Raw genomic sequence first — 109,127 nt, 5'->3', positions numbered from 1 at the left:
ACAGGCCAAAATGTCCCACTGCCGGGTTATCATGACACTGGCTGAGGACGAGTCCCCTGAGTGGCCCTCCCGGGACATAGAGCTGGTCACGATAATACAAGAGTCCATCCGTGACCGTCCAAGGCGAATCTGGCCCCACCTCCTCCTTCCGCTGAGCCACCCACGCCTCCTGCTGCTGCGCCTCCCGGATCCGAGCCCGTATATCAATCGGCTCCCGTACCGCAGCAAAAGACTCGACGGGGATCACTGTCCTGGGCAGAAGCTTGTCTTCCACTCGGGTATATTCGGGCTTCCTGGACAGAGCATCCGCTCTTTGATTGTGCCCACTTGGTATGTATCGAACCCGGAAGTCAAACCTCGCAAAGAAAAGAGACCACCGGATCTGGCATTGGTTCAAATTCCGAGCGGTCTGCAGGCTTTCCAGATTCTTATGGTCCGTCCGGACCTCGATCTGATGCCGCGCCCCCTCCAGATGATGCCTCCAGGCCTCGAACGCCGCTTTGATGGCCAGCAGCTCCTTCTCCCAGATGGTATAGTTGCGCTCCGAGGGGTTCAATTTCCGAGAGTGATACGCGCAAGGGAAAAGGGTACCGCTGGGCGTCGTTGCCTGGATTAAAACTGCCCCAATGGCAATGTCGGAGGCGTCCGCCTCCACGACAAACGGCCGTTGCGGGTCAGGATGCTTCAAGATGGGCTCCTTCATGAAGGCTTCCTTCAAAGCCTGGAACGCCTGTTGTTCTGGTGCGTTCCACTGGAACCAAGTCTTCTACTGCAGGAGCCGAGTGAGGGGGGCTGTCAAGGCAGCAAAGCCAGGGATGAATGTTCGATAGTAGTTGGCAAATCCAAGAAGTCGCTGAACATCCTTCACGCGACGCGGGGGTTGCCAACTCTGCAACGACTCAACCTTACTCGGCTCCATGGCGATGCCCTCAGGAGAAATGCGGTGACCCAGGAAATCGATGGTCACCTGGTAGAACTGGCACTTCTCCAACTTGGCAAACAGCCGATGTTCTCGAAGTCGCTGCAGGACCTGACGGAGATGCCGATGATGCACTTCACGCAACGGGGAGTAGATCAGGATGTCGTCCAGGTAGATCACGACAAACTGATCCAACAAATCCCGGAAGATGTCGTTCATAAAATGCTGAAACACAGCGGGGGCATTGGTCAGGCCAAACGGCATCACCGTGTACTCAAAATGTCCATAGCGAGTACCAAACGCCGTCTTCCACTCATCACCCGGCCGAACTCTGACGAGGTTATAAGCTCCACGCAGGTCCAGTTTCGTGAAGATCTTAGCCTCCCGGAGTCGGTCCAAGAGCTCGGGGATGAGGGGCAGCGGGTAACGGTTGCGCACCGTGATGGCGTTGAGTTTCCGGTAGTCGCAGCAAAGCCGTAATTCGCCCGACTTCTTTTTGACGAAGAGCACGGGTGTTCTGAACCAGCCCTCTTCTAACAAACCCCTTATCAGAAAGAAGAGACTGGAGAGCGTCCAAGGCTAAAAGGCTTCTGCCAAGATTTAATTACGCAGTTAACAAAAACACTAGAGCTTGTCTTCTCAAGCGGAAAAGTTGCTTTCAGCAACCAGCCCCTCCCCAAACACTCCTTTTATAGAGAGCTCAGGGCGTGGTCTCCCTGTGCCTCCTCCCGAGGAGTCCCATAGCCTTTCTTTGTTTGTTCCTGCTCGACTGCCTCCTGCGTCGGGCGTCCTTGAACAGGGCCAGCTGTGGGTCATCATCCTCCGCACTCTCGGGCTCATGCAGCTGAGAAGAGGTCCCCGGCTGAGGACTCTGCAAAGCCTCCAAACCATCATCAGCCGGTTCGTCTCCCTCCTCCCCCTCATCTGAGTCCTCCGATACGTCGGAGCCGGCTGTCGGACCCACAGGCTGGCCCTGAGTCACAACACTGGGTGCAGACACTGGTGAGGACGAAGGCCGGATGAAACCGCGAGCCACATTCTTCTCCAGGAAGTCCCGCAATGCAGCCAACTCGGGCTCCGACATGGAGTACAAATGCCCCATTGGGAGAGGCGCATCAGGGACTAAATCAATGGAGCAGTCATAGGGCCTGTGCGGGGGTAATTGATCCGCCTCTGACTCGCTGAACACATCAGCAAAGTCGGACAGTTCGGGAGGCAAAGAAACCCCTGGGGAACCCTCCACCTGGCCGGCACAGATATGGCGGGAGTGGTCCACGCACTGCAAGCTTGGGAAGGTGACCAAGTTCTGTGACCAATAGATCTGTGGGTCATGCGCCCGGAGCCACCCCAGTCCCAAGACCACAGGGAAGTGCAGATCTGAAGTGATGTAGAACTGGATGGCCTCCACATGGGAACTGATGGCCATACATACTGGTTGCGTGGCGGCCGTAATAGGCCCAGACAGGAGCACTCGACCATCGATAGTCTCCACTAACAGGGGCGGATCCACCGGACACTGGGGAACAGCCCATTTGGCCACAAAGGCTGAGTCCATAAAGTTTGTGGTGGCCCCAGAGTCAATTAAGGCATGGACTGGAATCCCCTCTGGCTTGCCAGGAAGGATCAGACGTGCCTCCAAAATCAAATGCCGTGGAGGTTCACAGGCACCATCGGAACGGCGTCGCTCGGTGTTGTTGTGGGACGCCCGATCTATCACACCGTCTAGATCGGGCTCAGGGCGTTTCCCGACAGCAAAGTAGGGGACTTTCTCGGGGCAGGCTTGGTCAGTGATGCCCGCTGACGCTTCTTTGGGCAAGAAGCAGCCAAATGTCCAGGGTCCCCACAGTAAAAACACAACCCCCCCGATCGTCGTCTGTTCATTTCTGTCACCGATAGACGAGACCTGGCGGCACCCAGCTCCATTGGTTCCTCCCTTTGGACTGGGGGCTCACACACAACAGGGGCGGCAGGGGTTTGTGGGGTGACACGGCGACTCTTTCGTTGCTGCAACCGGGCATCGATCCGCAGGCAAAGATGGATCAGCCCATTCAGGTCTGAGGGAATGTCCACACGGGCCAGCTCATCCAACATCTCCACCGACAATCCATCCTGGAAGGCATCCACGAGCGCAGCCTCATTCCAGGCGGAATCCTGGCTAAGCAGCCGGAAATCGCTGATATAGCCCTGTAGGGGGCGTTGACCCTGCCTCAGAGCTTTCAGGCGTCGGGTGGCAGTCTGCGTCTTAATTGGGTCCTCGTACATTAGACGCATATGGTCACAAAACCCCACAAAGTTGTCCAACAATGGGCTAGGTTGTGCCAGCAGAGGCGTGCCCCAACGAGCTGCATCACCCGAAAGAAGGCTTAACACAAACCCCACCTTATCCCGGTCAGTGGGGAAATCAGCCGCTCTCACGCTGATAAAGAGCTGGCATTGTCCCAGGAAAGCAGGAAACAGTTCAGGAATACCTGTAAATTTGTCCGGCATTGCTACCTGGCATTTTCTCCTGGGTGGGGGTGCAGCATGAACCTGTGCTTGCAGTTGAGCCACCTGAGCTGCCAGCAAAGTGAGTTGCTGAGTGAGCTGAGCATTCTCGGCACGAAGCTGCTCCATAATAGTTGTAAGGGGTGGGAGGCTGAAAGCAAACTGTTCTGTACCAGCCTGCTACCGGCCTTGCAGAAAGGCAACCCCTGTACAAACGGCAGAGGCTGGAGAGCGTCTGAGGCTGGAAAGTGTCTGCCAAGATTTATTACACAAACAACAAAACATGAAACAAGATACCTGAACTTTGATCCTCAAACGGAGCGGTTGCTTTCAGCAACCAGCCCTTCCCCAAACACTCCCTTTATTAGAGTTCAGGGCGTGGCCTCCCTGTGCCTCCTTCCGAGGAGTCCCACAGCCTTTCTCTGCTTGCTTCTACTGGTCTGCCTCCTGCGTCGGGCGTCCTTGAACAGGGCCAGCTGTGGGTCCTCTTCATCTGCACTGTCGGCCTCTCGCAGCTGAGTCTCCACCAAGCCAGAGGGGCCTGGCTGGGGGCTCTGAGAAGCCTCCAAGCCATCATCAGCAAGTTCGTCTTCAACACCCTCCTCCTCCCCCTCATCTGAGTCATCCGAGTCATCCGACCCGGCTGCCGAACCCACAGGCTGGCCCTGAATCACAACACCGCCTTTCGGCAGCCTGCACAGCCAAGCGCGATTCAGCTTTGAGATAGCATTTGCAGACGGAGCAGCCACCGCATTTGGAGCCAAGCCCCGCCCAGGAGACGGTTGGCCAGGCGGGCCCGGAAGACGCGCTAGAGAGCCGGGCTTGGGGAGGCCATGCTGAGGCCGGCTGGCAAAGGCCGCTGCATGGTCTGTGGGCAAGAGGGGCGCCAAGTACCGCTGTTCCTCACTCCGTGACCAGGCAAGCGATTCTTCTGGTCGGAGCGGGTCAGGCGGTGCCTTGGCAGGAGCAAAGGTGCTCCCTTCCTACTGTCTGTTGCGGCCTACGGGCTCGACATTCAGCGGGGCCCCTCTTCGCAGCACGCCACACGGGCTTCACCCGTTTCCCCATGGACACGCCTCCCTCGCTACGGGAGCCACCCCCGCCATCCCTGCACGCCACAGATGCAGGCCCACCTTGATTCGTCGTGAGCCTGCCTTCTGCGCGTCGACTGCTTCTTCCGACCGTCCAACGCCGCCATGGAGATCTCCCGGCAGCTGGCCAGCGCGCGCACACGCAGGACAACTCTGCCGGGTCTCGCCCGGTGCCAGTGGGCTCCGCGGCGTCCTTGACCGGGACCGGACCCATCCAGGCTGCAGTGCCTAGACGCAGTGTGGGCTGGGAAGTTTGGCAGCGACATGCTGGCTGTGAGGCGGCTTCGGAGCGCGTTGCCAGGGACTGCAGATCAGAGAGGTGAATAGTATTTTCCGGCGTATAAGACGACCCGGCGTATAAGACGACCCCCAACTTTTGAGATGATTTTCATGGGTTAAAAAGTCATCTTATACGCCGGAAAATACGGTATATGAGATAGACTCATTACATGCAAAGCAAGATAGTTCAAGCTGTGATTTGTCATAATTGTGATGATTATGGCTTACAGCTCATGAAAACCCCAAATCCACAATCACAGTAAATTAGAATATTGTGAAAAGGTGCAATATTCTAGGCTCAAAGTGTCCCACTCTAATCAGCTAATTAAGCCATAACACCTGCAAAGGGTTCCTGAGCCTTGAAATGGTCTCTCAGTCTGGTTCAGTAGGAATCACAATCATGGGGAAGACTGCTGACCTGACAGTTGTGCACAAAACCATCATTGACACCCTCCATAAGGAGGGAAAGCCTCAAAAGGTAATTGCAAAAGAAGTTGGATGTTCCCAAAGTGCTGTATCAAAGCACATTAATAGAAAGTGTGGAAGAAAAGGTGCACAAGCAGCAGGGATGACCGCAGCTTGGAGAGGATTGTCAGGAAAAGGCCATTCAAAAGTGTTGGGGACTTTCACAAGGAGTGGACTGAAGCTGGATCACACACAGACGGATCCTGGACATGGGCTTCAAATGTCGTATTCCTCTTGTCAAGCCGCTCCTGAACAACAAACAACGTCAGAAGCATCTTACCTGGGCTAAAGAAAAACAGACCTGGTGTGTTGCTCAGTGGTCCAAAGTCCTCTTTTCTGATGAGAGCAACTTTTGCATCTCATTTGGAAACCAAGGACCCAGAGTCTGGAGGAAGAACGGAGAGGCACACACTGCAAGATGCTTGAAGTCCAGTGTGAAGTTTCCACAGTCTGTGTTGATTTGGGGAGCCATGTCATCTGCTAGTGTTGGTCCACTGTGCTTCATTACGTCCAGGGTCAACGCAGCCCTCTACCAGGAGATTTTGGAGCACTTCATGCTTCCTTCAGCAGACGAACTTTATGGGGATGTTGACTTCATTTTCCAGCAGGACTTCGAACCAGCCCACGCTGCCAAAAGCACCAAAACCTGGTTCAATGACCGTGGGATTACTGTGCTTGATTGGCCAGCAAACTCGCCTGACCTGAACCCCATAGAGAATCTATGGGGCATGCCAAGAGAAAGATGAGAGACATGAGACCGAGCAATGCAGAAGAGCTGAAGGCCGCTATTGAAGCATCCTGGTCTTCCATAACACCTCAGCAGTGCCACAGGCTGATAGCTTCCATGCCACGCCACATTGAGGCAGTAATTGCTGCAAAAGGGGCCCAAACCAAGTACTGAGTACATATGCATGCTTATACTTTTCAGAGGTCCGATGTTGTTCTATGTACACTCCTTGTTTTATTGATTGCATGTAATATTCTAATTTACTGAGATTGTGGATTTGGGGTTTTCATGAGCTGTAAGCCATAATCATCACAATTATGACAAATCACGGCTTGAACTCTCTTGCTCTGCATGTAATGAGTCTATCTCATATATTAGTTTCCCCTTTTAAGTTGCATTACTGAAATAAATGAACTTTTGCACGATATTCTAATTTTTCGAGTTTCACCTGTATATGTGCACGAATTGAATTAGAATCTTCTTTGCTAGATTTTTGCTTTGAAAATCATAGGCAATTTAGCTATTCTTAGCGGATAACCACTTTTCTCTATGAGATGAATTTCCTTTGTTCAAGGAAATGAACCACTGAACTATTTAAAGGAATTATTTATAGAAGGTTCATTACACTTGCAACTCTGAATTTTGGTTTGAGGAGAAAGAACTACCATAGCAGTAGTAGGGAGTTAAAAACACAGCCTGATATGCTACTGAAGTCTATAATCGCAGGTGAATGACATAACGGATTCCTACATTAGGTACACCTGAAGATCTGGATTCACACTTGAATTAAGCTTTAGTGGCAAGATATAAGCAAAACTGTGAGCAGTAGTAAGCGCTACTTGCCTTCTGAGAAATTTTAAAATCCCTATCCAAACTATAGCTCAAATAGCTACACAAGCGCAACCGAGACTCCCGATGATGATAAAGCCACTTAAGCATCAGCTTCGACAACAAAATACGAAACCAAAGACTTCCTAAAATAAACCATTTATTGAGAAAAAAGCTTTTAAATTTCTTCAATCAACGTCTGCATTAACGAATCCAAGCTGGCCAATAAAAAACAGAAACAAAAAACAGAAAAGTAGAAGTTCACAGTCAGTGCACTCAACAAACAGGAGATTAAAAATAAGGTTCAGAATGCCTGATATAACACTAACTTTGTTTTTTTTTGAACCTAACAGTTCAAAAATCCTACATATGAACAATTACAGTTCTCAGTCATCTGAGAAACAGAGAAAGGACAAAAATAAGGTCATGGTCCATTATACAGTAGTAATGGCACTTCCACTGAAACATGCAGCTTCTTTTAAACCCAGGGGAACAACAGGTGCCAAGGAGAACAAACAGCAGCAGCAGCAGTAAAAGTGACGCTTGTCACTTGTGCAGTCTTCAGTCATGTTAGGCCTTGAGTCGTATCCTGTGTCTCAACACAGTCCAAATGTAAATATTACATATAGTAGTGATTCAAAAATACTTCACCCGAATACAGGCAACCATGTGTGTGTGTATAGCTTCATTCTTCATCTGTGCACACCTGGGTAGTAACGAGAGAACCGATAAATTAGCCCCATTAGGCTTTTCTTTTAAAGGTATGTTTCTCCTTCCCCGACAGTGAGGTATCTACTATGTAGGTGAAATTATATCATTCTTTTCCAGAGGAGATGGCTGATCCTCCAAAGTGTCAAAACTGCACGAACGATGCCATTGGACAGCTTCCCCCCAACCTTGGCCATTTCTGTGTGTGGGGACTTCAACCCCCAGAATTCCACGGCCAGCATGGCCACCAGTAAGAAATCTGGCAGTTGAAGTCTACCGGTATTAAAGTTGCCAAGGTTGGACCCTGCCCCCCTGGACTAAGCCAAATGTTGCACTTTGGAATCATGCTGATTGGGATTCAAGCTAATGCCCTTCATAACGACACCTGTCCTCCTCCAGCATCTTATGGCCGCTGAGCACAACTGGTTAGAGTTAGGATACTTTTATTTTGCTTTAAAGATGCTTAGCCCGGCAGGAAAACTGTAGGCTCCCTTAAGTCTGCCCCTACCTCCCTTTTGTGCACTGTGCATTGTCCCAAAGGCACACAAAGCCTAAGTTGCCAATAGGGGAAAACTCTGGAAATGCAAGCAATGTCTTTGTCTCCCAGTTAAGTTGGGGTTTGTTTTTTTTTTACATATTATGCTGAATTATTTATGTTGTTCCAGTTTTTTCTGATGACTCTAAAAGAAGAAAAATGTATAGCAATTGCTTATGAAGACTGGAACTAAAATCCACAAGCTCTTTTTAATTTAAAGAGTTACACTTACATTCTAAAGCAGGGCTTTTCAACCTTTTCACCCATTGTACCACTTTTAGGATATGGCAACATCTGACTACCACCAGTTGCCTAGCTCCAGCCATCTCTCGCTTAGGCTTGTGTGGTGCTGCCACCAGTTCAGATCATTCCCCTCCCCCGCTACCACTTTTCTGGGATGGTCAGGTGCCAATGTACCACAGGTGGTACCCGTACCACTGGTTGAAAAGCCCTGTTCTAAAGAATAAGATCCCCAGAGTTACTATCAAGAATAGTCAAGCTTAACTAACCTTGACAAATGAATGATCGAGGAGCTGGCTAGCTGTCCATCTCATCTTTGGATCACTCTCCAGGCAATGAGAAAGGAAACCTTTTCCTTCTGGACTTATCCTTTCAGGAATCGGGGGCTTATGACCCATCCCTACCCTATACATGATCTGAAAATTATGCTCAAATTCATGCCAGGGTCTCTGTAACAAAACAGAAGTAATCCAGGTTGAGAAACTGAATTTTCTCACTGATTATAGACACACTGTGGTAAATTAGTTGCTGCATTTCTTCTTTGATAACAATAATCTCTGATAAGTCTAATGAATAAACCTGTTGAGTATGAAAATTCATAATCACATGGGGTGGGGGGCAATTCCAATCACTGGGCAAGATTTAGCTATCTCTCTGTTCCATTAATACATTTAACAACCAAGCAATGCACCAAACAATGTTCCCAAGCAGTTCTTACACTAGTTAGGCTCTTATTTACAATGTTCGCTTATCTGAAATCTGGAAACTAACTTACTCCCTATTTGGAGGTAGCAGAAATCTGTGCAGACTTCTCTGAGGTCTTCAACTATGCTCAAAAAGATACATGAGCAAAATGATGTTGCAAGGACAAGATTCATTCATACTTCAACTTTAATAAATAGGTTCTATGCGGTTGAATCAGTTCTTTCTATTAAGCTTAGGAAAATATACTCAGGATTTCAGTCAAACTTAATTATTCTCTTGCCAGTGACTTTTAACTGAGCAAGGTTCAAGTTATTTATCATCCCAGAAATCCAATTATGGCATGTTTTAGATCATTCACAAGGCACCCTCAGTAACTAAATTGACTTAATGTCATATAGCAGGGGTCCCCAACCCCTGGTCCGTGGACTGGCACCGGTCCGCAGCATGCCAGCAAGTGGGCCGCACAAATAAGCAAAGCTCCATCCTCGTGATGCAGGCAGTCTTCAAAACCACACCCCCTCTGGTCCAGAGAAAAATCTTTCTCCACGGCAACCGTCCCTGGTGCCCAAAAGGTGGGGGACCTCTGTCATATCGGAGACTTACCTTCCCTGTGACCATTTCAATCACGACGCATCCAAGGCTCCAGATGTCTGCTGCTCGTCCATGGCCTTCTCCTTTAGCTCTAGTAATCACTTCAGGAGCCATGTATGCTTTGAAACAACACACAGGGTCACATCAGTTTATGCAACAAAAGGAACAGAAGGCTTCTCAACAAAGGGATTTGTCTGAGAAACCAAAGCATGATCAGTAGTGAGCTACCCGACTCTGCTGCCATGTTTTTAAGTACAAAGTACAACCTTCGGTTATTCTATGTGAACTTAAGGTAGACATTATTGCTTATTTTAGAAACATTTTCACAAATTTTATTTTGCCTTTCCAAGATACTCTCTCTTTAAGAAAGAGCTACAGGTGTCCCGCTCGCTCTAGTGCAAGGAAAATATTTTCACACAGTTTTATATCCCTACAGGACTAGTACAAAGCTAGAAGTTAATTATAAAACAAGTTGCATACCCCTATAAAATCGCTTTGCATAATATCAAAAATAATAATAGATAATATTGACGAACGCTTTACCGATCTGCAGAGTTTGGACAATTATGACAATGCAACCTGAAGATCTTATTTTTGATTTAGATTTACAGATCTGTAGTGACACTGACATTCCAGAAGGTGGCAGGACTTAAGCAATGTTGATCAAGCTTGAAAACCTAAACAGTAGGCTAAACTATTATAGGTAGTCCTTGACTTACAACAGTTCCTTTAATGACCATTCAAAGTTACAACAGCCCTGAAAAAAGTGACTTATTGACCATCTCTCACACTTAGGTCTAGTGCAGCATCCCTACGGTCATGTAATTTACATTCGGATTTTGACAAATGGTTCACATTTACGACGGTTGCAGTGTCCCAGGGTCATGTGACCACCCTTTTGTGACCTTCTGACAAGCAAAGTACAAATGGGAAAGACAGATTCAGGGCGTTACTAATTTAACAACTGCAGTGATTCACTTAACAACTGTGGCAAGAAAAATCGTAAAAGGGGGCAAAACTCCCTTAACAAATTTCTTACTTAACATCATAGGTTTTGGGCTCAATTGTGGTCGTAAGTCAAGGACTAGCTGTACTTGGAACAGAGGACAGGTGCTTTGTTGAAGATTAGAACTTACATTCCCATAATATAATAAGATATCAAGTCAATAGCATACAGTAGAGTAGAGAATCTCAATGGCTACTAGATGGTGTTATATGCATAGATTTTGTTGCATGTTCTTCCTTACCGGCAGTTCCCAGAGTACTATTCACCTCCCCAGGCATCGTCTGGGTGTTATTCTTTAATTTTACGGAGCAGCCAAAATCTCCCAGCTTTATCAATCCTGATGATGTAAGAAAGATGTTTGCTCCTAAAAGTCAAAATAAATAAATGAATGAACAAACAAAACAAACAAGATCTCACAATTAAACATTAGAGAAGAGTTTAGATCCAAATTGTTACAGTGTAATCAAGCTATAAATGTACATGCATTATAAATATCTGGACAGTTAATATTCCTGCTCACAAAGTCCTATAAATATCCCGCATGCAATCGAGGATGGGCGATCCACAGTGTATTTTGCTTTGATTCCTTTATCCGAATCTTATTTCTGACCCAGCATTCCTGCATTCTCCAAATAAAAGATGGGGACTTTTAATTGTGTGTCCCTTTCACGATCTCTTAAGGCACAAGGAAGAATCGGGAAGAAAAACTGCCATTAGTTTGCATAATTCCTGATCCCGCAAGGCTACTAGCAGTTGCTCCTATTTCTCTTCTCCAGCTTGAGCTCTGAAAGGGAGGAAGAGCTTCCATCTGCAGGATGCTTCCTCAGTGCATTGCTATGGAAACTGAAAATGGTCTTCAAGAGAGGGAGAAGCAGAGACGGAGCCGCATACTGTAAATCGTTATTCAGGCAGGTCTGTCTCGCTGCTTCAGCTACTAGGCTATTCTAGAAATCTGCAAAAGTGAGAAAGGGACGTTTAGGCCAGGGGTAGGCAACCTTGGCTCTTTTATGCCTTGTGGACTTCAACTCCCAGAATTTCTGAGTAGCATGGCTCAGCTTGGAAACCTCTTTCTTTTCCCTCAGCGTGGCTGACTCAGGAATTCTGGGAGTCCGTGGCACATAAAAGAGCTGAGGTTGCTTACCCCTGGTTTAGGCCAATCCTTGGATCATGATGAATTACATTTAAAACCCAGCTGGAATGGCAATTTGACTTTCAAATGGTGAAAAACAACCATTAATATCCTGTGGTCAAGCATAACTGCCTGCTGCTTCTATTCTCTAAACAATCTCCTAAACATCAGCTTGTAATATTTTCTTTTGCATATGCTGATGCAATTATTGTTGTAACAAGTGTCCCCATTTGTGTCTTGATTAGTGGTCTCAGTCCAAAGGCATCCTTCAGATTCAGTGGAAAGTGTCAGAATTTTCTGTTATTTCCTAATAACCTTCTGTTCTCTTCATTTATATATACTGATCACAACTCTGAAAGATGCAATCAGCCATACATTCTTGGCTGGCAAGCAAGCAAATCTCTCTTAAAACAGCCAACTGTGGAGCAGAGGAACTGGGAAAGAATGAAAATAATGCAACGTGTTATTTGAAGTGATTTGTTTCTAAAATGTATATCTGTTACACTTGGCTTTAAACAAAAATCTGTTGAGCAGTCCAAAGTAGAAGAGAAATCCAAATAAATTACTACCTTTAATATCTCGATGCACTATACCGTGTTCGTGCAACACATTGATGGCAGTTGTGATCTGCTTTGTGTAGAGTCTAATAACATGTTCTTGGAGGCCCAGCCTTGACACTTCTTCTAGCGTTCCCTCGTCACAATATTCCATAAAGATATACATTTCTTCCTGTAATTGAGGTGCAGAGTTTTAATTGGACATCCTCACTAGGCAGAATGCAGCTTTTTATTTATAGGCACGGTCCAATAAGCCCTTGAATGTGAAATATGAGAGCTACTTTGGTGTAGTGATTAAAGATACTAGGTTACAAGCCAGGAGACCAGGAGTTCTAGTACCTCATTAGACACAGAAGCCTCCCCATTGCTTGCTCACAGCCCTAGACAAGGAAAAACTGTGCTCTACCCACCAACAGTAGGCTGTGTCGCGGAATAATTAACGTAACAGTCTAAAAGCATAACATAGCTGGACATATGAGACACACTATGGTTACATGATAAGACACACATGACACACAGGCGCAGAGAGCGGAGGAAAAAATGTACAGTCAGAAATGAGCTGCTGACAAAATTAAAAAAAACGGCAGTGACAGGCTGGTTACACTCCATAACCTTCAATAAAGTAGGCTTCATCTTGCAATGGTCTGATTACATTAGGGTGTGCGACAGAGTCCAAATCCTTTTTTTTTTGCCAACAGTCCATTGTGCGTACAGTAGAAAAGAGGACAAATCTTTGCCGTGGTGAGCAACAAACATGGCTGCAGCAAAGTACTCATATAATTTACTAAATGTCTAACTATAATAAGGGAATTGTGGTTTCACATGCTTTTTACTGTTGTGCTTTGTTCTTTCTCAAAGAGTAGCCTTTTTTAATTCCAGCCAAAGGTAGAAAAGAGAATCAAATCTACTCCATCAGCTACCCTAAGAAAAGAGTCCTCTCTCCTACTTTCACCCATTTGAAAAAGAGCCAGTTTTTCAGGCTATGCAAACTCTTTCTGGTAATTAAAAGAGGGACTCATGTTGAAGGTAAATTTTCTCTTTTTCCTTCCCCTGTCTCCTTTTCCTTGCACATAATTTCATTATATTATTAAGACAACAGGTAGATGATGAACATCTAGCAATTGTGCAAGTATTTTATTGTATTTATTTATTAATTATTATTTATTAATTTTATTTGTATACCGCCCTTCTCCCGAAGGACTCAGGGCGGTGAACAGGGCAATGCATGTTAAAAGACAAAATACAAAAATTAAAAGAGATTAAGCAAAATGCCCACAACTCTTACAATAAGTTAAAACACAATAAGAATAAGTTAAACCACATTAATAAAACCCAACCCCATCCCATCAGGCCAAGCCAGCTTGTTCGAAGAGGTAAGTCTTTAGATTGCGCCGAAAGGAGCGGAGGTCGGGCGCTATCCGGAGCTCAACCGGAAGATGGTTCCATAAATCCGGCGCGCCCACAGAGAACGCCCTCCCCCTGGGGGCCACCAGTCGGCATTCTTTGACCGGTGGCACCCTGAGGAGGCCCTCTCTGTGGGAGCGCCTCTGAGTGGTCTTCAAGGGCAGCCCCATGTAGAGAGTATTGCAGTAGTCCAAACGAGGTCACGAGCGTGTGAGTGACCGTACGTAAGGCATCCCGGTCTAGATAGGGCCGCAACTGGTGCACCAGGCGGACCTGGGCGAAGGCCCCCCTAGTCACAGCTACTATATGGTCTTCTAAAGAAAGCTGTGAATCTAGGAGGACTCCCAAATTGCAAGCCCTATCTACGTGGGGTAATAACTCACCCCCCATAGAAAGAGATGGGATATCCTGAATATCCTGAGATGCCGGTACACACAGCCACTCAGTCTTGTCAGGGTTGACTTGAAGCCTGTTCCTCCCCATCCAGACCCGAACCGGCTCCAGGCAGAGGGACATCACGTCGAGGGCATCACTGGGGTGGTTTGGGGTCGAAATGTAAAGCTGGGTATCATCAGCATACTGATGATACCCAACTCCAAAACCACGAATGATCTCACCCAGCGGTTTCATGTAGATGTTGAACAGGAGAGGCGAGAGGACCGACCCCTGAGGGACTCCACAAGCGAGAGGCCTCGAGGTCGACCTCTGCCCCCCTGCCAACACCGACTGCGAACGTCCCAGGAGATAGGAGAACCACTGAAAAACCGTGCCTCCCACTCCCAATCCCCTGAGACGCCGCAGCAAGATACCATGGTCGATGGTATGGAAAGCCGCTGAGAGGTCTAATAGGACTAGGACAGAGGAATATCCCCTGTCCCAAGCCCTCCAGAGATCATTCACCAGCGCGACCAATGCCGTCTCCGTGCTGTACCCGGGCCTGAAGCCCGATTGGTATGGGTCTAGATAATCCGCTTCATCCAGAACCAGAGGGAGCTGATGCGCCACCATACTCTCAACAACCTTCGCAAGAAAGCGAAGGTTGGAGACCGGACGAAAGTTATTTAACACAGCTGGGTCCAAGGCAGGCTTCTTGAGGAGAGGTCTTACCACTGCCTCCTTCAAGGCGGCGGGGAAACTACCCTCACTCAAAGAGGCAGATATAACCGCCTGGAACCAGCCTTGTGTCTTCTTTTCTCTATATCACAAGTTGCAAAACCAATTATAATAGTAATTTTAGTAAAATTACAGTAAAAATAAACAAAAACAAATTAATATAACAATAAAATGGAAAGTGAAAATATAATTATTTTTTTCAAAATAGCAAACAAAAAGATCAGAATGTAGTAAATAGCAATATATAAAGAAATGGCTTCTCCCTTCTTCACAAGCAAAAACGATTTTATCAGTCTGTCATCTTAAATTAACGATATCTCATCTTTTATCTAGAAGCAAAATGTAAAACTTCATCATTTCAGTCCTGAGCAGCAAAAATCCATTTAGGTTTTACAAGAGATGACACTACATCTATTATAACTTTGATCAAACAAACTTTATATGTTTTCCTTTTCCTTTTAACAATCTTGATCTTTAGTCTCTTCATATGTCCTAGACTAGAATTTGATTTCATTTTTTCTTTGTCCCTTATCATCACTTTTTTTTCTCCAAAGTTTAAACAAGTCTTTTTTAAAAATACAACATAAGAAAATTATCCAGATCAATCTTTCGCTTTGTTATTTGTATATCCCTTTTAATTAAACATTAGCTGGTTTCGTTAGTATATCCAGTGTAGCATTTTTTTTACATACTGTTCTTATAGCTTGCCATTTTTAAATCCAGTTTCACATCAGTTTCAGATCAGCTGACTGCAGTTTCAGCAAGATGGCTACTGTCCTGCTTCTAGTTTCAAATACTGACTCAAACACAGGTTCTGTTAGGCATATGGTGTTAACCTACAATGTTGGGTTGAAAATATATTAACCATAATGCTATGACTTTAAGAAGTTAATTGGCCAATGGGTGTGTAAGTGTTCTCATGGCCATAAGAGGAAGCTAGGAACATAGCTTCTCTCTCTCTCTGAATTCACTGCTCTCTACTATTACTGTTTCTGCTCTGCTGTTGGTTTACTACTGTTGTAAACCTGAACTGTGTATTGACCTCTGGACTGGTAAGAAGACTTTGTAGTTTGGACTGTTGCTATTGTGTATGACTTGGACTGTTTATTTTTGGACTGTGCATTTTTGTTTCTACACCACTTCAAAAGTAAACTACTTTTTGTTTTTATAACTCAGTGTATTCTTGTGTGACTTTTACTGCTCTCAGTACCATTCCTTGTCTGTGCAACTCTTTGGTAGCACAAGGAGACCTCTGCACAACAAATTCCTTATCACTGGTTATGGGCCCAGGCCTGTACTGAGAGTTAGTACACACAGTATTCCTAGCTGAGTTTGTGTTAGCTATTTGGTGTAAAATGGCACAAGAACTGTTGTCAGGCATCTCCTGGATAACCCGGTTGGATGGGACAAACTTTGTTTCCTGGTCCACAAAATGCTGTTTGCTTTTGCGCAAGGAAGGACTATGGACTGTTGTAAATAACCCACCAGATACTACTGCTTGGGATCCAGATGACGAAGAGGATGTAAAGAAGTTAGACGACTTTAAATGAAGCAATGAGAAAGCTCTTTGCATTATTGGGCTAACACTGAATGACCAGCAGCTTGTCCATATTCGTGGTGAGGAGTCTGCTGCTAGGTGTTGGGGCATTTTGCGAAGGCTTTATGTTCGTGACAGTGTGGGTGCACATATACACCTTACACGTAAGCTGTTTAGGGCTCGTCTGCAGAAGGATGGAGATATGCTGACCCATTTAAATTACATGAAGGCAACTTTTCAAGAGCTTCATGAAAAGGAGCTGATTTTTTCAGAGTTGCATCAGGTCTACATTATTCTGTCATCTTTGGATGAGAGTTATGATGGGTATGTTTCTTCTTTGGAAGTCCTGACCAGAGAGGAACTGACATTGACTAACATTACTGGGAGACTGCTGGAAGAGTCCAGAAGGAGGCGTGACAGAGACCAGCTGAGAGAGACACAGCTACAAGAGGAGCAGCCATTCACCACTGCTTACAACGTCAAGAAATGTTATTCTTGTGGGGCTAGAGGGCATATAGCCACATTCTGTAGAAAGGGTAAAAAACAGAATGTAAATAGCAGTGGAAAGGCTAAGAAGAGCATTGGTTTGGCTGTTTCTGGTGAACCAACATCCAGAAATAATGAATTGTGGGTTGTTGATAGTGGGGCTTCACAATGCATTACTAAAGTGAAAGAGAGGTTTATTAATATGAAAAACAGCAACCAATATGTTTCAATAGCCAACGGTTGGAAGATGAAGGCCTCTGGTGAAGGTAATTCCTATTCTCCATGCATTGATGAACAGTTACCTATGTTATATATACCTAAGCTAAGATTCAACCTTTTATCTGTAAGGGAATTGGTTAAGGTTGGGTTTGTGGTAACATTCAGAGGGGAGCAATGCACTATTGAGAGGAATGGAACCTGTGTAACTGCTAATTTGAAAAATTGTTTATTCGTTCTCACAAGTAACCAGGTTAGTACAGTTAAAGCTAAATCAATATGTGAGAACAAGAAGCCACATGATGAATGTATACATTTATTGCATAGGCGGCTAGGGCATGTAAACTTTAACTCACTACGTAAAACAGTTGAATTAGTAAACGGAATTAAACTGAAGCCATGTAGTAAGTATTTGAATTGCAATGCCTGTAATCAGGAAAAGAGTAAGGCAACTCCTGCAAACAGGTTAAACAGTTTCAAAACAACTGTACCTTTGGAAGTTGTGTATGCTGATTTAATTGGACCCATGAAACCAAGTTTAGAAGGGTCATGTTATGTTTTAAGTATCCTTGACCACTACTCTCGTTACGGATTTTGTTATCTGCTTAAGTCAAAGGCAGACACTTTCCAACAATTTGCAAACTGGCTGAAGTTCGTGGAGAGAAAAACAAACAGAAAGGTTCAGTGCATAATTACTGATAATGGTACTGAATTTACAAATAAGCGTTTTGTTGATATGTTAGAATCAGCTGGCATTGAGCATAAACGTTCAGCCCCTTATAGGCCTCAACATAATGCATTTGTTGAGAGATGTGGGCAAACGTTACAAGCCATGATGAGAACCATGATAAAAGATTCTGGCTTAACAGATAGACTGTGGGGGGAGGCAGCAAAATGTGCAAACCATGTTTTGAATATAGTTGTTAATACTTCTACTGGTAAAATACCATACACTATATGGCATGGTAGAAGACCAAACCTTGATTATCTGCACACATTTGGCACCCCAGCTTGGGTCCACATTCCTGCACAACTCAGGAGTAAAGGCCAACATAGGGCTAGGCAATTATACTTCGTAGGTTACGAAGCTAACCATAGATCCTATCATTTCTGGGAACGAGGCACAACTAATGTATATAACAGTGCGAGTGCAAAATTCCTTGAGCACGTTGGTTGGGATAGGTTAGAGCAAGAAACCGTTAATACTGATCCTCTAGTGTTTGAGGACTCCTCTGATAATGTAACTAGTAATGATAATACATCTCCTGTAAATATAAAAGATGAAGAGGAGATAGGGGAGATAAAAAATTGAATCAGAGGAAGGAGAGGAGTCAGAAATTCAAAGCCCTGTAATTCCTTGGCGTTCAACGCGCATTAGACGTCCACCTGATCGCTATGAAGCTAGTATAGTATGTCAGGTTAGTTCAGTACCATCTAACTATGATGAGATCAGGATGTATCCTGAAAAGGAACAGGCATCATGGAAAGCTGTAATGAACAGGGAGTTAAAGTCTTTGCAGGATCTTAAGGTCTATGAGAAAGCTAAACTGCCACCTGGTGAGCAAGCTATAGGTTGTAAATGGATATATAAAATAAAGAAGGGAGTAGATGGAACTATAACCCATAAGGCACGTTTGGTTGCACAAGGTTTTGCCCAAACTACTGAGGATTATGACGAGGTGTTTGCACCCAGTCTGAGGGCAACTACTTTAAGTCCATTAGACAAAAGCACATAAGCTTATCTACAACGGAGGCTGAATTTTCATGTCTATCAGTGTTATGTACAGAACTGCTAGTGTACAAACAACTATTGTTAGATATGGGTTTAGATGTAAATGATCCATTTATTGTATATGAGGACAATCAAGCTGCGATAAAGATGGTTAATAATGCTGCAGTAAGAACAAGATCTAAATATACTGATCTTCGTTATTTAAATGTCAGACAATGTGTCAAAGATAAATTAATACAGCTAGAGTATTGTTCATCTGATGTAAATATTGCAGACCATTTTACGAAGGTACAAAGTGCTGTGAAACACAATGCTAATTGTGAAAGAATGTGCATAAGATTGTAAGAGTTATATATTATTCTACCCAAAGGGGAGAATGTTAGGCATATGGTGTTAGCCTACAATGTTGGGTTGAAAATATATTAACCATAATGCTATGACTTTAAGAAGTTAATTGGCCAATGGGTGTGTAAGTGTTCTCATGGCCATAAGAGGAAGCTAGGAACGTAGCTTCTCTCTCTCTCTCTGAATTCACTGCTCTCTACTATTACTGTTTTTGCTCTGCTGTTGGTTTACTACTGTTGTAAACCTGAACTGTGTATTGACCTCTGGACTGGTAAGAAGACTTTGTAGTTTGGGCTGTTGCTATTGTGTATGACTTGGATTGTTTATTTTTTGACTGTGCATTTTTGCTTCTACACCACTTCAAAAGTAAACTACTTTTTGTTTTTATAACTCAGTGTATTCTTGTGACTTTTACTGCTCTCAGTACCATTCCTTGTCTGTGCAACTCTTTGGTAGCACAAGGAGACCTCTGCACAACAAATTCCTTATCAGGTTCCATGGGAATTCACTGTTTACTCAAGGTCAAAGAGATAGCAACAGTCAAAGCATGCAAACGAAAAGAACAGTCTCCAATAGACCCTTGCCTGAATGATCAGCTTTTTAACAAAAGCAAGCAGAATAATCCAAAATCAGTCCAAGATTCTGAAAGCCACATTAGGATTGTCAGCCAGTCCAGAGCACAGAATTTCACAAGCAGAATCCAAACAAATTGTCATGCAAGAGCCGGAGATCAGAGGGTTGTTTCCAGCACAGGAAGGCAGGTCAGGGCTGCCTCTTAAATCAGACTGCAGGCATTTGCAAAGATTTACTCCCTTGCTTGGCAAGAAACCTCGTAGAATGTTTTTGCTTTGTTCTCCTATGCCAGAGCTGGGAGGCCTTATATTATTCTCATTTGACTGCTCCAGCTGTCAAGGTTGTACTTGTTCTCAATCAGCCTTATATGATTCCTGGCCTGGTGTCTCTTGAACCCCATTCCACAGGTTCAGCTAGAGCAACTTCTTCAGTCAGAATCTTGAGTCTTAGGCTATGATAGCAATTCTCATTATCTCCTACAACAGAGGTCTCCAACCTTCCTCCGTTGGCAGACCAGAGGGAAAGAGAGGGGAAAGCATTTTATGCACATGCGCACATACAAAGAGGGCTGCAAGCATGCTTGACGCAAACGGAGCGGTGCTAGCAGCCACTGTTTTTGCTGTGCGGCACCTTGTTTTCCCCACACGGTGCCCTGTTTTTATAGTGGCTGGGGGGCAGCCTGTTCCACAGCCCACAGGTTGGGGACTCCTGTCCTACTGCTTGAAACCTGCCGGAGACACTCTTATGGACTCCTTTGAGGAGCAGCTATCTGAAGAACTTAAGGGTAAACTCAAGTCCACTCCTGTCCAAAGAAGGATTACAAGGAGTCAGTCTATTTGCTGGCTCTTTATTTCACCATGGTACCAAAGCAATGCTCAATTTGCCATTTCTTCCCTGGAAGACCCACTGCAAAACTAATTATAGGAAGGCCAAACAGAATCCATTTTTGTCTTCACAAGCATTTGCCAACCATTTCAAAAGTGACATGAATATGTAAACTACACTTGGATTACCCCTCTCTTCAACTACTAAAATCTTTGGGGTAGAGAAATTACAACAGATGAAGGTTAAGGGATCAACCCCTATGAATCCTTTAACTAACTCCACTGCTCTTTGTTGGGAAATTGGAGCATGCTTCTCACACATTTATAGCGAATGTAATCCTGGAACATTCGCTATATGCTTACAAATAAAATGAAACATAAACAGAGTACATAGCTTAAAAACATAAAGCAGGACCAACATCCCGGTATACTCATGATCAACTAAATCCATTTTAATTTGTACTCTATGTTAACTGCAAAAGACAGTGAGCATCGTCACCTTACCCTGTGAAGTTCTACACCAAAGTAGCGGACTAGATTAGGATGCTTAATGCCTTCAAAAATTTTCAATTCATCTGCAGTTTCTTTTATCGTTTTGTGATCATTGGGTTGAAATCTGATCTGCAAAAAAAAAGACATTATATTTCATGAGTGTTGCAAACCAAGCTAACAAGAAGACTAGAGAAAAGCAATACTGAAACCACACACCAGTCTGTTTATTCTATCAAAATGAGTAAGAACAATCACAGATCTGTACAGATGTATCTTCCCTTCTCCTCAATTCTATTATATCTAGGGCAAGTAACAAAAGTTTAAAATCTACTACAGACAAAAGAATTACAGAATATTTACCAGTCAGCAAACAAGAGCTGACCTTCCATATTTCTTCATACAGCAAGTTATTCAGTGCTGCTAGTGCAGCTACTGAGAGGCCTCTATCTTGTCATTTTTGCCCATGCTTCTGTTCTATGTTGAATACAATGGGACGCCTCTCCTTCTGATCCTAAGAAGCAAATATGTTGGTAGGAAAGGGGCATTCTCTCATGGTAAATGTCTTAATTTAAAAAGCTGCCATTAAAATAATTAAATAAATTACACAAACAAACAAAAAATATAAACATATAAAATTGTTTTACAAGCACATAGCTTACTTCTTTCATTGCCATCAATTCACCAGTGTCAACGCTGATACAGGTATAAACTTTCCCATATTGGCCTTCTCCTGCAGAATTGTCATTTAAAAAAAAAAAAAGAAAAAATATTTTTCTACGTCTTATCAGAATAAGTCAGTTACATATCATCTTCTGCAGAATGTTTACATAAATTGCTAAGCACATTGGTTTGTGCTTAAATTGTAAGCCGCCCTGAGTCTTCGGAGAAGGGCGGGATATAAATGGGATTAAAATAAAAAAATAAAAAAATGTGTGGATCCTTTCGTTAGGTGCCTTGAATGCTCTAGGAATGAACAATCTAATTAATGTACAGGCATTTAGACAGAAAATGTTTTAAACACACACATACAAAGACCAGAGTATCACATATAATAGCTCCGTTATGAAGAGTGCATATTAACACCATCACTTAGCTCCTGACCTATTCCATCCGATTCCAAAGCTAATGAATTCTATCTAAAATATATGTCATTTAACCCTAAGTACCTCTCTTTATACAGTTGTATTACAGGGCAGATTTTACTTCTAAACCATCTGTAATAACTTACAGAATATCCTGGACTTAGCATGCTTTAATCCACCATGGCTTTTTAAACAAACCAGCAATTACAGTATAAATGCACAAATTGACAAAAGCAAAGTCCTTCAGCCAGATCAAAATAAAATATGGAGGAAGATACATACGTGCATCTCATTTCTGGATTAAAAGCATAAATGTAATAACTGAAATATCTAGAAGCAGCTCCCTAGAAACTTACCAATTTTGTTTCCTCTTTGCCACTTAAAAGTGACCTTTCTTAAGCCTACATGCATGACATTATCGTAAGATTTGGGCGTGTCACAAACTTGGCCAATGATGTTTTTCCGTCTCATTTCCCAGTACCTCTTTTCTTCAAACAGCTGGACAGATTTCTGAACTGCTTCCATAGGTCCCTGTCTGGAAGCAGTGTCTAGAAACAAACAGAATAGGCAAAAGCATTGATTATGAATGAACTACAGTTATTAACCTACACCGTTAAAACAGTATGAAAACTATTAAGAGATGCAAGACTAATAAAAGCTCTAAATATTCTAAAAAATTGTCTTTAGTAAAATAAGAAGTCAATCATTTAGATTTCATATATATATATAAAAGAACAGTTGTAGGAATTAGGTATGACTAGTCTAGTGATCAGATGGTCGGCAGTTTGGCGGGTCAAATCCTGAGTGCCCCGTAACAGATTGAGTGCCTGTTACTCGTCCCCTGCTTAAGGGGGAGACCTTGTATCATTCCAGACGGAATGCTGTTACCTTCCCACCGTAGTGGTCCCTATTTTTCTACTTGCATTTTTACGTGCTTTCGAACTGCTAGGTTGGCAGAAGCTGGGACGAGTAACAGGCGCTCACTCTGTTACGTGGCACTCAGGATTTGACCCGCCAAACTGCCGACCATCTGATCACTAGACTAGTCATACCTAATTCCTACAACTGTTCTTTGCAATGTATTGCATCTGGGTGTTTTTTTTATTTCCATACATATTACTTCCCTGCATGTCTTGTGTCTATGCCTGCACTGGGAAGCACCGGGTAGGCTGCATAACCCCACTTTAGGCACACGATTAGGAAGAAAGATGAAGAAAGACTTAGAATGGAGCAGCAACCAACATTGTCTGGTGATTGTGCCTCCTATAGGGATGCATTCAGGGATTATTTCTCCCCACAGCCCTGACCACAATCTAACACACTGGTCCAATGGTTTCCTAATCCAGGTGGGGGTGTGTGTGGAGGCAAAATCACCTAGCCTTATTATGCCTAGGGGGTGATTAAAATCTGGGTCTCTCTGCTCCCAGTCCTTCACCTTAATTATTACACCACACTGGTTTCCAAATACATGTATGTATGTGGATGTATTTGTACCGAACAAAGGTGACAAGCTCCAAGGATGGTCGCTAGCAAGAAGAAGAAGGTAGGAACTGACACTGATTTAATCCTCCTTTTATATCCCATATAACAGGGACGGGGCCATGTAGATGATTTTGAACTTGTATCTGTCATCACTGGCCATGTTACTCTTGTTAACTGGAAGTGACATCTGAGGGCAAAGGCTTCCTAGACTATATTGAAAATATCTAGAATATGGATACATGTATAAGGATATGCTTGAAGGAGCAAATAAGAGAACAAGCTTGGTTTGTTCAGCCACCAATAATATGAATAGAGTTTGATGCAACTGTAAGAAAAATACCCTTGAAGAGAAATACTAAATTATAAGCTACTATGGAATGGCAGTTTGAAATACATTTCTTGCCAAAATATCAAACTTTTTTTTTTAACCTTTGGTCTGATTGATGAGAGTCCGAAGCTCCCAACTTCTTCGGGCTGTTCCGCTTGTATCCCCTTTTGGATAAGATGGCTCTGTGAAAAACAAAAGGTGCTGTTAAGAAATGTACGGCGCGTGCAAAAACACAGCCAAAAACTGATTTCTCGCCCTTTGATCAGCAGCTTTTAAGAGTTCCTGCTGATTTTAACATGAGGGTGAAGGCTATCATGAAGGTGCAAATGGGGCTCCACAGCAAGAGACACTATTCACATGTACATGAACTGAGCCATGAAAAAAAAGCATTGGGCCCCTCGTGTCCTATTCTTTATTCTAGAGACAGGAGGTCAGATGTGGAGAACCAGTCAAGGAACTAGCATCCCTACTCCTTCTACAGACTACAACCAATTCCCCCCCCTCACGGCAAAAAATAAGTTCTCTAAGTTCTCAAGGATCAGCAGATCCTTAGATATAGCCTGCATTTATTTTAAATTTAAAGTGGAAGCATGCTACAGCTCACACAAGACATTTTGGACTCCACTGCAATAGTTTAAAATGAATACTCTGGGGAAAAATAATAATAACGGTATATGTAAAAAACAAACCTGTGCAAAAGAAAATAACAAAGTGAAGAACTAGAAGCTTCTATTTAAAAAGGAAAGTGAAGAGCAAAGTAATTGAAATAAATGAAGACCGTTCTCTCCATTAAGTGTAACGGAGTGGACCCGAGCAACGTTGCATTTAATGGAGCACATTAAATAAGAAAAAGCCACACAGGCTAGTGAAGGTTAACTTAACTATACAAAGTGTTCCTTTTCTTTGTACAAGAAATGGAGTTTGAATGTTCAGACCCTGACTAAAGAATACAGGTAATCCTCGACTTACAACCACAACGGAGCCCAAATTTCTGTGGCTAAGCAAGACATTTCTGAAATGAATTTTGCTCCATTTTACAACCTTTCTTACGAATCACTGCAGTTGTTAAGTTAGGAACATGGCTGTTAAGTGAATCTGGCTTCCCCAATGACTTTGGTTGACACAAGGTCACCCAAAAGGGATGCCGTGACCCCGGGACACTGCAACCATCATAAATATGAACCAGTTGCCAAGCATCCAGATTTTATTCACAGCATCACAATTTTATTCACAGCAACAGCACTGAAGACTTAATATACCCCTTCATAGTGCTTTATAGCCCCTCTCTAAGCAATTTACAGAATCGGCATATTACCCCCAACAATCTGGGTCCTCATTTTACCGACCTCGGAAAGATGGAAGGCGCAGTGAGGGATGCTGCAACAGTTGTTAAGTGTGAAGCTGTTCATTACTCACTTTTTCCAGGGCCATTGTAACTTTGAACAGTCACTAAATAAAATGTTGTAAGTGGATGACTATCGGTATTCAAAACCCAAGGACATCTTAGAAAGAAGCTGCTTTTTTGAATTAAAAAGGAAACGAGTGCTAATTTTTGCAACAAGAAACTGACTACTTCACTTTCAGGGGGAAAAAAGGGACTCCTGTCCCTGCCTGGGCCAAGAGCTCAGCTGCTTGCTTAAAGAACTAAAAGAAGCAAAATAGATTTTAAAAACCAATTTGGTGAACTGTGGACCTTTACCCAGTGTTTTACCCAGCCTTTATTTATTTGAAGCTATTAGACTCTATTGGATATTTATGGCTAATGCACTCATAGCCACTAAGAAATTCAAGCAACTGTGCCTAATTATCCCATACAGAATTCAATAGGTTCAGCAAAACAAAATGCCTTGTTTCGAATAACTGAATCTTGATTTAAATAAGAAACAAATAATGTCTAATTGTTTTACATTTTGTGCTTGAATAGTCATATCAAATTACTTGAAGGGTCATACAAAAATGCAAGTTATCCAGCAACTGGCAATTTTCTAGATTATATTTAAGTCAAGATAATTTATTATACATTTAGGTTGGATTCCTCCAAAACTGGGCTTTCTAACTGTACTGGACTATAATTTCTATCATACTTATGTAGTACATAAGCATGGAATACATCCATTGGCACGGTAGATGGGAATGTAGTACCTAAAACAAGCTGGAGGCCAGGAAGTTAGGAAAGCTTAGCACAAAGAAACAGCAGATGAACCAGATTCACATATGCAATTCTGGCAGCTCCAAAAGCATACGAATACTTTTGGTTGATATTAATCCCTTTAAATGAAAACAGGAAACTGTTATATAAGAAATTCAGTGAGAGCACATCTTTCAAACTATTTCTCCATTATACTGTACTGTTGCAATTACCCAGTTTCTGTAAACCTGTGCAAAAGAAAAGCCGAAGGTAGTAACCAAGCATCTTTTTTTTTCTCCGTCTCTGGAGACGATGCAAATACGCCAAGGTTTTAGAAAAGGTGGATAGTATTATTGTCTTCCACACGAAAAAAAATATGTGTTTGAGCTCTTCCAAAGCTGCATCTTATTGGCATTCACGTATGGGCTAAATTGCAGGAAAGGCTCTTCCGTTCCTTTAAGGTCCATGACTGCAATTTGCTTTATAAACATGTTTCGCCTGTATATTTATGTGCAGAAAGGGAAATGACGCAACAGATGAAAGAAAGGTTGCTTACTTCAACTATTTACTGTCCAAAGAAGATGCTCTTTGAGCGATAGCTTCCTAGTGAATGCTTTCCTTGGGTATTTTTCTTTAATTTCATGCCGCAAAGACGCTTTCTTTTAAAAGGCAACTGAACTTTCTTGTTTTGCCTGAAGATATTTGGCGTCTTATCCAAGAAGCTTCTTCAGTTCTGACTTGAATGGCGGACAATGGAAGGATTTATACTCCTTGCAGTCATGTGGTTGTTAGCCCTCTTCCTGAGAGTCACTGAAGCAAAAGTCCAGTTGCCTTTTGAAAGAAAACACCTTTGGGATAACCATGACCTCGAAAACAGAGAATCTCCATAGGTATTTAATTTAATGTCTTTACCAACAAGTTTGTAGCAGCCTTCTCAACATCAGCTCATATATATATATCCCAGAAAGACTATCTCCTGGGAAAATCTATTTCAAACCTTCTTTTCAAACCAGCTAATTTAACTCTTCGGTTTTTAAACTTGCAGATCCTCAAGTGGTTTTATTAGTGGTCACATAGTTGTTATACCTATTGTCATAGCTACCAATGTTGAAGTCCAGGCAATTTCAAACGAAAGTGCCATACAAATAAGTTTCAAGACTGGAATTAATAATAAAATAAGCTGTTCTAAATGTTTTTAAAATCTGACTCTCATATTATATGGTCAAAATCTCCACAATTATATCAGAGTAAGGATACCAAACTAAAAGTTAAGCAGAAGCCTTACCAGGATATGATAAATATATTTTACGGGAAATAGTATTCATATACAATCATCATTATAATAGCACCTTCTCGTTCTTCTGTGGGACTTGAATGTCGGCTTAATGATCTAAACTGTAGTTCAGCAGCAATTGAAGCCAGACGATCATTTTCAGGAACACTGGAGCCTCTGTTTTTTAAAAAACCAAAAAAACCCTTCAATTGTTTTACTGATCAGGACTTTTACTCCCCCCATTTCTGAGGTGCAAGAAACTGAAAATGCAAGTAAGAACACAGCCGTGCCTGGTTATGTTAACCAAAGGTACAGTTTAAAAAAAACAAGCTAAATATTTGTAATATATATCTATATCTTATACTATCTATATCTATAGTGTGTGTGTGTGTGTGTGTGTGTGTTTGTGTGTGTGTGTGTAATCTCCCCATATCCATAATCCTGAATAAGGGAACTTAAACTGCTAGTTTTTAACTGTTTTTAATGTTAGAATCAGTGAAACTAAATGCAAAAAGAGCCAACATATACAAATGCAAGCATTAAGCTGCATTTATGCATAATAAAAAATAATAATCAATGGTGTCACAGGAAATTGGTGACCAAAATCTTTGGCATTACTATAGGCCAGCTTTTTGCAAAGAGTTTTAATTGACAGATAAACAAACTTTAGTTTTAGGAAGCATTGGTTTCATCTCTGGCTTGCAAGTACATGCATATAACACCATGTATACGTTCTCTTGGCCCTGGTCATATCTCAAATGTGGATTTGTGCTGGCTGTATAATTGGTCTAATTTCATGTGACTTGAATCACAGGTATAAAAATGCAGAAAAGATAGACAAAATGAATTGCATGCATCAAAGACAGAACAAAACCAATTCAAACTTCTTTAACAAAACATGCATTATCAAAAATGTAGCTGAACATGCGCTTCATACAAATGTCTAAGAATTTCACACTCTGAATGGAAACAAGTCAGTCATGGGGAACACAAAATGAAACCAAGAGGAACTACTGGGGTCTAAGGATGAGTGGCATGAACAAGAATGAGTCTGCTAGGCTGGGGAGCAGAGCTACCTGAGATCATTTGCACTGCTGATGGGTTTTGGCTGAGCTGAGTCACCCCCAACAGGAGTGGGGCGACTGAAAGCAGGGCTACAGTGGTTCCGTACATCACATGGGATATTCCTTGTGCTGCAGCGAGAAAAAAAAGCTTCAGGGAAAAAAAAAGCTCTGGCTCCACTTTAAAATGGACTCTTTTTTTAAAAAGTAAGACAGCAGCCTGGAAACCAAAATCTTGTAAAAAGTTAAAACTTGGCTTCTAACCCACGAGAAAGATTTCTAAACATGGAGTGCTAAAAGTCAAAATCAGAAAGAAAGAAAGAAAAATGTAACGAAGGGCATGGCCTATTTGAGAAGTATCTTGGGATTTTAACTTATGGGTATGTATTCAACTAACCCACTAACATCAAAACATGGAAGCCACCATGCCATTGATGAATCCACACATATGTTTATTTTAAGAAACAGAAGATAATGCAATACCACCAAAGCTTATCTTCTCCATCTCAGTTCCTTGGCAATCTTTTACAAGTGGGCATTTTAGTAAATTATAGTAAACAGCATCAATAGCATCAGAGGCATGTTCTCTTGGCCTCATTCATAAATATAGTCTGATAGACTGATCTGAGGCACAGCCTTCTTTTCTTGACCATCTCAAGATTGAGCACTCAGAAAGGAAGGAAAGAAGGCTGCAGAAATAGGAGCATAGAGCTAGGTTACATATAGGTGTAGAAAAAGGAAGAGTTGCTTCGTTCTGATTGCCTTTGCAGACCTTGTACCCTGGAGAACAAAAAAGCAACAATATAAAGAGTGTTCTTTTAATTTAAAAATCCAGCTTAGGAAGAAGAAGAACTAAATTACTTCTTGGCTTGTCACTCAGTAATGTCAAAGGTGCAATTCCATTACAGACAGGCATGCTGCACCCACTACACAAAACAGCAAGTCATTACCAAGGTTGAAGTTGTGTTTTTCTCAAGAGTGCAAACACTGTACTTCAGTGTAGAAGTGGAGGAAGGACAGCTAGAGAATAATACTGCTGGAACTGCTTTAAATCCTTTATTTTTGTATTTCATTAGTTAATAAAGTTTGGGATAAGGCTTTATGTACCTGAACCCTTCAGGTGTTGGGATGATGAGGTGAGGATTTGGGGGATCACTATGGCATCGAGGTACTTTCACGGGGCGAGGACTATTCCGATGAATAGCTGCAAGCAAAAAGAGGCAAGAAAAGGTCAATTGTGTGGGAACAGGGAGCATCAAATCACACCTTAAATTATATGCTGATTGAGTTATAGTATCTTTGTCAAAAATGAGAGAATGCACTGAAATTCACTGATTTTGTAAACTGTTTTTAAACAGTCCATGGTTTTGTCTTCAAACGTGTCTACCAAACTGCTAAAATGAAAACTTTAACAATCAAGGTAATAAACTGAGCAACAAAAACACAGGTAAGAGTAAAAAGTTATCTAAGTCCTAAGCCAATTCCAACCTTGATGAGTTGGTTAATATGTCTTCAGGGCTACAGAGACATAACCCAAGAGGTCTTCTAGGCAACAACCCAGAAGTGGTTGTTGCTTACAAGCCCAAACAAGATTGGCCAGCTGGTGTTACCTGCTATTTAACTTGCCTGTAGGCATAATTTTCACAATTAACTTGGACTGGTTTGAAGTGACTCACTTTTCAGGCCCATCTTTGATGAACAAATTCATTTTAATATTACAGGTAGTCCTCATGGGATTAGCAATTCAGACATTAAGCAAAATGGTTGCTGTGAAATCGTGACTGGGCTTATTATCTGAACTCAGCTTTTCTTTGCTTTATAGACTTACAACGGCCGTAAATGGGAAGATTGTTAAGTTACCATTTTATCACTGTTGCAACTTTGAACAGTTGCTAAATGAAGTAGTTACTTTAGTAGTTACTAAACAAGGATTACTTGTATTTGAATAGTTCTTTTCTATAGCCATATAGATGCAGCCATGCTATTTCAACATAACCAACTCCTTTGTTACACATTTCCTTCAGAGAAAGTTACACCTAGTTGTGAAATACATGCTGCAGCCTGCCAATGAGATTCCAGATTTAATCATATAGGCTTGTACCCCCAATGAAATAAATCAGCAGAATGGTATCATTTTTCCACCTCCTTGCCAACTGTAACAGGTGAATGATGACTAGCTTTCCAGTCACTTGGAGAACAGACACTCAATGGGCTAAACTTAAGTTTGCAAGGCATAATATGTACTCAAAATTAAGGAATCTCAGATAGGATCCTGTGAAAGAAATGCACAGCGGTAGCTAAATATCTGGATTTTATGACAACTGTAAGAAAGTACATTCTAGTTCGTTCCTCTTGATTACAAATGCTTTAGATCCATGTTAAGATGAATAGAAGACTGCAATAATGTGCCCAGTGGGGGAAGCCTTTGAAGAGGATCCAAAAACTTCAATCAGTAGAAAATGCAGCAGCAAAGCTATGGGCTGCCAGGAGTTATCCAAAACATGCAACTCCATTGTTATCCACTGGGCTTTTAGTTTCAGAGCTCATTTGAAAAACTGCTCATTACCAATGCAGCCTTGAACAATCTGCGCCAGGATTCCTAAAATGCCACGACCTCCCATGTGAAGCTGCCCACTCTTTGAGATCATCTGGAAAGACCCTGTTGCATTTCCTGATTTCCAAGACTCATTTGACTGGAATGTGCGAGACAGCCTTCTCAGCTGCTGTGCCCAGACTCCAGAATGCCTGCACCTTGGAAAAGCAACATGGCTCCATGCCTAATGTCATTCTGATAAAATCACTCTTCGTCTGTTTTGTCTTCTCTTTCTTGCTTCTATTTTTAAATCCAGGCCTGGAACCTCATATTTTAAAGTTGCTAATGTTGCTATCCACCTTGTAATTGTTACTAAATCAGTGTTTCATTTTATTTCCAAATAACCTAGATCATTGAAGCCTTTGAACTATGGTGCTGGAGAAGACTCCTGCGAGTCCCCTGGACTGCAAGGCGATCAAACCGGTCAGTCCTAGAGGAGATCAACCCTGACTGCTCTTTAGAAGGCCGGATCCTGAAGTTGAAACTCAAATACTTTGGCCATCTAATGAGAAGGACTGACTCACTGGAGAAGAGCCTCATGCTGGGAAAGGTTGAGGGCAAGAGAAGAAGGGGACGACAAAGAATGAGGTGGCTGGATGGAGTCACTGAAGCAGTAGGTGTGAGCCTAAATGGACTCTAGAAGATGGTAGAGGACAGGAAGAGCTAGAGGAACGTTGTCCATGGGGTCGCGATGGGTCAGACACGACTTCACAACTAACAACAACAACAACAACCTACATCATATCCATTTCCCCAAGCCATTAGCTTCAAACTTCCATAGAAAAAGACTACAGCTGCTGCCTTACCAAGGTACAAACCTGTAACAGGACTGTGAGGCTTTCCAATAACATGGCCGATACATTCATTCATCAATGACTGCAAACTCTGGTTAAAAAAAAAAACAGAACAAAACCATTGCAAGCCATACTGCTGTATCTTCAAACCATGAGCAATAAATACTCTGGGGACCCATTACATTAATTTAATATAAATTGAGCCATTAATTAAATTAATAAGAAGAAACCATTAAAATCCTTTTTTTTAGCAGAACAGCCACTGGTTTCATATATAGTTGGCAATGTTTATCCATTTGAAATGCATGATTAATTAACAGCATACCAAGAAATCGTCTTCGGGCAGAGCAGAAATAAAGGCTGGTTCAATGGCTTGAAGAAAATCAAACCCCTGCGTTGCCCACCTGTCCAACAGAAAGAAATTATTTGTTGATGTTTCTACCAAAAGCCCTATTGAGCATACAGGTTACTCCTCAACTGGGACCGGAACTTTGGTCGCAATTGTGGTGGTAAGCCAAGTCACTCATGTAACTGGACCAGGTGTTGTTGTTTATTAACTGATTTTACAGCAGTTTTTAAGCAAATCACAACTGTAGTCTGAATCACATGGTCATGAAGCAAATCACACGGTCATCAAGAAAATCATCAAGAAAATCCATTGCCTCTGCCCGGCCTCCCCTCCGCGGCCCCCTCACCAGCAGCCCTCCCTGGAAGAGAGACACCCCCGAGCGCGGCCCGCAAGGAGCAGCGCAGCCAAGGACATGGCAGCCAGGCAGCGGGGACAAGACTGCGCTGTCACACCCCTTTGTGCGCAGTTGATGCTGCGGGGCGCGGACAGAGGATGTAGCTGCCATGGCACTGCTGGGCCACCTGGGCGATCGGCGAGCTGGGGAGGCAATGGGTGGCCCTGCGGGTAGGCAGAGCAGGGCGGGGTGGGTGGGGGCTGGTTTGGCGGCACTCGGTCTCTAAAAGGTTCCTCATCACTGACCTATAATAATTCTCTGTTATGCTACCTAACCCTTGCCTTTCAGGTATTTGTAATTTAAGTTAATAGGATTAATTCAAGGTTGCATACCTAAAGCTACTTTAAAACTATTAATCAGAAACAGTAACTTCCACACGTTTCATTAAAGGTGCTTTATAAAAAGAAATCGCATGGATCCCTCACATTTTTCTAAGGGCCATCATTTTTTAGATGAAAAATAAGATTCGGTAAAAAATGATCAAAATGCCCTCCAAACAAACAAATGGGGGGAAACTGCTGATATTTGGACTGACAAAATCAAGAACCAGAGTAGAGCTCAACTCTGAAAAAACAGTGGATATCAGCCAATTAGATATAAGCCAATTTGGCATTTTTGCTTTAAATATGCAGGGTTATTCATGCCTTAACCACCTCCTGCTAAGAGTAACAGTAATATGCTTTACATGGGGTCGCCCTGGAAAAGCACTGGGAAGTAGCAACTGGCATATGTGTCAGCTGGAGCAGTGAGGAGTGTATTCCATTAGACTCTGGTGACCCTGTGCTGTTTTGAAAGCTGCACTGGTTGCCAGTGGTCTTTTGGATACAATTCAAAGGTGCTGATATGACTTTTAAAGCCCCACATAATAGGGCAAGGCCCCTCCAGGTCCCATCTTTACAAAATGTCACCCAATAGGATTTTGGAAGATGGCATTATGGATTTCTACCTCCATGCTTTGGAACTCTGCCCCACAGAGATCTGCTTTGTTCCATTCCGTCCTCAGTTTTAGGAGAACAACTTATATCTAGGTATTTCGTGCAGGCAGAAGGAGGCACGCAGACACTGGGAGGCACATAATTTTGTGTATTTTTTGACATGTTTGACCAGTTGCTGCTTCCAAATGCTTTTCCAGGGCAAAGCCATGTAAAGCATATTACAGTACTCTTAGCAGTACTTCAAAATCAGTGTATTAGAAAGGAAGTTCCCATAGTAAGGACAGCTAAAAACTGCAATGTCACAATATACTTTTAACTATACTTTCACTTCCCACATAATTCATAAAGCCCAAGTGTACATCTTAACTGAGGCAATAGTGGATTACATTCTAAACTGTAGTTGGTTATTTAATACATGGGCATTGCATTAGTTGTTATTTGATAATTTAATCAACACTAATTAAATCAAGGTCATCTAGACAGCAATTCTCTTCTGTGTTTTAAGATATACACTGCACAGAAATGAAAGGGACAAAAAACATTTAAAAAGCATTTACTTTGTCATTACCTGGGTCTGGTGCCTCGTCCACTCTCACATTTAGTGAGAACGTAATTCATCCATTTTCTTGCAAAACTGATATACTGGTCTCCTATTTTCTGTCTAAATTCTCCAGACATTAGTCGGATGACTTCTTTGTGATACTACAATAGATTTAAATGATCAGTCCAGATAATGAGCATTCAATGGTTAGAACAAGCTAATGGTGAGCAATCAGACTCAAATTATCCTACTCTGGACATATTACTCTAAATAAAATTCCAGGAAAGGTGGAAGGAAAGAGAAGATGGTAACCAGCAGCAAGATGGATGGATTCAATTACAACGGTGATGGGTGCACTTTGGGAGGTACCTTGCTTTGAAGGCAGAGGAAGACCTCTATGATTGACAGGTAATGGCCTCTCCCGGAAAAAGACTGGGGGCATCATCCAAATGTGGTTAGTATATACCTCCCAATTTTTAACCTGAAAGTAGTCTCATCCTGCTACCCAGAATCTAACTGGTCTAGCTGAGATACGACGAAATTGCAAATGTTTTACACGTCTGGATCTTACTAGAAACATTAGGGACTACTGGGACCTCTCTCCTACTTCTGGAACCTTCTCATAAACAACTAACAAAAGAGACAGCCAACATGGTGCAGGGCTTAAGGCAGACATGTCAAACACAAGGCCCAGGGGCCGGATCTGACCCGCGAAGCCATCCTGGAAACAGTGAGGGAACGGCCCCCTCTGCCTTGGCCCTGGCCCAGAGACCCTCCTTCTGCCAGAGACCCTCAGATCTGTCCCACTCCTGCCCAGGCCCCCATAGGCACCCTTGATGCGAACGATGTAGAGCTGGCCATGCCCACCCAGTAGGCCATACGCACTCTGGCCATGCCCACCCAGGCCACGCCCACTAAGGCCACACCCACCCGGCCCCTTGAAGGCAACCGCGATGCTGATGCGGCCCTCAATGAAATCGAATTTGACACTCCTGGCTTAAGGGTTTGGATCGGAGGTGCGGAGTGGAGAGACTCAAGTTCTAAATTTTCCTTCAAGCCACGGAAGGGTGACTTTGAGCTAGGCATTCTTTCTTTCAGCCCAACCTTCCTCACAAGGGTCCTTGTTATGGAGAAAAATAGGAGGGAGAAATGCTTTGAAGGCTCTCCTGAGCTCCTACAGAAAAAGGTGGGACATACCTTTAGCTAACAAGCAAACAACAAATAGGTTTGGAGCCACACAGTGCACCCTATAAGCACCACTGGAACTGACTGCTTTTAAAAGAAAAAGATCAATCATTTCTTCCAAAATGCAGCAGTCTCTGTCAAAGCAGGCAAGGTTGGTGCTTTCTGTCACGCACATAATATACAACACTGAATTGTCTCAGCAGGGTAAATCATGGCATTATTAGCGGGGATAGGTCTTCTACTTGGATAATATATGCTGGCAATCAGGAAGTTATTCTTGGTGTTACCAACATACATACAATGCATCTACTTTCATCTTAACAAAAAAAAAACAGCCTTGGTTTTCAAAAAAGCATGTATTCTGATCGTGACCAACATTTGTGTTTATACATTAGATTTGTATTCTGCCTTTTTGTACAGATCAAGGTAATGTGCGTAGCATTTATTTAATTTGCGTCCTGTGCCTTTATTATTTTTACAAATAGCTCAAGGCAGGCAGGCAGCGAACGTCTTCCTCCTCTTTATTTTCCCCATAACAACAATCCTGTGAGGTGAGTTGGGCTGACAGTGATCACCGAGCTGGTTTTCATGACTAAGGCAGGACTTGAACTCACAGCCTACCGCTTTCTAGCCTGGTGCCTTAACCACTAGACCAATCTGGATCTCTTCAAGTCATGCTTATTTTCTCTCACAACCACCACTCTCCGAGGTAGGTTAGGCTGAGAAAGAGTAATAAGCCCCAATCATCTAGCCATCATCCAGCTAGAATCTGAGATTTCTCATTTCCAGTCTGTTACCGTAACTATTATACCATCCTAGGTCTATTTTTTCCTGTGTGTTGATTTGTATGTAACAGCTATAAAAAGGTTGAGATGAAGCATCAGTTTGCCAGTGTTTAGTTAAAATATATGATTTCCTTTTTCTCTGAAAAAGCAAAAGAAATTTCTCTTGGACCCACCTCAAAGCCGAAGTTGTAACACTGAATCATGGCTTCTCTGTAATATTGCTGCAAGGTGGCAGATTCCGATTCATCAAGTTCAGCATCAAATTCAGAGGTGAACATATGATCAACTCTGTCAATGGCACTGCTGATCTTATTGCACAGATGTAAAGCATCGCTCTGGGAAATGCGGGGGAAAAAGCTCTGCTGATACGTTTGGAATGTAAAGTCACAAAACTCTGCAATATTAACACTAAAGATAAATGCCTACATCTTTGCTATTTAGATCATTAATCTAGAATTAAGGGGTAGTACTGCAACCTGGGCAGGTAGACCTCAACTTACAGCCAGTTTTTAAAAAACAGAGTTACGACAGGAAAAGGTGCTTTAAAGTCAATAAAGTACTTCTGACCATTGTAAAATGTCACTCTGGCTCTCCTGCCTCACATTTACAACTGGTTGTTGTGTGCTGCAGTCACTTAATTTGCCAGTTTCTGGCACAAAAATGCCCATATAGGAGGATGGGTTCAAACTTACAACTGATTTGAACCTATGACCATGTTATTTACTTAATGACCACTGTAAAAATGGTTGTAAAATCAGGTGCAGTCCTCTAGGTGCCTCAACTTATCACTGTCATGACTTATGACTGAAATTCTTGTAATAATTCTGCTTATAAGTCAAGGACTACCTATATTCTGGTCATATGAGCCTTGGTGGAGCAGTCGGCTAATGCCTCCTTAAGTAACACCAGCTGCCTGCAATTAGTGCAGGTTCGAGTCCCACCAGGCTCAAGGTTGACTCAGCCTTCCATCCTTCCGAGGTAGGTAAAATGAGGACCCAGATTGTTGGGGGCAATAAGATGACTTTGTAATAATGCCGCTTGGGGGGGGGGGGCAAAAGCCCTAATAAGCAGGCATATACATAGAACGAAGGCTATTGCTAAGCACATTGATTTGTGCTTTAAATTGTAAGCCGCCCTGAGTCTTCGGAGAAGGACGGGATATAAATGGGATTAAAATAAAAAATAAAAAAAAATGTCAAGGAGTACCTGTATACATTTAACTGGAGTTAGCCTCATTGAAATTAATGGAATTATTTCTATCAAGGTGTGTAGAAATACAATATTAACAACTAAAAAAAATTCATGGGTAACATGATATGTATTCTTTTGGGAGGTACATCAGACTATTGAGTTGTGGACATGAAAACTTTTACATCTCTTACACAAACTTTATAATTATACAGTTATATTGTTTATATTGTTTTCAATCATGTTAGGAGTATACTAATAACTCCTCAGAGTTGCATATATTTTTTTTTAAAGGTTCTGTTACCACTTCCTTTTATGCAGCACTTATGGAAAAGTTTTGAGTATGTATCAAAATAAGAGACAGTTCTGCTGCCTAATCAGTACAAGCAATCCATACTGTATGTCACGTTCAACTTACTTGCAAATTCATAAGCCATTCTCTCTCAACAGTTCTAGGAAATTTACATCAATCTGTAAAACTGCAGAGCAAATATTGTCTTGCTGACTTTCTATGGAAAAGCAGATCTAATTGGTTTATTATATATGTTGAAATGATACAGGGAGTGCAGAATTATTAGGCAAATGAGTATTTTGACCACATCATCCTCTTTATGCATGTTGTCTTACTCCAAGCTGTATAGGCTCGAAAGCCTACTACCAATTAAGCATATTAGGTGATGTGCATCTCTGTAATGAGAAGGGGTGTGGTCTAATGACATCAACACCCTGTATCAGGTGTGCATAATTATTAGGCAACTTCCTTTCCTTTGGCAAAATGGGTCAAAAGAAGGACTTGACAGTGTCTGGGAGGCTGTGGTTGCTGCTGCACGCAATGTTGATGGTGAACAGATCAAAACACTGACAGAATCCACGGATGGCAGGCTTTTGAGTGTCCTTGCAAAGAAAGGTGGCTATATTGGTCACTGATTTGTTTTTGTTATGTTTTTGAATGTCAGAAATGTATATTTGTGAATGTTGAGATGTTATATTGATTTCACTGGTAAAAATAAATATTTGAAATGGGTATATATTTGTTTTTTGTTAAGTTGCCTAATAATTATGCACAGTAATAGTCACCTGCACACACAGATATCCCCCTAAAATAGCTATAACTAAAAACAAACTAAAAACTACTTCCAAAAATATTCAGCTTTGATATTAATGAGTTTTTTGGGTTCATTGAGAACATGGTTGTTGTTCAATAATAAAATTAATCCTCAAAAATACAACTTGCCTAATAATTCTGCACTCCCTGTAAATGAATTAGAATCAACAGCCTAGACCAGGAGTGGGCAACTATGGTCACTTTACCACCTGGAGGCCTAAACTCCCAGAATTCTTGAGTCAGCTATGCTCTCTCAGGAATTTTGGAAGCTGAAGGCCAGAGGTCGAAATGGGCCCTAGCTGTGCACCAATGGCCTAGGAGATAATAGATTAGAAAGAGATATACCTTCAACTGTTGCAAAGCTTTGGCAATTACTGGTTGGCTGGAAGTTTGCTCCTGCTGCAAAGAGATCAATCCTTCAAGTAACTGCTGAAAGGCTTTTCTCTGGTTCACCAGATGAATCGGCTGCATTACCACGAGGAGGAGGTTGTCAACCTAGGACAAAAGAGAACAGAGTGGTGCTGAAAATAGTATTCAAATCATTTGAATCACTCTAAATATTCCAATAAGGGATGTGGTGGCTCAGTGGGTTAGGATGCTGAGCTTGTCGATCAGAAGATCGGCAGTTTGGTGGGTCGAATCCTGAGTGCCGCGTAGCAGAGTGAGCGCCTGTTACTCGTCCCAGCTTCTGCCAACCTAGCAGTTCGAAAGCACGTAAAAAATGCAAGTAGAAAAATAGGGACCACTACGGTGGGAAGGTAACAGCGCGCCTTCGGCGTCTAGTCATGCTGGCCACATGACCACAGAGACATCCTTGGACAAGCGCTGGCTCTTCAGCTTTGAAACGGAGATGAGCACCAGCCCCTAGAGTTGGAAACGACTAGCACGTATGTGCGGGGGAACCTTTACCTTTACCTTAAATATTCCAAGAATGGAACTTTTCTTCCCAGAAAATTAATCAACTTAAAATCAGTTACAGATTTGGATTTTCTAAAGACTTCTCTCATTACGATCAATTAAGTAGCAATTTTATAAACAGAAGCAGATTTCTGTGCATAAGGTTTGTCCAAATATTTACTGGAAGTTGCTAATAGAGGAACGAGAATCTTTTGTGCTAAAAAAATATGCTGATATATCCCATTTGTCAAAACGCCATCATTCTCATTGGAATTTTAATTACATTTACATGTGTTGTTACTTGAGGAAATTAAAAAAGATGAAAGGGTTTTTGTTTTTTTTACAACATGAAAATACTACACAATTTTTATTTGTGCCATCAGATCACAATTGTCAGGCAATTAGTTAGACAAATCCCTGCAGATTTCTTGCCAAAATTTGTCAGAAATGGATTGCTGTGATTTCTTTTCTATGGGTGGTGTGTGTGTGATTGGCCCAAAGCCACCCAGCTGGCTTTGTGCCAAAAGAAGGACTAGAATTCACTGTCTCCTCATTCCTTTAACCACATTTAGAATACCTAACAAGATAAACCAACATTATTAAATACCCAGGACCTTATGGTAGTAATATTTCAAATATAATTTAGAACACATTAAACATCACCCAGCATTTGAGTCCATGTATTAGTTAACACAGAAAGACTTTACCTTCATACTTCTCAGTGTATCAATAGTTTCCACTTGAGGAACTATTTTGATTGGCTGTCCTTCCCAAGTGCTCCAGCTGTCATCAAATTCTTGGTCTTTTTCACTGTATTTTGTCATCAGTAAAAACGGTTCACCTGCAACCTCATCAGAATCTTTTGAGCAATCTTTTCCAGCAGCTGCATTAAGCAACTGCAAGATAAAAGACTTTTCCTGTGCAAAATTATCTGGCACGAAGATTTGTAAATTTTCAAGCCCAGGAATTTGTACCTGTAAAACAAATCAAAGGGGTCAAAATAGCGAACAAGGTGATCCATATCCCATTTTCATAATTTCCTCTGTTTGGTGGAGAGGTCAAAGCAAACACATTTTTATGCATAATAAAACAGATTTGTAACCACTATAATCGCCCCCCCTCCTTCACTGCCCTCAACACAGACTTCTTTTGTTTCTTCGATGTGCAAAAAGTTTTCAGAGACATAATTATGGGAGTTCCTATGTGAGGTTTGAACTGAGACAATTCCATATGCAAAAATGTTTATATTGCCATTACCGGGTTGTTAGCAATCTAGCCTTGATAAGAATCTAGAAACAGCAGACATTTGTCTTCCCATTTAGCAAACTACAATCCCATGTATCCAAATTTCTGAGTAAGTTCAAGGACTCTTTCCATTAATATTCCCATGCTATGTAGCCTCTGGACTGTTTTTTTTTACCTTTGTGTACTGCTGTGCTTTCAGAGCAGCAAGGAAATCCCTCACAGAGGCAGATATCGTGAACTCTGCAGCTATTTCAAGGTCCTACAAATATGGTGAGAAAAGTACATTTTGTTACAAATGAACGGCTTAGCATGTAAATGCAACTGGATTTGGTCTAATTTGTTTACCTTTCTTAATCTCTTGGCAAAGCCAAGAGCTTTCGATGCTCTCTCTCTAGCTTCATGAAATAGCTCTTTCAGTGCCCGGCTGGTTTCTATAACAGACCTCCTACAAAAATCAAACAAAATGCATTCGCAATACCTTTCATTTCAATATTCCAATTTGGAAAAAGAGCATGTAAGTGAAGAAGGCAAATATGCGCAAACAAGAAGCTAAAAATGCAATTACGACTGCTAAAATACCTATTTTATTTACAGGCAGTTCTTGTTAGCGATCACAATTGGGACTGGCAACACAGTCATGAAGCAAAATAATTATCAGGTAAAGAGCAACTGGGCTTATGATCTTATTTCAGTTTTCCTTTGCTCCACAGTCCCAAAAGGTTATACGTTATAAGACAAAAGGAAATGTCGTAAAGTTATTTTAGATCACTGTTGTATTAGCAGTCACTAAAGGAGGCAGTCACGAAACAAGGACTATCTGTTATTGATCGTACCTATTTATATAGCTGCCAATCTCAAAATTATGACTCTAGTTGCACACATGGAATTATAACCACACACAACAGCAGTTTATAATGAAATAATATCAGGTGATGATGAACCTCACTCGATTCACTGAAAGCACAATATCCCAACGATGCACAGTCACCTCTTCTTCAGAAAATTGTTCTCCTCCTCTTAAGTATATTCCTCATTAACGCTAATCTGTATGAACAATGTGCTTTATCCATACATGAACATTTTTCAAGGAGGAATACCTGATTTCATCTGAAGCAGCACTGTCATCAGCACTAGCCCAAAATTCATTGCAGCTCTCTTGTAAGCCAGAGTCCAAAAAGATTCCTGTTGATTTTAACAGTACTCCTGCAATGTCACTACAACGAAAATAAAACAGTCACTACTGAGAAAGTTTACACACCGAAAAGTTCCTTTCCTGGAACTATAATAAAGATAAAGGAACACTGGCCCTCCAAATGTTGCTTACCGCAAAATCTAACATTTCTCATTCCAGACTGACTCAGGCTCTGGAAATTAGGGTTCTGCAAACATATGTTCTGCATCTCTGCACTACAAGGTAATGCAGTAATTCAGATATAAGTATATGATATTTAAATTCCTCTCATCTTACTTTTTCCTCCCCATCTTATTTTGGGGTAGTTTGAATTAAAAAAAATAAAGATGCATTTATTTAAAAAAAAGGATTAATATCATTTTTTTATTTATTTACATAAGAGGTAAATAAAGCTGTTGGATAAAATCAAATACTTCTTATCCTGATTTCAAATGGGTTGGTGTGTGTTTTTTTTTAAAAAAAATATAGCTAAGAAAATTGCTGCCACTTTTAGAACATGATCTTAATTTTGCATTGTGAATTTTCATCACAGCTATAATTATAAACAATTTTTTCTACATGGCTAAACACAGCACACGTAAGCAGATATAAAGGCCATGTGCCACTATTATCACAGCCACATTTGCATTCAAGGAAGCCATAGATCAGGGGTCTACAAACTTGGCAACTTTAAGACTTATGGAGTTCAACTCCCAGAATTCCTCAGCCAGCATATTGCTAAGTTTGAAAACTCCTGCAATAGATTACATATCTGCCCTGTAACACTCTTTAATCTGTAAAAGAATAGCAAGGCAACCTAGTATTTTCTCAATAAGATATTGCCGTGCCAAAACATCGGATAAGTGTTTTGGAAAAGAAGCAGCGAATGAAAATCAATACTCCTAGATAGGCACTCTTGCCCGTCCTTTAATGACTCTATTTGAAATGTGGAACACTGAGTGAAAGCACCAAGAACAGAGCTAATAGTAAGTAGATATATTCTGAATAAATATCTTCCATTAAAATTATTCAAATAAAATTAAAATCAAACTAGGAGTTTTAGTTATCATTAAAAAGAACAACTTTCAATTTGATAGAACAAAAAAACTGGGAGACATAAAAGCAACTTATTAAAAATTATTATAATTGTTAATGGAAATGTAGTATTAAAAAGTCATAGTTTTGTCCTTAAAATAAACCCCAGAAATTTTAAACTAGAACTATTTTTTTCCTCAAAAGTGTGAATTTTCACTTATTGAAATAGTTAAATCAAACAGAAGATTCGTAGTAGTAATGCAATTCTACCAGAATAGTTTTCCAGCTTGAGCTTCACCGCCTCGTATATAAGGCGTTATTTCTTTGGTGAAATTCCATTCTTCTTCCAAAAGATTCTTTAAACTATGAGATGCCTGAGGTAACTGCTGTAGCATTTGGATCCAGCTTCGCATGTAATCAAAATAAACCTTGTAACCCAGAGGGGGAAAAAAAATAGTAGGGAAAGCCATTTAAAAAGTTATTTCACAGCAAAGAAAAAATCCTCATCCATAATATCATGTTAATTTTATAAAACCGAACGTTGCTTACAATTCTCCTCTCTCCAAAAAAAACCGTTTTGTCAATCTTCATGTTCCTGGTGAGAACTACATTCCCCCAACCTCCATGCCAATCAAAACACAGAATTCCCTCAAAAATACTGGAAACCTCAAGAGAGGCCTCATTGGCTTGGAAAAGGGATACTTTCACATAAGGAATTCTGTACAGGTAGTCTTCTACTTACAACAGTTCATTTAGTGACCATTCATAGTTACAACAACACTGGGAAAGTGACTTATGGCCGTTTTTCACACTTACAATCTTTGTAGCAGTCCCCTGATCACATAATCAAAATTCAGATGCTTGGCAACTGGTTCCCCATTATGATTGGTGCTGTGTCATGTGATCACCTTTTGCAACCTTTTGACAAGCCAAATCAATGGAGTATCCATATTCACTTAACAACCGTGTTACTAACTTATTAACTGCAGTGACTCACTTAACTATGGCCAAAAAAATCTTGTAAAATGGGGGCACAACTCACTTAATAAATGTCTCACTTAACAACAGAAATGTTGGGCTTAATTGTGGTCATAGGTCGAGGACTACCTGTTCTTAATTTAATCAATGGCACTGGTCAACTATAATGTGTAAATTAAATGGACCTTCAACATACCTGTGGCTTTGAACACCAAAAAGAGAGTCTACTGATGACTCAAAGAAATAGACTTGCTACTGCCAAGAGCTGCACTTTGAACACTGAAGGAAGATTTATCTGTTCCTTGCCTGGGGGAAAAAGACATCTCTTTCTCTGTGGGCCTAGTTATCCTGGCAGATGATGGCAGATAATGTGCGTTCCTTCAATTCTGCAGGGCCAGTAAAATCAGCAAAGGGTAAGCTCCCTGCAATTTTTGGATGGGGTCATATTAACTTGTCATTACAATGTCCTTCCTGGAAAGCATACATGGTTCTAACCATGCTTTCTGTCACGGTGCCCTGCCTTTGAAATGATTATTTCCTTTTGAGTCCCAGAAGGTCTTGATCCTGCCTGCACTTTTTAAGGCTTGGAAGACCTAGTTGTTCTCATAGGTACATGGTCAAATTTGTCAGCTTGTCTGGTTTGAGTTTTACAAGGGCTAAATATCCGTGGAACAATTTGTCATGATTTATTGCATTTTATGACTGTTTGCTCCCTAATGTTGTGTATATATATATATATATATATATATATATATATATATATATATATATATATATATATATATATATATGTATCCTTAGAAGCCAGAATCTCTCTCTTCAGAGCTGCAGTCTCAAGAGTAGCAGGCAATGTATAAAATATCAAGGGTGTGCTTCAAATATAGAAGAAGCAACTACTTTTATTTTCTGATAGTCCTGCTTCACTGTCTCATGTAGTCTACAGAATAGGTAGCACATAGTTAGCGCATTCCCCGTTATGTATCTATATATATGGTTGAAATACTAAATGCAGGTTTTTGCAGGGTAGGAAAGTTCTTTGCTAATCGAAACCATCTAAAAATAACCAAATGGAACTCAGATCATCAGATATTACACTGAATTGTTAGTTACCATTAACATCTTATGCAAGTCTTCTTCGAAAGAGTCAATGTTGCAGTGGTTCTGAAGGTCATCGACAACCTCGCGTAACATAAACTGATAATATTGCTTCATCAAGAGGCCACCTTTTAGAACCTCTTTACACTCTCGCACGAGCTGCAAGAGAAACAGCACACCGATCAATCTGGTGTTTTCGTGCTGCAAAATGCAAAAACTGTTTCTACAGAGCAAATTCTATAAATATCCATCGTCTTTAAGTTCTGCTAGTCCGTGAGATAAAAGGGGTGATGCAAAATAAAACCCAAATTGGTAGAACAGCTGATTTATTTATTTATTTATTTTACTTTAATCTCATTTATATCCCGCCCTTCTCCGAAGACTCAGGGCGGCTTACAATCTAAAGCACAAATCAATGTGCTTAGCAATAGCCTTCATTCTATGTATATGCCTGCTTATTAGGGCTTTCGCCCCCCCCCCCCAAGCGGCATTATTACAAAGTCAGCTTCTTGCCCCCAACAATCTGGGTCCTCATTTTACCTACCTCGGAAGGATGGAAGGCTGAGTCAACCTTGAGCCTGGTGGGACTCGAACCTGCACTAATTGCAGGCAGCTGGTGTTACTTAAGGAGGCATTAGCCCACTGCTCCACCAAGGCTCATATTCTACAGAGTATGAATCTAAGCCCTCTGTCATCCGTTTTCCATCTTTACAAGGCCTCCTGCTATAATGTTTTTGTCTCATGGAATTCAGCAAGTACTATTATCCCTCTACATTCAGCATTTTTTTAAATATTTGCTTGACTACTGAATACTTGTGGTTTACATTTAAGACCAAAGCAGTTATAATTTGTCAATAACTCAGCCAATCATATATTCAGCATACTACGGAGGATCACAGCAGTATAGTATTGGCTACATTTATTCATTTTTTTCTTGGAGGATACTGATTGTGGATTATTGGTACCATCTATATCAAAATGCCATTTTTGTTATCAGCCTAAAATTTTTTGTTGACTAAATGACATAGAAATAATAGACATTTATTTTTATTCATTATCACTGTTAAATTTATTTGCCCGCCCATCTCGTTTCAAACAACTTTGGGTGGCTTACAGAATAAAAACATTCACATCCTCAAGTATAAAATGACAATGTGGACAAAATAACATCATTACCCCAAGAGGGGAGATGGAGGAGGGAGCCCAATACATTGGGGGGGGGGAGAGGTGGGGGGGGGAGAGGTGGGATTAGTTAACCACTTCTAAATATATAAATTAGTCAATCATTTATAACTATATAATATTTATACATATTATGTTGACATTTGTCAACATTTTGCAGCAGGTACATTTTCATCTACACCAGGGTCTTCAAACTTGGCCCTTTTATGACTTGTGGGCTTCAACTCCCAGAATTCCTCAGCCAGGCATGCTGGTTGAGGAATTCTCGGAGTTGAAGCCCACAAGTCATAAAAGGGCCAAGTTTGAAGATCCCTGATCTACAGCATAATTTCTCCAAAGTAAGAAAACATGTGAATGGTTCTTAATAAAAAGCCATTTTATTTAACTTGGGGGTAGAAATAGAGATTACTTTTATGCCTTCCACAGAATCTTCTCTCCTCTCTTTTTTCAAAGCATAAAAATCAACATTGACCTAGCTATTCTCCTCAAGCGCTTATCATTCATATACAATTTAGAAGTTGCGTAAGACATCTTTTTTTTTATTGTTGATGAAATAGTTATTGGCAAGAGATGAGTATTTGTCACAAGCGATATTCTAGTTCATTATCTTGTGAGCAGCATCTGTGCTACTGGAAAGAATTGTCAATAATGAAAAGAATGTAAATTTTTACGTTCCACCAGCCTAATATTACAGAAGAAAATAAAATAAATATGACAGGCAAACCTGCTTAATACTCAGCAGGGATGGTTCCCCAGCAGGCCGCTGTTCCAATCTTAATTTGAGACACTCGTGGATAACATTGAGAAGAACTCGGCAAAGAACCAGAAAGGCAGGTTCAAAAGATGGCAGATCCATAGATTTCAACTCTTCCCATGATACAGTACTGCATTTTTGATCTGAAGAAGTTGGAGAATTTGACAACTGCACATAATCTGAACATAAAATGGGATCTGGGTACTCAGAAAACTAAAGCAATAAGAGAGAGACAGAGAGAGAGAGAATTTGTGGATTAATTTCTTCTCTTCTTTGGGACAGTCCACTTTAGAAACTAGGTATTAACTTTAAAAGCAACTGCTCAAAATACACGAAGCAAAGCCACCTTCTGTTTAAATTGTATCCTATCCTTGCAGATAAATGTTTCAAGGAAGCTCTGCTACATAGCATAAGATGCTGATATTCAAAGCATGCTTACCTCTCCTCCCCCTTTTGGTGCCAGCATGGGAATTAGATTGGGACTAAACAACTGGTTGCTCCAGAAAAGCAGCAACATAGGAGTAATCAGGCTTGTAGCAATGATACATAACCAGCATGGTTGCTAGATTGACAAGAAACACATTTTCTAGTACGCAACTGGCAGCTTTACTCAAGGAAAATTGTTTTTAAGAGAAATCCATGTGAAATTAAATTGCCAATGAGATAAAGGAATAGATACATCAATTATTTAAAAAAACCAGCAATGTCTAAATGTCTTTAGGCCTATCTTTCTTGGGCCTACATAAGAGGACCACAGGGATGGCCGGTAGCTGCTATTTTCACTCTGGGCTTAGGATGGTATCATTATACAGCATGATGGGAAGTTAAAACAAGAGACCAGTGAACCAGAATACCTGGATAATGTAGGGAAATGCTGGGGAGCTGAGCCCTTGAGGCTCCAGCACATGTCCCAGCAGGCCAGATGTTGAAGGTAAAGATTAATATGAAGAAAGAGCTCTTGCCAATTTTCACATCCTACTCCATAATAAAAAGGTAAAGGTTCCCCCGCACATGAGTGCTAGTCGTTTCCGACTCTAGGGGCCGGTGCTCATCTCCGCTTGAAAGCCGAAGAGCCAGCGCTTGTCCGAGGATGTCTCCGTGGTCATGTGGCTGGCATGACTAGACGCCAAAGGCGCACGAAACGCTGTTACCTTCCCACTGCAGTAGTCCCTATTTTTCTACTTGCATTTTTACGTGCTTTCGAACTGCTAGGTTGGCAGAAGCTGGGACGAGTAACAGGCGCTCACTCTGCTACGCGGCACTCGGGATTTGACCCGCCAAACTGCCGACCTTCTGATCGACAAGCTCAGCGTCCTAACCCACTGAGCCACCGCGTCCCTTACTCCATAATAGTAGGAACCAAACTACTGATAAAACGTGAAGTTCGTCACCATGCCTATAACCCAAGCATTTGCAAAACATCAGACAAAGGAAACGTTTCCCTTGAACTGGGAAACTTGCTAACTATGGCCTGTTTTCTTCTGGGATATTTTCTGACTGCCCAGTTGACTCTGCTGTCTGAGGGGAGGGTGGGGCTCTCATCCTAACCATCCCCAACTTTACTTAGCTCCCAAACCTAGTCTTCACTGGCCAGCACTGCCATTCGCTGAGGGAATGAAAATATACAGAGAGAATTGCTATAAAAAAAAGAGAAGCAGACTTACCGGTCTTAAGAGTCTTCTCCAACTATCATGTCTAAAAATTTAAATAAAAGTAGGTTTTACCCCAATCCCAGGAACTAAGGATAAATTACTCTGCAATATGGACCTAGTCAAAACCTTTTCGAAGAAAAATCCCAGTCAGATCCCATAGAATTTTGTTTTCCTAAATATTTTCAATTCTTTATAAAAACAAAACAATAGTTTAACACTCTGTAAAGTTGTAAAAAACCACACAAGTTAAAATAACCAGCCTTTATCCACATTATCAAAATATCGAATGAAATAGATCAGATACCAGGAAACACAATTCAATTATTAGGTCTTTGGAGGAATTTACATAGAAAGGTAGCAGCATTTTTTCTCCACCTACAACATTTAGAGGTTAAAAACTCTGCTTCAAGACACTATTTCCTTTATGATAGTTTCAGTAGAATAATTCTACTTTATGGTTGGTTTGAAATTACAACGCGATTATTAAACTTAAAAAAAGACAAATTTGCAAGACAAGGTATAACAACACATTCATCATATATATGGAACTTTATATGATAATCATGTAAATTATACAATATAAATATAATATTTGAGTTTTATCATTAACAAGAAAAGAACTGTTAGACTTCTTCCATATCAAAATTATTCCCAGGAATCTGACACTGATATAACATTTGAATGCACCCTCTACTCATCCAACCTGTAGGCTATATGGAGAATTTCTGAAACATGTGAACCCCCCAAAAAATGTAATGAATGAGGATGGGTTTTGGGGAGTTAAGAGTGCAAGACAAGACTGGGCTATCATAAATTCAATTCTCCTGAAAATCATTAAAATAACTGGAAGATTTTGGTTAGCAACTCTCATCCAGCATAATCTTCTTCACAAAATTCTTGTGAGAATAAACAGGAGAGAGAAAAAGTAGGCAGTCTTCTAGAGCTACTTGGAGAAAGAGCAGGATATAAATATGGTAATATATAACATTTTATATTAATTATTTTGAACGTTGAAAACGTCCTAAGTGTATTTAAAATATTCAGTTTACTGTTATCTTAGCTCTCACAGGACTTCCTGGCAATTTTTATTCCTTAAATTTCAGAAGGATTGGAAAACTTGTTCTTTTTTTTTCATTTTGTATAAAATTATGTTTCAGTCTAAAGAATATCCTTTTTCTCCCACAATCAACATATCAGAAAACAATAAAGTTGCGTAGATAATATTCTGTGAAGATATCATTAAGAAAGGAGGAAGAAATGGGAAAAATTGAATATCTAGTGCAGTGGCCCCCAACGTTTTGGGCATCAGGAACTGTTTCCATGGAGAGAGGATTTTCCCCCGGACTAGAGGGGGCATGGTTTCACGTGCTGCCTGCATCCCGTGGATGGGGTTTTGTTTGTTTGTGTGCAGTCCAGTTTCTGGCATGACGTGGACCGCTGCCAGTCCACGGACCAGGGATTGGGGAACCCTGGTCTAGTGTATCCCCACTATCGTTTAACTGTCAGGAAATTAATACAAGTAGTCCTCGACTTATGACCACAATGGAGCCCAAAATTTCTGTTGCTAAGCAAGGCAGTTGTTAAGTGAATTTTGCCCCATTTTATAACCTTTTCTGCCATAACAGTGGCTATTAAGGGAATCATGCAGCCATTCAGACAATCTGGCTTAGTCCATTGACACTGCTTGTCCGAAGCCGGCTAGGAAGGTTACAAATAGTGATCATATGACTCCGCAACAGTGCAACTGTCATAAATACATGCCTGTTGCAAAGAGCCCAAATTACGATCATGTGACCAAGAGGCTGCTGCAAGGGTTTGTAAAGTGTGAAAAGCGATCGTAAGTCACTTTTTACAGTGCCATTGTAATTCTGAAGAGTCACTAAACGAATGGTTCTAAGTCAAGGACTACCTGTACAGGCTGTGCCATGCCAGACACAGAACTGACAAGGAAAGACCACACATATATTACATACGTTTCTCCTGATATGTCACCATTATTAAAGTAAGTCAACATGGTTCAGCATGTCTCAAACCATATATACATTTCACATAGAAAAACGTTTTGAAGAAAAACACAGCTTAAAAGGACTATTGCTTAAGCATTATCCATTCCACCTGCCTCCCCAAACCTACCTCCAGCTGCTGATCGCTCTTTATCAATGCCATTCGGGCCCTCTGCAAGGAGCCATGCATTAACTTGTGCAGTCTTAAAATGAGCTTCCTCAACCCCATCTGTTTCAGTGCTTTATCTACAAATGGCCTATAAATAGAGGTCAAACAATGTCTGCTGCAGCCTATCTCTCCGCTGCACTCTGTAACTGGCCAGCAGGTTGGGTCATCTTCAGATTCAAGCCTATCAAGCTTTCTTGACAAACGGTCCTGTGCCTCAAAATCAAAATTATTTCGGATGGCTTGTCTAAGTTCCTCTACATTCTCCTCAGAGATTTGTTCTTCATCTTCACTTTCCTCTGTGTACGCACCTGAGGTTACCCTATCATCATCGTCATCTTCCTCGTAAACTTCATCCTCTAGATCGTTGTCCCTGAACGAACGAGGAGAAGGGATTTCAAACACTGGCCAGCCAATGTCAGAAAGATCTTTGATGCCCAAAACAGTCCCCATAATCCTTAGTTTCTGATTTAAATCTTTTGTAATGTTTAACCAAAGACAAAGTGCCTGCACTCTGTCCTGAAAATCCCTTGCAGCATATTTTTCATAGTCACTTTGAAGGGCCTTCAGAGATGGATAAAGTGCTTCTACGTATTCTAGCAGCTCCATTATCCGCTTTACCTGTTCGAAAGAGACCCGCTGGCGATGGAGGTGCTCGTGATAGCTTGAGTAGCCCATTACATTAGCTCCATGGGCTGCTTTACATTGTCTTGCCGACGTACCGTTAAGACTAGCTCCATTTCCCACACAGGAGAGGTTCCGATAGTTTACCTTGAAAGTAAAAATTTCATTAATAATATCAGGGATGGCTTGACGAGCTGTGTACAAGAAGAAGTCTTGGTCCTTAATAGTCCGCCCTGCGTGCCACGCCTGCAGCTCAAGCCAGATTAGTTCGTTGGATCGGTTTAATTCAACAGAGGAAGTGCTTTCCTGGCCTTTCTGTTCTTTGTCCTTTTTCTTGGAAACTGAGGTAAGCTTTAACAACAGCCGCAGGGTCTCAAAAAATTTTAAGCGGTCTGCTGGGTAATCGGTACGAGACGTCTGGCGTGTAGTTTTGGCTATAGGCACGGGTACAGATACTGGAGGCTTAGCATTGCTGCAGCCAAGGCTGAGGTAAGGCTTATTGAGATCAACATCCGGAATTGACTTTTTTGGTAAGGATCCACTGACCGAGTCCAACATGAACGAACATTGTACGTTTTTCTTATGATCCCTCTCAGTTGTCCTTAAGGTGGCTCGGAGCTTTTTCCCCTGCTTATAGCTGTGCTCTTCTGGGTTCTCGGAGATTTTAATATTATCTTTGTTAGGCAGCTGGTTGGGCGAGCTCATTTTCTCTGAAATCATAACACAAAACACATTTTTTTTCACATTAAAGGGAAAAAAACACCTACTTATACTAATTTTATTTACTTCTTCCACTCCATAAGTGTTCAGTTCTGTTGTATGCTAAATATACATGACACATCTATGACAGTCCCTTAAAATTATGTGAAAGGTTCAGAACCTAATAGATTTCATACATAACTGAAATGCCACTCAAACTCTCTGCCCATGTTTTTAGGTCTAACGTCACAGTTTATGAAACACTGGAACAAAGGCTTCCAATAGAAAACCACATTGATGTCAAACATATCATAACATCATGTGAATTATGCAAATTGTGTAATTTGCCTAAGTCAAATCATGATGCAGATGGTACTACAGTACAGAATGTGCACTATTTATGTGATGACATCATAAGACATGTGACATCATTCTCCATCTGCTTTCCCTATGATATCCATACAGTACAGATTGTTAGCTGGTACTTAGCTGTGCCCACAAATTAAGAGGATAAAATGTCTTAGTAGTTATGGGAATGGCAACAGGATAGTCATATCCCACTCATTCAACCATAACACACTGATGCTTCAGCAATTACATCTAAAGTTATCTGCAGGTTTCTGAAACTCTGAATTATTAGGTTCCTGTCATTACAAAACCACATGCCAAATTAACTTTTCACTTAAAACTTCAGGTTTTTTTTGTTACTGCTATTTTTAAACAATGAGATAAACCTCAGTTATCTGATTTAGTTATCATAATTTCTGTATCTCTTCTTATTATGCCTTCCTAGTCATTCAACTTAAACCACAATCTAACATGAGAATGAAAAAAACCATATTTTAGAAATGACCATGAATGTGTAAGTAATAATAATTGATAACCACACCAGAGAGCTCTTTGAATCATACTTCACTCAAAATTCAAGGCACACTGAGTCATTTTGTACCCAAGGGCATTATAATTATAGTGTGGAACTTTTAAAGTAACAGGGCTAATGGAAACATTCAGTTGTACTCATTGTAATTCATAAGAAGTGACTTCTCATTACAATGATCTCTTTTACTGTACATAGCAGCTGGAACCAATGACTAAACAGAAGTCTTCAGAGCATAAGCCTTGATGGAATGGAGGCGAGTCACAATTTTTTCTTAAAACTCCTGATTAAATCTTTCTAAAAATCTATACACTATTGCATAAGATCTAAAATGCAAAAATAATTTCATTGATGCATAATTTCATTCAAACTGATGTAATATCCCCTTGACTGATTTTGTAGATCCATTTCGGTTAATATAAGCCTGGTCTTTCCATTGAGGCTAACGTAATAACCCTTAAGCATCTTAACCTCTCTTAACTGAGAGAAAGAACATGAAGGGTGACTGATGATTCTGTTGAACTTCTCGGTGGCTTTTGAAATACTGATCATGATGTTCTTCTGGAGAGGTTGTCCAAGTTAGATGAAAGGGAACTGCTCTGCATGGCCCTGCTTGTGAACCATAGCCATCTGCTGAAAATAGTGCTGCAGGATTCTGCAAGGTTGCATTTTATCCCCCATGCTGTTTCCCATCTACATGAAGCTGCTGAGTGAGATTATTTGGAGATTTAAGAATAAAGTGTCATCACTTTGCTGCTGATGACACACTGTTGTCTCTTTTCATTAGCTTCGGGTGAAGCAGAAATATTGATTCGGTGCTGGCCACAGTAATGGGCTAGATAAGGGCAACAACTTCTGTCTGTCTTGTCTGTATGTCCAGCATTTTTGGAACCTTATTCTGGAAAGGGCTCTACAACTCTTAAAAGATCAGTTTCACATTTTGAGTATTCTTTTGGTCACTAAAGATCCAAGTGTCCTCTGTAGTACAAAGTATATTTTACCAACATAGGTTGGTAATGCATACCAACTATGGACCTTATAGCTTTTCATTTAGATTACTATTATGTAATACTAATAGAATTACCCCTAAAACAGTCCAGAAAGTTAATACAAAATATGGAAGTGAAAATTCTGACTGCAACTTTTCTGAGGGGAAACTATGAACATATTATATATGGTTTATTCAGTAACTCCTGGTTCATATACAGTCAAGGTGAAGGTATAAACTATCAGTCCATTCACAGCTTAGGACCACAGAATCTGAAAAATCCCCTCTTTCCTTGTGTCCCTTGGTATGAAATTGATCATACTAAGACATTCTATTGTTACTGCTCTTCAGCAACAAGATGTGGTGTTTTCCTGGGAGTTACACTTTTCAGTAATAGCCTGCTGATTCTGGCATGTTGTCCCTAGTAAGTAACCCTGGAATTAACATTACTATCTATTCATTATCAGAGAAAGATTACTTTATTATATGACAATATACTACATTTTCATCACGAGCTGCATTGGCTTCTGGTTGCCCTCCAGGTGAGATTCAAGGTGTTGGTGATGACCTATAGAGCCCTTAATGGCATGGGTCCGGATTATCTTCGGGAGTACCTGCTGCCAGCATCAACTTCCCATCGTCCTGTGCGCTCCCACGGGGAGGGCTTCCTCAGGGTGCCGCCGGTCAGGGAGTGCCGGCTGGCGGCCCCCAGGGGGAGGGCATTCTCGGTGGGCGGGCCTGCCCTTTGGAATCAGCTGCCTGTGGAACTCCGGATGGCCCCCGACCTTCGCTCGTTTCGCCGGAACCTAAAAACCTGGCTATTCGAGCTTGCCGGCCTGGACTGAGGGTTTGGGTTTTTAGTTTTTAATTTTCGGGTCTATTTAATTTAATTCTATTTTAACTTTGTATATTGTATTGTTTTAATTGCCCTGTAAACCGCCCTGAGTCCTTCAGGAAATGGGCGGTATATAAATCCAAATAATAAATTATAAATAAATAATGCCTTGTAAACCCATATAAATGTATCTGGATCTACAAAATGCTTGTTCTTACTATCCTGTCCTTCTACATAACAACTACAGTACTAAGTGTTATGAATAGTTAGCTGGACAAATCTAGTTTAAATCTTACCACCTTAGCAGGTAGCCATGCTCTTGGGATAATATAACACTGATCTATTTTAAGGACAATAAAATGTGGGATATTTTTAAAGGTCTAAATCCTTTTATGAATCTCTTCTACAATAAAAAGCAGCAGATAAAGAGAATTATTTAATAAACTCATAATTTCACTACACCTGAAATTCTGCTAAGATCCTACACATTTTGTATAGCATGAAGAAAATTCCTAGCTTTTGACAATATTCATATATTTTGCAAAGTATATTGCCAATACTAATATAGCACAAGCAGACTGACGTAATAAAAGTTTTACTTTTTTTTTTTTGGTCCCCTCAAGTCATGGCTGATTCTTGGTGATTATTCCTGGTGGATAAATCCCTGCAATTTTCTTGACATAATTTCAGAAGTACTTTGCCTGCTTCTAGGGCTAAAAGGGGTATGACTCCCCCAAGGTCATCCAGCCACTATCCTAGGTTCTACCTCAGTGCCTTTACGACTCCACCAAACTAGCTCTCAATAAAAAGACAATTATACTGTTATTTAGAGAAAGTGAAAATAACATTTTGCAAAATAAAAACTCAGTAGATGATTTTATTTCCATGGGAATAATCATGCACATCTGTCAAAATAATAAATATTCATTCAAGATACATGACTTCTCCCTCTGCACTATCTTGCTTACATAAGCCCATGCAGAGCACCTCTATAGAGCACCTGCCTTGCTTAAAAAAAGATAAAACAGTTGAATCGTTCAGAGCGGTAAAAATATCCTTTCTCTGTATCAGACAACCTTGGACAATCATTGCCTGTCAGAATAGATAATACTAAGCTAAACAGAAAACTAGACAACCTTGGGATAAAGAGACTATCCACAATGCTCTTTTCTTCCCCATTTCTAACTGCTCTTAATATACTTGGTAATGAATTAACTTCTTAATCTTGCTGCTCTGCTGTACCAGTTGTATTGCAAAAGAGCAGGTAATGATACAGAAATCTGAGGCTCTTTGATCTTCCCAATAATGCTTAGCCATTCTGTATCAGGAGAGGCAGAACAGCAGGTTCCATGGATGTAAGCTTGGCTATTCATTCTTCCTCAAATGGAAAAAAGGGGAATGGTAGATTTCTGTACTTTCAGCAGAAAAGAAGAGGCTCTCATCAATTATTCTCCCTCCCTCCCTCCCTCCCTCCCTACAAGAAGCAGCTCATTTCTCAATTTTCTCTGCATTGGATGAAAGTTTCCACTTTATCTGTCTAGGTATAAACATACTGGGAAAATGTTAGATTTCAAGCAGAACACCAAGTTGCTCACTGCTGACTTCTTTAGTTTTTGCAATCTTGAAAAATTCTTATGTACCTTTCGAAGCAGAGCGATTGTTAAGTTTGCCAATGTTAGTTTTCAGATGTTTTGTTGACAGGCGTTTCATCTGCCGTGGCGTGCTAGGGGGGGAGGTTCCATAGAAAGTTTCAGTATTTGCTTCATCAGATAGGTCTTCAGTATCAGATTCAGGTATCTTGCAAGTAGCATCTTCAAATCTGCACTCGTGCCTAAGTATAAGCAATGAAAGAAATTAAGAATTACAGCTTTACAATCCCTGCCCCCCCCAACCTACCCAAATCACATGTTTTCATCTAAGTGTCATGATCTTTTTGTATCTTTGCCAATCCAGTAAGTTACATAGCAGCTTTTCTAAAGCAGTTGGGGTTTTTTTTTCTCTCAAATATATCGCTTTTATATCTTTGGTTGGAAAACCTTGTAGATTGAATTTTTTAAAAGTAGCCCCCTTGATCACTTAACAGGACAAAAAAAATGTATGTACAAACTTGTAGAATTGCCAGAATTACATCATAAAAAGTGACATGTATACATGTATAAAAAGTGAACCATGCAATAGCACAAAGAATTGTGCATACACGTTGAAATACTTTATGCATAACCCCATTACACAGCATCTGTAGAAAACTTTTGTCAAACGTGCATTGTAATAAAGCACTATCCCTTGCATGTCTGCTTGCAGTTATCTAAGGTAAAGGTAAAGGTTCCCCCGCACACGCGTGCTAGTCGTTTCCAACTCTAGGGGCCGGTACTCATGTCCGTTTCAAAACCGAAGAGCCAGCGCTTGTCCGAGGACGTCTCCGTGGTCATGTGGCCGGCATGACTAGATGCCAAAGGTGCACGGAATGCTGTTACCTTCCCACCGTAGTGGTCCCTATTTTTCTACTTGCATTTTTTTTAACGTGCTTTCGAACTGCTAGGTTGGCAGAAGCTGGGACGAGTAACAGGTGCTCACTCTGCTACGCGGCACTCAGGATTCAATCCGCTAAACTGCCAACCTTCTGATCGACAAGCTCAGCATCCTAACCCACTGAGCTACCGCATCTCTTACTGCAGTTATTTACCTGAGTATAAAAAGGGCAAAGTTTGCATTGTAACCCTATGAGGGACACTTCATCATTTGATCCTTCTTCCACCAATTATGTGGACACCAATGCCATATTAACTGGTGAGCAAGCCATTAACAGGCCACTAATTTCTATATACATGTAATGCAGATTTCTTGTCTCACTGAGAAAGGTAACACACACACATTACGAAGACCACCATTTTCTATAAACTTAAGAATGTTTAAGGTATGTTTCTACAGAAACAAATTTGTGGTTTTACAGCTGGAAAAAAAATACTGTGGAAAACCTTTAGAGAGGATTTCTACAAAAGGAGTGAAACAGTTTTTAAGAAACAGTTTTTACTTACATGAAAACATTACAAATTTTGAATAGTCTCCAGCATTGGAAAATTCCAATTCCCATGTATATCAGTGCTTCTCTAGGGAACCCTCCTACTACATAAAATTTACCTCAGTGCAGTATCAGAGCCTCAATTGGCCCTGTACTGAATTACAGGTAGTAACAGTTAAACCAGTAACTAGATGGGTTGGTATTACGGTAGATTTTATGAACTTCAAAGACCCTTCAAAGTTAAGAATACAAATAGTCCTCAACTTACAACCACAACTGAGCCCAAGATTTCTGTTGCTAAGTAAGACAAGTTGTTAAAATGAATTTTGTTTCAATTTATGACCTTTCTTACTACAGTTGGTAAGTGAATCTCAAATATTTTCCTGCCACTGTTCGGAAGGAAGGAAGGAAGGAAGGAAGGAAGGAAGGAAGGAAGGAAGGAAGGAAGGAAGGAAGGAAGGAAGGAAAGGAGGGACATGGGAATGAGATAGAGAGGGGCAGGGAAGGAAGGAAGGAAGGAAGGAAGGAAGGAAGGAAGGAAGGAAGGAAGGAGACTGGAGTGTCTGAGGGAAGTCCTGCCTTAGTCCTGCCCTGCTGCCCTTTCACCATCCCCTTGCCCCCTCCTCCTGGCCTATCCTGAGGGGGTCTCCCATCCTATTGCTAAGAATGCTTTGGTTACAAAGCCAGCTGTCCTCGCATGGAGAGGGAGTGGGCCTCCCTTCTCCCTCCTGCATCCACCATGAGCAACCCGGCTAAGGAGAGTGAGCACAGCAGCAGCAACCTTGAGGAGGAAGTAAGCGCAGCTGGGCACCCCCTTGGGGAAGTGGGGCTGGGCTAGGTGCCGCAGGAGCTTGAGGGCTGGGCTGGGCGTTTGACCTCTGCTGCCCAGGGCTCCGGGCAGCCTGTGCCACTGTCCATCCCCCCCCTTGCACGGCCTGAGAGGGACAGTGAGGCTCCTCCAGTGGACCATGCCCTAGCACTCACTCTGGTCCCACCCCCCTCTGCTGGAGACCCTCGGATCTACCTCAGTCCATGCCCACTCAGTAGGCCACACCCACCCCAGCCATGCCAACTCAGTAGGCCGCATCTACCACACCCCACCCGGCCCCCCGAAGGCAACCACAATGCTGATGTGGCCCTCAATGAAATTGAGTTTGACACCCCCTGTTCCAAAGGATTTAAAACATCGGATATGAAAGTGATTGCTACCCTGACATAATCAAGGTTTCTTGGAAAAATCCTTAGCATTTCTGTGATGTGATCATGGGGGCATATGTGTGGCTGTGCACATGCATGCGCATACACAAAAGCATGCACACAGAGTTAGAAATTAAATCGATCCAACTCATAAAAAGAAAGATTAATGTCATTTTGGTCTAAATCTCATACTGTCTTTAGTCATTTCTAAAATAACAGCCAACACAAGATAATGGCAAAATGCTAACAAATGTCCATTTCTAAACCACAGCTGCTCCTGTTTTACTGCAACTACTGAAATTGGAAGAGCTGGTGTCATTGGCTTAGTAGCAGAAAAAATAAAGCCCAATACACAAATGGAATGGTATACTTTTCCCGCTGTACTTCTTGTGGCTGAGACAAGAAAAGCCATGCTTGCCTACATTCCAAATTCCATGTATTTAAGTTAAAACAAGATGTTAATTTCTGGGAGACAATACTAGGCTCTCCAACTACAAAAACAGCCATGAAGCTATAAATATTTAGCATATTATCCTGAGTAGTTGCAGAATTTTAAATGAGATTAAAATGCAGTCAAGATGGGATACAAACAAGATAATAATAATAATAATAATAATAATAATAATAATAATAATAATAATAATAATAATATAAAGTTGGAAGGGACCTTGGAGGTCATCTAGTCCAACCCCCTGCTCAGGCAGGAAACCCTATACCAATTCAGGCAAATGGCTGTCCAGTCTCTTCTTAAAAACCTCCAGTGTTGGAGCATTCACCGCTTCTGGAGGCAGGTTGTTCCACTGGTTAATTGTTCTAACTGTCAGGAAGTTTCTCCTTAGTTCTAGGTTGCTGCTCTCCTTGACTAGTTTCCATCCGTTGCTTCTTGTCCTGCTTTCAGGTGCTTTGGAGAATAGCTTGACTCCCTCTTCTTTGTGGCAGCCCCTGAGATATTGGAACACTGCTGTCATGTCACCCCTCACCCTTCTCTTCATTAAACTATACATACCCAATCCCAGCAACCGTTCCCTATATGTTTTAGCCTCCAGCCCCCTAATCATCTTTGTTGTTCTTCTCTGTACCCTTTCTAGAGTCTCGACATCTTTTTTACGTGGTGACCAAAACTGGATGCAGTATTCCAGGTGTGGCCTTACCAAAGCATTGTAAAGTGGTATTAGTACTTCACTTGATCTTGATTCTATCCCTCTGTTAATGCAACCTAGCACTGTGTTGGCTTTTTTGGCAGCTGCAGCACACTGCTGGCTCATATTTAAGTGATTGTCCACTAAGACTCTGAGATCCCTCTCACAGTTACTACTATTGAGCAAGGTACCACCTACATCTTCACAGATGTAGAACTAACTAAAATTGAAACATTTTAGTAATATAAATGGCATTATTGCATCTTTCAGTAAAATAATCACCTCAAATTACTAAACTTACATTTTATTCAATGATTCAATGAAATTATTCAAAAGCAGAATTTCAACAAAAATAAGGAGCACTATATTATGCATCTAACACCCATTTAAAAAAGAACAAATGTAAGGAACAAGAACTATTTACCTGAAGGAAATATTGCAACAATTTTTTAAAAATTACTTCATCTTTTAACCGACAGAGAGAAAACATTGTTAATTTGTCTAGACCTCTTAAGGAATTTTAAATAATTAATTTTGATGATTAAAAGCATAACATTTACTTTTAATCCTTAAAATTAAAATATTTTGGTTATTTAGATAAGCATTTATAACATAGATATATATCTTTAAATAATGTAGCAGGAGAAAAACTCTCTCCGAGAACCAACTTTAATATAATGTTAACTGGTAAATGACTATAATCCTTCCAAAATATCACTACTGACATTTGAAATATTATTACATTTAAGCCAAGAAAAACAGCTAAAAGAGCAACTTGTTTTATGTACGAGGTAAAGGGAACTGATTTGTAATGTCACCATCTGTCAAACTAATGAATAAGGGAGAAAAATGTACCTCATCCATCATGATAAAATCAGTTCAGAAGTAATAAGAATCTGTAAGCACAAAGCATATCTGCAGCTGAGAAACAGGTTGATCTGAAATAGAAAGATGTTTGTTCTAAAGGAATTACCAATTAACCCAGAATGAGAATAGACATTCAGCAAGTTATCTTTTATTCCAAACTTGGCTAGTCAACCCAATGCTAATATCTGCAAAAATGGGAATGAAATTTATTTGGCTTGCATTTTCAAAATTGCAGAGCACAAAATACTCCAACATAATAAATAGTTCAGCCCTGAGTCTTGTCTCTTTTGGTATTCACTCCCCTCTACTGTAACATGGAGGAAGAAATTTTTTCTGGTTTCTATCCCTTAAGGAATCTCATCAGCAGGGATCCCGAGATCAGATCTAACCTCTAAGATCCCCAGCCCTATTATTTTTGCAAAGCCAATAAGATTTGCCTATTCTGGAGTGCCTTTGGAGTCTGATGGAATTATTTTTATTTCTCTTGCTGAGGATGGTGTTATGGATGATGTAATGCATGTGGAATGTTATTTAACTATATTATCTTGCTTATACTGCTGCATTTATTTTAATGTTTCTTCTATTTAAGGTTTGTAAACCACAGAGACCATTCTCTTTCTCTCTCTCTTTATTTCATTGTAGGGATTTTTGTGGCTGTTTTCAGTTGAGAGCAGTTTGGGTCATAATATGGCTAAGTACTGTGTTTTCCCAAAAGTAAGACCTACCCCGAAAATAAGCCCTCGCTTGATTTTGGGGGTGGTGGTGAGCCTAATATAAGACCTACCCCCAAAATAAGCCCTAGTTTTGGGGCGAGGCGCACACCTAAAACTCAAGCTAGGGCGGGAGTGGAGCTTACCGTTGCAGCCAGGCCTCCCCTGGATTGACATTTGTTCCGCTGGCCCACTTCTTCTGCGGCTGAAGGAGCAGCTTCATTCTGCAGCTGAGAATGGAGCTCGGGCCTGCATTTCACTGTCAGAGGCCTTTCTGGAAGGCCTGTGCAGCCGAAAACCGAGCTATGTATCTATAGCTCGGTTTTCGGCTGCATAGGCCTTCCAGAAAGGCCTCTGATGGCGAAATGCAGGCCGGAGCTCCATTCTCAGCTGCAGAATGAAGCTGCTCCTTTGGCCGCAGAAGAAGTGGGCCGGCTGGGGGGGGGCTTTCAGTGCCGCCACCACAAGGTGAGTGGAAAGGACCTCCCTCCCCCCCGAAAATAAGACCTGGTGCCTCTTTTGGAGGCAAAAAAAAAGACTGAGTCTTACTTTCGGGAAAAACAGTAAGTCATTTTAAACAGTTTCTGTTGCTATATATCCAAATTAACTCCAAGAGATCTGTGCAATTATAACCTACAGTCAAATACTCTATTTCTGAGAAAAGTGATTGAAAAAGCATAGCTCCAGATGCATCTTGATAATATCAATTATTTGAACCCATCTCAAATGGACTTTCAGCCAGAATATAGTACTGCAATCTATGCTAGAAACTAAATGTGAGAAGTAAAGCCCTGTTAATTTTTATCTCACGAAATTTCAATATAATTTAGCCATTTGCTCTACCTGGAAAGACTGAGTCTGCTTGCAGAACTGTGTCACTAGGGTTCCACTATTTAATGTCTAAGCTTGTCGATTGTGATATCCTATAGAATTCAGCTTGATTCCCATGGTAACAAATACCTACATAAAATCACAAGGAAAAATATTTCAAAGCTTTGTAAGGTAATGATAATCAAGCCTGCTACAGCTACCATTCAACTTCAAGGAGCTAATCTGTTTTCCAAAATATGCAATAACTTATCTAATGAGTTAGATGAAACTGAAATTAAATCAGCACTCTTGGTTAAATAAGAAATTGGACTGAGATTTATCTTATTTTTTTGATGGAGTTGCAGTTCCATCTGAAAGAGCAGGTTTTCCATCTAGAAATGCCCTTGATGATCAGCTGTCATTTAATTCACAAATAGCAACTATGGAAAGCTGAATATTTGCACAATTACAGCTGTCCTAGTTGCAGCTGTCCCTTACGTTGAATGGCTTAAGGAAAAGTTATCCAAGAATTGATTGCATCCTATTCTACCTTTTATTGTCATTTATTGTCAATATTGTCATCTCTATCAGGTAGACGGACCGACAACACTTTATCTTCATGTGAATTAAGGGAGGGGTCTGCCTAAGACATTTTCTCAAACTAGTTTTTCTGGATTGGACTTAAGCCAGTTAACTGATCCTTAGTTAAACAGGAACTGCAATTAGTGAAAAGTGTGGTAGCTTGGTTACCTAAGAGTGGTAGCAAAGAGATAAGGTACCTATCAGGAAAAAATTGCACTAGTTGATCATTATTTATCAGGCACAGTTTAAGAATTTGCTAGTAAATTTTAAACCTCCAATAATGTAGAGTTTGAATATCTAAAAGACAGTTTATAAATCTGTCCAAATCTGCAAGAAGACTGTCTCTGAACTGTTCCTCTATCACATGTTCACTCACGAGGTCTTGAGAGGAAGGCTTTCTCTTCCACCCATGCCAGATTATACATGGCAGCTGCATTTGGTGCCCATATTCTTTAGGTGTGAAAAATCTGTGAAGGTATATCTCCTTTCCTCAAATATTTTCAAACTTTCTGTACCTCAACCATTATTAATCGATCTTTAATAATCATTTTAAAAGGAAGGAAGGAAGTTCCCCTGATCCAGGATAGATAAGATTAAAAAAAATTCTGGAGGCAATTAAACTTTTTTCACTGTATTTGTCAGGACCCACCTCAATCCACATCTTAGGAAATAAGAACTCTTGGATGCAAGTTTAGTCCAAAAGGAAAATGTTTACTAGGATGGAATCGATTGTGGCAATACAAGACGGAATCTAACAAAGTTACATTTCAATCCTATATAAAGCATTCCCATTTCAGCCCCCTCCCCTCATCCATTTGGTCAGGCTCCCATCATTTGCTTAGGTGTCAGGCCCTTCCGTGGGAAAGGGAACTCTCCTTGTTGTTATTGTTATTGCTTCTTCCTTTTCAGTTGTAAATGAAGATGCAATCCAGATCTGTCTCTCCTCCTCCCTCCCCCAGTTCAAACGTTTCCCTGTTGTTTGAAGATCCGCCTTAAGTAACCATCCTCTCCCCCCCCCCTCGGAGAGATGGCAGAATCCCCAGAATAAGCACAATGTTCTACCTATACATTTATGAAATGTGATATAAATGGATTCTGACAGTATTACTGAAAGTCAGCTTGATGTAGTATTTCAAGGCATCAGATTAGAAACCAGAAGGTTGAGTTCTAGCCCTGCTTTAGCCACAAAACCAGTGGGTGATTTAGGGACAGTCTCTCTTTCTTAACCCTAGGAAGAAGGCAATGGCAAACTACTTTCAAGAACGTTGCCAAGAAAACTGGAGAGACTTGTGTAGGCAGTAGTCAGACTAACCCAGAGCCAGAGCCATTTTGTACACACACATGAAACAATTTTTGAGTGTTTGATAGACTCAGAAGGTGACATGGTTTTAAAAAAAAGTCAGTAAAAATGTAGTCCCATAGTCCTAAAGTAATTGGGAGTAAGGTAATTTAAGATAATTGGGACTGGTAGCTCCACTGCTAAGTGACACAGTTGTAGAGTGCAACATGTGACTGCACCAACTTATAATGGCAATTCTAGCAGTTACAGTTGCAGCTTGTTGTGTTGTTAAACTCAATGTCATGTGTCATTTACAACCTCTACTAGCTTGTCCATGGACTGTCAGAAGCTGGCAATGAAGGCCACAAATAGTGATCATGTAACTGTGAGATGCTGTGACCACTGTAGTTATTAGCTGGTTGCCAAGCGCCTAAATTGAGATTGCATGACCATAGGGACACTCAACAGTTACAATTTTGAAGACCACTAGCAAGTCTTCATTTCTCTTCAAAACATCAGAACTCTTAGTTCTTTCTAACAAGTGTAATTAGAAATTGATAAATACAAAATTTGTCCTTAATAGATTTCCAACATAGTTTGAACTTCGCTATAAAACAATTTATTTCAAACCCTTACGCTCATTCTTCAGCCAAAAGGCTTCCAGATCCAGAGTAATAAAAATAAGAAAGTCCTTGCCATTAGGTCCACAAACTTAAAAAAAAACAAACCAAAAAACGAGATGGAACTTAATACTGACACTGAGGGAAAAGTGAAATTTGACATTGTTTTTAAGTCTTAATGTTTCTAAGTTCTTTAGTGACCAGGGTTCAATGCCCAGGAAAACATCCTTTTCTTGATTAAAAAAAGAGGCCTTGAAGGTTCTCTAAGAAAGAGCTTCTTAGCAAAGCCAGGGGACAACTGCAATCTTCAATTAAGGTTAAGCAAGAACCAGCTCTCCAGTAAAACCAGCAACTGTTTTTCCCCCACCGGTTTCCATTTCTTCTGTTGTTCTGAACATATTTAATATTTCAAATCAACAGATCTGGGGATTATCAAAAAGCTAGTAAGATTTACAGCTACAATTCTGCAAAAAAAAAAAAGCAAAGAAACCATGTTCTACCCCCAAATTCTTTAACACAAAACCTTCAGATGTTACAGGAGCAACAATTGCTTCCCACCCCCTTCACTAGAAATCCTACTGCAAGGAATTACAACTGTATCAATTAATAATCCACAAAGCAGAATATCAGATGCAACCTCAAGAGAAGCAGAACCACTGGGTGCATTTCTCAAAGCCCTTTCACCACCAGATGTTCCTCACCCCTCTAGGCCTCTCCGTGACACTCCCTTTAAAAGCTGACTGGGCAGACTGCTCTTTGTTTCACTAATGCCATAGAGCCATGGTTTAACACCATTAGCTTCTGTTGCCCACTGAAGATCACCAATGCCATTTATAAGACAAGAAGAGAGGATTTCATAGCACAGCTTTTTAGCAGCGATCACATTGTCAGGACATTTTATTAAGGACATTCTTATTGAATATGACGCTATAAAAAAGTGCAACTACTTATCCGGGCCCAAGTTTGTTTTGCTTTTCAAGATTAGACAAGGTCAACTATATACTGCCAGCTGCTGAGATTATTAGATTATTACTGCAATATGGATGGAAGAAAGTTGATCTGCAACTGAAAACTGATGTAGAGGAATCTGTCCTGCCAGTCAGCTGTGCTGCCTGCCACAATAGAAATAAAAATAGAAAAAGAATGGCCCACGTCCAACCAGTTTTCTTATTTAACTCTTCTAACAGTTTATTAGTATTAAAAGGTAAAGGTTCCCCCACACATGGGTGCTAGTCGTTTCCGACTCTAGGGGCTGGTGCTCATCTCCGTTTCAAAGCCGAAGAGCCAGCGCTTGTCCGAGGACGTCTCCGCGGTCATGTGGCCGGTATGACTAGACGCCAAAGGCGCACGGAACGCTGTTACCTTCCCACCGTAGTGGTCCCTATTTTTCCACTTGCATTTTTACATGCTTTCGAACTGCTAGGTTGGCAGAAGCTGGGACGAGTAACACTCGGGATTCGACCCGCCAAACTGCCGACCATCTGATCGACAAGCTCAGCGTCCTAACCTACTGAGCCACCGCGTCCCTCCTTATTAGTATTACATGCCCACTAATTAACTTAGCACTGATTATACTATTCTGGGCCTTCCCCTAGAGTTTTTGCAGTTATGTATACTTCACATAAACTTACAACTATTTTCCAAACCTGATGGCTCTGTTTCTATTTGAAATGGAAAGCAATTTAGCTATGTGAATTTCAAACATACAGGAAATCAGGTAAGATGAAAAAAATCCAAAATGAACAAACAAAATGGTAAAACGTCATAAATTTTACCAATTAAAACATATTTTACTGAATTAATAAAATAGCTTGTTTAGAAATGGGCTCTTATGATCTGTACAAAGGAAAAGATATCCTTCAAAGAAAATTATGTTCTCTGTGTGAAAATTGTTGAATTTTCATACAGGAATATTTCAAACAAATACATAGGCATGCAACGTGACTAAGGTGCACATGCTAATTTTACTATAAAGAAACCCACACATAAGTACAAAACATACTGCATTGAGGCTAAACTATGAGGTACAGAGAACCCTGTTGCTGAGAAGGTTAAAAGTACAAGAAATAAACATTCTAGAAATTTGACCATTCAATCTTCTTTTATATATTTTGGAATCTCATACAAAAAGTTTATCAGTGATTTTTATTTATATAATTTATATAAGCAATCATGGATTACAAAGTATACAAGTTATTTTAATGTATATGCAACTCAATGTAATCACCTTTTACAATTACAGTTTCATCTCAGAATCTTGCTCTTCAATATAAATTTCTGTTGCCATTCACCCAAAACATCCCCCTAAACAGAGACAGAGATTGTACTGTCACCAAATCATAGTAAACATTCCACAAAGGCCAATATTTCTAGGTTACATAACAATATAAACAGCTTAGACACTGTTAATTAACATACATGAAAACAACTAAACAACAACCACAGAAAGCAAATACCTATTAGGCAATGGCATGGAGTGGACTAGCAATAAAAATCTTATACTACACATGGACAAAACAGCGTACAAACACACAATGCTTGTCCTTCGGATCTTTAAAGCAATCCAACTTAATGAATCTATGGATCTACTTTTCCAGGAAAATAATTATCTTCATTCTTTTCACAGGCCATCCATTATTTATTATGCCAAATATGGAGCATGCTAATTAAAATTAAGCTTAACTTTCAGATCAGTTCCAAGATTAGAGGAATTCTAAATGCCGTACAAGATTGCATATAAGCTTACGTATTAGGATCTTGTGCCCATTAGAACTGAGATTATTGTGATCATTGGCCTAAGCCTAAGCCAACGGTGCTGGGGAATTTCCAGCTGCCTTCTTGGGCAACTTGAAATTTCATGGCTATCATGATAAGACTGGACTTGTCCCAGGTCATTAAGGGCCCAACTTATTAAAAATCCACAAATTAGATTCATTTTTCATCTTGGAACAGATGTGACATGATCTGAGGCTGGGAAATGATAAGATCACTCTGCTATGAAGTTGATTGGTGCTACAAGCCTCTGCAAGGAGGGAAGACCTGTTTGATTGGACCACCTCAAATACATAATGAATCTGTTTGGTTACAATAGGGTGCTTGGAAATTTTCCAGAAGCATGACTGGCACTCCTGCTAAGCTTATTTACACACTGAAATAATAAGGTAGCCAGATACCTGAGTAGCCTCTCCTCTTTATCCAATCTGCAGTTGCTCCTTGGTTTACTGAAGAATTCAAAAAGGTTGATAAAGGAGACCTCTATAGTGCTGCTGGCCAAAAATCTGACTGAACACAGTTAAGACCTATCTTCTATGGAACAAGAGACCTTGGTCACCTCCTATTTGGATTTCTGCAATGAAAGCCACCTTGAAGACCAACTCAGTGGTTCCAAATGCTCCAGAATACAGCAGCTCAAGCAGTTATAAACACTAGTCAATTTAACCATATAACATTTCTGCTTTAAGAGCTGAAGTGGTTGGATGTTTCCTAGTGCAATTTAAGATGCTGGTTCTCATCTTTAACCGCTTTTATGGTACGGGACCTGAGTAGTTATTAGTTTATCTACCTGCAGGGGTTTCTGCCAAGCCATTGAAGAGCTTTCTAGATTCCATCTCTTAACAAGCGTCTGAATTTGAAATCTTGGATTTGGAACCTTTTTGGCTATGGTTTCCAGAAGCGGAATGGGACAACTCGCCATGGCCAACTCACTGCAGCCAACTCTCCGTGGGACAATTCACCACGGCCAACTCGCCGCAGGACAACTTGGCGCATGACAATTTACAATTCAATTTAAAATAAAAAAACTATTTTAAGTTTTGTCATTCACATGTCATTTTGTCCCACCATTTCTTTGATATTGGTGTAACTCTTGTCCCACAGTGAGTAGTCCCGTAGTGAGTTGGCTGTGACAAATTGGCAGTAACAAATTATCATAGAATAGCCATCCTGCTGACATCAGACAATTCTCCTGAAGTTTCACAAAACTCCCAAGAACTAGCTTTTCACCAAATCTTTGGGCTCTGAGTTTTGTGTTCTGGTTCCTCCTAAGAACTTTTCCATACATGCAGCTCAGTATTCTATGTTGGGATGTTATTGTTATGGGTATTTTAAGAAGTTATTTAACTATTACTACTAGAAGATCTATAAATCACTTACAGTCAGGTATGACTGGAACTGTACATAAGCCAAGTAAATTATAAACACAAACTATTTATAACCCGAATTTCTAAACTGTCAATTTAAAGACAGTTTAAGACCATCTTTTTTCTTTATTGCATATGACCAAATATTTATCCTATCAACTGGAAATTAGAAAATAAAAGTATAACACTTGAAAAAATGTTTTAAAAGTACTGAAGTCAATGAAACTGAAATCTAACACACATAACTCTCAACACCTATATTATACAATCTGTTGTCAAGTAAAGCCTTTATATATAAACAGTATTTAATTTTATCAGTTAATATAACTGCCAGTGTAATAAACTGGTTTTACATATGACATTATCCTGAATATATATTCCAACTGAGCATGCTTGGCTAACATCTGCGCACTCTTTTTATTTATCATATCTACATCTTTCATTTGAGTACTTCTATATGTGAAGTAGGCTAGTGACAAAGAACTTTACAATAAATAAAATTTGTGATGAACAAACCCCATGACATTTGGTCATAGCAGCAGTGTTGATGCTGTCATTATTTCAGGTAAGCACAGAATGAACTAATAAGAAATGTTAGAACTTCTGCTAAAAAATTACTTTAAAGCATTACATAATTCTGAATTATGCAATGCTCAAACACCATTCTGTATATAAGCTCAAAATGCAAAAGGAATACTGCTGTAGTTTAATATTTATAAATGTAAACCTAACTCTAATCCTTCCTGTACACACTGAAAATAACGACATGCTGTTAAAACAGCTCTAAAACCATGTAAGCACTTACCCAGCAGAACAGGGAACAGGACACAAGGTGTTACAGAAAGCCTTCTTTAACACTTCTATAAACATTTATACAATCTAATTCTAGAACTGAAAACACCTGGTGCAGACACAATGTGCCAGCTTTATCAGTGAGTTCAGATATAATGCAAAATACATTCCTAATATGAGCATCAGATGCCCCGTTCTTCCCCCCCCCTCTCTGTGATCTTCTTGAGATGTATCCAGCCATATACATAAAGGGTCAAAATATGCCATCTGGACCTGGATGACAAACTTCCATATTTTTATTACTGCAATATATGTGCTATGGTAACTAAGGCATCACCTTCTGACTTGAATAATGTGAAGAAGTAGGTGGAAATCATCCTAGCAGTTGAGCTTTATGATCAGGACAGCCAAAATATTTTGAGTATGCATAGCCAAACCACCAAGCCTCCTACACCCCCATTCCTTCTCTGGAGCATTAGGATGACAGCAGTTGGTTTGGCTACTGCTTCAGAGAAGCAGCCCAGAAGGAAAGAACAGAAACTGGATGAGTTCAATGGGCTAATGCCAACACAACACTGATCTCATTGTGTAAGGATATAAGTAAGAATGGGACACTGAACAAGGAGGGAGGGGGATACATTAAGGTATTTTAATAAAAACTCAAACTGCAAAGCGTATGTCAGTCTCTAATTATATACATTTAAATATGTCACTCTAAAGATCAACTTCCAAAGCTATTAAATTTTTCAAATAAATTATGTTCCATCATTCTAGTTTATATGAATGTATTTTATCCAACTTTAAAACTGGTTTCACAAATTATATGAAAACTCACCATTCCACATATATACATATAAGAATATGGATACAATATTGAAGAAAATTTATGTTTGAGAATGCTAGAAAATATTTCATTTGCTAACACAGACAAGTACTTTTTGGACAGTCAAAAAGAATTATAGCAATCTTTTTGGAATATGAATGTTTGTGAATTCTCCAGAAATATCCACCCTAAACTGTAACTATACATACACCCCAGCTATCATTAATGTCTTCTTGGACAAAACAATGTCCAAACATAATACAGAAAATACTCAACTTCTAAAGCAAATTATTAATAAGCACTGAAAATATCATTTAAAATACAGATCTTTTAAATACTAGAACAATATCTCACAGGGTCAGATCAAATGCCTATTCAGTTCAACACTATTTGTTGCTATACCACCCATGTCCTATCACATAACTAATAAGAAATCATACTAATTTATACAAGAACCCATTAAGTTCATTGCCATGGCTCTCACCCCCCACACCCCGATCAAATATTTTACTTAAAGTGGGATGAGGGTTTGATGGTGTGTGTGCTGAGCAGTTTAGAGAAGTGCTGGTAATTGGGTCTTTGCTGTATTCTGTTTCTCATTATTTGAATGGGCCCCTTAGGCTTGACAGTGGGAAGATGCATAGGGGGAATTAGACCTTGGATATTGTGGAGATGGTCATGAGGAGGTATGGCAAGACACAAGTGTTTAACATATGCCACCGATGCTCACCCTTAAGACCTTCAATTTGGGCTGCTCTGGACTCCAGCTATTTCTATTTAATGCCAGGCTAATCTAGAATAAAGCCCACCTCATTCATTACTTACATTGGCCCTGCATGTAGCCCTAGGCCTAGACTCCTATGATGTGGTGTGCCTCAGGGCTTGGGTTTCTCTTTAATATCTACAGGAGACCACCAGGGGATGTTAATCGATGGCACAGTATCTTCAGAATGATGATGATGATACTCAGTTATACATTCAGAACCCTGGTCAGCCAAGTGATACCATTCAAATGTTGTCCCAATGTCTGGAGGCTGTGAGGGTCTAACTTCTGATCATGACAGAGACACTTTGGGGTTTTGCTGCCCAGATATAGTAAGAGGTCATCTTTGACTCTTGACAGAGTGGCACATCCCTGAGCAGAGCTTATATAATATGGGGACACTCTGGGACTCCTATCATACGTTTGAAGAGCAGTGGCAGGCGTGGCTAACTAAGTGAGCCTTTGCATAGATCAATCTTTTGTACCAATGGTCCCCTTTCCTGGATTAGGAGACCTTGTTCACAGCCAGTCATGCACTGGCTTGGTTTCCATTTGGATAATTACAGCTTCAATTGCCCTTGAAGCCGATCTGGAAGTTACAGCAGGTCCAGAAAGCAGTGGTAGGCACACTTATGGGCGCCCCTGATTCACTCATACTATGCTGCTGCTGCTTGCTGCTCTGTGAGCTGCATGGGCTTCCAGATTCTTTCCAGCTACAATTCAAGGTGCTGCTTATCCACTTTAAAAGCCTGAATGACAGGGACAAACTATTTGCAAGACTGCCTCTCCCTGAGAGTATCTGCTCATTTACCCCATCAGATGGGATAGAAACACTCTAGGTTCATTACCTTAAATGACATTTGGTAGGACGTAGGAAGTACATGTCCTCTGTAGCAGCCTCAGTTCTGTGTAGATGATCTTCCACACTGAATTCCTGCAGGCCCCCTAGCCTTCCAGAAAGCTTGAAGAGCAGGCTTACCCCACCCAACCATAGGGTTAGGGTGAGGATGGAGTCTAATCAATTTAAATGCTGTTGTATGGAGGAGTATTTGTTTTCAGGGTGCCAGGAGCTTTGACTGTCTCTTTATGCTTTTTTTTGTTGCTGTTTTTTGTGAGCCACCCAGACTTATAGAACCTAAGATGGGTGACAATATAAATCTAATAAATATATGAAGAACTAACTTAAATAAAAATTCAAAAGTTTCTCCCAAATTTGTGTCACTGTTATATCCACCACTGAAAACAAATCGCCTAGTATGCAAGATGATTAGTATCTCGCTACAGATTTTATAAGGGACGCGGTGGCTCAGTGGGTTAGGATGCTGAGCTTGTCGATCAGAAGGTCGGCAGTTTGGCAGGTCGAATCCCAAGTGCCGCGTAACAGAGTGAGCGCCTGTTACTCGTCCCAGCTTCTGCCAACCTAGCAGTTCGAAAGCACGTAAAAATGCAAGTAGAAAAATAGGGACCACTCCGGTGGGAAGGTAACAGCGTTCCGTGCGCCTTTGGTGTCTAGTCATGCCGGCCACATGACCACAGAGGCGTCCTCAGACAAGCGCTGGCTCTTCGGCTTTGAAACGGCGATGAGCACCGGCCCTTAGAGTTGGAAACAACTAGCACACATGTGCGGGGGAACCTTTACCTTTTCCTTTACAGATTTTATTATTATTATATAAGTCTAAACACCCATCCATTTACATTCCCAATTTGTAGTTACACAAGCATCAATTATAGTTTCATGATTTATCAGGCTCCAAATGTTTGGGAACTAAGCCAGCTAAGAAACATGAAATTGGTTTCCAAGACCAGTCTTTCTCATCTGTGAAATAATCATTGAGTAACTATTAGGAAGTTACTAAGCAACAACATCTTGCTCTCTTACCAGCCAGCTTCTCTGAAAAAGTATACTGCAAGCACAGTTGCACAAGTGTTTTGTGGACCAGGTGCACTAATATTAGAACCCTGAATCATCCTATCCAACTGATGTACAATAGTCATGGACAAAGAGCACTTCTTTAAACAACAACTGCATGATTAATCTATGGAAATTATTTGCACACAAAGTATGTCATAAGCTGAATTTAGTTCACAGAAGTTTATCAATGGCTCCTGGCCATGATCATTGTGGCCAATCCATATTGTGAGAAAATATGTCAATAAATATCCATTGTTGAATTTTGTCCTGCTGCCATCATGTGAGTCTCTTATGGGCTTTTCAGAAGCTTATGGGTTCCTCAGAAGAACTTGCCTGACCTACATTGGAAATAAGAATCCTTTGATTGGTTCGGCAGAAGTCTGCTAAGTGATCCAATACTGTATAGATTTTTAGGGGAACAATAAAAATACTGTACTACATTACTAAAGCTGTAATTCTCTCTGCTAGTAATTAAGAGTGTTTCAGTGAAATTTGTTTCTGAAGAACAATATACAAGATAGGACTATCTGATAGGGCTGTGCAACGCTTCACCATGTGCAGAATCACGACCATAACGCTCATTTGTGACTCACTGAAATACACTGTCTACAGGACTGTGGTGCTGTGAAAGACAAGTCTCCTTTAAAAAGATGCAGACAGGTGCTGTATTTGTGCTCACACACATTCTAAAGTGCCTCTTCCAAAGCTAAACCAAAGCATTACCTACTGGTAATTAACAACTGCCCTATTTAGCAACTGTTCAAATTTATGATAACACTGAAAAAAATAACTTTATGACTGGTCCTCACATGATCATCAGTGTTCTTGTGGTCACATGATCAAGATTTGGGCACTATGTAACCAGCAAGCATTTATGACTGTCGCAGCATCACACGATCACCATATGCTGCTTCACCACCAGCTTCCAACAAGCAGAGTCAATGGGAAAGCTGGAAGTAAAATTTTAAGTCACAACCATGCACCACTTAGTGACAAAGGTTGCTGCCCCAACTGTGGATGTTGAGGACCACCTGTACATGCAACTAATAATTATACTCTACAGCAGAGGTCTCCAACCTTTTGGGCACCAAGGACTGGTTATGTGGAGAGATGTTTTTCCGCGGACTGAAGGGGGAGTGGTTTTGTGTGCTGCCTGCATCCCATGGATGAGGCTTTGCATGTTTGTGCAGCCTGGTTGCTGGCATGCTGCAGCCTGGTACCAGTTCACGTATCGGGGTTTGAGGACCCCTGCTCTACAGCTATATAACAAATTCTAAAATGGTTTTAAGTAATGATTGTTTTATATATTTATCATTTTATTGGATTGTTGTATACTAACCAGAATCACTTTCCATGAAATGAGCAACCATGTAAGTTTCATTAATAAATAGCTAAAAAATAAATAATTCCACTGCTGCTGAAGATTTAAGTACAAAAAACCTGTAGCTATTTCTCTTCTAATTTTTAATTCCCATCCTGTGATAAATAAAAATAAAAGCACAGCCATAAAATAAGGATATGCAAATTCCACTGCAGTGTGCTTGGGGTGAGGGTTAAATCAAAACATGGTAAGAGTTAAGACAAAAAAAGGTGAATGGAACAAGGGTAATAAGTTAATACAATTTAATTTCTATTCAAATTGAATGAAATTAACTGATTACAGTTAACATTATCATTCCTTATCTAGCTGATTGTTTTTACAATCACAATAGAGATTACAATTTGCAGAGAACTGGGGGAGAGGTTCAGGGAATCTCCACATATGGATTGATTGGACTGCATGCAGGGCATTCTTTCTCATAGATCTGTGAACCTTTGCCACAACAAGATTTCCTTCCTTCATAGGAAGGCAGGTCTGAAAACAACCTTATTATTCCTGACACAGTTTAAATATTTACATCACTTTCAATCACCCAACATCAAAAACATCACCAGCAATATGCTAAGTAGATCCAATCTATCAGAAAAAAACAAATTAGTTCCTTTTTAGGCACTTGATAAAGGAGAACACCATGACTGAGCTAGCATTAAATTGATTGGTTTACTCGCTGCCTAACTCCAAATGACTTTAGGTGGTTTGCAAACATTAAAATACAGCAATAAAACAAAAAGATTACAAGCCATGTGCATCCAGAAAAAAAACAGTCCCTCAGACAAAATCCTTCTCCCAAAATCCAGCCTAACCCACGGTCTGGGACAACAGCCAGGTTTTCAAAAATCTCTTGAACATCATCAAGGTGGAATTTGGGTAAATCTCGGGGGAGGGGAAGTTGCTGTTCAAGAAGAGGCAGGTGCTGTGGTAGAAAAAGAATGTTTCCTGGGTCCTGTTAAATGTTTACTGTTTAATTAAAGGGATTATGAACACACACTTTCTGGCACAATAGAGACCCCTCTCCACACCCATTCCACTTGGACAGTCCAGGAAGGTATTACCACTCATGATATCAAAAGCCACTGAGAAAACAGAGCCAGGAAAGATGCACCATCTTCATCCCAGCTCCATCAAAGGACATCAAAAATGGGACTGATGCTATGTTTGTAAGATATTCTTGTCTGAAACCCAACTGAAATGGGTTCAGATAATCTGTTTCCTCCTGACTCCTATGGAATTGCATGCTCAGTTACCTTCACAACAACTAAGAAGGGAAAGTTGGAGACTGGATGAAAATTGTCCAAACTGGATACAGAAATGACTTCTTAAGGCAGGGGTGTCAAACTCAATTTCATTGAGGGCCGCATCAGCATTGCGGTTGCCCTCAAGGGGCCAGGTGGATGTGGCCTGGGTGGGCATGGCCTACTGGGTGGGCGTGGCTAGAGTGCGTATGGCCTACTGGGTGGGCGTGGCTAGCTCTACATCGTTTGCATCAAGGGTGCCTATGGGGGCCTGGGCAGGAGTGGGACTGATCTGAGGGTCTCTGGCAGAAGGAGGGTCTCTGGGCCAGGGCCAGGGCCAAGGCAGTGGGGGCTGTTCCCTCACTGTTTCCAGGATGGCTTCACGGGCCACATGAAACCACTTCACGGGCCGGATCCGGCCCCCGGGCCTTGTGTTTGACATGTCTGTCTTAAGGGGTACAAAGGGAAGTCATACATACAACAGGTCCACCTTTCTTTCTTTCGTCAAAATGTAACTACTTATTTTATAATCCATCCTGTACTGAGAGTGTGCAGTGCTGGATTCTTAAAAAGAAGGCATTTCCTGAGTACCTGCTGGTGAGAAGTAACATGAATCAACAGGATGTTATCCAAGTGAGAGAAATAATTGCTTGGGGAATTACAAAGAGTAATGTAGCACTTTGACAGACAGTTGGAAATCGGAAAATATCAGAGCCATGAAATAATTTTCATTCTCACCTCCCAAGGCCAATTCCAACTAATGTACATTAGTTATGCAACACAATACAGTGTAAAGTAATGATCACATGGAGTTTACAATTAGATTCCAGAAAACAGTAGTTTCAAGCAATCTATAATACATATCGTAATGTTATTGAAGTACTGGTTTGCTTTATAAGAAAATATTATCAGTTTCAGATCATCAGTAGAGACAACGACAACTGATTTTAAGATTAAATACTACAAATTAATGTTAATTTGCCTCTCCAGCCATGGAAGTTAACAGAGTTGCTTTAATCATTGCATACAATGTGGCTGTGCAATGTGCCTAGAATAAAACTGATTAATATTTTCTTACAGAAAATCTGGAACTATAAACAATGAAGCACTACACATTTTCAGGAAACAAAGAGAGTTCAGGTGAAATCAGTAGCCTGAATGGCAAATATATCCTTTTTATAGTGATAGGTTGATGTAAGAATCCAAATTAGAAGAGCAAACATTGAAAACAGAAGAGCAGATTCACTTTGCATAGACTGTTCTAAGTTCTTGAGACTAGCTTCCTTTTCTTCTTTCCAAATAATAACTAAACACACCCTTTGAATGTCATTTTCTGAATATCTTTTAGACTGCATTTCCAACATTTCCTGCTTTAAAAAGCAGAAAGAAATGATGTACTTTTTTCAACTACTTCAGTTTTATGCATTTTTTCCCTACCTATTGAAACTTGATGGGGGGAATTAACCAGTTATTTGCACTTCTGTCACAACTGTACTTGATAGAAAATGCAAAGTATCATTCTGCTACTGCAATATTTAGTGAAAACTGCATTACAGAGGCATATGAACAAAAGGTATGAAGAGTGGGAAATTAATCTGGCAAAGAGATCAAATAAATTCATAAAAATTTGAATGTAAACTTATTTACAGAGCACTATGCTAGATCCAATTAACATATTTAATACAATTAAGTTTTTGTAACATAAGCATTAATTATTGCATCAATGAAATTTCAAAATAATGAAGACCTTTTTCCTCTTTATCCAAATATTCACATTTCAATTTATTTTCTCAATAGCACTATAGAGCTGAAAACTTCATTCAAATCCATTTTATACAATCTATATTGCAACCCAAACACATTTAATATTTTTAAAAGAAACCTGCACCACCACCCTCGATGCAATTATCACGGTTGCAGCAAACGCCTGCCACAACCACTAGAAAATGTATTAGCTTCAGAATTTTCCCTTGTAGAGAAAAAGTAGAGCAGAGATTGAGGGACTTTCATGCTAAAAGAGCACAAGAACTTAAACCCCTGATCTGTTGCACTCTGCCTTTAGACTATGACCCACTGAACTTCTGAATAAGCTCACACAGGATGGAGCTGTGGCATGTTGAAATGTTATTTACCATATGAATAATGCAAAAACGAGCCCGGAAAAGATCTTCCGGGGGAGGTAAAAATACTGGTTTCAATGCATTTCTTTACAGCAAACATTCGTTGCAAGAGGGTAATAACTAGTAACTGCCCATTTTTGGAACCCTTGTTCTGCAAAGGCAAACCTAAGATTTACGTTCTATAAAAATCGATTCAAGCAACCCAGTTGGCTGAGCGCAGAGCAATGGTAACAGAGTGGCAAAGGAGTTACTTAGCCTACTTTACCAAAAGAGCATCTAAAGCAAACCCCCTTGCAGAAACAGCAAGACAGGCGGAAGCTACAGAAAGAAAAAGTTACTGAAAAGGCAGGCAAGGCAGCTGCAGGAAAGGGAGGAGGGGAAAAAAAAACCGAGCAACTTTCTCTCTTGCTAATGCATTAATTTTTGGCAGCCCCACCGGAGTCTCTGACCTGCTTGCCGAGCAGCTGCACTCCGGCTTTGGCTCCTCCATGGCTCTGACGGAGGCGGCGGCGGCGTCTTTCATGCGTGCACCAGGGCAGGCATGGCAACAACAGGAGCTCTTCTGCAGCCCGGCCAGGCGACGAGAGCGGAGGAGCGCGGAGGGGCAGCCGACCGACAAAAAAGAAGCGATGTCACTCACTCACGACCCGGCTGCAAAGACCCAACGGCGCAGAGCTGGCCGTGCAGCCGCCATCTTGGAAAGAGGCTCCAAGAGGAGCAAAGCCGGGAGCATCGCTAGTACGGAGAGCGTCTAGGGACAATGCCCTCCACAGGCGCTCTCATTCGCTTCTCCGAGCAGCGAGAGGAACGGGACGCCACCCGGAAGGAAGAGGAAGGGAACGTCCCATGCAGGAGCGGAGACGAGGCGGCGCGCGCCTTAGGAGGAGGACTGGACCTCTGCTCCGCTCGGCATTCCTTCCTTTTGCAAATTTCTGACTGCAGCCTCGCCGTGCGCAGTGCCTACCGAAGGACTGCTGTTGCAGCCGCGCGTTGCTGGTGGCTGGGCTGGTGGCTGGGAGAAAGGCTTTTCTGATCTCGGGGATACTAAAAGTACAATAAGTGGTATAGACGGGAGACAGGGGATTTTACTTATTCATTTATTGGAGGACAGCAGTGGGGGAAGAAAAATCAGGTAAGCGTCATATCCTTGCAAATCAATGCTTGCCTCATTTAGTCAGAGGCAACATCATTGACCTCAGCAAGGCTTACTCATTGATACCGCTGGACAAAGTTACCTGCTTGGACGCACTGGGGTTTTCTTGTTCGAGTAAGCACAACATACGCCACTCAGTATTTCGTAGAATAATCTATATTTTAGCCCATTCGATTATGAGGTCTAAAGTACCATCAAACATCCCTTAGATTTTTTTAAAAAATAAATGCGCATTTAAGGTGTTTTTTTAAATAGCGTACGTGACATAATGAACAAGCAAACAGCCCTGAAAACTTCTTAATATGCATGTTACTACAGGAATTATTGCACTTTCCCAACCTGATGTCCTTCAAATGTCCCGGAACTGTAATCTCAATATTGCCCAGGACTTTTAAAATCGTCATTTTGCAGATTCTAAATTTACCATAATGAGAAAAAGTAAAGTGCATATATAGTTCAACAGGGATTAAAAATCTATTTATGCACACTAACAAGCAAATTACTGACCTCAGCTGCAGACTAATGAAATCATGCAATCATTTCAATAAGCATAACGATTCAGTTTTTATCCTTGCTTCTTTCAAAAGCCTTTTTCTATAAACAGTGAAACCAGATGGAAGTGAAGTGAATACCTGATTAACACCTTTGATATACTGGTGAAACAATGAAATAGGAGACCCAATTTTTGTTTTTATGCAAAGGAATACCTCTTAGTAAATGTTACTGATCCATTTTTTTAAAAAGACTTTTTATCCCACCTCTATTATTTTTATATATAAGTCAAGGTGGGGGAAGGCTGTCTCCATTTTATTCCACAACTGCAATTTTATGAGGTTGGCTGCCACTGGACTAAGATAGTAGGATTGGCTAAAAGTTACCCAATGAGTGCCTGTAACTGAGGTTAAACTAGAACCTGAGCTTCTACTTCTAATCCAGTGCCAAAACACAACACTAAATTGGCTCTTTAATATCATCCAATCAAATGCCTTTTTGTATTTCCTCCCACCTTGTACTCTCAATTTCTACAAGTTTGGCCTTTTTTAAAAAAAAAACCAACCTTACTGTACCTATGACATGCTTCTATCACTTTAGGTTGAAATTTGGTTTAATGTGAAATCCATTACGTAGATCATAGATGATCTTTCAAATAATTAAAGTATCCCTTTTTATTGGCAATAGAATAAGGTAATTCACAAAGAAACCTTTTGTTAAAGAAACATGACTGCCTCTTTATTTAAATGAATGTGATTATAGATTATGATTATTTTTATTACTTTCATTTTACATTACAATGTCAAACTAATGGAAGCTTTCAATCTTTCATCCTTATTGCAGAGCAAGGATTGAATTCATATAAATAAAAATAAACCCCAAACAACAAAAATGTGGATATATGACTTTCTGTCTAAATGTATACAAATCTATTACTATATCACACTCTCAAATATATAATTTGCAAGAAGGGGAGAATAAGAGCAACTTAACCAGCACCCTTGGAAAATTATGCCTGTTCATGTTGGTTATACTCAATTACGGTATATAAGTCATTAACCTATACAGCATCCAAAGACAGTTTGTTTTAATCATAATTTGTTGAACAAGACACAGCAACTTAGTTCATAACTACAAAGCCATAAACCAAACCACAATAGATGGGATCGTGCAACATGCTCAGCTATAACTGTACAAGCCACATTATGGTTTACTAAATCCAGTTGGTATAAGGCAGCTTCCTGTTTTCCTGAAGGATAGCTGCAGACATTTCAAAAGACAGGAAAAGAAGTTCCTATTGTAATAACTCATTACAATTATTGTTTTGGTATAAATCATTGTGAATACTCTACCATGGTAATAGCTCTTTAAAGGAATTATTAGATCAGAAGCGCTTTCCAGTTGATACTAAAATCGAAGGATTACGATTTACTATGACTCCCAGAAGGGACACCATAGCTGCTTAGTCTTGAAGAGGAAATGCCAAATACCCAAAGGTGAATTATTCTAAAATACAGGAAGTTCAGCTCAGGACAAGATGTTATTAAAACACATTGAAAGTGAAAGGTGTGTACAGAGTTGTAAAACTGAAAAAGACTCTAAAGACCAAAAATATTCTTTGTTAGTAAAACCATTGATCAAAAGTTTTATCCAGGGATTATCTGATGGTATGCCTGTTTCCTGCCAAGGTTCAAACACTGTATCAGCCACCAACATTTCATGCCTTCCTAATGTGTCATTATGAAACAGTTGTGTAGTGAGCTTCAATGTACTTGTCTGCGCCAGTAGTTAATTATAAAATAAAGTGTAATGTTATTATAGGTCAACACATAGTTATTTTGGAAAAATCTATGCCATGTGTTATTCTTGGTATCTAAAAACAAATTGGCAAACAATTACTGCTGTACACAAACATATTAAAGAAGTGCTGACATTTTAAAAGCCATCAAACTTTCTTAGAAAGAGCTATGGGATTAAATACATGAGGAAAATGAATTTAGGGGAAATGAATGTTATTTGATTTATTCCAAAAGCATAAAGGTAAACATGGATTCCAACTAAGTGGTCCATGGTTTATGATCAATATTCTAGTCACTGTATCAATTCACAGATTATTTCATTTTAATGATTTTTTTTAGAATAATCTGTCTTTCCTTCATAAGCTCAAGGTAGTATAAGTACTCTTCCTCCTTTTAATTTTCCTCACAGCAACAACCCTGGAAACAAAATGCCTGACCCAAAATCACTTGAGGTAGGATTTCACAGGAAGCTGTATTGAGGCAATGCAAAGCAGCAAAAAGGGGTGGAATAGGAGGATCACCCCCTGCTTGCAGAGCAAAATACAAAAATATGTAAGAAAAAAGTAAAAGGGTGGTGGTGGAGAATCCCCAAAAGACCAACAGAAGTGACTAAACCTGATAAATCAACATAACATGCAGATTGTGTATTGGGAAAACAAAAAAGAGATAATGGACATGCTCTTTTGCATGCAGACTGGTTGCACGTTTATTTCTAAAATTCTCATCTTTTTTAACATGCTTAAGAGTAGACATTCCTGAGTTTGCTGTAGTGGTTAAGTCATCAGGCTAGAAACTGGGAGACCGTGAGCTCTAGTTTCACTTAGGCACTAAGCCAGGTAGGGTGATGGGGCCAATCACTATCAGCCTTAGGAAGGAGGCAATAGCAAACCACTTCTGAAAAATCTCACCAAAAAACCTGCAGGGACTTCTCTAGAAAATTTCTGAGAATTGGCCACAATTGAATAGTAGAGGAAAAAAAACCTCTCACCTTTGGTCTCATCCATTCTGCCACCCTTCTGAGAAACAGTTTCAAGCCAGCCCCATCATGTTTCCCACAGCTGCCTCAAAACAGATGGGACAATCAATGCAGTCAGTCTCCAGCTGCCTAAGAGACTGCAAAGAAATGGCATTGAACCATTTCACAGTATTTTGTTTGGCATTTAAAAGGTATTTTGTCATCCCAGTTAACTGCAAGGCAGCCTAAGTACCATATACAGTATGTCTGCTCAAGAGTTCAGTATTAAAATAGCAGAAGAGAAAAACAGTGCAAACAGTGACATAAGCACTGGGGGCAGTAAGGCAGTGTTTCCCACCAGTAGAAAACAGGCCCGCCCTCAAAACTCTGAAGAAATCAAGAGAGTTTAGTTTTCTTGCCCTCCATGACTTTCCTTCGTCTTAAACTGCACCTCAAATGGAACTAAAATGGCTTGCCTGCCTAGCAGAGACTATATTAGGAGACCTCATAAGAGTGGGACTGATCTAGGAATGCCACAAACATCACATGTGGAGGTACCCTTTGTTCTTTTCAATGATCTCAACACGCTTGGATAGCACTAACAGCCCTCTCTCAACAGAGGGGGAGGGATACAACACCACCTATCTCCTGTTCGCAACACAGTCCTTTCAGCAGCTCCAAGATGATTCCACACCCATTTGCACTATTCAGGTGACCCTGAGGGCACAGATAAATCTCCAAGTTGCCTTAATGACTCTCAGAAAAAGTGCCAACGACCAGATGACTGCAAGGAATATAAATCCATCCTCCACCATTCAGTCAGAACTAAAGAAGCTTCTTGGACAAGAAGCAAAATGTCTTCAAAGAAAAAACAAACCCGAAGTCCAGTTGCCTTTTGAAAAGCACCTTTGGGACAACCATGACCTGGATGACTGAAAATCTCCATAGACACTAGTGATTGATGTGTTCTTTTGTTATGAGGTCCCAGCTCTGTCTTCAATTTTTGAAATGAATGCATTATTTTGACTTCTTAGTGAAATAGTAAGTTAATACATCTAATAAATGTTTTAAAACAGTTCAAATGGTACATTCTTTTTTTTAAAAAAAAAAATGCCAAGCAAGCACAAAGACTGACTATACTCAGTGTCACACAATGTTCTCTGCCCAGATAACGAGTTCACATTGGTTTTTGGTGGCAGGTCCTGTTTGTGCGTGTGTGTGTGTGTGTGTGTGTGTGTGTAATAAGCAGGGACAGATAGTGAGTTGCCCTCAGGATACTATTAACCTTTGACTCTTCTAAAATTCATTCAGCATGACAACCAGGTTAAGAAGTATGGGAATTGCATATCTGGGATACCATAAACTTGCCACCTCAAGTATTTATTTATTATTAAATAGATAACCCCACTTTTCTGCTTTTCCAAACCTACCAAACATTTTACAACAATAAAACAAAATGCAAAATACAAAATACGACATAAAACCTAATATAATTAAAATAAATTAACCTATCATTAAAATCATTTCACAATATATGATGCCTTAGTCACTTCCCATTTGGCCTACAGCAATGCACTCTATGTGGGAATGCCCTAAAAACAATTCAGAAGCTTCAGCTGGTCCAGAATGCAGTGGCATACGCAGCTTTGAGCAAGGTTCACCTATGTAACAACACCATCCAGCTGCTCCAGCTTCCATTAGGCTTCCATTTACAATTCTGGGTGCTTGTTATTACAAGGCCACCTCCTTTTCTCAATAAAGGTAGTCCTCGATGTACGACCACAACCGAGCCCAAAATGTCTGATGTTAAATGTGACAGTTATTAAGTGAATTTTGCCTCATTTTACAACCTTTCCTGCACAGGTTGCTGAGTGAATCACTGCAGTTAAATTAGTAAGTGAATGTCCTTTCCCAGTGGACTTTGCGTCTCAGAAGGTTGCAAAAGGTGATCACATGACCCCTGGATACTGCAATTGTCATCTGAAGTAATTATTAATCACTTGCAGTTATTTGTTTAAGCGGTGCAGCCATATACGTTTTCTAAATAATTCTAAGTGAATACATCTTTCTTCAGTGAGGCATTTCTGCTGCAACACATTCTTTCCTGGAAGCTACGATTGCCATACCTGCAAAATTTTAACTCTGAGCCTACATTACACACCAAGGAAAACCTTTGACAGAAAGGATATTTTTGTCTTAGTACCTTCAACTTACTCCCTCCATATCAAATCTGAGTGCTATTAAGTCACTGCTATTCTGGGAGACTTTAAAACGTGGTACCATAAGGTCAGAGACATTCTTGAGCCTCATCCTCTCTTGCTTCTGCCAGCTAATGAATTTGTCCCTACTTCCTGTCTTGAAAAGTGTTTTAAATAACAGTACATCTTGCCTTCTAGCTGTTTCTAATTTTTATTGGCAGATACAAGTCATGTAAATAATATGGTATAAATACCAAAGATCTGATTCCAAAGCTTTCCTGACAACACCTTAAAGTTTTTAGGATTGAATGCCCGAATATATATAAGAAAGAAGCATGAATTAGTTGAGAGATAAGGGAAGAAAATCATGGATGGAGATAGGCAGGTAGGTAAATAGGTAGGTGGTAGGAAGGTAGATAGGACAGACAGAAATACAAATGTTTAAGAGATCCACAAAAAAGTTACAATTTTAAAAAACAAAAAATGGCAAGGGGGAAATGAGAGTAAAACATGGAAAGATTTGTGTAAACTGGGTGTAAACAGAATTCCTTTGCTGTTATTTTCTCCCTTTAATTTGTTTTTCTCACTTTCTGTGCTTTTTTGCATACTGTCACTTATTCCAAAAGAATTGGTGTGGTTGTGTGTGTGTGTGTGTGTGTGCGTGCGTGCGTGTGTATGACTTTCTCACACTTGCAATTATTGCAGCATCCCCAAGGTCATGTGATCAAAATTCGGTTGCTTGGCAACTGGCATGTATTTATGGTGGTTGCAATGTCCTGTGGAGTCATGTGATCATCTTTTGTGTCCTTCTGACAAGCCAGGTCAATGGGGAAGGTAGATTAACTTAACAACTGTGTTACTAATTTAACAACTGCAGTGATTCACTTAACAACTATGCCAAGAAAGATTGTAAAATGAGACAAAACTCACTTAACAACTGTTTTGCTTAGCAACAGAAAACTGGGGCTCAATTGTGGTCGTAAGTCAGGGATTACCTGTCCTTCATCCTCTATATAAGCTTCATGCCTGAAGAAACATTTGAATCCAAACAGTACACCCCCAGTTCACACTGGCTTCAGCACAGGACATATCCAGAAAGGATGAAGCTCCACACACTGTGACTAATTCATTTAACAAGAGTTACTTATCACAGCACTTGCCAGTTGATATATAAACTGCTGGAAATGGCTAAGTTTTCTCTATATTAAAAGGGCCTGCATGTCCACCTATAGAGTTTGCTTTTATTTTTGTATTCACACAGTAGTTTGGTGTCTGTTTGCTGACCTATGCTCTTCCTCAAACCTTGACATACTGATCTGATAACTACCATACTGTGAGTTTGTTAAGGTCAAAATCAGCACAAGGGAGTAACAGGCAGGGATATAAGGAGTGCTTTTAGATAGAAGATGACTTTCCAAATCTACTGAACAGAATTTTTCTGTTTAGCATCTCCCACTTTTCACTTCCGGGGCATGAAAAAACTTGGAAAAGACTATAGGTAGAATATTAGGAACTCCTGACTCCTTGACAACTTCTAAGAAAGAATGAATGTGCAATAAATGTCTAGGAAAAAACATGGAGACTACCGAAATAGTTTGTCTTTGAGCTAAATGTCATAAATCATGATAAACAGGTTATGAACAAAAGGTATAGGATTATTCAACACCCTAGCACTATGTCTTAAATCACAGATTAATTCCACTGTCATATCAAGGCATTAGTGGGTGTTGGTAGTCAGCAACCTTGCTAAAATCTGTAATAGGGAGAGTTTTTCCACCTTCTTAATTGCACAGCACTGTTTCACAGCAATGAAGATGATTAAAAAAGGAGTAAGAAGTTTTCAGTGATAGCAAAAGGATGGAGCAAACCCTTCTGTCTTGACAGATGTTCTGTTAAAAATTGAGAAAGGAAACAACTCCCGGGACAGAAGAATTTCTTGCCATTGGCACAAAATCTCTATGAGAAGACTACCTAATTTCAAAAGATCGTCCAAAAAGAATTAGTGCTGCGAAGATACAAATCTTCATTTCGCATCAATTGAAGTTCAAAAGAAGCTCCCAAACAGAATATCAGCTTTTTTCCAATGCATCTTTACAGAGAATGTATTGAAGTCGTTTAAGCAGGAAGTTACCAAGGCAACCTCTGTTTTACCAGGAAAATAGTCAACCCAGTAACTGAATTTATGCAAAAGTAATGGGAAATTGCTGCTACATGGTTATGCAAGTGGAAAGCTAGAGACTGGCACATTTCCACTCCGTGAACCTTTTATTTAGGGAGAAGTGCAAACTGAAGCCACAACAAACTGAAAATCCATTTCCATATTGGCTATAAACCCAAGGGAACCTTCAGTAAATTGAATTAATACATTTGGGTTTTTGTCCACTGATCCTGGTAAACTAACTTAGGATGTCCACCAAATGTCTAGACTCAGAAATGAGAGAGAGTAATATAAGTACTGTGGAATCATAGAGAGTTGGAAGGAAGCTTGGTGGTTATCTTCAGCTCAGTGTAGGATCCACTAGAGCACAGGTGTCAAAACTCACCACGTCATGTGATGTGTTGCGACATATCACAACTTTTTTCGCATTGCCAAAGCTGGAGTGAGCGCGGCCTCTGCATGTTGCAACCGGCCCATGGGCCGGCAGTTTAACACCCTGCACTAGAGCAAGGATGGGGAACAATGGTCCCTTTATGACTTGTGGACTTCAACTCCCAGAATTGGCTGGCTGGCTGGCTCGGGAATTCTGGGAGTTGAAGTCCACAAGTCATAAAAGGGCCACTGTTCCCCACCCCTGCACTAGAGCATCTTTATTTTATTTTTATTTATTTTATTTTATTTAGATTTATATACCGCCCTTTCCCGAAGGACTCAGGGCGGTTTACAGGGCATTTAAAAAACAGTCAATACAAACATTAAAACAAAATTAAAAGAGATTAAATAGAACCCTGAGAAAATTAAAACCCAGTTAAAATTAAAATTAAAAATATTCTCAGCCTGGGCCAGAGAGCTCGAAGAGCCAGGTCTTCAGGTCCCGGCGGAATGAACGGAGGTTGGGGGCAGTCCTAAGCTCCGCAGGCAGCTGGTTCCACAGGGCAGGCGCACCCACTGAGAAGGCCCTACCCCTGGGTGTTACCCGCCGGCAGTCTTTAACCGGCGGCACCCTGAGGAGACCCTCCCTGTGGGAGCGCACTGGACGAAGGGAACTTGATGCTGGCAGCAGGTGTTCCCTCAAATATCCCGCACCCTCGCCATTTAGGGCTTTATAGGTCATCACCAGCACCTTGAATCTCACCCGAAGGGCAACTGGAAGCCAATTCAGCTCGCGGAGTAGAGGTGTTACATGGGAGTATTGGGAGACCCCCATCATGACTCGCGCGGCCGCATTCTGCACCAGTTGAAGCCTCCGGGTGGTCCTCAAGGGCAGCCCCATGTAGAGAGCGTTGCAGTAGTCTAAACGGGAGGTCACAAGCGCATGAGTGACTGTGCGTAGGGCATCTCGGTCCAGGTAGGGTCGCAACTGGCGCACCAGGCGAACCTGGGCAAAAGCCCCCCTGGTCACAGCTCCTATATGGTCTTCAAAAGTGAGCTGCGAATCCAGGAGGATGCCCAAGTTGCGAGCCCTATCAACGGGGGGGTAACACCTTACCCCCCATCGTTAGAGATGGAATAGTCTGGTTGACCCGAGATGCCGGTATGCACAGCCACTCAGTCTTGGCAGGATTGAGACGAAGCCTGTTTCTCCCCATCCAGACCCGGACCGCTTCCAGGCAACGGGACATCACGGCGAGGGCATTGCTGGGTTGGTTTGGGGTGGAGAAAAAAAGTTGGGTATCATCAGCGTACTGATGATACCCCACCCCAAAACCACGAATGATCTCGCCCAGCGGCTTCATATAGATGTTGAACAGGAGGGGCGAGAGAACCGACCCCTGAGGAACTCCACAAACAAGAGGACTCGGGGCGGACCTCTGCCCTCCCGTCAACACCGACTGCGAGCGGCCCAGGAGATAGGAGGAGAACCACCGCAAAACAGTGCCTCCCACTCCCAACCCCCTGAGACGCCGCAGTAGGATACCATGGTCGATGGTATCGAAAGCCGCTGAGAGGTCTAATAGGACTAGGACAGAGGAACAACCCCTGTCCCGAGCCCGCCAGAGATCATTCACCAGCGCGACCAATGCCGTCTCCGTGCTGTGCCCAGGTCTGAAACCCGATTGGTACGGGTCCAGATAATCAGTTTCATCCAGGAACAGAGGGAGCTTATGGGCCACCACACTCTCAACAACCTTCGCCAGAAAGCGGAGGTTGGAGACCGGACGATAGTTATTTAAAACAGCTGGGTCCAGGGCAGGCTTCTTGAGGAGGGGTCTCACCACCGCCTCCTTCAGGGAGGCGTGGAAGACACCCTCCTTCAAGGAAGCAGTTATTACTGCCTGGAACCAGCCTCGTGTCTCCTCCCGAGCCGCATAAACCAGCCAGGAGGGGCACGGGTCCAACAAACAGGTGGTGGAGCTCAGCCTCCTCATCATCCTGTCCACATCATCAGGGGAAACAGGATCGAACTCAGTCCAGATAACATGCTCAAGACCGTCCGATTACTCCACGTCAGACTCTGCCCAGTCAGAGTCCAAACCGGCCCGGATCTGAGCGATTTTGTCCATCAGATGATGACTAAACTCCTCGGCCCGCCCCTGCAAGGGATCCTCCCTCACCTCCTGGTTAAGAAGGGAGCGAGTCACCCTAAACAGGGCGGCCGGGCGATTATCTGCGGACGCGATAAGGGCAGAGAAGTAATTAGCCTTCGCCGTCCTCATCGCCGCAAGATAAGACCTTATAAAGGTTCTTAACTGCAATCGGTCAGATTCGGATTGGGTGGATCTCCAACAGCTCTCTAGACCCCGTCTCCAACGCTTCATCTCCCGGAGCTCCACAGAAAGCCATGGAGCCCAACGGGATCTGCACCGGGTCAGGGGTCGCAAGGGTACAACACAGTCGAGTGCCTCAGTGGCTGCCTTATCCCAGGCATCAACCAAGGCCTCAACTGGGCTGTGGGTGAGGGTGATGGGTATAGACCCAAGCACCATCTGGAACCGTTCCGGGTCCATTAGGCGCCTGGGGCGGAACCACCTGGTCGGTTCCGCCGCCCAGCAGTGGGGGGTAGCATAACGGAAGACCAGCCGCAGGAGATAATGGTCGGACCATGACAGGGGAACAATGACCGGTGAACCCCCTCCTAGAACATCCAATCACTGTCCGGACAGGAACACCAGGTCGAGAGTGTGACCCCCCGCATGAGTCGGGCCCTGAATTACTTGGGTCAGGCCCATGGCTGTCATGGAAGCCATGAACTCCCGAGCCAACTCAGACAACCCTCCCAGTGAAGGCAGGTTGAAGTCACCCAGTACCATAAGCCTGGGGAACTCCACCGCCAACCCTGAGAGGGTGTCGAGCAGCTCGGGCAGGGCTGTTGCCACAGCTGGGCACCAGGTATGTGAGCAACAAGCCCATCTGAACCCGAGGGCCACATCTCAGGAGGAGGGTCTCACTCCCGCCAGTCTGGACAATGGTGGTCTCCCGCGGACATAAAGTCTCCCTGATAACCACCGCCACCCCTCCACCCCTGCCCTGAGCCCGCGGCCGGTGTAGCACACGGAAACCTGGGGGACATAATTCAGTCAGAGGGACCCCTCCCTCCGAGCCCACCCAAGTTTCCGTAATGCACGCCAGATCCGCGCATTCCTCCTCGATCAAGTCGCAAACGAGGGGAGCCTTGTTAACAACAGATCTTGCATTAAAATAAACCAGCCTAAGCTCAGGGACCTGATCACCCTCACCCCCGGGCAAGAGGGTGCTAACTGGAGGGTCGGAGCGCGCCACCGCTCGAAGACAGCGGGGGCGCGATCCCAGATGTTGATATGGCCCTCCGTGCAAACACCTGCCACCATTCCCTATCATCGTGGGGATTTGCAGCCCCACCCCAGCACACACAGAACCAGCAGTCTCCGCCCCCAACCCTATCTCTCCGGAACCCTTCATAGGCCCAGACTGGGTACCAATTAAAAAGTCCCTCCCCATCCTACTGTCCCTCCCCATCCCTAACCCTTTAAAATACCTAGCTAAAAAATATATCAGGGGCCTCTTAATGCGTCTCCACCAGAGGCCCCTAGTTAAGCCCAGCCACCTCTCGGGGTCCCAGCAATTGGGCCCGTCATCAAGGGAAATGTTAGAAAGGGCGGCTGGTCGTATCCAGGAGGGAAAAACCGATCTAGAGTATTGTACTCGAGCCATGAGATAGAACTGTCCATATGAGCCATTGTTCACAAATGGGGTCAGATGTTATTAAGATGATGTTAGTTAAGATGTAAAAACATTAAGTCCGGAACATGTCTTCATCCAGCAATCCGCCAATCCGGCTCTGCTCTCACCTGAGCCGGTCCAGACAAGAGCCCATGACTGTCCTCTCACCTAGCCATGAGATCCAGCCTGGGATGGATAAGGGCAGCATTGCTGGGGGAGCAGAAATCCCCCCTGCTAGTCTCTCACACCAGCAGGGGATTGATAGCCAGTTCAGGGCCACCCTCTCACCACGGCCTGTCCTAGACTCCTTCCGGAACATCATAGGGAGGTCACGGGAACAGGAGAAAAAATGTCCCAAATCCTGTTCCAGCCTCCAATCCATCTTCGAAAGTAACAAGCAAAGACCATCCAAACACGCTAAATCCATTCCTAGGGCAGCAGGGAGCTCAGTCATAAATGTCAAGTGCTCAGATTCAAGCAGCCAAGTCTCCATCGTCCTCTGAGAAAAAGAAGGAGACAGAAAAGTCTCCTTTATTCATTTATTTGCAATGAATACACCTCCTCATTCTAACTGGTGGCTTACAATGACTCTAGATGGCTTATAATGTATTTAATATAATACAAAGCTATAATAGATTGTTTGAAAACCTCCAATGAAGGAGAACTCACCACTTCATGTGTCAGTGTGTCCCACTGGTTAACAGCTTGTACAGACAGGAAGTTCCTCCTAATATCTAGCCTGAAACTCCTTCCTTGTGGACTCTGATTCAGCTCTCTGGGACAATAGAGAATAAATCCAGTACCTCATCTGTGTGATAATCCTTCAAGTATTTGAAGACTTATCAGATCATCCCTTAGTCCTTTCTGTAAATTAAACATGCTCAGATTCTTTCACTATTTCTCCTAAGACTTATTTTCAAGAGCCTTTGCCATTTTGACCATCCTTTCCTTGTTCTAATTTATCATGGTTCTTTTTGAACTGTGGTGCCCAGAATTGGGCAAAATATTTCAAACAGGATCTGATAAGGGCAGAATGGAACTGAGCAATTGAACTGAACAATTTCTTCCATGATCTGGACATTATAGTCCTATTAGTATATTCTGCAATAGGTATTTGTCTCTCCTGGCAGCTGCTTTACACCACTGGCTCATGTTTAATTTGCGGTCAACAGGCTCCCCAAATCTATTTTATATTTATATTTATATATATACTGAGATCTAGGTGCATCGTTTCCATGGTATTTCATGCTCTACTAAATTACTGTAGTTATAAGAGCTGAAGTTGGTCTGGCTAGATTTGTTTATGGGAGACCTAGACTGGCTTCTGTTAATTGCAGCATGCCTACCCAAGAGCTCACAAATGCTTTTTAACAATCTGTTTGAGGATCTTGCCCAGCAAAGGCATCAAACTGTAGGTCTATAGTTTCCTTACTTGAAGATGGGGACAACATTTGCTCTTCCCCAGCCTTCTGGGACCTTGCCAATCCAACAGACACTCTCAACAATTTCCTGACAGCTATTCTATAATCACACCTCTGCTAGTTCATTCAATATCCTGGGTTGAAAATCTCTCTGGTCCAGAGACCCAAATTAGCTTAAATTAGCAAAAATCTCTCTTACCCTCTGAATCTGCTGGACCTGTGAGTCTTGTCAGAGTTAGATTTTCACCAGAGGCCAGGATAATTGAAATGTCCCATTTTACCTAAGCACGCCTCTCTCACCTTTTATTACCAGCCTCCTTACATCACTGAAGATCAAATCTAAGCAATCATTTCCAAAGGACGTTAAGCAGGACTGGAGCTAGAATGGAGCTTTGTGGATCTCAGTCTTAAAAGCCAGTGAACAGAAGACCCTAATTTCTTTCATTTGAGAACTGACTTCATAACACTATTGTTCTTCCTCTACCTCAGGCCAACAAAGCTGAGATTTCAAAGATACCATCACTATAATGAAGAATCCAATTCAGAAAAGTTGAAGTTCTTGAAACAAACCCTTTAAACTTTCCAACTTAGATCCTAGAATGTTATGTTGCATAAATAAGCTATCTGAATCACTAATTATCCCTCAAAAACAAATAAAACTGATTTCAGAGTTTGAGAAAGATAAATTCATCTTATTTTAATTTTCTATTTTTTTAAAAAATATTTTAACTGTTTTATATCATCATGGACATTTAATTGAAAGGCAAATAATATCAATAATAATCTACCCGTATATAAATAAGCAACAAAATTAAATCAGTTGAGAGAATGGTAGTGAGAGAAACCCCAATTTAAAAGAAGCTTGTTTAATTATTCCGGAAAATCTCACCAAACTCTTGAGGAGTCTCCATGTACATTCATCACTCACTCATCATTCATACTCACTTGGGTTCAACAACCATTTTAAAGAGGACCAGTGTTATCCTTCTAGCAGTGAGAAAAAGATTGCTGACAAACCTGTCTATAATAGGCATTAGATATGATTGGTTGCAAAGTTCTGTGCCAAAGTTACATAACTGTATCATGGCTGCATGAGGTCATGCAACTATTTATCATCCAACTCCCTAATTAGGGATTTTAAGATAGAGTCAGTCTAAGTTTAGCTGCTCTAACCTTTGGATCAACCTCTTTACGAGAAACTGCTCAGCTCTAAACCACACAACAGAAATTATAATTTTCCAAATTCCTTAAAATGTTACTAAAATCTACATAAATTGAAAAGATTATACAAAGTCTAATATTCCGTATTTTATTTAGGGCATAACCATTCTAACTTTTCTTCCAGGAAATGTAGACTTCCAGGAACCCAATTCCACCTAAAGGCTGAAGCTCTGGCTACAGTTTTGCTACTGAAATGCTACTGACTTCACTTGGACTTAAGCAGTTGGACAGTGATCTGGTCGGCAGCAGAAAAATGGAGGTGCCACCACATCCAGAGTCCTATTGGGCTTATGCTGCTGAAAGAGAAGGGAGGGAAGAGCTTATTCTGTCTTTAGTTCCATGTGGAATTTCCCTCAACTTGCAACTAGATAGGCAGATGTCTGGGGACTAGAAGGGATTTGAATCTGCCCCCTTTTTTTGCTCCTTCCAACCTTAGAGGCAGAAGCTATCAAGGCTTCCATGTGGATTGGTATATGGCAGTAGGCAACCTTGGCTCTTTTATGACTCATAGACTTCAACTCCCAGAATTCCTGAGCCAGTCCATGAGTCATAAAAGAGCCAAGGTTGCCTACCCCGGTATATGGCATTCAAACTTGGTCTTCCTGCTTTGTAGAGCAGCTTTTCTTGACCTCTGTTCAACTCGCAGGATGCATGTTTCTAGAAACAGTAGAACTTATTATAATAGTACTTTTTAATGAGTTTCAAAAGCTGACAGAAATTGTTTATAAATAAAGAGAAAATTAGAGCAGTAGAAGAAACTTCCACCAGGGCTCCAGACTCTTCTCAGCTGATGGGAATATTTGATATTTTGGAATCAAGCTATGGTTCTTTCATAAAATAGCTTATGGAAGGAAACCTACCCATTCATAAAATGGCTGTCATAGACACAAAACATGGATCACAATGTTTCCAGCTATAGTCACAAACACACTTTGCTCTTTCATTTCCTTGCTTTGCTTTATTCCTGTTCTGGACTAAAGGCATTGCATGCAGGGTTTCATCTCTAAAAAGCCACCAACCAAGAATTAAGAGGTAAGGCTTCCATTTAAATAGATATTAACTTGATGATCAAGCTCGTCTTTTAATGGCTGCTATTTGTTCCTTGTCCTTTTATTAAAGAAAGGAAAACAATCAAATACGATAATAGGGGCAACACTTTCTAAATACTCCAGCCCCTATGATTTATATTAAATAAAGAGTAATTACAAGTACAACTAGAGTTACATATTAAACTATTGTAGCTTAAACAATCAAACAGAAAACAATATTCAAATCAAGGAATTACAAAGGAGAAAAACCACCCTCCCATCAACACTGGCGACCGTATATACAAAGGGAGCACATTCCACACTCATTAGCACTGATGATGTTATCTAGTTGGGTAATGTAAGGCCTGCAAGCAAATAACCAAACTCAGAGAGCACTAAGGATTCAGCCCTAGTTCAACCATAAGCCACTAATATTCTATTCTATTGTAAACTATATTGTTGTGTGCTGCCTAGAGTTGACATTGGGGAGATGGGTGGCTGTATTAGAGAAAGTGGGGGAGGGAGAGAGAGAGAGACAGACAGACAGACAGACTGTAGTTTTGCTGGTTTGGGTAAACCCAGCCATTTTGTGCTCTGTTAACCAAACTTTGTGGTTTAACATAATGTGTGAATACAGCCAGTCAGAGTTTATTCAACAAGCTATAGTTAAGCAAACCTTGTCTTTATATAATCCCTACCTCTCTCTTTCTCAAAAGAAATTATGTGGGAATACATAATCACAGACAGAAATCTGTAATATTACATCAAATTTCTTAGAAGTTCTCTTCCCTGTCCTGTCCAAAATATACACCAAACAAAAAGAATCTAGTACCTGATGCTCCGATAGGCTCTGTATGCTAGGAATACAGACCAGAAGATCAAATACATCTTTCTACGTAGAGCAAGATGAATGATTGCTTTAGGAATCTCAAGCAAACAATCCAAAACCCTCAACACTGGAGAAATAATGCAAAAGGCTTCTGCCAGTCAGAGAAAACAAATTATGGATGAAATAGACAGTTTGTCTGAACAACTCCAGTTGACCTTCCCATGTTTTTACCTCCAACATGTTGGTATGAATCACTGATCGAGGCATGCCTCCTGACTGGAAGAAGGCAAGTCTAGAATAATGACTCATGCAAACACCAAAGAGGCAACCTGCATAAGAAAACAACAGCACATGCAGTTGTATTACCATAACATTAACAACTGCTGTATCCTCTTCCTTGGCCCATATTTCTAGCCTAGCCTGCACCTATCTGGTATTTTCCAATTGTTTTGGAACTGCAACGGATAGCCATGTAGGTTGAGAATTCTTGATGTTACAATATCAATATACCTGAAGAATATGCGAGCACAGAAGGGTGTCAAAACTGTTCTTCCATCATTGGCATCCCACAGGGAAACAGTGGTGGACAAGGTATTGTTGTATGTCAATGTATACAAATAGTCCTCGACTTACAACCATTCATTTAGTGACCGTTCAAAGTTACAAAGGTACTGAAAGTGACCCGTAGCTGTTTTTCACACTTAACGATCATTGCAGCATTCCCTGTGATCACATGATCAAAGCCCTAATAAGCAGGCATATACATAGAATGAAGGCTACTGCTAAGCTTGTAAGCCGCCCTGAGTCTTCGGAGAAGGGCGGGATATAAATGGAATTTTAAAAAAAAAAAATTCGGACCCTCGGCAACTGGCTCATATTTCTGACAGTTGCAGTGTCCAAGTTCACGTGATCACCTTTTGTGAACGTCTGGCAACCAAAGTCAATGGAGAAGCTAGATTCACTTAACAAACATGTTACTTACTAACTTAACTCCAATGATTCACTTAACGAATGTGGCAAGAAAGGTCGTAAAATGGGGCAAAACTCACTTAACAACTATTTCACTTAGCAACAGAAATTTTGGGCTCCATTGTGGTCAGGGACTATCTATACAAATAATCACAAGTAGAAGTAAATTCAAGTGATCAATGTGTTATTGCTTGAGCCACCTGAAAATAACTGCACTGTATATTTTAAATATTTTTCTCCTTTCCAAAATGTAAACATTAAAAGAACTATAGCAATACAATGTCTTAAAACAAATTGCCTATAAATTTCAGATTGTTTCATGAATAGCTTTACTATACTGTATGCATTATTTTTTTAGTTTCAGAGCATTACTTTTCAGTTCAATTCTTAGGTTTGGACTTTTCTCAGGAAATCTACACTGACTAGTGCTGAGGATGTTACCTATTTGGGTAACAAAATGTCTGCACGCAAACAACCAAACTCAGAGACCACCACGGACTCTACAGCTCCTGTCACCAATACCCAACTTGACCACTGATGGAGAACATTAATATGAGGTGGATGGAAGGCAGGGGCCGGTGGGAACTGAGCTAAATTGTCCAATGTTGTATAAGACTTCATCTGTTCCTTACCCAGAGTGGCTATATAAGAAGTGGAACAGTGAATACAAAGGAAAGGTTGTGTTTCAACAGGATCTTATCAAGGAAGCCTTTGTGGATTTTTATTCTAAACTATATGTTAAGGAGAAGATTAATGAAACAGATATTGATGTATATTTGAAGAATGCTAGCATCCCGGTTCTTACACAGGAACAAAAGGAGGAGATTAATCAATTGATAACAGAAGAAGAAATTTTTATAGCAATTAAGGAATTGAAGTTGGATAAAGCGCCAGGTACGGATGGTCTGACTGTGGTCTACTACAAACATCTACAATTGGAGCTGATAAAGCCATTAAGGGAATTGTTTCAGACAATTCAGAAGGGGGGAAAGGTGCCTCCGTCTTGGAGAACTGCTTTTATTTCTTTGATTCCGAAGGAAGATCAAGATGCTACTCAAGTAAAAAACTACAGACCAATATCACTTTTAAATACAGACTACAAGATATTTGCTAAGGTATTAGCTAATAGATTGATGAGGGTTTTGCAACAGATGATTTATGGGGATCAAACCGGGTTTATTAGTGGTAGACAAATGAAAAATAATGTGAGGCATATAGTTGATGTGGTGGAGTTTTTGGAAAGGAACAACCAGATCCCTGCGGCGCTAATTTTCTTAGATGCTGAAAAAGCTTTTGATCAATTGAATTGGCAATTTTTGATGAAAGTTTTAGATAAAATGCATTTTGGGGATAAATTTTTACAACCAATTAGGGCATTATATCAAAAACAAACTGCCCAAATAATAGTTAACAATAGTCTGACTGAAGTATGCAATATTGAGAAGGGCACAAGACAAGGGTGTCCGTTATCACCTTTATTATTTGTTTTAACATTGGAGATATTATTGATAAAAATACGGAATTCGGAAAAAATTAAGGGTATTCAAATTAGAGATCAGGATTATAGATTGAGGGCGTTTGCAGACGATCTGGTTGTTACGGTGACTCAGCCAGAAAGCTCTGTTTTGGACCTGATGGAGATAATAATGCAATATGGGAAGGTTTCTGGATTTAAGGTTAATGTACAAAAAACAAAAATTTTGGCCAAAAATATGACAATACCACAAAAGGCCCTTTTAGAAGGATTAACTGGATTTGAGATTGTTAAAAGGGTTAAATATTTGGGGGTGTATCTGTCACCCTCAAATGCAAAGTTATATAAAAATAATTATGAAAAGTTATGGGGGAAAATTCAAAAAGAATTGGAGTGTTGGGAAAAATTGCAATTGTCTTTACTGGGAAGAATTGCAGCAGTGAAAATGAATGTCCTGCCTAAATTTTTATTTTTATTCCAAATGATACCGATTCTTAAAAAAGATTCTAATTTGGAAGAATGACAACGGGGTATCAATAAATTTGTGTGGGCAGGGAAAAGGCCACGAATTAAACTTAAGATTATGCAGGATACTCGTGAAAGAGGTGGTCTTAAAATGCCTAATCTTAAATTATATTATGAAGCTGCTGCGTTGTCAGGAATAAGTGATTGGATTAATTTGACACAAGGGAGATTATTAAATCTTGAGGGCCACGACTTGTTATTTGGCTGGCATGCATATTTGTTGTATGATAAGAAGGTAGATAATGTATTTAAAGTGCATATTTTAAGACAGGCATTGTTGAGAGTTTGGAAGAAGTATAGACATAAGTTAGACTGAAAGATGCCGTTGTGGGCAATCCCGAAACATGCAATAGAAAACATAAATGTAGGCTTCAAACATGATGTGACTACGTATAAGGAGATCTTAAGTTTGGAAAGGAACGTCTGGTGTTTGAAGCCGTACAATCTCTTGCGAGATGAGAAGATTGTTCAAACTTGGTTCCAATATACTCAATTATGTGCCAGGTGGAAAGAAGACCAGAAAATTGGTTTCTCAATGACTGATGAAAATTTGATAAAGCAAATTAGAAATCAGGGTCCAGCACATATTAAACGGATTTATCTTGCATTGATAGATATTGACTCAGAAACAGAACTTGTTAAAGACTGTATGATAAAATGGGCCCAGAATATCCAAGAAGTTATTACAATGGATACTTGGGAAAGGATCTGGGTGAGGAACGTAAAATTCACGCAAGCCCAAAACCTAAGAGAGAACTTTTATAAAATGTTTTATAGATGGCATTTAGATCCTAAAAAGCTTGCAAGTATGTATCCGAATTATCAACCTAAATGTTGGAGATGTGGTGGTGAAGATGCAACGTATTTTCATATATGGTGGACCTGCAAAAAGGTTAAGGCTTTTTGGATAAAAATTTGGTGGAATATGCAGAAGATCTTTAAGCAAAGGATAAAGTTTTGTCCGCAATTGTTTTTGCTGGGCATAATTACAGATGCTACTGTTGTGGACATTAAGTTGATGTTGAATTTAATTACAGCAGCAAGACTATTAATAGGTCAATATTGGAAAAAGGAGGAACTGCCGACTATAGAAGAATGGACTCTAAAGGTTTCTGACCTGGCGGAAATGGCAAAGATCTCGGCTTACTTGAAAGATCATTCGCAAGAACGTTATATTATGGAGTGGAAAAAGTGGATTGATTATATTCAGAACAAATATGGGACTAAAAAGTTTCATTTAGCATTTGAATAAGTTTCCTTTTCTTTTTTCTTTTTTTTTCTTTTTATATGTAACATTAGTATTGCTTGTAGTCATTTTATATGAGCTAGAGGGCGATAGAATTAATAGTTTATTGTTTTTAGCATATGGATGTTTATGATTGTTCTTTGTTTTTATACCTTGTACTTAGCTCTGGGAAGTGGGGGGGGAGGGGGAATGGGGGGGAGGGATAGGGAGGGTTAGGTAGGGGTGGGGGGAGGGGGGATTGTTAAAGATAAAATGTACTGTAAAACTTTTCAATTAAAAAAAAAGAAGTGGAACAGGACTTGGGAACAATTGTCCAGTTTATTTATTTAAGAACATTTATACCACCACCCTCAATGATTCTCGGTGGCTTACAAAAGTAATTTAAAGAGTATTTGTTTCAAAAGCACCACTGATGCTAAACTCCATCATAGGTAGGTGTCTTTGCTGGGTCTAAGTACAAAGATCTTCCATTGTATGAAGACTAATGTTGAATGAAATCCAGTGCTGCAGGCCTATCTATCTCACTGAAAAATTTTCACTTAACATGGAATGGAAAGGGTACTTGAATGCACACACTACATACCGAGTACTGTATACTATGAATCCAGTTGCATGCTTTACATGCCAAATGTGTTATTAATCCATTTCCCAAATCTCATGAATATAAACAAGCATGTCTGTGTTTCCAGTCCACGGTTCTCAAGGTTCAAGCTGTTATCATTTTAATGCTGAAAATTTAAATATAAATATGATCTGAAATAGGGGAAAAAGATTATATTCAATATTTTTTGCAACATTAGGCCACAAGAACCCACCTATTAAGATAATGAAATGGGTTCAAGTGAACTCGGCCTGAGAAGGATCCCATTTTAAAAATCAATATCCTTAAACTTCAGAAATCACAGAACACAATAGTTGGAAATGAGGGAAGAAATTGCAAAGCATAAGTTCAATTTTAGTCAAATCTTAGCAGCTTGGCACTATCATAAAAACAGAAGCAGAAATTTTAATGTCACCGAACGCAGGCAAGAAGCTGCTCCTCATTACCAACTTCATATTTAGGGAGCTGGACTGTAAACAGCAATCAGGATTTTTAATTAGGTTGCTATAAAATGACATCCAAATTGAAGAAGAGGCTTGCTTTTCCCTGTAATTAATCCACAAATCCTGTAAAAGGTCTGCCTAGAAACAGCACGTGTATATATTTTATTTATTTTTTATTTCTTAGGATATTTTACTGGAAATATTTGTGTTAAGATGTGGAATTTAGGTTGCTTGTGTCTGTGAGCCTTTGCTCAATTACTGAGTCTAACAGAACTAGCACAACTTTTATAAAAATGGAAAAGAACTAAGCAACACTGTGAAAAAAGCAATTCCAGATGTAGGGAGAATTAGAGAAGGGGGGAAGAAGTTACAGGAGGCACAGTAGTCAAAAACAGGATGAAAGCTAAAACACCAAGGACTAGAAATTTCATAATAGGCATGAGCTTGTACAATAGGCTTAATTATAGATACAAATCCTTTATCTTGTTCTGTTCTTGTATCCAACAGAGTATACATCCACAAAGAGATTAAATGAGGCTGCAATTTGGAAATCTGCAAGAATTAAAAGGGTGACTTCTCTGTGGTTTATCCTACTTTGAGAAGTATCCAATAATGTTCAAAAGCATCACTATTGTATTGTTTAATAACGATGCTTGAAAACAGGCAGATAGGAGAGAAGAGGATATAAAAAAAACCTTTTCAAAAACATTACATCTGGGTTCCTGCAAGCAAGAGAGGAAGTTAGTCTTGTGGTCTTAAAGCCCAACTTCTCTGGTTTCCCTTTGCATTTTTCCACCTTCTACAAAGAACTCAGGATTCTTTCCATAGAGCAGAATAAATGTCAGCTATTTGGGGAAAGAATGGGGAATGGTTTTAAGTTCATGTGATGAAGGACATCTAATTTGCAATGAATGGAACATTTTCCATATTGCAGCTGAGAAACCAACATGAATGTCACCAGGAATTCAGCTCAGTTGAAGAAAACCTTTACTCATATACATCCTGTAATTACTTGCTACAGACCAAATATGTGGAGGATTGCACTTTTACATGTCCAATGATTGCTTCAGATTCATTTCATGGGACAAAATATAAGTTTACATATAAATAGATTTTTTTATCTTCCTTTTAACCTTCATGTTCTGACTAGTTTTTTCTTTTTTACATCAGTACTACCCATGTTTCCCTGAAAATAAGACAGGGTCTTATTTATTTTTTTCTTATTTTTTCTTATTTTCAGGGGATGACTTTTATACTCATCTCCAGCACTGACAGCACCACCCAGCAGGTCCACTTGTTCTGGGGCCAAAGAAGCAGCTTTAATCTGCAGCTGCACTCCAGTCTGCATTTTGCAGTCACACCTTTCTGTAAGGTCTCTGCAGCTATAGATTGAATCCATAGCTCGGTTCTCGACTGCAGAGGTCTTGCTCAACCAAGCTATGGATTGAATCCATAGCTCGGTTCTTGAAAATGCAGGCCTGGCTGGAGAAGAGACCGCAGAAGAAGTGGGCTGGCGAGGAGAGGCTTGGCTGCAAGGTAAGTTGGCAGATCAACATCCCCCACCCCAGCTTGATTTTTAAGTGTGTGCCTCGCCCCCAAACTAGGGCTTATTTTTTGGGTAGGGCTTATAGCCCTAAAAAAAAAATTTGGGCTTATAGCCCAAAAAATCAAGCTAGGGCTTATTTTTGGGGTAGGTCTTACTTTCAGGGAAACACAGTACTTCACTGCCATGCCTTTTCTTTCTCATATGCTATATAGTGCAAGGTATGTTAATTTACTCACCTACAGTTGCAAGAAAAAGTATGTGAACCCTTTGGGATTATGTGGAGTTTTGCATGAATTGGCCATAAAATGCGCTCTAAACGTCATGTAAGTCACAACAATAGAAAAAACACAGTCTGCTTAAAATAATACTACACAAACATTAGCTGTTGTCATGTTTGAATTGAACATAAGATGGAAACATTCACAGTGCAGGGTGGAAAAAGTATGTGAACCTTTGGACTTAATAACTGGTTGACCCTCCTTTGGCAGCAATAACCTCAACCAAACGTTTCCTGTAGTTGCACATCAGACCTGCACAATGATCTGGAGTAATTATGGACCACTCCTCTTCACAAAACTGTTTCAGTGTAGCAATATTCTTGGGATGTCTGGTGTGAATCGCTCTCTTAAGGTCATGCCATAGCATTTCAATCGGGTTGAGGTCAGGACTCTGACTGGGCCACTCCAGAAGGCATATTCTGTTCTGTTGAAGCCATTGTTTTGTTGAATTATTTGTATGCTTTGGGTCATTGTCCTGTTGCATCACCCATCCTCTGCGGAGCTTCAGTTGGCGGACAGATGGTCGTACGTTTTCCTGCAAAATGTCCTGATAAACTCTGGAATTCATTTTCCCATCAATGACAACAATCCGTCCAGGCCCTGAGGCAGCAAAGCAGCCCCAAACCATGATGCTCCTTTCACCATGTTTTACAGTGGGGATGAGGTTTTGATGTTGGTGTGCTGTCCCTTTTTTTCTCCACACATAGTGTTGTGTGTTTTTCCCAAACAACTCAATTTTGGTTTCATCTGTCCACAGTATATTTTGCCAGTAGTGCTGTGGAACATCCAGGTGCTCTTTTGCAAACTTCAAACGTGCTGCAATATTTTTTTTGGACAGCAATGGCTTCCTCCGTGGTGTCCTCCCATGTACTACATTCTTGTTTAATGTTTTCCTTATTGTAGATGTGTCAACAAAAATATTAGCATGTGCCAGAGATTTCTGTAGGTCTTTAGCTGACACTCTAGGATTCTTCTTTACCTCATTAAGCATTATGTGCTGTGCTCTTGCAGTCATTTTTACAGGACGACCACACCTAGGGAGAGTAGCAACAGTGCTAAACTTTCTCCATTTGTAGACAGTCTGTCTTACCATGGACACATGAACATCAAGGCTTTTGGAGATACTTTTGTAACCCTTTCCAGCTTCATGCAAGTCAACAATTCTTGATCGTAGGTCTTCTGAGAGCTCTTTTCTGCGAGGCATGGTTCACATCAGTGCTTCTTGAGACCAGTAAACCCAAAACAGGTGTGTGTTTTTTTAAAGGGCAGGACAGCTGTCAGCAACATATCCAATATCATCACACTGGTTGGAGTCAAGGTTGGCTCACTCCTGGCTCCAATTAGCTCTTGGAGAAGTCATTAGGCTAGGGCATGGGTCAGCAACCCGCATCTCCGGAGCCACATGCAGCTCTTTGAGCCGTCTCCTGCGGCTCCCAGCCGCCCGGTGCACGCGCACCTCTTCGAACGGGCAGTGGTGCACACGCACCTCTCCAAATGGAGTGGCGCCGCTGCCCATTTGGAGAGGTGCGCGTGCACCTCTCCGAACGAGTGGAGGTGCACGCGCACCTCCCCAAACCTTTGGAGAGATGCGCGTGCACCTCTGTGCGAACAGGCAGCGGCGCTGCTCTTTGGGAAAGCTGCCGCGGCACGTTTGCAGGCTGCTGAAGGCGGTAGCTCTGTAAATGGGCCGTTGCGCAACCGGGAACCGGTTCCATCACACATTAAAAAAAATGGCAACCGCGTGCGTCCGTGCATGCGCAAAACCCGTTTTGCGCATGCGCAAAATATTTTTTGTGCATGCGCGTGCATGGACGCACACACGTGGCTCCCACTTTTTTTTATGTGTGATGGAACCGGTTCCCAGTGGCTCTTTTCCTTTTTCAGGTTGCCGACCCCTGGGCTAGGGGTTCACATACTTTTTCCACCCTGCACTGTGAATGTTTCCATCTTATGTTCAATTAAAACATGACAACAGCTAATGTTTGTGTAGTATTATTTTAAGCAGGCTGTGTTTTTCTATTGTTGTGACTTACATGACGTTTAGAGCGCATTTTATGGCCAATTCACGCAAAACTCCACGTAATCCCAAAGGGTTCACATACTTTTTCTTGCAACTGTATCTCAGCTCCCTAGGTTACTATAACAAATTGTCTCTAAAAGAAATTCCTGCAAAACTTTGCATCTGTAACTACCACAATATTTGTGCCAAAATAAGACAGAGCAGATCCAACTTTCCCTCACCAGGCTGGCCTAGGCCCTGCTCCCAAATGTAAGAAAAATAAATTTGTGCTATCTTCAACGTAACAAGCTTATCAAACTCTCTGTTTCTCCTAGTTAATTACATCTAACACTGTCAACTTTTCTTCAGGGGATGAGAACTTGGTCACCAGGAATTTAATAAATTTATTTGCTAACTCTGGTTTGTTGAAGAAGCCATCACACTAAAGTATGAGTTGACTTAGAACATTGTGCAAATCCAGGTTTCTAGTCCATAATCAGGTTGCTCTAGAAAATTATTCAACCACTCTTACATAAAGTTCATATATACCTGAGTTATGATAAATCACAGCTTTCTGCAGAAACGCCTCCCAACCTACCCGAAGCGAATATTTCTCCACTTAATGTGGTGCTCCAGTATTAACCACAAATTTTCAGCAATTTTGGATGTATTATTACAAAAGGGCAAGCGTAATTCCTGAATATAGCTCTCCATGATTGCAGTAGTAACTGGTTTCATGCTGAACTGTTATGTGGACTGTTGGTTTGGGCTCAGTATGATTTGTGAACCACAGTTTATCATGAGGCAGTATATATAAACTGGACTTTTTCATCAAACCATGGTTAAAAAAAAACACACCTTAGCATATTTGAATCCAGCACATATTCAGAGATTTTGTCCAATTAGGGTAAACCGTATGATGCTAGAATAACAAATATGGACAGTAGGCTTTTGAGTATGCCAGAGGATCAATCTTCAAGACCTCCTGCCAGCTGCACATGATTTTTTGACCCTTCCCTAAGAGTTCTTGTATGAGATCCTATTAGCCACAGCAAATGATCACAGCCAGCCACAGCAAATTACAGTATCTTTGCAATGTAGAGAAAGAGCATAGCAAGAAAGACATATTGATTGGAAGACATTCAATTCAAAATGTTCATCTTCTAGAAACTCAGTAGTTGCATGTGAAATGGGCACAATCACTTTACAAATGTGATAAAGAGAATTAAATAAATGCAGGAAACCTAGTAGGTATAAAACACATAATGGTTCAAACCCTTCAGTCATGCAGTCTTAAATTTTTTTCCAAAAAAAGACGAGGAAATCAGTAATGCCAAGAAAGGTGGCATGGCTGAAATGCCAGATGACATGGAGAGAGCAAAGGGCCCTCTTCCTTGGTAGCAGATACAAGAGGATTACAGGTAGTTTTGTATTGGTATTTAGACTTGCTGTAAAGGAAATCCAAAGCGTCTTCTAATTTATCTTTTTGCTCTCTTGACTTTTCCTTTGTTTATTTCATTTTTACTTTGCAGTAGTTCTCGTTTAAGTCTTTAACTTCGGTTTAAAATTCTTAATTAAAAATGACACATAAAGGAAATGTCCCCCTGGACGCAATGAAGTATCTTCACGCCTACAAGATTGCTACCTGCCATTTCCAGCAGCCTACCCTGTCAACAAAAGTGCGTATAGTCAAGGCTATGGTCTTCCCAGTTGCAATGTATGGCAGTGAAAGTTGGACCATAAGAAAGGCTGAGCGCCAAAGAATTGAAGCCTTTGAACTATGGTGCTGGAGAAGACTCCTGCGAGTCCCTTGGACTGCAAGGCGATCCAACCGGTCAGTCCTAGAGGAGATCAACCCTGACTGCTCTTTAGAAGGCCAGATCCTGAAGCTAAAACTCAAATACTTTGGCCACCTAATGAGAAGGAAGGACTCACTGGAGAAGAGCCTAATGCTGGGAAAGATTGAGGGCAAGAGAAGAAGGGGACGCCAGAGAATGAGGTGGCTGGATGGAGTCACTGAAGCAGTAGGTGTGAGCTTAAATGGACTCCAGAAGACGGTAGAGGACAGGAAAGCCTGGAGGAACGTTGTCCATAGGGTCGCGATGGGTCGGACACGACTTCGCAACTAACAACAACAACCTTTCTCGAAAGTTGCAAATCCCGCGGGGTCCCAACTTGTTTAGGATTGCAGCCCGAGTATTTACGGGGCTGGGTGTTAAACCTTTTTTTGGGTGGGGGTGGGGTGGGGGAGCAACCGTTCCTTCCCAATAAGGGAGCCTTACTTGCATCCGCTAATCATCCAGTTTTCCACCGCGGATCAGAAGAGCTGCTAGAAACCGGCGGCCGCGCTGGCGTTACACCCATAGTCTTCCCGTGTGGGAAAGACCGGAGAACAAAGGAGAAAGGACGCCCGCGATGTTCCCACGCGGCCTTGGGTCGGAAGGCGACAAGCAGCTTCTCCGGCTCAGGCTCGGGCTTGCGCAACTCCGCACCTCCTTCCTCGCGTCCTCCAGGGCGGGGGAGAAGCCGCGGCCAAGTTTGGGGATCTTCCCTTTCTCCTTCCGCTTCTTGTTTTGGCGGAAAGGAGGCGATCAAGCCACTCACTGGGTTGCCAGCGTGAGGCGGCGTTGGAGAAGGCGCGGCCCCGAGGGAGAGGCTCTCCAGATTCTAGCATCTCCCCGGATGGGTGACTTTGGGAAAAGAGCCCCGACGGGCGCTAGAGAAGGCTGCCCTCTTTTGGGAGCTCTTGGGAGCGCAGCCCTGTTGCTCCAGCTTCCCCCCAAAATAATGTGAGGTCGGAGCTAACTAAGTACCTGCGATTGACCTGCGCTTCTTCTCTAGCGCAGCGTTTCCCAACCTTAGGAACTTGAAGATGCGTGGACTTCAACTCCCAGAATTCCCCAGCCAGCTATGCTGGCTGGGGAATTCTGGGAGTTGAAGTCCACGCATCTTCAAGTTCCTAAGGTTGGGAAACGCTGCTCTAGCGGAAGGTAGGGTAGTAATCAAGTGGGACATCTAGTATGTTCCTAGAAAGTTGGACAAGCATATTTTTAGTGCGGTAAATCCGCGATAAATTGTTTCTCGCCAAAGGCTCGGATTGTACAACCGGGGTAAATGCAATTCGGGTACTCTTCAGTTGAATTGCAATTCAGTCATCCTAATCACCATAGACCAGGGGTCTTCAAACTTGACCCTTTTATGACTTGTGGACTTCAATTCCCAGAATTCCTCAGCTAGGCACACTGGCTGAAGAATTCTGGGAGTTGAAGTCCACAAGTCATAAAAGGGTCAAGTTTGAAGACCCCTGCCATAGACACTGGGCATGGCTTAATAAACTCTTGTGTTTAACACCCCAAGGGTATTAGAAGTAGATGACGTATGGATAGATACTGATATTATGCAGGTTAGTCACTAGTTGAGTTGAATGATATCTGAATAATGTTGAGTTATGATCTCAACAGCTAAGCTAATGTATGATTTGGGGTTAGCTTGTTGCATGAACCAGACACTTAAGGATTATAAATCATTATTCATTACTTATCAGTTATTGATATTGGCAATATATTGTTACCCTGAAAAGGGAAGGGAACATAGAAATAATGGCTGAGGATGTCATAAGTTCAGTAGAATGGCCAGTAGACTTACTCTGTTGTCATTGCAAGAACAAATACTAAAGCACCGGTCAGCTACTTTCCATTAACCCACCTCCCACAGACACATACAATTAAAAATGGTCACTTAGATTTTAGACCCACTCAAACTGTAGGGACCATACACAACCTACACCTTCTTACTTTGATATTAGGTGACCACTTTGTTCCCTGTTCTTCTATTAATCAGAGTCACCCATACGGTATGGTCAAAAAAGTCAGGTTAGCAGCTGCAGCAGTGTGATCAACAGTGTGATCTACCTCTTTTTTATATGTGACATTGATAAAGCTCACTTTGCAGTTTTTTGGTTCTTTGGTACAAGGAGGAAATCAAATGTTTCAATGATAGTGAATGTGAAATAATTTTCTTTTCAAAAATACCTGCAGAATTGGTGGAAAACATCAACATTTTCTTGCATTTTGCTAGTCTGGCTTCAACCCAGTGGTACTTTGAGGTTATCCAATTAGATCTGGGTTAAATCTTAGAAATGGTCATTTACTACTGGAGTTGTAAAAATTGTTTGAATTTTCTAATTTAGCACTAGCTCTAATTTAAAGTCAGATCAACTGAGGACTGATTTTGGGAGGCTTCTAGGCAACACTGTGTCTGGTAAAATGATAAAGCAGTGATACCACTAATCTGCCTCTGGCTAAGTAAACATTCTCTTAATATGACCATCTATTTTCTCATTGTAAGTCTGCTGTTTGTATACTTGTGGATTACCATATAGTCTGGCTTTTGCATAAAAATGACTATAGTTAAGAAGAGCTTTCCTTCTGCTGGTATTCCAGAGACATTTGTGGCCACACATTTCAATTGGTTTAAAGCCCTTCTTCAGAGAGAATTGCAGTTTTATTGGAGAATGCTAAGCACTTCTAGAAAAATCTTTCAGAGTCCTGAGTTGAACAGTATGTAACCAGTGTAGGCTTGGCCTTGCCTATTTGCATGGAAATGAGACAAATTGTTCACTACGTTCACTATGTCTGCAGCTTTACCCTGGCAGTGCAAGTGGCAAAACATGGATTGTGACAAACTCTTAAGTATTTATGTGCAATGCCATGATTCAAATACCAAAAGGTGGAGCTCATAATGTATGTTTTGGCAATAGCATCATCATGGTTAGGAACATGTATGAATGTGAGATAATTGGCATGTTGCTTTAACGTTCACTGCTATGATAACATTTTGGTTTAGTTACTGGATTTT

At 41.0% G+C, this 109,127-nt stretch overlaps 1 protein-coding gene across 6 annotated transcripts; it reads right to left on the bottom strand.

Annotated features, from left to right (window-relative positions):
• Positions 1 to 6,936: 6,936 nt before the first annotated feature.
• MAP3K4 (mitogen-activated protein kinase kinase kinase 4) lies at positions 6,937 to 78,479 on the bottom strand. 6 transcript variants are annotated; one of them, XM_083372896.1, is made up of 27 exons: positions 78,245 to 78,479; positions 56,051 to 56,241; positions 50,352 to 51,721; positions 46,537 to 46,779; positions 44,646 to 44,789; positions 42,828 to 42,985; positions 41,449 to 41,565; positions 40,697 to 40,796; positions 40,527 to 40,610; positions 39,814 to 40,080; positions 38,555 to 38,704; positions 36,090 to 36,251; positions 33,974 to 34,107; positions 32,053 to 32,131; positions 31,740 to 31,818; positions 29,448 to 29,544; positions 28,356 to 28,472; positions 27,356 to 27,456; positions 23,980 to 24,060; positions 22,425 to 22,616; positions 21,646 to 21,716; positions 20,999 to 21,115; positions 12,277 to 12,436; positions 10,820 to 10,942; positions 9,585 to 9,691; positions 8,546 to 8,725; positions 6,937 to 7,499 (listed from the first exon to the last, which is right to left on the bottom strand). In XM_083372896.1, exons 1-27 carry the CDS (start codon positions 78,316 to 78,318, stop codon positions 7,479 to 7,481), a joined length of 4,719 nt encoding a protein of 1,572 aa, XP_083229022.1. In that variant the 5' UTR covers positions 78,319 to 78,479; the 3' UTR covers positions 6,937 to 7,478. The 6 variants fall into 6 exon arrangements, 5 of the variants coding, with proteins under 5 accessions (XP_083229022.1, XP_083229018.1, XP_083229019.1 ...); XM_083372892.1 differs by lacking the exon at positions 28,356 to 28,472; XM_083372893.1 differs by lacking the exon at positions 28,356 to 28,472 and having other exon boundaries at positions 31,752 to 31,818.
• Between the last annotated feature and the right edge of the window lie 30,648 nt (positions 78,480 to 109,127).

Source organism: Vipera ursinii (assembly GCF_947247035.1).
Source record: "Vipera ursinii genome assembly, chromosome: 1".
NCBI lineage: Eukaryota > Metazoa > Chordata > Lepidosauria > Squamata > Viperidae > Vipera > Vipera ursinii.
The sequence above is the reverse complement of the archived record's forward strand: the minus strand, read 5'-3'. Positions and strand labels throughout refer to the sequence as shown.

Coding starts and splice junctions, on each gene's coding strand:
- MAP3K4 (XM_083372896.1), bottom strand. CDS start 78,318: ATGAAAGACGCCGCCGCCGCCTCCGTCAGAGCCATGGAGGAGCCAAAG. Junction 56,242..78,244: donor TGCAGCTGCTCGGCAAGCAG/GTCAGAGACTCC, acceptor GCTTATACTTAG/GCACGAGTGCAGATTTGAAG. Junction 36,252..38,554: donor AAGCTTTGCAACAGTTGAAG/GTATATCTCTTT, acceptor CGCATTTCCCAG/AGCGATGCTTTACATCTGTG.